Source organism: Rissa tridactyla, chromosome 18 (genome assembly GCF_028500815.1).
Source record: "Rissa tridactyla isolate bRisTri1 chromosome 18, bRisTri1.patW.cur.20221130, whole genome shotgun sequence".
Classification (NCBI taxonomy): domain Eukaryota; kingdom Metazoa; phylum Chordata; class Aves; order Charadriiformes; family Laridae; genus Rissa; species Rissa tridactyla.
In genome coordinates, this window is record NC_071483.1 from 8,081,205 (window position 1) to 8,203,051 (window position 121,847).

Below are 121,847 nucleotides of genomic sequence, written 5' to 3' on the forward strand. Positions count from 1 at the left end.
AAGCGCATTTCGGTGTCTCAGCATTCAGCTTGAAAGATCCCGGGTCCTGCTTTTTGGCAAGCCCTTCACCACGAGAGCTGTGGTTCCTCCTGGGAGAACAACTACGTGCCTCGTGGGGTCAGGGCAAAAAATGCTCCTGAATATCTGTGAACCGCTGAACTGCTCCCATTAACAAACGCAAAACAGTTCCCAGAAGGTAGTTTTCAGGTTCACGTTTTATAGAACAGGAAGCATATCATGACTAAGAGGACAGAAATAGGCTGAAGCAGTTGCCCGCGGCACGCTGCCTCCCCAAACAAGGCAGGATTGTGCAGAGAAACAGCAGATGCAAATCTGGTAACTCCACCCTGAGACACCGCCAACATCAACCCTGCTGTTTCCCAACCTACTGTCTTTTCTGTTATTCTTTAAAAATAGTTTAAAGAAGAAAAACTTGTTCCACACAATATAATTCATTTGCACTTCAGCTGAAGTACTTTAGGTGGCAGGAGTGATCCTGGCTGTATTTGTAACATTGATACAACACGTAGATTTCTTCAGTAGTACAATTATTTACTTTCTTAGTGTCCAGGCATTCACTTCAGTTTGACCTTTTAAAGCAATTTACTTCAAAAGCTAAGGGAAAAAAATAACTATAGGTAAAGAAATTCTGAAAGCAGGGGCTCTGTTTTTACCCCCACGGCTACATTCCGTCCAAGCAGATGATATTATTTTTTAGGGAACAAAAGCCTCTAGAGCCACACGCATATGCCAGACTACCCATGTTAAAATTTTATTGGAAACATTCAAAAGCTCTAGTAACAAGATCACCGCGCAGTACAAATATAGATTTAAATGCAAAAACTAAACCACTTAAAAATATATTCATGATTACTGTACATTAGTGGAATACTACTCTTGGCTACCCACTTTGTGAATGAAAGAGAATGAAAGCTGAGTTAGGAGAAACAGCTCTAGAAACTAAAGACAATCTGCCCAGGGCAAGATTCGAAAGAGGTGGTTCTTTCTAACACCGGCGTCCTCTAAGGAAACAGAAACCAGCTGAAAGCTTGGAGGATTTTGGTTTTCCCATGTCTGCTTATGCTTTCAGTCACATGGTCACAGCATATAATCAAGTCCAGTTCACAGAATCTATACGTTCTGCTTGTCCTTGAATTCCAAGGAGGCACTCACAGAGTAACTGGGACTTCCACAGGCTAGAAAGAGCAAAGATCACCTTCCACGTCACAAAGCTCGGCAGGATAACTTGATACAGGGACAAGCATTTGCTTACAGCTAAATCCAGCTGGAAGTAACTTCACTCAGCATCTGTTGACTTGTAGTGATCATCATCCACAGTGGAGTAGATGTGTCCCTCGCTGCTAAGGAATTCAACTGCTTGCCTTTGAAGAAAAAGAAAAAAAAGCAATTGTTCACTAGTTCACATTAACACCTTTCTCTCAGGGATTTCCCATTTACAGACTCCACCCGGTGGCTCCATCCTGTGAGCAGTTCTACCACTCAGGAGGTACAGAAAATTCCTCCAAAACTGGGGCAACGTGCTCCCCCAGCAGCTCTTAGACCCCGCCTGCCACAGAGGGGAAGGCACCGCTCTCGGTACTCGGCAGGTAACAGCGGTACCTGGCTGGGCTTCAAAGGGGACAGAACACAAAGACAACGGACGTTAATTACTGCCTTTGGGCTTCACTCTTTCTCTAAGTCTCAGGGAGGGGGAAGCTATATGAGATAGTAAAGGAGAAGAGAAACAGTCTATTCCCAAGTGCTGATCGTGTGCAGAGAGCAAGGTGGTCCTCGAACAGGAGAAAGTCCTGCTGAGGCACTGCAGTACTCCCAGGCACCTACTACTTTGCTACTGAACTGTTCAACAGCTTGTTTCAGAAATAGGGCGCGAAGCATTTTATCACATCAACTGATAATGGCTCATTCTGGGCTGCTGGAAGATTTCAAACGCTCTAGCTCACTACTGCATCCTACTGGGAACATCTGAAATTACTAGCGCTGTTGAACAAGCCAGGACCTGGGGCCTGCCCACTATTTTCCTCTCTGCCTCCTTTTATCAGACACCAGGAAGGACTGCCTGGATTTCCAGAATATCCTTCGTTTCTACACACTTACTTGATTGTTGACATGCTCATATTGTGGAGCTGAACTTTCAACTCTTGAAGACTCATACCTTCTGGGACATGGCAGTTTTTAATCAAGTTCAGCACCTGGAAAAGCAAGAACCACCATTGGCACACAGATAAGCTTCTCTGTCGTAAACGACACCAAGGCTGAGGAACTATCAGTCTTCAAAGAGCAACTGAGCTTGCGTTTCTTTGTCCTACGTCACGCCACAGCAGCCTCCACGGCAGCTGCTGTGTTCCCGGAGAAGCTGCTTGCACGTACCTGACTCTGATGCACTGTGAGTCCGTTCACTGGCAGGCTGCCACCGCCTCCATAGCCCCCCATGTCACCAATCCCAGCAGAGGAAAACGACTGAGGCGCTCTTGATGCTGACTACAATTACGAGAGTAAAATTGCTGTGGTTACACAGGCTGCCACAAGCCCACGGCATTAAAGACTCAGTGTTATTCCACAGAAACAGTGATTAAAAACAGATTCCCAAAAGAAACCACTGGAAACGGACTGCAACACACTCTCTCTCCAACACAGCCAGGACTCCTGTTAGACCTTCACTGTAGCCCTTCAAGCTTTGCAGCCCCACAACTCGTGTACGATCTCCCAAAGTCCCTCTCTCTGGGAGATAACCAGTAACCCAGTAAGGGCCAAGATGGAACCAGGATCTTCAAGTACATACCGTAAGATTTTTTCTGAGGATCATATGCGCGTTGACAATCTCTAGTATGTGTGTGGTGAACTCATTCATATTTTCCAGAGGCATGATCTTAAATGCCACCAAGCTTTTCTTATTCTTTCAGAGGAAAAAAAAAAAAAAAAAGAAGAAAAGAAAAAAAAAATTAACATCACAGCAACAGGAACACGCATAACAGCCAGCCCCACCATTCTCTCTAGGAAGAGGGACAGTGGCAGGTAGGGAGCTTGTCTGCATGTAACAAGTCCACAGTTTTCTGACTTACATTTTCATATGTGATTTTGCAAGACAACACAGACAGGGTAACTTCTGTTAATCAATTGCACTTTTCTTTAATGCCTGCACCATTATTTGAATGTTTATTCATGTATTTAGTTATAATATTTAGTTATGAGGCAACCACATCACATAATATGCTACAAGAAGCATCCCCATTAACTAGAACCTGGTCTAAGCTCTACAGTACAAACACCCAAGAACCTGGCGGCCAGTACTCTGTTCTGCTGAAAACAACATGTTATTGAAAACAACAATTCTGTGATTCTATAAAGACCACAATCAAGTGGATGTTCTAAAAGGAACCCACTAACACTGTGCCAGATCACCAATCCTTCACTCCGCTGCTCCAGCCTTGTGACTTGGAGTCAGACATGTGTAACATGATCTTACCTGGAAAGAACGAAGATGACCAGCTACTTTCACGTAAGTTCCTGGAGGTACCACAACATTCTCACTACCTGCCTCCTAACAGAGAGGAAAAGGAGAAAGGAAGGTTTTGCTGATTCGTGTTTCCATTTCTCAACTATCACAATAAATGACTTAGGAAAAGAGGCTTATCGCAAGCAAACACAAATGGCATGCATTCCTACACCCAGTAAGAGCAGTCACATAAACATAATTATAAGTGAAAAACCAAGAAAAAATATTTGCTTGTTGAACTTGACAGCAAAGCCATCTGTCTGCTCTGCTCTCTCTATACACCTCTCAGGAATTTTCACAGAGCAACAAAAGGAAAGAACCCTCAAATAATAAAAAAAGCAAGTATACAACTACATAACTTGCCTAGAGGAACAGAAGCAGGCCAGAACCTTTTTTGAAGTTATGCAAAACTTGCAGCTAAGCCAACTGAATGTCTGCCTCATTACTCTCCCAAAGTTGTTCAACTGAACTCAGCTGTTCAGCCTCAAATACACATCACAATAACACGGGCCAGCTTTAAAGGCTGCTATACCAGCAGTGACAGTTATCAGCACTTCAGGAGGCATGCATCAGAGAATGAGACAACAGTCATCAGTATATGTCTTCGTCTCAATCACCGAGCCACACAGAAAAGTCTCTGTTCACTCCCTCTCCTTGTGTTTCCACACAAAGGTCCTGAGCACGCACCTCTCAGTTCAGCTCTGAAGTAACAGTTGAGCTTCAGCAGCTGCACTCTGAACAACTATTCAAAGTGATTCAATGTAGAACCACACACGAATGACAGAACAGAAGAGCCACGTACAGCACCAGTGATCTCTGCTACAGCAGCATCCCCCTTGGCTTTCAGGGGCACGTTACTCTTAAAAGAGCTTTCAGAACAACCACACCTTTTTGATATAGGTTTTCTCTCTTCACCACTCCCAAAGCTTATAAAGAAACGCACTCATAAGGAATCTGGTGCTTACGTCAGTATCAACCCACTGCCTGACATCCATCGGGGCTGCCGTCATGTCGTCCACTTTGTAAAGGATGTTTGTCGGTGCTTTCTCCGCGTGCCGCACGATGCCCATGATGGTGACCTGCGGGGGAAGAGGGGCGGTTCACCCGGGAAGGCGCCGGGAAACGCGCCCGCTCCCCCCGCTCGCCGCACTCCCCCCACGCCCACCTGGGAGATCTCCACGTCGCGGATCCGGAACGTCTCGTCGACCTGCTCGGCTGCCAGCAGCTGTGACACGGTGCAGGGCACGATGTTCTGGGAGCGGATCCTCTGCAAGAGGCGGCGGGGCCGTCGTCAGCGCCGCTGGGGCCGCCCGCCCCGCTCCCCCCGCCGAGGCCCCGCTCCCGGCCTACCTGCTTCTTCTCCGCCTGGGTGCCCGTGGGGGAGCCGAACCCGCCCGGCGACTGCGTGTAGCCGCCCGCAGGCCCCGAGATGCTCGTGGTGCCGTATCCGCCGTCGAAGGCGCCTGAAGGGGGGGGAGAGAGAGAGAGAGACCATGAGGCGCTGGCGGTGACGCGCCCTCCGTTCCTGCCGCCGCCACCGCCATCACGGGGCGCGGCGGCGGCGGCCTCGGGCCCCTCCGGCCCCCCCGTCTCCGGGCGCCCCACACCGAGCCCTCCCCGGCCCGGCCCGGCCCAGCCCCGGCCGCACCGTGCCCGCTCCACATGGCGGCTGCCGAACGTCGGGCGGCTGCCGAACGTCGGGCGCCCGCCGGCCCGCGCGCACCGCCCCTCCTCGCACCGCCCCTCCTCGCGCCGCCGCCTCCTGCCCAATTCGTGGACGCCGCTCCGCCGGCCGACAGCCAATCACGGCCCTCCGTCTTCCGGCTCCCGCCAATGGGGGAAGGTCCCAGGGAAGCGTCCGGCGCCATTTTGAGTGCGGCGGCGCTGAGGTGAGGGGGGCGGTGAGGGGGGCGGTGAGGGGGGCGGGCCGGGAGGCGGGCCGAGCCGGGCAGCCCAGCCCAGCCCAGCCCAGCCCAGCCGGAGCCGATGTACAGCACCTCATGCAGCGCCTTATGCAGCCCGTCGCGCTCCTCCTGCTCTGCCCGCTGGCCGCGGCCTTGTCAGGTAAGGGGGAGACGTCCGCCCCGCTCCCTGGCCAGCCGGGCGGGGGGGCCCCGAGCGGCGCCCGGCGGCAGCTCCGCGCCCCCAGCCCCGCTGAGCCTTGGCGTCTCCCGGCAGGTGCAGGGCGCTTCTGGCACATTACCGACCTCCACTGGGACCCCGACTACGAGGCGGCGGCGGCCGCCGGGCAGGCGTGCCCCTCGGGCAGTTCCCGCGTCGACCCCGCCGCCGGGCCCTGGGGTAGCTACCTCTGCGACGCGCCCTGGCGCCTGCTCGCCTCCGCTGCCAGCGCCATGAGGAACCGCCTGCCGCGGCCGGACTTCGTCCTCTGGACCGGGTGAGGGGCGGCCGGGGACCGGGCCGAGCCGGGGTCCCGCCAGGAGGGGACGGGTGGGCTCTGAACCCGCTCGCTGCTGGGGCTCTCCTCAGCTCACCGTCTCCGTCCTCCCGCTGCAGCCCTGGGGGCTGAGGGACCGTGTCTGCCTCTTTAGAGAGCTGCTTCTCCGAGGAGAGAAACACCAAACACTCCAGGAATTGTCACTGGGTGTTCTGGGCTTGTGCGTAGCTCTCGGGCTGGGGTGCGATCCTGCCTGTTCTGGGGCTTGCTAGCGTTTGGAGGGGAGAAGGGGCATCTGGAGGGCCAGGCCATAAGGAGCTTGTGAGGGATCCAGGGCTCTTTACATGGTAACAATTTTGGAGAGGTGAGATACGGATGTGTTTTATAATGCAAAATGGAGGCTTGGGGGAGAGTATAACCATGATGAGGCCTCTTGACACCTGCAAGAGGCTCCCAACAAGCTCCAGCAGTGAGAAACAGCAAGGAAAGGAAAGGATCGCAACTCTCAGTCCTTCCTTTTTTTAATTGTTGACAGCCCTGCCTGACTTCACACAAACTCTGAGTACCGAAATGCTGGGGGGAATCGGATGCGCTTGGTGGACCAAGCCCTGCCTGTTAGAGGCAGTGGCAGGAGGGCACTGCAAAACAGACCTGTGGCATTTCTTCAGCCTGCAAAGAGGCAGCTGGGAGACTTGTCTCAAGAAGGGGCTGTTTTGCTTTAGAAGTATGAGGAACCTTGCCAAATGAAGCATGTTTTCTCCTAGTGTGTCTCCAGAAGCGGGTACCCTATTCCACAGGTCTCATGTCACTTATAGGCAGTAAAAGCTTTATTTTGTATTATTATTGTAAGTATATATGTCCTATTGTAATGTTTGCTTTTTTTCTAGCAGTGCAACGTCAATGTTTAATTTGCTATAGCCTCCAGAAGTCTGCCACGCTTTTGGAGGCAGGCCTCAATGATCACTGCCTTACTGGAGGCATTCCTTTTTTTTTCATTTTAATGAGTTGTTATCCCGCTGTTCAAACAGCTGTGCAAACAGCTTTGCTTCCCTATTGCTGATCAGATGTTGACCTGAGATTGCAAATACTATTCCTTGCAATATTTCCAGTCAGCTTTAGTGCCTATTAAACGCACTGAGGCAGAGTGAGCATTCACTTCTAATGCTTGTTCATAGGTTTTTTCAAGGTAAAATAAAGTGCAGACCGTTTTCACTTTGAGCAATTCCTTGAAACTCCTTCAGTGCCTTGGCCACCCAACATGGTTCTGATTACTGCTCACAAAAGCTTCAGCTTTATTTTCTAGGAGGCACACGGAGAAGCAAGCAAGTTTCTCTGCCTTGCTTATCCCTTTAGGCATATGCCCTGTTAGTCACAGACGGTGACTGTGATGCTTTTATTTTTCTAGAGATGATACTCCTCACGTCCCCAATGAGAAGCTTGGAGAAGAGAAAGTTCTGCACATAATAGAAAATCTGACTTCTCTGATCAAAAAGACATTTCCAGGTAGGATTTGAGGGGATGAGAAGGGGAGAGGGGCACGGAGTCTCACAGGTATAGCTTACCAGGGTGGAAAAATTGTGAAGAGGAAAGGCACAGAAGGGCTGTGGTCGCTGGGACTTGTTTGTCTTCTCCCTAGTTGCTGTATGGCATGAAGCATGTCTGAATTAAGGCGTCTGATGCATACTCATTGTTTCAGGTTAGCTCACTCAGAAGAGGAAAATAAATGTTTCTGTAATTAGTCATTAAGACAGAAAAGGATGCAAGATTTCCTCACAGTTAATCCATGTCAGCAGTGGGAGAAGGAGCATTATTGATGGTGAAAGCTCACTGATTCATCTGTAAAGCTGTGGCTTGTCTTTGCAGTGTTGTACTCCCAGTCAATGCAACCACATGGCTGGGGTGTGGATGATTCACCTTTGCAAAGCTTTCAAGCCATGCTGTGTCTGTGGGTGCCTCGGGCAGCTTTGGTGCTGAGGAACTCTGAAGCAAGCGTGGATTCTTCTGTGCCTCCTTTTCTCTGTCTTTAGATACTAAAGTCTACGCAGCGATGGGCAATCATGACTTCCACCCCAAGAACCAGTTTCCAGGGAAGGAACACAAGATCTACAACCGAACAGCTGAACTGTGGCGTCCTTGGCTGAATGATGCTTCTGTTGCCCTTTTCAGAGCAGGTATGGCACCACTGGCTCATGTTGGCAGCACTCTGGGGAGATGGGGTGGTTAGGAGAATACCACAAATAGTTTTCCCTGCTTCTGTGCTCGGAGCAACAGTACTTGTAGGGTATTTGCAGCGGAAGGGTACAATTTAATGCTGATTTCTGGCACTGAGTTCTCCTGCATGGGAGAAAATAAATTTATTTATGCTTTATTCTCACCTGCTTTCCTTGAGTTACTGGGAACAGGGAATGCAGCATGTGAGCTCAGTGGAAGGAAAAAAAGATCTTTTAAGAAAGCTGCTGATGCAGGCCGGTACTGTGGCTCTCTAGAGCTGCCCGGCTCCTGGTGCTGCATGCTGTCCCCATGCAGGGTCTGCCTTCACCCAGAGAGGCATAAGCACGACGAGGTACAGAGCGGGGAGCGTTGCTCCAGATCCCCAGCCCGGAGCATTCAGAGCACTGCTGGCACCTTGTCCAGACAGTGACTCTGTTGTCGCTATTGCCAAGGAAAGCTGAGAGGGGTGGAAGCAAAGGGATCTGGGGTCACAGCAACCAACATGAGCAGACCTCCAGCTCTTTCCTGGCCGGTTGCATTTTTCAGGAGCTTTCTACAGTGAGAAGCTGCCCAGCCCAACGACAAAGGGGCGAATGGTTGTCCTCAATACCAATCTGTACTATGACCAGAATGACGAGACAGCTGGTGAGGAAGATCCTGGAGGGCAGTTCCAGTGGCTGGAAGAAACACTGACCAATGCCTCTAGAGCAGATGAAATGGTATTGAAAGAAATAAATAAACAAACTTTGTAGAGGGCTTCTCCCAGCCTGGAAGCTCTTCTCGCTCCTGCTCTCCACTCTGTGCAGTCACAAGCCTGCCCTGGGAAGTGTGGGCTTTGCATTTAGTGCAGCTCTTCGCTTTTGTAGGTCTACATCGTGGGGCACATCCCTCCTGGCTTCTTCGAGAAGAAACGAGGCAAGCCCTGGTTCCGGAGCAGCTTTAATGAACGATACTTGAAAATTGTGGAGAAGCACCACAGTGTGATTGCTGCCCAGTTTTTTGGGCACCATCACACGGACAGCTTTCGAATGTTTTACAGTGATACAGGTACCAGTTCTGGCCACCCAAGCATTTGTGTGATAGCTCTGCCAACACCCAGAAAATCACTGTCAGTGAGAGGTTTCAGTGGCTGAATGCAGCTGGGAAGCCAGAAAAGGCTTGTGAAATGCTTTGATCAACAAGAGACAACAGTGGTTCTGATCTCCACCCCCAGCCTGTAGCTCCACCCCTCCTTCCTTTTTACCCTCAAATTTTGTCATTTCCCCTCAATGCCTTGCAAATTCTTGCCTGCTCTCCCTATTGATATGGTTTGGACATCAACTGAGACATAAGGGAGCAGTTACGAATCTTTGCGTTTGGGTTACACATAGTGCTCTGGGTCTCTTGCTGAGCGTGGTTCTCTTGCGCACCATCACTACAAGAGTCTTCAACAGCAGTGGAAAGCCGGTTCTTAGCCGCAGCAGTCCCTGATCTGTTCGATGTGCTGATTTATGCATTCACTATTGTGACAGAGCTGCTGTTTGCAGCGTGATCGGTTCCCGCGGTGCTCACTGCAGCGTGGACAGGGGGTGATAGAAGCCAGGGTCTCCCATTCATGGGTTGTTTTGCCTTTCTGTTAAGGTTCTCCAATCAATGTTATGTTCTTGGCTCCTGGAGTGACTCCCTGGAAAACAACATTACCTGGAGTGAACAATGGAGCCAACAACCCTGGGATCCGGGTGATCGACTATGATCCAGACACCCTTCAAGTGTTGGTAGGGGATCTCCATGTGCTGCACACTTCAGTTCTAGAAGAGTACTTTAATTCTTCCATGTGGTTTTAACAGGCAGGATTACAGGAGCCAAGCAGCCGTGTAGGAGAGGACGTCAACCAAGATATTTCAGCTTCATGACTAGCACAAAGATTTAGTAAGAGCGTCAGTGAGTAAAAGGCAAGGCGACTGCAGTCAGCTGGCCCAGGCCATCTGCTGGGTTGAGTTCCCCAGTGCAGGACAGGCTTTGCCATGTTCTTCATGTCTTTATCTAGTCTCCTTTGACACTTGCTTTACTACCCAGGTAACGTGGATTGCAGAACTTCTCTTTGGGGACCAACAGATTTGTCAGCTGTCCTCCAAAAACATTTAACTGCCTAGAAAATTATTTGAGTCCCCCGTACTTGCTAAATTGATTAATTTGTAGTGGATCTGAATTTAGGTGAATTGGACGGGCTGCATCCGTTTCCTCAGTCTCTTATCTGCTAAGAGGTAGAGGATGGGGTGTTGGTGCCTTTCTTTGCAATCGATAAAGCATCTCTATAGATGCTCTATTTACATGTTTTGAGCATGAGAAATGAATGCTAAAATACTCTGCAGAAGGCTGGGGAACTAGTGAAGGAGAGAGAAATAGAGCAAGAGACTGAGCACAGAAGTGAAAAACTTTATTCTTTAGTTTGCTCACAGTTGAGAAAATGATGTCACTCAGTAACTAACACTACTCCAACCCTTGCTTCTGCCGGTGGACAGTGTTGGTAGTAAATAACAAGTATGATTCTGAAGCAGGCTCAAAATTCCTGATGTTTGGAGATCAAAGTCAAGCAGAGAAGAGCCCTCCCTTTATCCCTTACCAAACAGGATGCATTTGTGGTGAGCTCTGGAGGCTCACCACAGGTTCACATCTCAGTAGGAAGCACCTGTTGGGAGGCAGCTCCCCTGTCACTGGGCAGGGAGATGCACTGCCCATGGTAAATACACGGGTCTGTGGTGCTGCCCACCAGCGCCTGGGAGAAGGGGCTGATCACATCCTAGCCAAACATTTCACTCAAGGCCTGGTCCTTTCCTGATCTGTCCTCCTTCTGGTTTTCTCTCCCTGCAGGATATGGTGACTTACTACTTGAACCTAACTCAGGCCAACATGATGGCCCCGACACGGGAGGAAGAGTTCCCAACATGGGAGGAAGAGTATAGGCTGACAGAAGCCTTCCAAGTCCCGGATGGCTCTGTGGGCTCCATGCAAACGGTGCTGGAGAGGATATCAAAGGATCCACACTATCTGCAGAAGTACTACGAGTTTAACTCTGTCAGATATGACCTCACCCCGTGCGAGGAGGCCTGCTGCATTGATCATGTTTGTGCCATCAGGGAAGTTGATTTTACAAAATACGACGAGTGTGTTAAAACCAGCAGCTCTGCCTCTGCCGTCATCAGGGTTTGGCTTTTATTATTCTCCTTGCTCTTAGGACTTCTGAGTCCCCAGCAAGTGCTGTAATGACTGAGAGCAAGAGAAAACGAAGAGGGCACAAGGTCACGACACACATGAATCGGCAATTGTGAATGCTTTTGACGTTGAGAACTTAGTCAGAAACCAAGACAAAATCAGTGACTTTTAGTAAAAGCTCTGTGATGTTGATTTGAAATCCTCTGGAAAAGCTTGATGTATCGGGAAATGGCGGTGGTTGCTACAAAGTCTTTTTGTGCCAGACTGACCTGCATCAGGGAGTCTGTCTCCCTTCCACTGTGACTTCTGAGATAGTCTCACAAATCAGATGAAGACCAGGCCTCCCCGTGGACTTTTAACTTACCACGGATGAGAGCGGTGGGCTCCCTTGTGTTCCCTAGGAGTCTGCTGCCAGGTGAGTTCCTCATGTTGGTACACACTTCTCCTCTGGAAAGAGCACACAACCAGCAACCTGAAAGGTCTTGTTTCTGTGGCCTTGCACCACAGCAGCCTTGCCTTTGGCTTGCGAGCAAGACAGGTGGGATTAGTTCTTCCTTTGACAGTGTATGAACTTCAGTAAGTTTGGGCCATGATTTTCACATGTGTAGGGTAAGAAGCTTGATTATTATCTCTGATAATAATTGATTATACCTCTCTGATAATAATCGATTGTACCTCTCTGTCTGGCAAGATCATGGAGCAGATCATCCTGGAAACTACTCAGGCACATGGGAAATAAGGAAGGAGGTGATTGGTGACAGCCAATGTGGCTTCCATAAGGGCAAATCACGCCTGACAAATTTGGTGGCCTTCTACAACGGAATACAGAGTTGATGGACAAAGGAAGAGCAACTGACTTCATCTACCTGGACTTGTGCAAAGCATTTTGCACTGTCCTGCACGATATCCTGGTCTCTAAATTAGCGAGATATGGATCTGATGGATGGACCACTCAATGGATAAGGAATTGGCTAGATGGCCACACTCAACAGGTTGCGGTCAAAGGCTCAATGTCCAAGTGGAAACCAGTGACAAGTGGTGTTCCTCAGGGGTCAGTACTGGGACCAGTGCTGTTTAACATCTTTGTCGGAGACACGGACAGTGGGATTGAGTGCACCCTCAGCATGTTTGCTGATGACACCAAGCTGTGTGGCACAGTCGACACGCTGGAGGGAAGGGATGCCATCCAGAGGGACCTGGACAGGCTGGAGAGGTGGCCCCGTGTGAACCTCATGAAGTTCAACCAGGTCAAGTGCAAGGTCCTGCACCTGGGTCAGGGCAGTCCCAGGCACAAATCCAGGCTGGGTGGAGAATGGACAGAGAGCAGCCCTGAGGAGAAGGACTTGGGGGTGCTGGTGGATGAGAAGCTCAACACGCCCCAGCAACGTGCACCTGCAGCCCAGAAACCCCCCACAGCCTGAGCTCATCCCCAGCGGCGTGGGCAGCAGGGCCAGGGGGGGATTCTGCCCCTCTGCTCCGCTCTGTGAGACCCCCCTGCAGTGCTGCCTCCAGCCCTGGGGCACCAGCATGAGAATGACATGGACCTGTTGGAGCAGATCCAGAGAAGAACACGAAGATGCTGGGAGGGCTGGAGCCCCTCTGCCGGGAGGACAGGCTGAGAGAGCTGGGGGGGTTCATCCTGGAGAAGAGAAGGCTCTGGGGAGACCTTCCAGCCCCTTCCAGTCCCTAAAGAGGCTCCAGGAAAGCTGGGGAGGGACTCTGGAGCAGGGAGGGGAGCCATGGGACGAGGGGGAATGGTTTTAAACTGGAAGAGGGGAGATTGAGATGAGATGTGAGGAAGAAATTCTTTCCTGTGAGGGTGGTGAGACATCTATTTATTTGAGGTCCCTTCCAACCCAAACCATTCTGTGATTCTATGATTATTATTTTTAAATTTTTTATTTATTTTTTTCCCCAGTTGTTGAGCATGCATAAACAACTCTTCCCTTCTGTGCTCTCTTAACTTGCCTCTGCTTAGTTTCTTCCTTCAGCTGGGCATTGCAAACTGACCTTGACTGCTTTGCCATTGAGAAACCCTGAACGGTTTGGTGATTCACCAGCCTGGGGCTTTGCTGGCTTCTCCGGAACCTCGGGGGAACCAACGCAAAGTGTTGGAAGTGGGGCTGGGACTAAATGATCTTTAAGGTCCCTTCCAACCCAAGCTATTTTATGATTCTGTGGTGTTGGACCCTTTAGAGGTGGGTGAGGGAGACAGAGAAGGAACATTTGTGTTGCAGGGGTCTGGCAGGGGGCTGCGAAGCTCAGAGCACGGCAGCCCGAGCAGACCCTGGGTGGGCGGCAGCGCCAGCGGCTACACCTTTCGCCAGAGGGACCCAGGCAGGGCTGCGAGGCGAGGAGCCAGCCTGCGAGCGGAGCAGCATGCCCTGGGCACGCCAGCGTGGTGGTGCGCCCAGCCGAGCGGCCGCGGGGAATGGATGTCTCGTGTTGGAAGAGGAGCGAGGGCGCAGGAGGAATTTACAGCCGCGGTTGGTGTTGGAGCCCCTGGTACCACCTCAGAGCATGTGCCGGAGCCGTGCTGCCGGTGCCCAGGACTCGGGGCCTGTGTCAGGTGTGTCACGGATAGAAATATTTGACACAGTTATGATTTAATAGCAATTTAAAATTTATTAATTACTTGAGGTAGATCAAGAGTTGAGTTTTAGCAGCACTTGATCGTTAACTGATTTAAGGATAAAATAATTGAACAACGACTTAATTACAGATTCAAAGATGGCAAGATTCACAGTAACTTACTATATGGTGTCCTAAATCAATGCATATAGGTATAAGCACGAACATTCAAACACACAACACTTAAGGGGTTGAGCACACACCTACACCCGAGTTTTAGCTATAAGGACTAAAGGTTCCTTCACAAGGGGCAACTCCTCTGAGCCGACGGGTGCCCCTTTTACACGTGCACAGGCAGAAATTTGGATGTGGTAAAATACGGGAACACCCGCGTGTCAGCTAGTGTGCGTCGAGAGGTGGGGGAGCAAGAGCCTGGCCTAGAGTTAAAATTGCCCTCTTCCAGTTTGGAGTGAACGCTCCCACCGCATCGGCATTGCTCAGCGGGCGATAACTGGGGCTGGAGGGGGGTTGGCTCACCCTGGCTTTTCAGTCCTCAAGGTGCTTGCCTGAGCGGCTCCCGCCTCAGGGGAGGTGCTGGCCACAGCCCCCTGCGAGCCAGAAGAGCTCAAAGGGTCTCAGTAGAATCCCTACTTAGAGGGTCTAAGATAATTAACTTTCATCAGGTGTTTTTCCACTCTGTCCCATCTCGGACAATGGGATATTCCGATACTTTCCACCAGCTCGCTAGATTGGCAAGTTCTGCTATCACCCGGCTTTGGGCCTTGACGCGGGCACAGATGTACCGGGCGGTCAGGGGGTGATTGTCCCCAGCGATGGGGGAGGCAGCAGTCAGGCACATTCAGGCGTGCCTCAGCCCTGCACCTTTGGCGAGCTGTGCCACGTGCCCTAGGTTGGGATGTGGCCCAGGGATGGGGAATCCCACAAAAGAACCAAAGGGGGGTTCCCAACTGGCTCAGAGCCCAGTAATGATGCGGCTCCCCTCCTGCTCCTTGCCCTGCAGGGCTGGCTGGCAGGGGGAGACACTTGGTACTGCTGGGTTTTGCTGTGGCTTGGAGCATTCCTGTTTGGTTTGGGTGGGCTCATCCCCAGCAGCGTGGGCAGCAGGGCGAGGGGGGGATTCTGCCCCTCTGCCCCGCTCTGTGAGACCCCCCCTGCAGTGCTGCCTCCAGCGCTGGGGCACCGACAGCAGAAGGACACGGAGCTGTTGGAGCAGGGCCGGAGGAGGCCCCGGAGATGCTGGAAGGGCAGGAGCCCCTCTGCTGGGAGGACAGGCTGAGAGAGCTGGGGGGGTTCAGCCTGGAGAAGAGAAGGCTCCGCAGAGACCTTCCAGCCCCTGCCAGTCCCTAAAGGGGCTCCAGGAAAGCTGGGGAGGGACTCTGGAGCAGGGAGGGGAGCCATGGGATGAGGGGGAACGGTTTAAACTGAAAGAGGGGAGATTTAGATGAGATCTCAGGAAGAAATTCTTGGCTGTGAGGGTGGTGGGCCCCTGGCCCAGGTTGCCCAGAGAAGCTGTGGCTGCCCCATCCCTGGAGGGGTTCAAGGCCAGGTTGGCCGGGGCTTGGAGCAACCTGGGCTGGTGGGAGGTGTCCCTGCCCAGGGCAGGGGGTGCCACTGGGTGATCTTTAAGGTCCCTTCAACCCGGATCGTTCTGCCGTTCTCCGGCAGTGCCCGCCCCGGCTGGGTTTTGGGGCGGGGCGGGGCGGTGGGAGGGAGCGGGGGGGCGGGGCCTGGGGCCGCGTCACCTCCCCCGGTCCGTCCGTCCCCCCCGTCCGTCCCCTCCCGCCGCCGATGGCGCCGCGGTTCGGTCCGCTGCAGCTGGGGCTGGCGGCGGCGGGGACGGCGGCGGCGGTGCTGGACGTGTGTGTCGACGGGTGGGTGGCGGCGGAGTACGCCTGGGGAGGGCAGCCCGGCTTGGCCGCCTTGGTGCTGGCTTTGCTGGCCATCGCTTCGGTGGCCACGCAGGCCTGCAGCTGGCTCTGGCTCCGCTCCGACCCGCCCGCTCTCCGCCCTGACGTGCCCCAATGGCTGGTCGCCGTCCTCCATCTGCTCCAGCTCGGCTTCCTCTTCAGGTACGCGGCGGCACCCGGGCACCCCCCCGGTACCGCCCCACATCCCCTCCCCAGGCATCCCCCCGGTGCCTCCGCCCCGCCCCGGCCTCTCCCCTTCCTCCGGCGGCGGGGGAACAGGGGCTCGACCTCCTGCCGCCACCGCTCTGCGCGGGGAGACCCTTGGACGCCCCCGGGGGCCCCTCGGCCCCATCCCTGGGGGTCGGGTCCAAGGGGCTCCCCGGACAGAGCGGTTTGGCCCAGCCCTGGGCTGGAGCCAGCTTGGAAACGTTGTCGGTGGGAGCCACCCGCGTCCCGAAGCGCCGGGTTTGCTCCGTCTCCCGCTGCCGCCGCCGCTGCCGGAAGCCAAACCCTCGGGGCCGGGTGTCGGAGCCCGCGGGAGCAGCGAACGCCCTGAAGCCTCGGCTGGGCCTCGGCTCTCCCGGCTGTTCGGGGGAAGCGGGCGGCTGCGCGGGGCCTCCCCTCCGGCGGGAAGGAAACAATCCGTCAGCTTCCGCCGAGGGGGATGCTCGGGCTCACGTTTGGACTTGAAGGCTGAGCGTCGTGTGGACGCTGCGGTGTGTGTCTTGGGAAGGGGCAGGGAGAGGGTTGAGCGTAAATGGGGAGCGGTCTCACCTGTCCCGCCAGGGCGGCATGAGGACCCAGGGGTGCGCTGCGTTGGCACCCAGCAGCCCCTCACCCCTGGCCGGGTCCCCCCACAGGTGCCTCCACGCTCTGAGGGTGGGCTGGAAGGTGTGCTGGGAGAAGGCGGAGGAGGAGGAGGAGCAGAACCGTATGGCCTTCCTCTCCCACGACATCAGCATGCTGCGCCTCTTCGAGACCTTCCTGGAGAACACCCCACAGCTCACCCTGCTCCTCTACGTTATCCTGCAGACGGACAAGGCGGAGCCCTCCCAGGGTGAGGGGTCTGGGGCAGGGGAGGGGGGCTGTGGGGGCACAGGCTTGGACGGGACAGACCAGATGGGCTGTCCGGGGCCCGCAGGACCCAGCAGGACACTGTTCGTCTGTTCTTGCTTGAGGTGTCATCCTTCTCCCATGTCACTCCTTCCTTTGACGTGACACACGGGAACGTGGACCCCTGTCCTGCGCTCACGTTTCCCAATGGACTATGCTGGGCCTGGGGTGGGAGGGTTGAAGCTGGGGGACCTCTGCGATCGTTCCCCAGGGGAGGCTGAGGGTCAGGAGAGAAATCGGGAGCCCGCTGGGGAGCGGGGAGATGCTGTTGTGGGTGTGGATGGAGGGTGGAGCGCAGGCCACCCAGGAGGTGCTTTGGTGGCCTGGCGTGGGCAGCAAGTGTCACTGCGGCGACATGGGGAGCCCAACCATGCGCCAGCTGGGTGGAGCCAGCACTCACCTCCTGCCCGCCTGGGAGACGGGCTCTGCAGAGCCGCTCTGTCCCGTCGCTTCTTCCCTATCTCCTGTGCAAGGCCGGGCACCAGCCTCCTCCTCCTCCTCGGGGAGGGAGGAAGGCCAGTGGAGACACAGGTGCTGAGACTCTGACCCTCTGCAGCTGGTGGGAAGCTCGTTTTAGCAATGCCGGGCAGGGGAAGGTTTGAGCCAGGCTGGGCCCCCCTTGGTCTGCCCTCAGCATCTCTGCCGCTGTGTTTGCAGGACTGGGGATCTGCACTGCGTTCCTGTGTGTGACCTGGTCTCTGCTGGACTACCACAAGTCCCTCCGCTCCTTCTTGCAGGACAAGTACGAGCTGAGCCAGCACTCCTCCATCGTCTACTTCCTGTGGAACCTCTTCCTCATCTGCCCCCGCATCCTTGTGGTCGCCCTCTTCGCCCTGCTCTGGCCCTACAGTGTGGCTGTCCACTTCCCACTCGTGTGGCTGGCCATGTTCCTTTGGGTCAGTCTCCAGGGCACGGACTTCATGGAGTCGCCCGGCCCCGAGCAGCTCTACCGTGCCATGGTGGCCGTGATCCTCTACTTCAGCTGGTTCAACGTGGCACAGGGAAGGACGCTGTACCGCAGCATCATCTATCACGGCTTCATCCTGGTGGACAGCACGCTGCTGGCCTTGTCCTGGCTCTGGTGCCAGTACCCCTCTGAGGAGCACTCGTACCTCGTCCCGCTGGTCTCTGCCGCGCTGCCCTGCTACCTGCTGGGGCTGGCACTGAGAGTCGCCTACTACAAGTGGCTGCACCCCAACCTGCAGATGCAGCAGGAAGGCAGCTACGACGTGGTGGATGCCAACGGCAGGACTGACGGGCTGGAGTTCCGCTCGCTCTCGGTGCCGGACCTCGTGAACAGGCGGATGCAGTGGCTGGCCCAGGCCCAGTTCCCCATCTCCCGGACAGTGGGGCAGCGCTTCCCGAATGTGGCTGCTGCTCTTGAGTCTGCTGTCTGAGGCCGGCTCCTCCAAAGTGACTTGCTGGGGAGATGATAGATTTGTTAGCCCTGCTCCTGCTTTGGCCCCCCCAGGCAGCTGGAGGGACCTGGCAGAAACCAGGGGTGATGCGCAAGCACCCAGCGAGTCCCACGGCACGGCTCCCGTGGCTGTGCCCTCGGGGAGAGCCACAGTGTTCATGGGGGGTCCAGCATGTTGTGGTCAGCTTCTCTTGTTATTTATTATTAGCCTTTTTTTAAAAAAAAAAAAAAAAAAAAAAAAAAAAAAAAAAAAGAGCAACAGTTTGTTCTCCCTGTGTGTGCCTCTCTGTGCCGGCTGCCGCCGTTCCTGCTTGGGGAAGTGGGTGCTGGTGGGGAAGAGCTTGTTCCCTTGGCGGCAGCAGCTATCTGCTATTTCTGTTTCCAGCCAGGATTTTCCTCCTCCTCCTGTTTTGCTGTTAAGGTCCAAGGTCGCCTGTTACAGCCCTGCTGAGGGAGGGGAAGGCAGCCGGGACTCCTCTGGGGGCGGGCTGGGCTGGGGGGTGCCTGCAGGGGGGGAGGATGGTGCAGGGTCAGGATGGGTCGAGGCTGTGTCCCTCCAGAAACCAGGAAGCACGGTCCAATGTGGATTCTCCGTGGACAGAAGTGTTGGTTCTGCCCTGGGCCGTGCTGGCCGGGTCCCTGCCTGCCCTTCCCTCGCTGCCGCGGGCTCAGAGAGGGGCAGAGCTGAAGCTTCTCGCTTGGAGCTGGGCCCGGGGTCCCCCCTTTGCTGCTGCCCCAGACCCTCACTTTTCTCCTTCCAGCAGCTTTGGTGTTGGTGAGGGGCGGGCAGGGTGCCCGGGGCCCCCAGCCTCCCCAGGGCAGCGGCTGTGTCCCGGCGTACAGCCGCAATGTGGCTCAGCACCTTTGGCTTATTATGGCCACTTCGCAGGGCCTTCGCTGGCATTCCCACCACCGCACCCCGGGCGGTGCTCGCCACGTTGTGACATGGCTGGTGTTGGCCACAGCCGGTGTCTCAGCTGTACGTGGCTGTAGACGTGGCCAGTGCGGGGCTGAGCTGGCTCCTGGGCACAGACACCCGCTGCTTCCCCGGCAGGGCTGCCCCCGGCTCCATGCCTGAACCCCTGCAGGCCCCAAGGTGGCCCCTGCCTCCTCTTGCTATGGCCCAGCCAGCAGCTGTGATGCCTCCTGGCACTGGCCCTTGGCCCTCACCTCCGACCCCCCCAGCAGGATCCTGTCCCAGGGTACCAGGGCGGCAGTGGGACGCCGCTGGAGGTGCGCCAAGGATGCGGCTCCGTAGCCAGCTGGGAGGAGGGTTGTTTGTCGGCCTTGTGCAAAAGGGAGAAGGGGGGAGGGTTGTGTGAGACAATCCAAGCACCGTGGGCTCCCCTGGGCGCCACAGCAGCGCCGCGGAGCCAGAACTTCCACCGCTGGCTGCCGCAGGCTGCCCCAGGACAGTGGGGTCTGCGCCAGCACCTGTGGAGGGGACCTGTAGCACCATCACCCTGAATGCCATCAGCGCCACCAAACCCAGGCCACCGCAGGGGACAGGGAGTGACTGCAGGGGTGTAAGAGAGCAGGCTGAAGCAGTGACTATAGAAAATAAAGATTTTATTTTTTTTTTTTCTTTTTCCAGTTCATAGGACAGTTCCCATAACACAGACCATGACCGGGCAAAGGCCCCGCAGCGCCCGGGGCTCACCGTGCTCCTGCTGCCGCGGGGTCGGCAGCGCAGCACAGGGCTGCTGCGGGGTCCTGCTGCTTTCCGCGAGTGCTGGCACAGACATCTCCCCCAGGGCTCTTGGAGGCAGCAAACATTAGTGGCTCAGGTGGGTTTTTCAAAGCCTCCACAGCTGCGGTGGTGCTGGAGGGGAGCCCACGGCCAGCAGCTGCTGTCATTCCGGCATTGGGGTTTGTCACCAGTTCAGCTACAGCCAGGTCAGGGGAAACGGGAGAGCACAGAGACAGATGCAAACCGACGTGCAGCTAGAGATGCTGTTCCTGCCACACGAGACAGGAAAAGTCTTAATTCAGCCAGCAGAGGCAAAAATAAAATAGCCAGGTCAACCTTTATTAAACATAAACACAGAAATGTACCATCAACCTCCTATTATAAAAGTATTTTACATACATTCAAGGAGACATCGTATAAATATCAGTATGAAATGTCACTGGCTGCAAGAGTTCCACACTCAGCTAAAATTTTGCCATCTTAAAATTTCCTTAAAACATTTTAAAGTAAACAAACACAAAGCAAAGCCAGCCAGCTGCCGGGCTGCTTGGTACCTTGGGTCCAGCACTCACCGCGAGTGCCTGGGCAAAACACATCCCACCTCCTGCCGCGGGCCAGCACGGGCCGCTCTCCCACAAGCCGCTCTGGCCACTAGTGAAGCCAATGGGCCGCTCGGCCACGCCGGATGGTGGAAGGTTAAGGCACAGGTTTTAATCCCAAAGTTCAGCCGGCCGGAGCACGAGATGTGCCCCGAACAGGCTGTTTCACAGGTTGGGACACGTCCCAAGCCCGCTCACAGGAGACCTCTGGATGGGCTGGGGACCCGCCGAGAGACGGTCAGGATCCAGCACAGACTCTTCTGTGACTGCAAAGAAGTCCTGATCTTCTGGAGACATTTCAGACCCTGGGAGCAACGGGGCTGCTTCTCGGAGCGGCTCACTTCCTACCAGATCCGCCCTGGCTGACGCGGTAACGACACGTCGCAGGGACCCCAGATGAACCGGGCTCTTCACGGACCCAGCAGTCACGGACCTGTAGCCCTGCAGCGGCTCTGCCTTCCCCGCACGGGGGCCCACACCGTCGTGCGATACCACCGCACGCACCTGGGCTGCCCCCGCCGCCGGGGAACACCCAGCAGCACACCTGAGCCCTCCCCTCCGTGCACACGGCAGGGGGGAGAACACCCCCGTGGGCTCCTGTTCCTGCTTCCCTTCAAGCCCTGCTGCTGCGCAGGACACGCACGGCCCCAGCTCGCCGCGGGGGCTCTGCTGGGCCAGCAGCTGCCGGCAGAGCGGCCGCTGGCAGCGCAGCCAAAAGACACCCCTTCCCCTACTGAGGGACACCCGCAGCAGAAATCGGCTCCTCGCATTTTTCTAACGGCATTTTTCTCACAGGCAGCAGCTTCTCCACAGATGACGATGCTCCTAAAGCGGAGTTCCTGGGGAAATAACGCAGATCCAGAGCGTCTGCCTGAGATCAGAGCACAAGGCCAACACCCAGGAAGGCGTCGGATGGAAAGCGCGCTGCTCCCAACTCCTCTGACCACCTTGGAGAAGCTCCTCTGATTTTAATTTTTTTTTAATAATTAAAACCAAAACTGGAGCTAGGAACATGGGAACAGAGACCTCTGTCTCCAGCTCCGTTAGCTCCGGGGATCCAAACCCCTTGCTCTAGGCATCTCCTCCACGGTGCTGCCCAAGGAACGCTCCCGGGGCACAGCAGAGCAACGCCCCCGGCACTGACGGAAATTATTCCTCAGTAATTAATGCCACGAAAGGAATGCAGCGAACACATCACCTGCTTCTGCGGGCGCAGCCCCAGGGGGGCAGAGCGTCCCCCCTGAAGCAACACGCTTCCAGACCAGCCCCCTGTGGGTCCCAGAGGGTGACGCTGGGCTGGGGACCAGCGACCTGGCAGGGTTTGGGTGCAGCTGCGGTGGCAGAGGAGCGCAGCGGGGCACAGCTGACGTCTCCCCCGCGCAGAACCCCCCAGCACCTGCTGATTTGGTGCCGCCGGGGTACGGGCAGGAGGCAGACACGGCTGCACGCGGCCTGACCTGGCACGAAACCAGCGCCTTGCGCCAGCCCCCAGCCTCCAGGGCAGCTTCTGCCCGGCGGTCCTGCAGGTCACCGACTCCAGCCTTTTTCTCTGAGACGGCGGCAGTAACCATCACTCCCAAGGCCAGTGTGCTCCAGGCTGCCAAGTCACAGTGTCTCAGAAAATTAAGTCCCTCTTAACAAGGGTTTTGTTTCTAACTATGTAGTTAGGCTAACGCAAAGAAAAATACAAGAAAATCCAATCTGATTCTACTAAAAGGAACCTACTCTCACAAATGGAGTCAGGAAAGCAGAGGTGAAGGTTAATGAACACACCCTTCTTTGTAACATTCATGAGAATTTAGTTCTCTCAAATTACTCCTAGTCCAGACGAGGGCTCCATTCCCATCTGAGCAGTTCGCAATAGCATTGTGCCGTATCTAATGTTCCAGGCAGTTTTGTTTTCCTTCAGAGGGAAAATCTGTGGGATCTACGCGCTGGGTCACGGACAGCTGAAATCCAACGATCTCCCGCTTGTTAACACGGCTTGTGCATGCACTGACTAGAAGCTGCCGGATCAACTCCGACCACCAACACTGTCCTCTACAGAAACCATGTGTCCCAGAAACATTCCCTTAACTTTCCATTTTCCAGTAATCCCACGCTGAGGAAATAACATAAGGACATTGTAATAAATAAAACTGCTTTGAACACCCGGGGAAGGAGAGAGGACACATTTCACAGCAATAGAGGTATTTTTGACATTTTCATTAATATTTCCTATGGAAAAAAAAAAAAAAAACACATAGCTTTTCGGCTTTGCGAAACAAGGGAGGTTCAGCTCTGCCATCAGTATTTTTCTATAAAAATAAGGTTTTGTGTTTACTTGGGTTCTACAACTAAGCTGAACAGAAAGGAGAAGGCTCTTCCAAATACTTCCGCTGTTGTATCACCCCCTCCCGCTGGAGACTACCTGCTCCAGGAGTCCAGCTGGCTTCTGTAAATCCCTTCTCCAGAGAAGCTCTAGCTCTGCTGAGCCTGGTGCTCCCTGACGGGACACCTCTGCGCTGGCAGGGCCTGTGCTCCTGAGGAAATGACCCGCTGTCGTGTTCTACTGTACAGTTTGCATTAGGTATGTTTTCTTCATCAAGCTGAAAAGTGAGTCCCCAAATGTACGAGATTCCCGCCTCCCCAGCGATGGAGAGGGCTGGAAGGAGCCGCGGTCAGGCCTTCGCTCCGGCTTCTTACAGGAAGTCTAACTCGAGGGCTTGGTGAAGGGACACGAGGTCTGCGTGATTCGTGATCCTCCAGAAGGGCATGTTGTGCTGGAACAGAGAGACGACAAAGTCAGGGCTGTCGGGGTGATTTTACAGCTAGGCGGGAGCAGCCAAGGTACGCCCGGGGGGTTGTGCCATACGGCCCTTGCGAGAGCAGCGCCTGAGCGTGCCGTGTTCGGGAAGGACCTCGGCCCTGCGCACATCGGTACCATCGGTTCAAGAGGGACAGGGAACTGCTGGAGAGGGGACGGCAAAGGGCTACCAAGATGCTGAGGGGACTGGAACACCTCTCTGATGAAGAAAGGCTGAGGGACTTGGGTTTCTTCAGTCTGGAAAAAAGACGACTGAGGGGGGACCTTATCAATGCTTCTAAATACTGAAAGGGGGGGTGTCAGGAGGATGGGGTCAGGCTCTTCTCAGTGGGGCCCAGCGACAGGACAAGAGGTAACGGGCACAAACTGGAGCATAGGAAGTTCCATCTCAACACGAGGAGGAACTTCTTTGCTGTGAGGGTGGCAGAGCCCTGGCACAGGCTGCCCAGAGAGGTGGTGGAGTCTGTGTCTCTGGAGACATTCCAAGCCCGCCTGGACACATTCCTGTGCCACCTGCTCTGGGTGACCCTGCTCTGGCAGGGGGTTGGACTGGGTGATCTCCAGAGGTCCCTTCCAGCCCTGTGGTTCTATGAGTCTAGGATCTTATCTGCACATCTGTTTACAACGGGCACCCGCGCTATCAGCTGCTTTGCACACTCATGATGGAAACCTCAGCGCTCGGCTGTGAGCTGCTGCTTCGCCCAGGAATGCCCTTCCAGGGCTCCCAGGGAACCCGCGGAGGTGACAACTCCGGCACACAGCAGACTGCGTGAAGCCTGCAGAGATGGTGTCCTGACAATGATCTGTTCACTTCGCTGCCTTTAATTAACATGACCGAACAACCTACTCAGGCCTGTTCAAATCGATGGAACCGTTTGCTCCTTGTCTGTAACTCACACTATCGGTAGACGCTGTGTATTGATCTGATCGCTGGCAACTGAGTCCTGACTCCCTCCGTGCCTCTGAGAAATGCCATTACCCCAACTGACCACTGCATGCGGTCACCAAGACACGCTACATCAAGATACTGTCTCACAGGGCCAAGGTTCATACACAACCCTAAACAAGAGTAAAACAGAAACTTTAAACCCTGAAGAGCCAAAATACTCCCCATCTTAACACAGTGAAAGGAAAATCTCTTGCATCCAAGGCAAAGTTTCCCCCTGGCTGCCCCTGGCTTGAAGTTCAGCCCTGGAAAAAGAGTCCCCGCAGAAAGAGACGGCTGCGGTAATTTCCCTTTGCGTCCTGTCCCGGTTGGAGGTAAAACAGAACCAATTTTCTGATTTGTAATTTTACTTTTCAGCTGGGCCTCGTCTAACTGACTAAAGCCTGAAATTAACAGCGTGTTGTTCAGACACTGTTCACTCTCAGGGTGATAAGACCTGATTACACCACGGAACGGTGCGCACAGAGGCTCTTGCTTAGACTTATTGCTGTAACAATCAAGGTCGGCTAACTTCGCTGTTTGCCCCGTTGGAGGGTTGGAAGCAGAGAAGCGCAGAGGGGTCCCACCTGCAGGGAGGAGCAGATGGGACAGGGGACCCCAAACTGACCAACAGGGTGTTCCATCCCATCTGCATCACGCTCAGTGATCAAAGGAGCAAGGGGGCTCTGGCTCGCTCTTTCTTCAATGGCCGACGTCTGAGGAGGACCCTGTCTGTCAGTCTGCCTTTGATCCCGGTCCGAGCGTTCCTGACTCTAGTTACGGAATTCAGCTCCTGTCCGTTGCTGACTGGTCTGGGACTTTCCCGGTGTCTGCTGGTGACACGATCGTCATCCTGGGAGCTGGATATGGTTTTTGTATATCTTGTATACTTTTTTTTTCTTTGATTTTTATTATTCTATTATTATTTACTAGTTTCTTATTTATTATTGTTTTCATTAAAGTAGTTTAGTTCTTTTTCTAAACTCGTAAATCTCCCTATCTCTTCCTCTCCTCTCTGAGGAGAGAGGGCCATCTGTCGTCCTGATCGGCCAAAACCATGACACATCCGCCCACCCACAGCCCACCTCTGCAGAGTCAGAAACCCACCTGCTTGGCTGCAACCTCTTCGTCGCGCCCATCTCCAATTACCACATAGGTGACTTTCTTTCCAAATCGCGACACAATCCTCTCAAAACAGCTCTCTTTACCTGCCAAAAGACAATCCCACTATAACGACCCTTAGGCAGAGAGTAACAGAAGCCTGAACCAGGTCCCTTTTTCCCAGTACAGAAACACGTTCGTGTCTTACTGGGAAGGGGATAACACCCAGTTCAGCTTCTGAGGCCAGAAGCCACCCCTATTACACGGGCAGCTGGTCCACAGCAGCCGTGGGGGCTGCTCGGATGCAGAAACTGCATTTCCTGTGCAAAAATCCCAGCTGACCCGCAGCAGATGTCTCCGCGCCAGGCACCCAGCACCACCCCTTACCTATTTTCGTAGCGCTGTAAATATTTTCGATGGGAAACACCTCGCCCAATCCATACAGGAGAACTTTGGCAAGAGCTGGCACCAGTTGGGTGGTTGTGATCAGGATGTTCACACAGTTTTTTCTAAAAGACAAAAAACACGTATAAAAGCACCTCGATGGCCAGCGGCATCGAGGGCTACTCCGGGGAGCTTGCTCGCCTTTCCAAAGTGCCACATGCTTCGGCGTCCTGCTTGCAAGAGGCTTTTTAGGCCAGGATTTTGACATGTGGTTTTTGCTTTTTTGTTTTAATCAGAAATTCTCTGACTGAAACGTGATTTTGTGAGGACAGCCCTATTAAGGGAACCTTCTTAACAACGCATGTTGCAGCAGAAAAATCCCAAAGGGCGCTCCGGAGCGGAGCTCCTGCACTCACTCACTTTGCTTCCCGGCACCTGTGACAAACAGCAGCAGTAACGTAGCGCAACACAGCACTGCACGCACATCCCAGCGAGAGAAAGGGCCGAGAATGCAACGCGCGCGTTTCCAGTTTCCGCACCTGGACTGTATGAGCAGCAGGGACTTCAAGGCAGTTTCCAGCCAGGAATCCGTTAGCACTTCTATGTCAGTCCTTAGTCGCTGCAGAGCTTCCCTCTTCTGTGGGCTAAGGAGGCCTGGAAGGCAAGTCAGTGTTCCAGCTGAGCTGGCAAGTCTAACACAGAGCGCGCCCTCCCTCAATTTAACAGCTGCCTCTTCGGCAATAAATAACCCGGTCTTGAAGGCACCCGAAAGGTGAAACTGTCTCGAGGCAACGGCAGAAACCAGCTTCCAGTGACACAAGCACAGGTGAGCCCAGACACCCATCTGCGACACCGACCGTGGGGAACTGGGTAAGACGCTTTCTCCGATTATTTCAAACCATTTCTCGGGATACGCCCAACAAAACGCATTTCTCTTATACGAAGCACCCACAGCAACGGGTGTTGTTCAAGGCCCCAGACGGCAGTCCTGCAGTCGCCCTCTTTGACTTCCTCCTTCCCAAGCACCCTTTCCACTTTAATCCCTTTTAGATATCTTTTTTTAACATCCCCCCCTGCCCGCCTTTTTTTATCCCCGTACTTTTTGTCTCTTTTAGATACCACGTACTCAAAGCACCCGGGTTTGAATTAAAAGCAGCCAGCAACGGAGTCCATACGCTCAAACCTGCTCCCCTCAGTAAATACAAGAGAGCAGCACCCTGAGTCTGAACGTCTCTCCGCCCAATTTCCAGCCATGGCGTATGAACCCCCCAACTTCGCTCCAACCCTGAACTACGCGCGTCCTCCGACAATGAGGCCATGGAGGAACCCACTGTGGGCTGCACTGCCAACTGCTTTACCAGGTGGCTTTAGGCAGCTCCTGAAAAACTCTGCATCCAGGTTTCCCACGTGCAAAATACGGAATAACGGCCTGATCCCTACCAGGAATAAGGTAATCGCAGGATACTGAAATGCAGACTGAAAGTTACAGGTTTGAACACCTGGTTTTTAGAAAATATGTCCAAGAAAACCTTCTATCAAGGCTTTTTTTTGTGTAGGCAAAGGGTACCCAAACCCACACCCCACCAGGCCGAGCCTGCTCCAGCAGCACCCCTCTCCCAGGGATGGCAATGCCAAGGCTCGGACTAAAAAGAAAATGTATCTACATTTGATATCTGTGGTTTGCAGCATTATTACTGCTTTGGCATTGGAAGGGAAACAAAACTGGGAAGATTGCAAGTGACTTTGTGAAGAGATGGTAGAGATGTCCTGTCAGACTATGAGCATGACAGCCGAGAGGGTGAACACTGTATTTCTTGACAACAGCGTGATAAAAGACAGACTTCGTGAAGACAGAAGTGAAGAGACCTCCTAAGCAGCATGATATGGACGTCATTTAGGCCCGTTCTAAGCAGGATGACAGGCAGCCTTTCATACAAAATTAGCAACAGGACACTGTCTGCACCAAAATTGTCTCTGACCACCCCTAGCTACGTAACTCCCAGACTGCACTGGCATGCTGTTCAGTGTTGGAAGACGGACCCTCTTAGATTCCATGGAGATTTGATCCCGCTTAGCACTAGGAGAATGGTTGCTTTTCATGTCCAAACATTCAGAAAAACAAAAGCTCTGAGAAGGACGGAGTGCGGCACCACAAACCCTGTTCAGTGCCCAGATACTGGGTGCAGGTGAACACTCACCTCCAACGTTAGTTTTGTACTTGTCGTAGATCTCTCGTACCCTGCGATAGCGGAAGGCCAGTTTTCTCATCCAGTCCACTCCACCCTGGACGCCAACTGATGAGCTGTGGTTTGCGTTACTTCCTGAGCCGCTGAAGCCATCCGTGGAGAAATTGTAATTGCTGTTTCAGAAAAGCAGACGCGTTAACGTGTGCCACAGCAGCAGAATCGCTGCAGCTTTCCTGGCGGGGTTGCAGACTTCAGCTTGACCGCAGCCAGAGAAGCACCTTGGAGGGGAGCTCTGCGCAACCACCACTGCCCCCTGCCAGCAGAGACCGACTTCTGTTGGCAGCACCCTCTGATACCCAGCTACACGTGCTGCAGGATCTGAACTGCCCTGCTGCAGCGTACTGACTCAACTCTTCTTCCACACCCTCCACTACCATACCTGCCTTTGCTCTTTGCCTGCTCGCTCCTCTGTGATACAGAGCATCCTCCCCACTAACCCCTTTCTCATCCTGCAGTGGTAAACCCCCGGGATAGGACCTTCCAAACATAACGTCTGTGTCTTTACATCGCAGCTGTAGCTCCACAAGCAGACGAGCTGCTTTACCAGTCCATGACCGCAGGAAGCAGGTCGTGCTTCACCACTTTCCCCGTATTTCTTTCTCCCTGACAGACAGGCACTTCTCAGACCTTTCCATGAGCCAGCAGAAAACCTACCCTCACCCCCCCCGCAGTGTGCACAATCCGCTCACAGAGGGATGCAAACCACAGGGAGACTTTCAAAGGTCAGATCGTGAAGTCTGGAGTGTCGGTTCTCCAATCGCAACATGGCATCAAGCACACAGGCAACACTCAGCAGCGGACAACGTAATTCACATTATCATTCCCAAAGCCTCAAGGTTTTGTAGGCCTTCAAAGAAATACCACCCAGCAGACAAACACCGTTTGCCAAGTTTCATCCCCTGCACAATGCTGCCCTCCATCCCTTTTGGGTTTGAAGACCCCACCAAAACCAGATTACATTAGCTACATATTTCACGCATTCATCAGTACACCACCTTAAATCTTGGCCATTGTCATCAGATGCCACATCTTCTATATGTACCTGGTCACACTCCTGTTTAAGAAAAAAAAAAAAAAAAAAAGTCACGCTGTTGGAATCCAGAAACATACTGAAATTTGCAGATAAAGGAAAGCGTGATATAAAACAATCCCCTCCCGTTTCCCAACAGCAATGAGCCATGCCATACTGCCTCCGCAAGCCTATACACAGCTTCCACTAGCTTCGTCTTCCAGTACTAGGTTTAACTTCTCAGCACCTACAGGTCCTTGCCAAGACTGGGATTCAAAGCAACCAGAAAAGTCTGAAAAAAGCATGTTTCTATGACATTTTGAGTCGTGTGCGAAAAAAGGAACTCCAGCACTCACTAAACAGGTTGGACTCAGAGCTCACTTCTCGTTGGAAACCCTTTTGCCATCTCATAAAACCAAACCAAACAAAACCAAAAATAGCCCCAAACCACATGAGCGGGTCAAGTATGGATATTCCATTTCATCAACCCAACCGCCAATTCTGTCAGAGAGCCACAGCACAAACCCTGGAGTTCAGCGTCAGCGTGGCGGCACTGCCAAGACCCTGGTGCTTCGCACAGCCGGTTTAACCCGAACTGCCAACACCTTAGGACAAGAAGCGAATTTTTGCCATTTCAAGAATTTCCCCCTGCTGCTGCTAAACACCACCGACAGCAGTAAGTGCTGTTGCTGGTCACATAGTTACCGTATCAGCGACCATCTTTCCAGCACAAGAGGCTGTATTTGGGGTTTGGGATTTGGGGTTTTTTTTGGGGTTTGGTTTGGTTTTGGTTTTGTTTTTTTTTTCTTTTTTTTCTCCTGGGGCTGGGAGGTAACTGTCATCATCACCCTTGCAAAGTTTACAGCTGCAAGTAGTCACAGCCACGAAATGGAAACTTCATTTAAGTTTCTGTTTGCAGTAACAAAAACATCTCGTTTTCCCACAATTTGCATCAGTGATGCACCTACAACGAATGGTTCACTGTTCATATTCAGCCTTCCTAAGCTTTAAACTAGTCCTGTAAATTCCGCAAATTAGGTTCATGAGTCCATATTTGTGGACTCATATCAAAGAAGACATGAGTGAGGACATTTGCTATTTCCAACCATTTAATTCCAGATTCTGACCTAACTTCACATCTCCCAGTATAGACAGAATCTTCACCTTCATGGAATCTTCGTGGTTGGAAAGGACCTTTGAGATCATCGAGTCCAACCATACACACACCAAAAAAAAAACCAAACCCAACAAAAAAAAACCCCAAAAAAACAACCACAAACAAACAACCTACAATCTCTGTCACTAGAGCGTGCCCTGAAGTGCCAAATCTAGACGTTTCTTAAACACCTCTAGGGATGGTGACTCGACCCCCTCCCTGGGCAGGTTGTTCCAGTGCCTGACCACTCTTGCAGTAAAGTCATTCTTCCTAATATCTAATCTAAACCTCCCCTGCCGCAGCTTCAGACCATTTCCTCTGGTCCTGCCGTTATTCACCTGGGAGAAGAGGCCAACAATCACTTGGGAGAAGAGGCCAGAGATCACGCTACTGTGTCCACTACTACCTGACAATACACGATAGCAAAGCACAGAGCATTGCCGTGATTAAAGCAGAGATTTATAATCAACCTCTGTGGAAGTGGTGCATAACAGTGAGATGTATTTATTTTGGCAAAGAATACTGTGCATGAAAAGAGGACGGGAGCTGAGCAGAAATCCGTGAGGCGGGATGGGAAGGGGAGAGCAGCAGCAATAGCTTGCAGGAAAGAAAAACCGAGGGTGCTGCATGACCTCCCCGTGTAGAGCGTGCTTGCCGATGGAAGCAGGTCCTTCTGAGTTGTTACACAGACAAGGTAACCTGCTGAGACACCGGCTGAGATGCACAAGTTGTGTTCTGTCCTCGGCATGGTCAAAGCCCCTGAGAACTGACATTCTCAAGGTCACCCTTTCCCCACATCTCCGGTCTCCACTTCAAAACAGGATCAGTGAAAGCAAAGTGCTTACCTGTCCAGAACGAAAACGTAAGACAAAGCAGACATCACTCTTTTCATTTATACGGGTTCAAGCAGAAACCCACAGGAGAGCTAAGAGAGCGCATGACACTAGAAGTCTGCAGAATGCCTGTCTCAGACAAAAGGGTACACCTCTGATTCGGCTGCGCTTAGAACCGCTTCGCTTTTGGCAGCCTGTTACGTTTCAGCACAACGCGGCTCTGAAGCACGACAGCCCTCACAAACGGCGCTGTGTAATTTTAACTCGGTAACGTGGAATTTTGCCTTTCAAAAACATTTGCCACGTACCTCCAAGTCATTGAAAAACAAATGAGTATCAGCTACTTCAAAAATCATCTCCTCCATTGAGAGACCCGAGCCAATCACTAGAGTTGGATCCTGGCAAAACAAAAAGAGAGAATGTCAATTTACCGGGGTTACAAGTAGAAGTAAATTGTGAGAGAACTTTCATCAGTTACACTGCACAAAGTTTCTACTGTACATCAAGCCTGAGGTAATTCCAGCTGCACTCAATGGTGTGAACGAGTTTCCCTAGTATTTTAAACAACTCAAGAAAAAAAAAAAAGGTACTCCAGTGACCCAAAATTTAACAAAACACTTCAGTACTGCATAGCAGGGACCGATGCATTTTCAGAAGCAACGAAACAAGACATTCAAAAATCTTCAATATGTTTTGAAGGAGAAAAAACGCTTCCTTTTACTACGCGCTATGACCTCAGTAATTCCCAATGATGATAACAACAGGCAGGCACTGTAAGACTCGTGTTGTTAGAAGGGAAATGTTTGTGATGTCCATATGCCAGCTCTGCACAAAGCCAAATTTAGTGTTCTTTCTCCACCCCAAACTGCCAACAAGTTAAAAATATCACCTTATACGTTTAAAACAAAATATCGTTTTCTATTCCTTTTCCAAAGATTAACGTTTACTGCTGCGTGATGGATAGGGTTTTCCTTCCACACAAAATACAATATTACCTTGCCGTATTTTTGAGCGTAAGACCCTGTGAGAAGTGAATGGAAGATTATGATGGTCTCATCCAGGTCCCAGAGAAACACTCGCTGCGTAGACAACAAAAGCAGGTTAGAGCTGCGCTACTCCAAGCACTAAGCTTTGACAAACGAGCAAGTTTTAGCGTTAATTTTGTGGCTAGCTGCAGTATGCTTTTAACAGGTATGAACAGTATTTAACAGTATTTGTCTTACAGGCTGAACACATTATTAATTAAACTCTTTCAGTTTAATGCGGTGGAGTTTATATATCGTACAGTGCAACCATATGCTCAAAATACGGCTCTCTTGGTCAAACTCTTTCCAAAGCTTCTCTTCCTTTTATAGTTATAAAGCAAAAACTTAAGAGTGCTGGTGAACTTTAGAGCCCTGCGAGGGTAGTTTACCGTCTGTGATCTTGCAGAGCACAGGTAAATGTCCTCGGTGTTTATCAGAGACACCTTTGTTATGATAAACAAGGGGGACTGGCTGTCACGAGGAATAGCAGAGTTTCAGTACAGACGGACTTTGATAAACTTGAGAACTGGGCCAACAGGAACTAGAAGTTCAATAACTGCAGATTGTGCGCGTGGGGTAGGGTAATCCCTCGTGTTGGCCCAGGCTGGAAGGAGCTGGAGGCTTCGGCGCACACCAGGTGCAGCATGAGCCAGCGGCGCTCTCTCCCCGTGGGTAAGAGGAACTGTGTGCTGGAGAACACCAAGTGTGCCTAGCTAAGAGAAGCGAGGAAGGTGCTGTCTCACCTACCTGGCACTGCGTGACCTCAGATTGCGTCCCCACTTCCAGAGGTACGTGAGCAAACTAGAGAGCAGCCAGCAAAAGGCTGTGGAGATGGTCAGCAGCCTAAAGGAGAGGCTGAGGGAGCTGTGATGGTTTATCTCAGCAAAGAGGAGAGTAAGGGTGACCTAATAGCAGATCACAACTAATTGAAAGGAGACGGAGACAAATTCTCCTCAATAGTGGCAGATGGAAAATAGCCATGGAAAAAGAAGGGGAAATTTGTAGCTTGGGAGATCCCAGCTGGGGACAGAAAACCTCCTTCCCTGGGTGGACACAGCAGTCATGGGACAGATCACTAGACAGGTACAGGATCTCCAACCTTGGAGGTTCTCAAGACTCAGCTAGACAAAGCCATGTCTAGTGCTGGGGACAGCCCTGAGCAGGAGGCTGTACTGGAGACATCCAGACTGGCTCCTCCATTGACACCACTATGATTCCAAGATGTGTTTGAGTGATGCTTGTCAAGAACCACTGAAGAACTCATTTGGGCCAGTTCTCAGATAACATGGCTCATGGGAATTTCCCAAATTATCTCTCAGTACGGGAAAGACATGGACCTGTTGGAGCAGGTCCAGAGGAGGCGACAAAAACAATCAGAGGGATGGAACACCTCTCCTATGAGGACAGACTGAGAGAGTTGGGGTTGTTCAGCCTGGAGAAGAGAAGGCTCCAGGAAGACACTGCAGCCTCTCAGTACTGAATCATGGAATTTTTCAGAGTTGGAAGGGACCTCTAGAGATCATCTAGTCCAACTCCCCTGTTAAAGCAGGATTGCCCAGAGCACATTACTCAGGACTGCATCCAGGCGGGTCTTGAAAGCCTCCAGAGAAGGGGGCTTATGAGAAACGGGGAGGCAGACTTAAATGGGGCTTATGAGAAAGATGGAGGCAGACTCTTCAGAAGGGTTTGTTGTGATAGGACAAGGGGTAATGGTTTTAAACTAAAAGAGGGTAGATTCACTCTAGATGTAAGGAAGACATTTTTTATGATGAGACTGGTGAAACACCGGCCCAGGTTGCCCGGAGAGGTGGGAGATGCCCCATCCCTGTAAACATTCAAGGCCAGGTTGGACACGGCTCTGAGCAACCTGATCCAGTTGAAGATGTCCCTGCTCATGGCAGGGGGCTGGACTGGATGGCCTTTAAAGGTCCCTTCCAACCCAGACTATTCTATTATTCTAATGATCTTCTTCCATTTCCATGGAGATAGGATGAAAGAAAGAGAGGAGGCCTTTTACTACCACGCTATTCTGCGATGCTACCTGTAGAAAACAAGATTCCTACTTACCTCCAGTTCACTGTCCTGTGAGGAAGAGGTATCTGCTTTCCTCTTCCCCCTGTTCTTCCCAGGCATGTTTTTTCTTGCCTGCTCATCTAACTCTTTACTTGCTGTTGCTCTTGATAATGAAGGGCTTGTGGATGCATCTCCTAGAAGAAAAAAATCACACAGCTCTCACCCCCTTATGCCTCAAAACACATCAAGATAAAGCTTTCAGCATTTGGCCACAAACCTCCTTTGCAAAAGGTAAGATGTTATCTTGCTTTATTGATGCAGTAGTAGTTGAACCCTTATTAGAACATAAAACATGATTTCTTTGTCCCACTGTTTCAAAACAGCTCCGTGTCCGCAATTCAGTCCAGCAGGACTGAGCTACTACAGCTACAAAGCCAACGACAGAGCACCCTCCATCCTAAGCCCTGTAACCCCTCAGATGTCTCACTACCCTGGAACTGCTTTATTACTCAATTGTTTCTTTTTTAAGAATTAGTGAAGAGTAACAGGGATGATCTCAGCCCTGAAGGCGCAGAATTGGCCAAGCACCATGGCCATGACTGATGGGGACGGAGCCTATTCTGTGACTGGTAAGAACACCCTTCCCCAGGGAAAGAGTAAAGCACCACCATGAAAAAAAAATTAAAAAACCAAAAATCAGTGCTTTGATGTGCAGAATATTACGACCCTAATGGAAGATACTTTCTGAATCCTTTACTAGCAGGCAAAAGAGTTAACCAGCTCAGAAACAGGACCAGAACTGTACTGGGATGGCAGAGGGCACAGGGAACTTGAGAGCTTGAATTCAGTCTGGGTCTTGAAGATGAGACCTTGCAATTCCTATAAAAATTGATGCAAAGCTGTGAACTTGGAGAATTCCTGAGCTAAGAAAATGGCACTGAAAACATTAACAACCGGGCCATTCCCTGGCCAGTGCCCTTAAACAACAGGTGAATTCCTTAGGTTTTCAAGATCAAGTAAGAACAAATTCTCATGGGTAAATCCACTGTTGCTCACCCCAACTAGAGGGCAACTGCTTCCTGAAAGAGGACACGTGCTTGAAGCACCATGCTTCTTGGTTTACATATCACAGCACGGTGTTTGTCATCCCCTGTCTGTAGCATCCCATAATGTAAAGGTGAGAGAGGTATGGAACTTCACTGGGTTCAAGACTATCGACCTGTGTGCTTTGCTCACTGGCAGCCACCCATCCCTGCTTTCAGGTTGCAAGAATGAGTTTGAGGACCTGGCATAGCTCAGGTACTACTGATGGACTCGGGGAAGACGCAGAAGGCAAAGCGCCGCAGAGGCAATCACCAACCTCCCACAAGCAGGATGATGTCCAGCAAATCTCCAAGCAAGGGCCACCTTGGAAGCTAAACCCCATCCCACCCCTTCTTCATCTGCTTCAGTTTGTATTGATGAATATGACATGTTCTGGGCTCCCCGGGTCAAGAAGGACAGGGAACTGCTGGAGAGGGGACGGCAAAGGGCTACCAAGATGCTGAGGGGACTGGAACACCTCTCTGATGAAGAAAGGCTGAGGGATTTGGGGCTCTTCAGTCTGGAAAAAAGACGACTGAGGGGGGATCTTATCAATGCTTCTCAATACTGAAAGGGGGGGTGTCAGGAGGATGGGGCCAGGCTCTTCTCAGTGGGGCCCAGCGACAGGACAAGAGGTAACGGGCACAAACTGGAGCATAGGAAGTTCCATCTCAACACGAGGAGGAACTTCTTTGCTGTGAGGGTGGCAGAGCCCTGGCACAGGCTGCCCAGAGAGGTGGTGGAGTCTCCGTCTCTGGAGACATTCCAAGCCCGCCTGGACACATTCCTGTGCCACCTGCTGTGGGTGACCCTGCTCTGGCAGGGGGTTGGACTGGGTGATCTCCAGAGGTCCCTTCCAACCCCTGCCAGTGGGATTCTGTGATTACACGGTATGGGATATCCCTTTGGTCAGCTCAGGCCAGCTGTCCCAGCTGTGTCACCTTCCAGGTTGTTGTCCACCCCGAGCCTGCTTGCTAGGGCTGGTGTGGAGAGGAGGAAGCCTTGACACTGTACAAGCACTTTTCAGCAGTAGCCAAAACACTGGTGTGTTATCAACACTGTGTCCAAAACACAGCACCAGCGGAGCTGCTACAAAGAAAGTTAAGTCCACCCTGGCCAGACCCAGGGCACCAACAAAAATCAATGGAATCTGTATTTTTTTTCCAGCCTACCGATCCGTAACAGGCAGCAGATTTCAGTTTAATACTGTCCAACATCACAGGATGAATCTCATACCTCCTTCCCTAAGACACTGGAATAACCACTAAGTCTTTGCTCTTGTTAAGTTTAGAAACCTGTATTTTTGGTGAGGAAATTTTAGCCAACGCCACTGCGATTGATACATGACACGACAGTAGTGGAAAGGGCCAGCGAAAGATGTGACGTCTTTACAACAGTCAACGAAACACTTTCAATCCACTTTCTGCATCTCTTCTCTTACCAGCTAAAATCTTCTCTCCACAAGTGCCAGGTAACGTAATGCTATGCAGATGCAGATCCGCTCACATGCACAGCAGAACAGGTGTCATTTCAAAACCGGATTACACAATGAAGCAGAAGCAAGGAACTAGGTACTCCTAGGCACATCAGAGACCGACGCGTCAGGAGGCGATGGCTGAACTACAGCTCTTGAAAATGCATGAGCAGTCCCGGAGGACTCCCATAACTGGGACTGGCAGCTCTGTCATGGCTGTCAGGTAATCTGCACACCTGCCTGCGGGAGGGAAAGAGCTAGCAGGAGCTACTGAGACTGGGTATCACCAACTGGCCTGAAGCACAAGAGAACACCCAGCCCCGACTCAGGACAGAATCAAGGGTCCCCAGGGAGCTGCTGTTGGCAACTCTTAAAAGTCAGCCCTGGAATTCCATCTCCCTAGGGCATTCAGAGCATGTGGTAAGTGTCTCCTGAATTGCAGCAGCTAAGACTTCCAATATGGTAAGTTTGGCTGGTCCACCATAACACCAGTCTGACAATGGAAGGTAAATGCCCTGTCTGGGCCAGCAGGCAAAGATGCTGCAATTACCTTTGGAAAATAGTTTTCCCCATTAGAAATAGTGTGACCAGCAGAAGCAGGGAGGTGATTGTCCCCCTGTACTCAGCACTGGGGAGGCCACACCTTGAGTATTGTGTCCAGTTCTGGGCACCTCAATACGAGAGAGATCTCGAGGTGATGGAGCGAGCGCAGAGGAGGGCAACAAAGCTGGTGAAGGGCCTGGAGAATAAATCTGATGAGGAGCGATTGAAGGAGCTGGGACTGTTCAGTTGGAGGAAGAGGAGGCTGAGGGGAGACCTCATCACTCTCTACAACTACTTGAAAGGACACTGTAGAGAGGCTGGTGCTGGTCTCTTCTCACAGGTCATTAGCGATAGAACAAGAGGGAATGGGTTCAAGCTGCAGCAGGGGAGGTTTAGGCTGGACATTAGGAAAAAATTCTTCCCAGAAAGAGTGGTCAGACACTGGAACAGGCTGCCCAGGGAGGTGGTGGAGTCACCATCCCCGAATGTGTTTAAGAGTCGTTTGGATGTGGTGTTGGGGGATATGGTGTAGGGGAGAACTCTGTAGAGCGGGGCTGGTGGCTGGACACGATGATCCCAAGGGTCTTTTCCAACCTGAATGATCCTATGATTCTATGTCTGCACACTGTACTGTTTAACACAAGTGTTTTGCAGCCACCCTGTTCAAGATTCAACCATTACCGGAGGAATGTCTCTGCACTGTCCGCGTAGGCACCATGGCGTTTGGTTTTTCGGTTGGGTACGTAGCTGTTGCTAACGCAGTACTCTCCGTGTTGCTGTCTGCTGGTGTTACAACTCCAAAGCCAGAACTTGGGTAACATGTCTGGTACTGACTCTGTCCAAGGATCGTGTAGGTAGGGTATTCCTGTTAGAGGAAAGGATTAGTAATGACAGGACACTTCTTTCCGAAAACACTCTACATTAAGATGACTTTTACGCTAGAATATGCCTGCCAGAAAGAAACCCCAGCAAGAGCGCAGTCTGACGTCAGGCTGTTTCTTTCTGCATATGTTAGGCACCTCCAAACGGGGTCAGGAGATCTGACTTCCCAATGGCCCCCGCACAGGCCGGTTCTGCAGGCAGGAGGCCGGCGGTCACAGAGCCCCTCCTCTGCCTCCAGTTTCTTCAAAAATGAGTTCATTATGAACGGTGTGGCAGTAACAGGGGAGTATCGAGCGGATGCCACGGCATCGGTCCACACTGTCTGTTCTGGAATTTGTGGGTTTGTCTTGTGTTTTACTTTCTGATACCAAACATACTGACAGCAACAGACGGTGGTCCTGGCACTGGCTGAGGGTGCAATCCCAGCCACTAGAGCTACAGGATAAGCTGCCTTTACTCATGTCCTGACTTCACCAAGCAATTATTTCGCACGCTGTGATGAAAGGTATCCACTTACGGAGACTATTTACTCATTTAGGAGGAGATCACTGAGCACCTGAAGCTGTGCTTGAGGATTTTGATTTTCACTATCACTCCTGATAGTGAAAAAAGCAGCCCCCCCGAAACGTCAGGTCACAGCCTTCTGGCACACTGTGCACTTCTGATTCCCTCAAAGAGCAACCTGGACTTGTGAACCAGGTACCTTGATCTGCACCACTGAAAGAAAATCTTTTTTTCCCCTTACAGCTTCAAGCAAGTTTATGTTAATTAAAGAACCTTAAAAAGCAACAGCATAAGCATACAAGGATTTTGGTGCATCCACTGCATTTTCTGCCCTTCCTATATTCTCTTGCTGCAAAGTTGTGACATTGCAGGGTTCCTTTGTGTATCTAAATATTCAGAATAGCCGTTAACCACTGACAGCAGTATGTATTACCCACAGCAGGTCACAGTCAGGGCGAAGGGCTCTGTCCTAGCTGCAGGAGTTTTTGACTTTGTTTTATTCCAGCACCATCAGGATGCCTCTCCTACTTTACTGGGGTGGTTTTGTTTGTGTTGTTGGTGTAATATCTGTTTTCCTTTTCTTGCTGAGGGAGAACAAAGGCATTCAAAAAATATCCACCTATAGCTCTCCCCGGAGGTTTGACTCTCAGAACAGTTATACTGTTTCTTCTCCAACGTCTCTCAGAGATCTCAGCACCCTGTTTAAGATTCACCACACAACCTGCAGGCAAGGGAACAGCTTTGAGCAAATGAAGTGAGTTCGTTGCAAAGGCCAAAGGGAAAAGCATCACAGTCAGAGAGCCCGCAAGAGTAATTTTGCTGACTTTGAGTAACATACTGAGCCCTGTAACTCTAGTACCGGTTGTGCTCCATCTGAAGTGATGCAAGTATTTGCCCTTGCTTTCTTAGCTTTGAGTAACATGTTATACAAAGGTGAAGGAGATGGTGCACATAAATATAACAAGGAAAAAGTTTTACCTGTGAGATGGTGGCTACTGCCGATGTGGAAATATTGACAACAGTTGAGGATGTAGAGACTGGACTGGCATTGGTAGTCGATGCTGTAAAATTAAGAATTACTGCATTAAATGCTTCTAGAAAAGCACAAGAAGCGAGACCAATCCAAGCTGTGAAATAAGTACTTACTAGGCTTTTTTTGTACTTCCAGCAGCACTCTGCTTCTAACAGCCAAAAAAGAGCTGGGATGTATTTTGAAACCAATTACGTTTCAACTGGGCTTACAGGGAAGGAGAGCTAGTGTATCTTTTAAAACAATACTTTCAAATGTTTCAGAAACCTTTTCCCTCCACGCCTGCTAAGCAACTGGAGTATAATTAGAACGGTTTCGCATCTTTACTATAAGTTTTGAGAAGGCAATCACATTTTCATGTTCAATCAGTAGCAGCCGAAAATCAATCCGAATAAATCAGTAAAATGGATATGAACGTGTTTAAATCATCTCTGATAAAAACAATTCTCTCTGCATTGCAATCGCACATTTAGTCTAATTACAGAAAAAAACTTAAGGAAACATACAAATATTTCAAATAGTATAAAAAGGGTGCTTCCTACTGGAGAAAGCACACGTATCTCCCCACGTTTCTATCAGACTACAACTGTTTTTTGGATGCGACTTTTTGAAATAATTTGTCAACAGCTTGTAGGACAAATTGTTAGAGACGTGGAGCCGTTAGTATGAGTTTTAAGAATTTTAATAGCCTTCATGGCACTGCGTTTGGTTCTTCCAAAACACAGCAGAGGCTGCTAGAGCACCCCCTGGGAACACCAGTCATTAGCAGATGCGGTGGTTTTACAGCCACGGGGCCGCTCCATTAAACGTTGCTCAACACGGGGCTTTGGGACTCTCAAGGATTAGTGAAAAAAATAATTTACGAAATCAGCATGAACAAAATCAGGTACTAAACCTGGTGCCACCAAGAAACATTTTTTTTTGTTAAACCTTCCTTCTCTGCACACAAATAAAACCAAAAATCACTTTTAGATGCTTATGAAAAGACCTGCAGAAACCCACAGTATCACCTACTTTACCGTCCCTCTGAGAAAAGCCCTCACTTTCTGCAAATCACACCCACGCGGAATCACCCCGAGACCGAGGAACTCAAGCTTCTGAAGGCTTCAGTCTTTCTAGCCCAGGGAAACAGACCCACCGCGATCTCTTAATCAATGTACGACTGTTGCGTTACGGCAAGCACAGACACTACCTGGTGAACAGCTCCTGGAAAGAGGAATGGATCCAAAACATGCCTCCAAAAAGATGAAAAACAAAAGAAATATATCTTAAAAGAGTTGCAGAAATACACAGTATTTACAAGAGGTGAGAAATGTGAACGGTGGCATCTCTGTGGAAGCAGAAACGAAGGCAAGTAATTAGCCCCGGGGAATCCCCTCATAAATAGGAGCAGTAGTGATCAAAAACAGATGGGAGAGAATTTTGGGAGAAGAACATTTAGGAAGAGGGGAAAAAGGCTGCACTGAACAGCAATAACGGTAATGAAGACACTCAAGTACCTATGCAGCTACTAGAAGCACAGCTGTGAGAGTAAGGTATCTATCAAGATGCTCCTCATAAGCAACTGCTAGAGAACAAGGGTTAGTTTCCAAATAGAACTCCTTCCAACTATACACGTTACGGAAACCATCAAGGCTGTCATTACCTTAAGAAAACGTCACTTCCTCGGGCACTGCAAAGAGCAGCTCTCCAGAAAAGATCCTTGCTAACGCGGAACAAACCCGCTGCAAAGCTGGAGGAGATGAACTACCTAGAGGGCAGATAGCTCATCACCTCTCTCAAGATCATCACAAACAGAAGGCGCTCTTCATTCGTGGTGACCTGAAGAGGCTGCTTCTCCACTGAGATAGGTAACAGAAGTTAAGAAATCATAGAAAAAAGATTCCAAGTGTTGGGATTCTGGTAATAACACAGATTCCCTCGTATGAACTTCTTTCTTTATCTTAACTCTGGTCTCCTTCCAAGATTTCTTTTTTAATTACCCTTTATCTATACAGTGTTACACACCAGATCTTTACAAACAGCTCCCACTACAGAGATTAACCAGTTCTTTCCACACTGTGGGTCAGCTCCTTTTACCTGGCAATGGGCCAAAAACACGCAAAAAATGTTTGGCACGGATGTGCCAAAGGGACCACTTGCTGGGACTATTTCATGGCCTCAGCAAACACAAGTATTGCCTTGAAACTGCTGTGACTCTTTTTCTCTTCTCCCCTCTTTCTCCCCTACTTCCAGATCTCCTCCTCAGACCTTGTATCCCTACCTCCCCTGCCTCAGTCACCCCATTTGCTGTTGCTTCAGTTGTTTTCAAAGATGTTTCAACCTGCTTCGTGTGCTAGGAAAGGAAATTGCAATTAATGCATTTTATGCTTCACTTGGCTGCTTTGCTCTCACAGGGGAGGAAGAGGCAAGGCAAGAAGCAGCCATTCCTCCCACGTCGCCCCCAGTGCTTCCAAGTGCCCCTGTGACGTACCACCATGGCCATCGCTCGGGCGAGTACAAGAAGCAAGGTTCTCAGTCACTAAGTCCATCTGACCATTCACCAGGGTTCAAATATGACGTTACTTCGGTCCAGCATCTGCAGACTAAACTATATCCGTGCACTGCCACGTACGCTGGTGGGACAGCAGCGCCGTACAGCTGTGTGTCACCCTACTGTCTTGACTGAAGAGAAAAGACAGATTTTCAAGAGATTACTCATAAAGCACCTTTGTTGATCCTTCCAGCTCCTGCTCCCCACCACCTCCAAGTACTGACCTGACCCCTCAGTGGGCTGATTGCTAACTTGACAAAAAGGAAACGTAGCAAATCTGAAAAAGGAAGACCTTCCTGCCACTTTGCAAAAAGTTTTTCAAAAATCAATAGCATTTACACAATTCCAGTGATTTTTTCACACTTTCAAAGGGCAGCCTGCAGGGAAACTCACACGTCCTCACAGCAGCGCGGACCAAATGGTTTAAAATCCTTCCGCAGAGCAAGGCCTGACGGTGGCTCCGTCACCTCCCCGATCCCCAGGGATTCACATGTGGTACATCACTGGCAAACCTGCCCGCAGTCATGTTATACAGATCCATTTCTGACCCTTGGCAGCTAAAGCTATAAAACTATACTGCACTCTGCCCGTCGGAGTACCTGGAGGAGAGTTATGTCTGAAGGAAGGTAGTATTTCCAGCGTCGTACTGCTCATTTATGAACGTGAAAAGTGAACTGAGGATAAACATTACGCTGGGCCATTTACTGTCACAATGACGCAAGCATGACATACTGCATGGCTTTTAGCATATTAGATATGCTAAAACCCACTTTTGGGCTAAAACCCACTAATTTTAAGAGTTATTCCCCGTTACTTGGCACCCGTTAGACCGCATCTGGATATGGCATTCAGTTTGGGGCCTCAAGCACAAGAAACATGTTGATAAAATTCAAGGAAAAAATTCAGGCAAAGATCCAGCAAAACAGCCGGAGAGCTGCGGCACGTGCCCCACGAGGGGCAGTGGGACCGTCCAGCCTGGAGAAGAGATGGCTCTGGGGGACCCGAGAGCAGCCTGCTGGTACCTGCACGGAGGTTATCGAGGAGTTGGAGCCAGGCTCTTTTTGCAGGTGCACAGCAGGAGAAGGAGAGAAACGGTCACAACATGAAAGAGGGGACGTTCCAAGTTGACAAAAGAAGAAAAGTTTCACCATGATTGGGCACCGGAATTAGCAAAATCTCCATCCTTGGAGGTTTTTGACACCCAACTGGATAAAGCCCCGAGCAACCTGGTTCTGAGTTCAGTGTCAACTCTTCTTTGAGCAGGAGGCTGAACTAAAGACCTCCTGAAGTCCCCAAGTTAGTCTATTAAAATATCACATAAGAAATAGATTAAAAATCCCTGAAATGCTTTTTAAAAACTACAGAGAAAGAAACAAATTTTCCCCATTCATGACGAAAACATAAATGGCAAAATTCCTGCCAAGCAAAAAAGTATCAATCTGCACCCATTTGCCATAAACACCAGTACTGCGTTATTCAGCTAAATTGCTTTGGAAGCTGGTGAAATTCAGCACCCAGCTCCACGTGGCACTTCCAGCAGCCGGAATACTTGTAGGCCAGTTCTATACCGAGAGTCCCACTCTCTAGCAGATCTACCAACCCGGGCTGTGCGTTTAACATATGAGAGCCATCTACCTCCAGAAGTAATTAACAAAAAAATTTAAAAAAATCCAATGCCAGTCAGCGTATTTCCTGACATCAAGCTAAAGACCACCGACAAAGAGCTGGAGCTGGAAGAGCATTCCCAGTAAAGGCATGCAAGAACATAAGTCTCCTCTCCCCTTCCCATTTGCTCTTCACCCCGTTACGTCCATCAGCATGGCACCGCCAAGCCAGCCTGGTGCATACAGAGGTACGTAGCAAATACGAAACCAAACACATACACACGCACAAAAAGAAAAGAGGCAAAGCATAAAGAAGCATGCACAAACCAAGAACAAACGTGCAAGTCTCTCTACTTGTGGTATCTGGACTCGATTAGGTGGAGAGAGATGCAGATAAAAACCATGCCAAGTTACCTTCAATGGAATAAGAATAATGTGCTGGGCTGGGCTGGCTTGTGGTTAACCCTGTAGTGCAGGTAAGAACACTGTGCTGACTTGTAGATGGAGTCTGAATTAAACCACTTTCAGGTTTCATACCTGGCCACAGTGCACCTGAATCAGATAAATTGGACCAGTTACAAACAAATATGCTGGGACCAAACAGCATGCTGCTACCTCAGATTAAGGTTGTTGCTCATCACAAAAGCAAGTAACAAATCACACACGGAAAATGTTTAATTTCTGCAAAAGTGCTGACTGTCAGGCTGTGCGTGGATTAGAGCTGCTGACAAAACGGCTGAAAAAGAGAAAATTAAAGGCACCAACAAGACCCATTTCCAAAGCTTTCAACTAAAAATCTGTGAGTGTCACAGTAAGACTCGCTGCCACATCGGCACAAAGGAACTGCTAACCCCTCTTTGCATGGCACTGCAAACGACCCCAGCTCTTACACAGCCAGGCTGAAGTCACTGTCTGTTAAGGTCAAAGTCAACACTTCCACTCCTTCACTGGGATTTGGGCTGAATATTTGAAAACAAGCTACAAGTCAGTAGCTTTCATAGACTGACAACAGTGAATGTAGAGCTCAAAAAAGAATGGGGAAAAAAAGTATAATCTAAACGTTTCTTCTAGATGTCCTGCCATTGTGGAAAGCATTTGTAACAACACTGGGCAAAGCACAGAGACAGCAGAGCGTCTGTAAGTCGTGTGTGTGCAGAAGGCGCACGTCAGCAGTGGGGTTTTGACTCGGGCGCTGTGCTAAGGTCTAGCCTACCGCGCTGCCGGGGTGAAAACAGCACCTGAGAGAAGGAGCTCAGCTCAGGCCTGGGTCTTCACAGCTCTCCAGGCTTTTGTTTAAGTGCTTCCAGACCTACAGCCAAAGTCAAAGGCATTTCTCCCAGGCCCTCGTTGGAAAGCAGGAATCAGTTGAGAGGATCTACCTAAAAACAAGCAGGAGCGTACAAAGCGGAGGCATAAAGGACGTTTGGAGCTAGACACAAAGTTCAGGGCCAGCAGAAAGACCACCCTCTTCTTAAGCCCCAAAAAATCAGTACCAAGGCTGCGAAAGCCACCTGCGGCCTTTCACCCGCTCTAGCAGGATGAGCCATGGGCTACGAGCTCCAAGTCTCTTACCAGAAGACATGGGAGACTCCACAGAGCCGGACAAGAGCTCGCGCCATGCTGCGTCTTTGTCAGAATTAAATTCTGCAATGGCTCTGGTCTATTTATATACCTGATCTCAAACTGTCACCTATGAACCAAATTAAGTCACTCGCCTATCGGTACAGCCACACCAGGGCTTTGGTTCTTTGACTCTCAAGTTGCATCTTTGTTCCTGTTTCAAACCTCAAGAACTGTGATAATTAGCAAACAAAAGGGAAAGACTGATTTAAGAAAGACTGTAGATATACTGCAGAAACTCCAGAATAAAATGTATGGGAAACACATCCTGTAAGGAGAGGGGGAGTAGCTGCATTTGTTTAGTCTGGAAAGGGAGTGCCACAATTTTCAGGTGAGCAGTTTTTAGAGGGGACAGTAACCAACAGCCCCTTACAGTGCAAGACAGATGGACAAGGAGCAGACAGCAACATGACGAGAGGGTCCCAGGACACACCGAAGTGCCAAATGGCCGTGACAAAGAAACACAAACCAACTCCAAACGCTGCCGGGTAACACCAGGTCAGACGCACGGGGCAGAGGCGCTCACAGGGCGGGCTGTAGGCAAGCGCGGGAGCTGGCTCAGGTCGCGCGTTAAGGCACCTCTCAGCCCCTGCTTTCCGTGACCGTCTCCACCATCTCCCAGGACAGACACGTTCTGCTTTCCGTGCAGCAAGGCACACTCTCGGCCTGCTGGCACACCTCCGTCCCTCTCACTCTGCCAGGCAGTGCGCATAAGCTGGCAGAGCCGCAGGGATGACAGAGGGGAAGCCAGGCGAGGATGGAGGAGACCCCTCCATGTCCAACGGCAGCACCGCAGCTGGGGCAGCAGAACGCCACAGGACACGTGTACATACGTGGGAAGGCCCCACAGGGGATAGCCCATCACCCGTAGGTTTTTCCTGAGTTCGTGTAAGCTATCACATCCACGGTGTTTCCAACACCAACTTACAGCCGCCCGTATGCAGCTTGTATGTCACTACTCCTATTTTAGTGCTTCTTTAATAAAATCTCTCCAGACCACAGGCAAGTCCTATGGAGAACAATGCACTGAACGCCATCAAAAAAGCATTACAGCACAAGGAGAGGAGACAAACTGGCAAGAACATAGGTGATCTCTTCTCTGAAAGCAGCATTCCGACCTGAGCGATCTCAAGACTACGCTTGTTGTCAGCTTGCTTGAAATTCGTACTTAAAATACATCTGCTTTGCTCCGGATAGATAATCCATGATGCGTTCTTTTTGGCATAGAAACAAATACACAGCAGAAAGTCATGCAAACCTCTGGAACAGGCCCTTTGATGCGGGTGAAACATTTGGCCAAGCTGCCCGAGTCCTCGCCTGCTCAAGGGAGATTTTGTGAGCAGAAACAACTTGTAGAATCTCCCCTGCACTGTGCGTGGTCAGCCCTCCACCCTCCACCTGTCCATCACACCAGGCAAGGTCCATTTTCTCAGTACGATCGAGCAGGTACCACCCCAGGATGATTTCCATTACTGGAAATACAACTTTTAACATCTTCCTAACACTTAAATTCAGACTAAAAATTTAGGTATTTAATAATAGACCTCAAAATCCATACCAGTAACCGATCACATTTCAGGAGGTGTTTAACAGACAAAAGTTCCTATGAAGTCAGCAGAAAACGCCGATCTCTTGCCTAGGTCTTCAGAAGAATTTTTACTGTTACATTGAGAATACAACACTGAAGCAGCTAAATATCCCTGAATTCCAAACCCTTTCTATTAAAAAAAGCCAAACACCCACACCCCCCCACCTACACCACCAAAACATCCCCCGCACACAAAGCACTAAAAAAAACCCCTACCTCATCCGTCCCCCCAAAAATTTTAGAAGTCTAAAACACCTTTGTAAAGATCTTGGCCCTAACACTTCAAGGGAGCATTACACATATTACACATTTTTTAAAACAAAAAAAAAGTCGACGTAGGCAAAATACCTAAGAACATACAAAGCAGCCTTGGTGCGCCATCCTCAACAAACTACCAACGAACACCAAATAAATGAAGTAAAGGAAACTACCGGCAGCTGTTCAGATACAGCAAAAACCAGCACAACAAAGCATTGAAACCGAAGCCCAGGCACCCAGGGAACAGAATTACACTCCAGCAACCTTTACGTGGGGTTGGGCACGGTTCGTAGGTAACAGACTGTTGTGAGAACACCCGACACTACAGCGGGACAAAAAGACGAGGAGCAGAGCATTGAGAGAGACAGCAGACAATCCGCGCCGGCAACCGCAGACTTGGGTATGGACACAGAGACAGGCTGCTCCGCACCGGCTCAGCTTTCCAGGAGGAATGAAGGGAGCTCCGAAAACACAACAGGCAGAGCAGGACACGTCACACAGAGTCAACTAGCTCCTCGCTCGCTAGAAATCCTGAGACCGCCGTCATGCCAGGTGGTGGTGGGGAGGGCTGGTTATTTTTAAAAATCTCTGCACCGGCAGCCTTCCCTGAACCTTATTGGCAGGGGCTGAGCTAGAAATGCAGAAGCAGCAAGTTCCAACAGCCACCCAGATGACCCTATTCTCCTTAAGAGCCCCAAGTTGCCAATACAACAGCCCTGAGTTGCCAATAAAACAGCCCAGCACTCACACCCTGCAAAGCTCCCACTTTATGGCATTCGAGGGATCAGGCACAACAACATATCTGAGCATTAACACAGGGTAAATGAGATCTGGGAGATGCTGTTTGATCAAACCCTTGTGTCCCAGTTACTACAAAACCATCGTTTCCTTCCTAAGGATCCCTCAACCACAAGAAAACTCCTTTTCATGAATGCCAGGTGTATATATATTAAAAAAAAAGGTATGTAGATTCATTTTGCATATTGACCTCTCTCATATGGGTAATAATTTGTGCCATATTACTTTAAACAGAATTAATAATGTAACTTATGTCTAATAAAACTGAACCTAGTTGTGTCATCTTTTCTACACCACCTTTCAAAAATACCATGACAAATCAATTGTTTTGTAATTTATATAGAAGTCTGTCCTGGTTTCAGGGACACAGGACTAATTTATCTTCTAATGCTTGGGAAAACTGCATGTTTGTAAGACTCTAGTGTCTGAATTCGTGAAAATATTTACTTTATAGCCAGCTAGGCTATGTGGGATTCAAGGTCTCAGTGTTTTTGAGCTCACCAGGTGCAGGGATGAGGAGGAGCGAGACCCGGGCACTTGATCCAAGCTGCCGACTGGATTATTTCATTCCATGAACGTCACATTCAATATAAATTAGAAAGCTTGGCGCGTGGTGCTCTCTCTCCCTTGACGGCTGCCATCCTGAGCACTCCTCGCCCCGGTGCTGGACCCCCGCGCCCTTCCCTTCCTCCCGCAGCCACAGCGCTCGCAGGGTCCCACATCGGCTGTCCCTGCTGGAGCGCACGGCTTCTGCTGATGGAATGGGCTGGGTACAGTCCTTGTGTATTTTACATTGGTATCAGGATCAATACTGATTCTTTAGTATTATTAATGTTAATTAATTAGTCTGATCCTATTAAATGTACTTATATTTCAACCCTCGTGTTTCCTTGTTTTCCCTCGATTCCCCTTTCCGGGTGGGGAGGGGTCATTGGGTGAGAGAATAATTGTCTAAATGACAACAAATTGTTGTGGGTTTCTCAAGCCATACCAAAGTCCTTGCTCTGTCAGCAGCTAACAAAAGCCATAACATTGCTAGTTTTACTCAAAGACATCTAGTTTTCCAGAGAAGGGAAAATTCATCCTTTTACACTTCAAGATAGGAAGATTTTAGCACTGCAGGTAAATCTGCAAGAGGCTCTGTTCCTTTTGTTACACAGCACGCTGACAAACCCCCAGGGCAGAGCCTTCACGGCGATCTCCCAGCTGCGCCGCTCGCAGCCGGCGCGTGTGGTGCTCCCCACGGGACCGGCATGGAAGGGCGATGATCTCCCCTCGTTACAGCTGGGTGCTGTGAAACAGCCTCCGCCACCATACGCTTTTGAGAGCCGGCAACAACATTTACATACAAAACCAGGCAGGTATCACCAAAAATGATAAAGAAGTTAAAATGTTAATTTTTAATAATCAGTTGTAAAATTTCATATATGCCGGGGATAGTCAATCCTGTGGGTTTTCTCCCTAGTGCCTGACGCTAACATACGAAGGGAAGACCAGGCAGCTCCTCGCACCAGCTAACCCACCCACAAGCTAGATTTTTTTTCTGTCTGCACTACTCATCCTCAACTCCCTTTATCCAGGATGGAGAAAGACGGCCATTAGCTTCCAAAACAGCCCAGCAGCCCAGAGCGTGTCTCTCCCTCCCTGCAGCCCAAAGGATGCACGGAGTGACTCACACCCTCTCCCGGAGCGTTACCTGCTCAGTACGACGGGACTCTTACACCTTCCAATCATTCGCAGAAACTGCAACGGCTAATAGATGGCTCAAGCAGTAGTGCGACTTAAGCAAACTTATTTGCCTAGTAAACTTGGGAGACATTTTAGCATAAAACCTGTATTAGGTGAAAGCTGAGATAACAAAAAAGTCTTAATCCTAGCCAGGAAAAGGAAAGGAAAAACACCTTCAGCAGAGACGCTGTAGTATGGGGTCTTGTGTGATTTCACTGCCAAGGAAACTGCACAAACACAGCTATACCACGACTGGAGGAAATAATGATCCCAAACTAAGAACCATCTGCCAAAGCTTCGTGGGGAGACACCCAAACTAATGGCCGGGAAAACAGCTTGGAAAGAAATAATACGTTATAATATGAAGTCCCATCAGTTCTGTAGATACCGATCTACAATTTAAGTTAGTCGTGTGCTCTCCTACGCGCCCTTCTCTCTAACACACCTGGTTAAGCTTAACATTGGCTTTTTAATGAGACATAAGACAATAATTGCAGGCACTGAGAAGACTTTGAAAAGTTCCTTCTTACCGAAAGGAGGTAGTCCGTAGGTTTGGGTGGTCTGGGGGTAGATGGTGTAGGGCTGCGACTGCTGTAGTGCTTGGTACTGAGTCTGACCTGGGTAAGGGCTCATTGTTTCCGAGACAGGTACAGAAAGGATATGTGCATATGGCCTTATTAAAAAGAAAGAACAAAAGTAAAAAAAGAACAATTTACATTATGCATCTTTCGGCCTCCAAACCAGAAGACAGATAAAAAAATCACTTTAGGAAGAAGAACCAGTACACACTGACACGTGCTCTTAGTGTAATACCTGCCTGTGTTTCCCAGCACGACAGGCGCTGGTGTTACACGCGCTGCCTGTTTCTTGCCACGACACCACGGGAAACTCTCTCCTCCACGGTGCCGGAGCACCAGTGCTTATTCCAGGACTGGGAGAACAGGGTGGGAGGGGAAGAACAAACTCCCTGTTCTTACAGGCACGAGCAATTAGTCTCACTCATCATGCCTGACAACACCAAATCCTAAAGCTAACACAACGTAGTAGTACGTGTCAAAGCTACTGCTGCACACAAAGAGACGACACAAAAGCAAGCGCGGGGGATTAAGGCCTACTGTGCTGCAATGGGAAGAACTCTTAAGACCCCCAAACATGATAAATAAGCAGAAAATCCTATATTCCCCTTATATTCCTTTACGTCTAGTTTGTTTATTCCTCACACATTATGGGCATTATTCAGCAGGATTATTGTGGTGTTAATTATTTGAAGTGTCTCATTTATCCTTGTGATCAAAAGCCAACAGCCACCAAAGCCAAAGGGTGACTTCTATCAGCTTCAGTGTCCGCAGCAACGAGTATCTGTTGCCAGAAGATACGAAAGCATGATTTACAGCGTTACAGAAATGCATAAAGATGCAAAAAGATAACTTCAGAAAGAAGTAAGAGTTACAGAATTTAGTAACAATTGCTCGACTTACTTTGCAGAATACATTTGTGAGGTATAATCATTTGATGACCTTGGGATATAATCAGTGCATGCCATAACTGAAAAAAAATAGTTTGTATAATTACACAGGCAATTTCAAACCCCAACAAATAACGACAATAAAATATCAGCAGGCATAGTACATTTTAACCAACACACTGGACTTACAGAGGTTTTTTAGTGCCTTGAATATCTGTTTCAAAGTAAATTCTCAAAACCCGCACTGTTAAAACACCACAAAAATGTTTTTCTTGCCAGTTCACACCAGGTAGATGATTCAGGCAAGACTATTTCTCCCTTTCTAACAGTGTTCTTTCTCTTTACCAGCTGGTACCGTCATCTCAAAGGAATCACAGAATAGAAGCATAGAATCATTTGGGCTGGAAAACCCCTTTCAGATCACCAAGTCCAACCGTTAACCCAGCACTGCCAAGCCCACCACCAAACCACGTCCCTCAGCACTACGTCGACCCATCTTTTAAATCCCTCCAGGGACGGCAACTCCACCACTCCTGGGCAGCCTCTTCCAGCACTTGAGAACCCTTTCAGTGAAGAATTTTTTCTTAATATCCAATCTAAACCTCCCTTGGCACAAAACTTGAGGCCATTTCCTCCTGTCCTATCACTTGTTAGTTGGGAATTTGCTCCAGATGCCAGTGATGTGCTCCAACAAGTTGGGCTTTCCCTATCTGGAAAGGCCCTACATCATTATTGCTCTTGTAGTTAACTTTCTTACCAGTTACACCCGCTGAGGGGAGCAAGTTAGTTTGCACAGCAACCCTGACTGTAACATTTGCATTCTGCTACCCAAATAACCTCCTCCGCGTAATCTGAGCGTAAGCGGCTGAGAAACACAAACCATCAGCCACACGCTCCAGACCTTCTGAACATTCCAGGAACCACCCCCCGCCCCGGTCCTCAGTGTTTGCCTTTCCTCATGGTGTGAAGCCCACCTAGCGCACGGATACAACAGGAAACGCAAACTGGGAACTTCTGGACCTAAAGGCTTTCACTGAATGTATGTCAGATATTCCCTTATCCCTCCTCCAAAAATGTCCCCCGCCCTTTTTTTTTTTTTTTTTTCCAAAAAGAATGTCAGTATTTCTAGAATTTGTATTCTTTAACATAGCACATAAAGAATTAGATAATGGCGTGAAAAATAAAAAAAACCACACCACAGTATTACTGCATGCGACTTCTGGAATTTGCAAATCCAGTCGCACAGCAGATTTTGCCGGCTAAAACTTCTGGTAACTCCTGCAACTGCAACATCATCGCACGCTGATTAGAACAGCAAAGGTGCAAGCAGTCAGCAATGAATGGAAAGTTACACGTTACATATTTTCCATCAAGTTGAGCTGATTTACACTTATAAATAAGTATCGGCAGTCAAAGGTGTTCTACACAGGAATCCTACTTTCCTAATAATCCCCAGCCCTCTTTTTCCAGAAAAAAGGACACGTTCCCCCTCTCACTTACTATACAGTCTTTTTATTTTCTGCCTCAGTTTCCCCTCCATTTATTTCATAAGGAATTCCTGCAGACATTCAATACAGTTCAGAGTCTAAGATTAAGACCCTACTAGCTCAACCCCTTCCCTCGAGAAAAATCAGGTAGAAGTTGGATAAGACATAGCAGTACCCAGGAGCAAGCTGGGGGGTAGTGACACAAAAGTGTTTGTTAGAAAGAGATATCTGGTTACCACCAGGCACTAACGCTTTGTAAGCACCACCGCAACCTTTCACTCTACAACCGACAGGCTAAGTATTACAAGGAGAAGACAAAGCTTGTGCTTGATGAAGCAAAGTAACGAGATGAGTGGAAGAAAAGAGGAAAGACAGAACTCCAGAAGATACTTACTCTCACTGGACATGGGAAGGTTTGAACCAAGGCTTGAAGATTCAGGTTTCTGATCGCTGACTTCCGTGTTGCTCACGTGACTGCCAGGACAAACAAAGGCTAATCATTAGCACCATGAACTCTTAAATTAACATCCTTGGGCATCACAACCCCTGGGTTCAACCTTCCTAACCGAGGCAAACTGACTCTTAACAGAAACTAGCTCTGCACTCTTTGATATTTCACACAGCAGCTCTAATTAGACATTAAACTGTCGCCACCTCCAGCACGTTTACTCACCACCAGTCTCTCAAGATAAGGCTGTCGCTTCACTGAGAGCTCAGCAGACCCCAGCGTGGCACGGCCACCTGCAGCAGAAAGCACCAACCTCCTTCCCCTTGCCTGGGCACGGCCTCCTGCTCCCCTGCCTCAGCTCAGCCACCCTTCAGCCTCTCCAGCAGAGTTTATTTTGCGCGTCCAGCACAAAACCTGCGCTGTTATTTTTGCTGGGATGCCGAACAGACTCAGCTCACGGAGGGACGCAGCAAGCACCACGCGGAGTGCACACCAGAGCTGCGCGCAGACCTGCCCTCTGCAGCGACAAGCAGTTACACCGGCTCCTTCACCCTGTAAAACTGCAGCCTGAGGGTATCAGAATAACACACAGATGCCTCAAAACTTCATTAAAAGCTGTGTTGCAGAACAGCAACAACAAAACGAAAGCCAATAAGGAGGCGCAGCTCTCCTAGGAGGGGGTAAGGGGGGAGCTGGCTAGTGAGTGCCACGGGTTTGGTTATAAGGCAAGTGATTTGCCTTCCTTTGGCTGGTGAGAGGGAGCAAAGCTTAACCAAAATGCATATTCTGGCGTTTTCTCCCTGAAAACCTTTACAAACAAAATCCTTGGAAAGCTTTCTCAATACTAGTAGCTGAATCGACTTCCACAATAAAGCGTGAGTTTTGCAAGAAAATAAGACGTTCCTACGCAGACTCGGGGTTACTCGTGTACTATTCTCCTTGGTGGAAAAAACAGCCGTGATTCTGTGGCACGGATAGTCCACCTGCGTCTGTTAAATGGCATGCGGTTTGAGAGCAGGTTGAGAGCTGCTCGTTGTGATCCCTTCCTGCAGAAAACGCAACAGATAAAAAACCCTTTCTGCCCACAGCATACCAGCCCGTGTTTCTGCTCTCCTCCTCACCGCCGCTCTCAGCGCACCCACCTGCGGCTCTTGGGACACATCCATCCCAAGCGCTCTCATCCTCCATCATTTACAATTTTTCAATCCTCACGGACTCGGCGGAAAATTCTCACTTGCCCTGGGGCTGCCTCGCACTGCCGAGGGCATCCCCAGCACGCTGTAGTCACAAAAGTGTTAAGATCCTTACGGATGCTTAATGCTCCCAAGAGAGACGACCCTCCCTGGGTACAGCTCTTCCCTTCCCCACTTCCACGATCCAACTAAAACAAATACAGCCCGAGTATTGACATTGGCTGAAAATCACCTTGGCTGAGGAGAAACAGGTCTAATAAATTATTTTAAACTCTTCCTGTAGGTCAAACTTAAACTCATATATAGTTTTATCAAAACAGAGCCAGAATATTTATAGAGAATATTTAAGCAGGTTAGAAATGCGATTTTAACCCTCCTCTCCATTCTATTTTTAAAGACTATATAAGGATGGTTACACTCAAATCTGGAGGCTACGGGAGCCTGTAGGGAAGCTGTGACTGCACTGGAGCAGGGCAGCGCACCAAAGGAGCATCAGCACGTTCATCCAGCGCGTTCAGACCTGCCCATACTGCCCTCAGCTCCCGGGACACCAACCGAGAGCAAAAACCCTCCAAGGACGTGGATCATCTCGCCTCATACCGGCTAGAAAGGGGGCTTGCAAGGGCTCAAATTTCTAACTTTTGGACATAGAACGGATTTCACACGCTGTTTGCTCACCGTTTCCTGGTAAAGTAAACACAGAAAAGGCTATCAATTTGAGAGGGTTTAATTTCTCAAAACAGTTACCCACACAGTTTTGCCCAGCACAGATATTATTAAAATATTCTAAGCTGCATCAGAATAACTGCACGTTATGTGCAGTACGCGACGGTCCCACCAGAGTCGGTGAAAAACAGGATGCTCGATGAAGCAATTGAGACTCTTTGTAGACACTTTGATAAAAGCTTCATACCAAAGGGCCAGTTAATCTTTTTTTATTGGGAACTTAATCTGTAAATTATATCAAATACAAAAGTGACTTATATTTGCCCTATCTCACTGAAAAATAAAATAACACGCAAGCTTCTAAAATGGAAGCTTATAACGATAAAAGAACATTAAAACCGCTCCACGCTAAAACCAAATTCAAAATTACGTACCTCAAGCTTTGTTCTCCGGATTCCTGCATTTTGGCTTTTTTCACCTGCAAAGACAAAAACGTTCAGAGACACAAGTGACGAGAGCCGTCCTTGACAGCACGTGTGCAGGCAGAGCTCCCTCAGCGGATCACCACCGGTTACGGCAGAGCGGGCGCCGGTGTTCAAACTCAGAAAGCCTTGCGCTGAACTCCAGAGCTAACCCGCGCGACCACCGGCTCTTCATCTCAAAGCAGGCTTTCTCCTAATTAGCAAATAAATGTTAAAAGCAGAATGCGTTAGCAAAATTGCCACGTTATTTAAGCAAGTAACAGATAATGGGATGGATACAGAGCTATGAATGTCCGATAAGGACAATTTCATGGAAATTGAAAAAAAAAGAGCCACAAATTTTAAGAAAATCGTACTCTGCAGAGATTCAGCACGACTGCCATGAACTCGGGTCCCTTGTTTTTTCCCCCCTATATTTAAATATTATGTAAATATAGGAACTCGAATATTTTTTCTGCAATAAATTAGGAGTTCGACTTTCATTTCTGAATAAAAACAATACAGCATGTATTCTGGTTTTGCAGGTGGCCAGCTTGACCCAGGTCCTGTACAGGATCTCACACAACAGCAAGCACTGACTTGAGCCCAAATTCGGTTTTCTGCATGCAGGCTACGAGCACCGCTTTGAAATCCCGGGCAGGGTGACAGGGCTAGTTTCTGTAGCTTGTAGTCTTTTGAGTGAGACGTTCCTGTGATACACTGGCTTTTCTTTCCCCCGTCTTCTCCCTCTAGCAGAAGGTTTTGCAGCCTCCCGCATTCCTGGAAGATGTTTAGATGCCAGACTTGCTGCTTCGGTACCCAGGCGCGCTCACGGTTCATCCCGGTCTCAGCATTTGTCTTCTGCGAAGGGGGCCTGGGAAGGTCCGTGCTGGTATCGGGCTGCAGGGATGACACCCCCCGACTCGGGTACCGCGGTTAGAGAAAGCCTGCTGCCACATGTGACAGCCGCTGGCATAAATGCCTCACCACGCGATTCAAGTTTGTCTCTCTCAGGTGAGTACAAATAAAATGCCAGGAAAATGCAATTTGAGTCTGAGAGGTCAAAACGTGCTCAAAGCTTTTAAAAAAAAAATAAAATTAATAAACCACAGGTGAATTCCTGATGGGTAGGGGGAGATGGAGATGGGAGGCAGAGATACAAAAAAAGGATAAAGGCCCAAGGCAGCAGCAAGGGGAAAGGACTAAGTAAACAGTAAGGATGGAAAGGAGAAAGCTGAAAGGACAATTTTCTCTCCCTCATGAAGTTACCAGTGTTTTAGAGCTCAGCCTGCTTTCCCCCCTGTGCTCATCCTGCCAGCAGCTACTCCCTCACGCAGTTCCCAGCAGAACGCTACAGACTTCATCAGCACTCACCATACACACAAAAACGGCAAAGGCAATGACAAAAGACCGAGGCAGTACAACGGCCTCGACACCACGTTGCCTCAAATCTGGCTTTCGTCACTTCAACCTGAGCAAAGAGCTGGTAACGCTGGTATTGACATGAACTCCTCTTGAGGTTCTTCAGCACCACAGATTCACAGGCTTCTCCAGAGCCCCTCTCCTGCCTGGCTGGGAACACACACTACTTCTGGTCCCCACTGCCAGGAGGTCCAGGTCCTAAAGGAGCTGTACGAGTCCTCCCCACCTAAAGATGATGGGGAAAGCAGGGACAGGGAAAGCAGACTAGTGTCCCCCCGGCTGCCTCGGGCACAGAGCTATCGGTGCATGACTGCCGCCCACCCATGGTGCCCTTCATCTCCTGTCGGCATCCTCCTGTCCCACTGCAGGTGCTCCAGCTCCTCACTGGGACTCTGCCACCTGCCCCTAGCAGGGACCTCAGACACCGACACTGCACCAGACAGCTCAGGGTGCCAAGCTGCCCGCAGGGCTCTTAAGGACAGGAGCCAGAAAAAAAATGAATCACATCAGAAAAAGCAGCAGCAAACAGCTTCAGACCAAAGCTACACTGAGGATAAAAATAAAAATTAACTTAAGAGCTGGCAGCTTGAATTTTAGATTTCACAGGAGGAATGCCGCTGTTTCCAGTCAGGTACTCGGTAAGATCTGGCTTCTTCAGTTCAGTAGGTTGTTGTTTTTTGTTTTGTTTTTTTTTAATATGGGAGGTGGACAGAGAAATCAGCTCACTTACAAAACAAAAAACCCAAACAACAACCCTTGCCCCCAAAAAAGCAGCGAGGTTTTGCAAGAACACATCAGTTTTATTGACGTTTTCATCACAAACAGAATGGAACAGTTGTTCCTAAACCACTTCTCCATAGTTAGGGCTCAAAGCACTGCTCTGCTGCTCTGCTGCCCTCGCTCCCTGGGCTGGAGCTCTGTCTCGAGGAGTATCTGCACCGCCAGGCCATCCTGCCTTGTCCTCCTCTGATGGGAGACCTTCCCTCCCTCTGCCAGAAACGTGCCCTTGGTGGTGTACAGAGAACAGTATTTTTACTGAGTTTGCCTTTAATAGTTGATTTCATCTAAAAAAATCAATAAATATCTGGAGAGAGCTTCACAGTCTCTTTAAAGCCTCTGGAACGGGGGATCCGCAGTGCAAGGATGCAGTCAAGTCAAGCAAAACAGCAATTGCCAATTTCAGTCTATCACATCCCTGCCTCAACTGACTAGTCCCCATCTCTGCAGGCTTTGAAAAGAAATTCTAATCTCTTAATGCTAAACAATAACATTTACAAAATCTCAAAACTTTGGTGGGATTCAAACCCTGTCTTCTACCCATCACTGATCCCTGCAATTTACGCTACAAGTTTAAGTGGGAGGGAACAGTTTTAAACAGTCTTCCATGGGAGTGGAAAGCATTTTCTCTCTCTCCTGCCACATGTCATAAAACAGATCATCTAGTAACGATAATTCCAGGATGCTGCTCGGGGCACGGGAGAGCTCAGCACTGCACTATCACACTCCAACCCCAGGCCCTCCCTGCGTCAGTCTCTCCTGCACCAGCCTCAGCAGCGGCTGCCGAAACCTCTCCAAATGCCTCCTCTCAACACACGCTCCCCTCCGAAAACCTCCGGAGAGACGCTGCCGGGGGGCAGGGGGGAATTCGTCCCCTCTCAAGTGACAGGATCAGAGTTTGAAGACTTTTCATGCAGGAGAAGTGAATTCATTGAGTTTTTTTAAATAAGAAAAAAAAAAAAAAAGAAAAAAGAAATTAAAATAAGGAAAAAGATGTGGTCTGCCTCGGTGATTCAAGTTGCAGCTTTAGCAACTTCAGCCATTATCTCACTGAGCTGTTCTGCTGCGCTACGCTGAATGATCTCCCGTAAGGTACATATTTGCTCCTACCTCCATCTTCTTATTTCACTAGAAGTTTTGGGTTTATGCTGGGTTAAAAAAAAAAGGGCGGGGGGGGGGAGAGGAGAGGCAAGTGATACATACTAGCTGATCTCTGCCCCCAAATTACAAATTTTTACAACTGGAAAATCCAAATTATTCTTTGTGCTGGAAAACTCTGTTTCTGCCCCAGATCTAACAGCGTCGGAGTTCAGTTGTATTTATAGAGTCAGAATCACAGCAGAAATAAAGTTTTCCTCCTGACATCAAGGGAAGAGTTGCTCTGCGACTGAATCCAGCTCTCAGGCTGATCTTCATGGACTCATTTCCTAGCCCGAGCAGAACCAGGAAAGCCCCGCGCTCACAGCCAGCCAACGGGTCAGGCCGTGCCTTGTTGGAGCAACGGCTGCCGAAGCCACTGCAGCCCGCAGCAGCGCCGTTGTGCACGGATAACTGAACACAAGTCAGGAATGCAGAATTTTGTGGCAAAGCCTTTTCAAATTTCGATTAAGAAAAATCCGCAGCCCAAAGACGGGACCGTTGTTTTTTCTCTAGCCTTTTGGAGGTGTTGGGTCTTTCCGTCACCGCGCTCTCCCTACCACTGACCAGCTTTGCCCTGGCTGTCCGACAGAAGTCATTCCGAACGGAGAGCAACCCAGTGGGTGTCTGCAGTGAGTCTAACGCAAGTTCACCGTCCCTCATGAAAAAGGAGATTTTTCTCATTTTCTAGCATTAAGGATTACATAAAGTATCGTGAAAATCAACTACATGCATCCAAAATGCGTTCAACAAGTGAGAGAGACATGATTACTTCTAAGAACTGATCCAGATTAAGAATTTACTATAAAACAATAGATTTTTCGTTATGAAAAGATCAGGCGGTCACTTCTGATCATTTTCCCCCAAAACTTCCCTTTGCTCTCTTATTTTCCACATCTGTTTCTGGTTTCTAGCACTGCAGTGTGCACAGAAACTTTTCCCTTCTTATTCAGGCTTGAAAAGGGAAGAAACACTCAAAAACAGGGACAAAAGAGAGGGCTGTTTAACGTGCCAGGCGGCAGCACGTGGGGTAAGGGAGAAGTCTAACACGCCTTTCGAAAAGACACGCTGGATACATTTGGACCAATTATTACCATCAGTCAACACCAACACAAGAAAATGACCCAATTTCTTTTTTTTAATTATTTTTCTGGAAGTAAAATACATTGAACTCAAAGCCTGATGAATTCTCTACAGGCTCATTTCTGGATTCAGTTGTCAACAGTTTGCCATAAACATTATTTTCTGAAGTAACATACTAATTTTGTTCCCACAATTAAGAAAAGCAAAATTATTTGAGGGGAAAAAAAAAAAGTTTGTACAATACCAGTGTTGGGCTACTAGGCAGATGAGCTCTTGCAAAGCTGACATCAATTTTTTTTTTTTTTTTTTTTTTTAATTAGGAAAATTCACTTGTTTCAGGAACGGTCTCACTACAAAAACCAAAAAAGGTTTTTCTTTTCATTTCCTCCCGCAAGAATGTGCCCCCATACTCAAAACACTGCCTCAGGTGCTAGTTGTGATCAATACAGTCTCAGTTTTCTGCCTTGGAATGACTGTCTGGCATAAAATACTTGGAAGAAATTACCAAGAAAATCTTCAGCTGAAAATTACAGCAGAACCTCCTCACAGCGGATGCTGCCACGTACTGAAAATTAGCTGCACCCTGTCTCTCATGCCCTGAAGAACAAAATTTTGTAAAGACAGTTTTTCATCATATGAGGATGCAATTACAGAAATTTCCTTTTTAAATACGCACATTTGATTAATTTGTAAATCCTACACAAAATCTGACGTTCAAATTATATGTTTTTGCTGATTGGTTTGACGTTTTGTGCATATTGACTCAGGCGCCTAATCTGCATGTTGTGTCAAGCGGTATTTCGAGCAGTTGTAAATTTACATTTCCGTTCCATTCAACGTTGTTCCTAAGTCATAAAATTGCATACGTGACACTACAATGTATTTTCTAAGTAGTTAAGTGAAGAGCATAAAATTCTCACATTAAAAAAACATCAAAATCCTTCCAATGGGAACATTACCAAATTGCCCTCGGCCTGTTACTCTTTTTGTGTGCATGTGAGACGGTCTGCAAAATTAAAATAAGCTTCACTCTCAAAGTAACTTGGCAATTTCTTGCTGAGTTTGCATCAGGTTACATTTGGGAATATAGCATTAATGCAAACCTTTTTGCTTAATTCCTACACTATTAGATTTTAGATATACAAATTTAACTTCATCTCACGCTGTATTAATAATTGCTCTACCCAAAACTTCTGTGATGTGATATTATCAGTTACTGATGATACAGACAGTGGTGCAAATATATAAGACGTCTGGACAGCAGTTTTTAACTTAGTCGAACACACTGTTAAATTAAGAATTAAAAAAAAAAAAAGCTGTCCACCTGTGGAGATGACAGACCATGGGACCTTTTCAAGATCTTAAGCGCAAGAAGAATTAAAGACTATATACACTGTAATAACCGGCATGCTGATTCTGTCATTAAAATAGTGAATTTTAATTTCTCTAGAACAGGCTTGAAACGGTCTGGCTTTCTGAGCATAACAAATAATTATTAGGCATAATTTTGCCTAGAAAGATTGTAGAGTTTAAGCATAGATAACTATTCCTTTTACTGCTATTGCCTGTATGATTATATTAAATTAAATGTACAACGCATTTTACTAACAGCAAAATGGCTTTTTCACCTCTAGTTAAATATACTAAGTATAAGCCTTATTTTCCATTATTAATTAAAATAACCGTATACTGAATTTGTGAGATCACCAGTTCGTTTTATATGTTCATTTTTAGCCTTTTTAAATGTACTTACTGGTTGTTCGGGTAAGTCTTGTGGCTCTTCCATGGGTATTATTATTTTAATGTTTAAATGAGTCAAATCGAGTGTTCCTCGGCAGTCTTCAAAGCCTGTCAAAAAAAGGTGTTCATAGCTTTATGTACTTTTTGGGGGGGCTTATCATTTAGGCTATCAGAGAATATTAATTGTTACATATTCCACCCACAAGCTTTCTAAACTCGTGTTGCCATCTCCCAAGTAAAAGACGAAATTCATATACGGAAAGATTTCATAAACAAGGGATTTAGCTTTAAGCTTCAAGATACAAACAGACTTTTTCACGCACGTGGCACATTTCTGCATCATTCACTTGTACCATACCGACTACAGAAGCTAATGTATCCATCAGACATGTGCACCATGATTTTAAAGACACTTTAAATGATCAAGTCTGGTCTACTAGGTCAGTAAACAGCGTGATTCAATCTAACCTGTTTTAATTTAGAACATTTATATAACGAACAAAAAAAAAAAAATCAGGACAAGACCGTACACCTAAATGTATTTACACACAGGACTGTTCATTGTCAAATTCACAAAGGAAGTTCGTTATTTCAATTGCACCCTTCAAAAAGAGAAGTTTGATGAAAATTCATAAAATAGTTTTTATTTTGGAAGCTAAGTAACCCAGTAGCATTTAGCATTGAGACCTTGGATACTATACCAAAGAGCTGCTATCCCCCCAGGGTTTTAAAACCACAAAAAGGAAATTTTGGAGATTGCCTTCACAACCTGATTAATTTTTTGCAATTTGCTGGGCAAAAGCTAAGGCAGGTGTCCTCCGTGGCATCCCCCTCTGCGCGACCAATGCTGACGAACAGCCTGACCCGGGCATTTGATTGCTGCTCTCATCTCAGAACCAGGGAATTAAAATCCAGCCCGACCCTCTCCGGACCAGTCCCGTCCCAGCTGCACCCCGAGCCCGTGGGTGCTTTGTCCCCCCCCAGCAGAGCTGTCCCTCCATACGCACGTGTGCGGCGCCGCACATGGAGCAGAACGTAAGTGGATCGCACAAATCAGAAGAAATGCTGAAAAAACACTTAGTGGTTTGGAAAACATTCGATACAGCGACTGTCCGTGCCGAGGTACAACCTACTCCTGCCTCCACGGCCATCAAGGTTTCGCTGCAAATCCCAGTGGAAATGCAAAAGGCCGTTTCCCTGGCTCTGCCTTCTCCGTGCCTTTCTGTTCTCCCACCCCGTCAGGCACCTTCACATCACGAAAACTGTCCCCGTGCAAAGTGACTAAACAATTCACAGAAACAACTTTTCCCGCATCCTGAAAACAACTGCCATTTCCCCCCCCGGCCCCCGCCAGACCTACTTAACCCGGCAGCACGTGCAGCCAGCCTGCGGCGGAGCACCACATGCCGAGCACGGGGGCGCTTGGCAGCCTGCAATAATTTCATATTAACCATGAAAACACAAAGGATTTCTTCTCCCTCGTTTGAGGGCAGGTAAAGGTCTTACATACCGGGGTGTATCATATTTGCCAGGGTAAAATTTCACAAAGGGTTTGAGTATTTTCCGAGGCCGCCTCCCCTAATCAAAGCCACTTAAATGTAAATCAACTGAATTTATACTAAGTCTCTTCAATAACTCAGGGTCTTTTGAAATGCCCCTATTCCCACCACACACAAGAAAGTATACGATGCAAAGTACTACTGTCGCTGTCATTTTAAGTATAAAAGCTTATTTCCTTTTTACTTTTTTTGTAGGAATAACAGAAAAATCAAGACTTAAGAGAAACTGTGGCATTCAAAGATTATGAATAGGAGCGTAGAGTACAATGGCGAACAGCAAGAATGCTTGAAATTGATACCAACGGGTCCTGTCCTGTCCCTTGTCCTTCATTGTTGCTATTTGACACTGTTTCATTGTGTAATTTCTTAGAAAATTACCAAACTAAACTCTTCAGTATGGAAAAAAGATTCCAAATGACACTTTGATCCATGCAGCAATAACTTCCCATTCCACGCTTTGCTTAAAAGCTGTGAGTACTTCTTTAATGTTGTTTTTGAGAAGGATCTAAGTAATTAGAAAGACAAAAAGATTCCCAGAGTCACGTCAGAATATGTTAGTTACACTTGTCAACAGAACTGTCCTCCCAAATGAGCAGGGCATCTCCTAGCACCTGGAAGCAAATGAAAGCAGCAAAGCAGGCGAGCAGCAACCATGTGCCAAGATGGAAAGTGAAAACTTGACCTCTGGTGGCTTCATGCTTTCTTCTAGAGAACGCTCCATACCTCCAGAAACAGCAGCGTGGGGAGAAGACCTAGTGCTCATAGCTGTCGTGACATGGCAGGGGGCAGAACGACTAGAAGGAGCAGCGTGCGTTGGTAGATGAAAGGGATGTAGGTAACCGGTACCCCGGACTGCCCGGGAGTCAGCAACGGCCTCCTCCACCACCACCAGCCTAAGCTGCTGCTGAGGGAAGAGCTCCTGCCCCTCCGTACCTCCAGCAACCCACTCTTGCTCGCCTGACACCCCTTCCTCTGTGGCCACCAAAGCGCTGGTGCGGCTGACCAGCAGTCTGGATGTGGGACCTGACCTTCTTCTAAGGAAAAAGAAAGAAAGGGGGGAGGGGAAAAAAAAAAAAAAGAGGCACCCAAGCACAACCTTTCTGCTGAGCTGCTGCAAGCGGGACCGGCTCTGGGCTCACCCAGCCCCACGCCTGGGTAGCCACCAGGATGGGGACCAGGCAGCGCACGCTGGCAGGGTAGTAGGATGCCCCTTTTCAGTGGCTGCTGTAGTAAATGAATCCATAATTTTACCATCTTATTTATGTTTCACTTTGGCAAAACAGAAGATGTAAGTCACAGCGGTATACACACGGCTCCGCAGCCTTTCAACCCGTATCACTGTCCACCCCATCTCCCCGTTCTCCTCTAGAGCCGCCACACGGCCGCTCCTGGCTGGCCACGGAAAGCAGTGGGACACCAAGCAAGGCCAGAGCCTCTCCCAGCCATCACCTGCGGAGCGCGGAGCCAGGCAGGGAGCTGCCTGCTCTCTCCTCCTGCAGGGAGAGCGGAGCAAAGCTGCTGACAGCTTCAGCACCAGGATCTGGGCAGCAGCTGCTCCGGCCACGCGCGTTTCCTTAACGGCACCATCCACGACGGCTGACCCCCCCCCGCTGCCCACCTGGCCCCGGGGCCGGGGTACCCTCAGGGCAGCACCCAGGGCAGCAGGCCCAGCTGGGGCGGCCGCCGCACGCCGCCTCTTCGCCCGGGAGCAGAGGGACGCACGACGCAGCGCTCGGGGCTTGGGTTTCCAAAAAACACACCCCGCCCCTGGCACCTCCTCAGCTGGAGCCACCCCAGTGTATTGTCTTACTCAGCACGCAGCTCACCATGAACAAAGGTGATTTTTAAAAACTGAAGATAAACAACACTGATTTTTTATCTTATCCCCCCCCCCCCGTCTCAAAATGACGTTTTTAACTTGTATAAAACTCAAGGCGACTGTGCTTCAGCTAAGCTTATCTCACAGTTTCTATCATGGAACGTTTTAAAACCGTAAGTGACTGCAATGGAAGAGATATCGACACAGATCTTCAACACCCTCAGCTCCACAGAGCCCACATTGCTGCAGCTGCACTCGGGACAGGGGCTGCCAACGCAGCCGCCATCGCTCTCGCTCCCCATCCCAGGCAAACCACAGCTTTCAAATGGGCACCGACGCGCCTAACCTCGGAAGAGATCAGTGATTAACAGCTTTGGGAGCAGCGGGGGTTTGGTCACTTCTTCCATCTATAGATCTATTTCTAATTATTTTTTTTTTCCTGAGAGGGAGGTCTGAAAAGTAGATTCCGGCAGTGAGAATATTTCTGTGGGCCACTGGGCTTGTCAATGAGAAAACCAGTACAAAACGTAACCGAGCGTGCAACACGCCATCACGTGAGCAGCCGCAATGAAAGAAACATTCAGAAAAAGGAGTCAAGTGTTACACTCATGAAAACCAGCAAATTACCATACTTTTTTCCCATTATGAGGTGGTTTTCATTATTTACCTGATGAAAATTATTTTGTAATACCTGAATTAAACAACATTTTTTATTTAAGCTAGACTGGTTTTGAAAGCCATCCTGGTCCAATTCCGACTTGCGCAGAACACCAACAATGTAAAACTATCAGAGATAGGTGTTTTGCACGTCTTTTCATTTTGCTTGCTCAATTTGTGGAGACACGGTATCTAAACTCCAAAACAGAAGGCATCAAAGCACAGGAACGGAGTGCAGAATCGCACAGATCAGCTGCCTGCCTTCTGTTCCGCGCGAGACTGCTACGCCAGTAATTCCCTTTTAAAAGCCCTGGCAAGCTATGTACAGTTTCTTGCTCTAAATCCTGTTTTAAATATCCTAAAACGCAAAGTCTACTTTGCTAGTCTAGTCATAGCGATACTATGGATATAATTTCTGAAAGCCACCCGCTGTTAGCATCAGGCCAGACTGCTATTTGCTTTCATTCTGCTCTTTTTGAGCCCGTCTGCCTTGGCTTGGAAAATTTCGGCTCAGTTCTCCCAAGCTGCAAATAATTAAAGTCAAGGATACTGTGATAAAACCAACAAGCACTAATTATACTGCTGAGAAAAAAAGCTGTTTGAATATGGTTTTATGTTACTTTAAAATAGCCACTACTTAGCTAAGAACAAAGCTTTCGTTAGTGTAGTGAAAACCCATTTATTAAACAGAAAGTTAAAATAACTGTGCATACTTGTATGCACCGTAACGTAATCTATACGGTTATTTCCACTCCTTATTTACTCAAGAGCCAGCACCTTACCATGAAGGGCAATGGATATATGAATTAAGCAGCAGCAGCAGCAGTGTCTAAGCTTCCTATATTTTCCAGTGGAGCGTTCCATGGTAATCTCTCCCATGCTGCTACGCTCCACGCACACAGGATCAGAGAGTGCAGCCAAAGGGATCCCAGCCATCGCCAACTGGAGCAGGGTTTTTCCTTGCAGTATGTTTTCACGCCGGGCCGCTCACCATGTGACAAACTGCTTCTTTCAGAGAAGAGCAGAACTTGGCACAGCGGGATGTGGTGGGTCCACCCCCACCCTTTTTTTTTTTTTTAAATTTAATTAAAAATATCTCAATAAATAAATACAAAAAGTGAAGAGAGGAGAGACACGTACTGACATTACTACGTACTGCACAGCTGCTGAGTGCTTTTTTTATTCTGAAGGTTTATGAGTTAAGTTTTAATCTTCAGGCAAAATACGCCATCAGCCATCTCCCACGCCAGCAGTGACCCGTGCCCCTCCACATCAGAGTGTGAGCCGGCTTATGGATATCACAGAATCATAGAATGGCTTGGGTTGGAAGGGACCTTAAAGGTCACCCAGTTCCACTGCCCCTGCCCTGGGCAGGGACACCTCCCACCAGCCCAGGTTGCTCCAAGCCCCGTCCAACCTGGCCTTGAACCCCTCCAGGGATGGGGCAGCCACAGCTTCTCTGGGCAACCTGGGCCAGGGGCTCACCGCCCTCACAGTAACAAATTTCTGCCTGTTATCTAATCTAAATCTCTCCTCTTCCAGTTTGAAGCCATCACCCCTTGTTCTACCATTACATGCCCTGGCAAAAAGTCCCTCCCCAGCTTTTTTATAGGCCCCCTTCATATACTGGCGGGCAGCTACAAGGTCTCCCCCGAGCCTTCTCTTCTCCAGGCTGAACCCCCCCAGCTCTCTCAGCCTGTCCTCCCAGCAGAGGGGCTCCAGCCCTCCCAGCATCTCCGGGGCCTCCTCTGGCCCCGCTCCAACAGCTCCGTGTCCTTCTGCTGTTGGTGCCCCAGCGCTGGAGGCAGCACTGCAGGGGGGTCTCACAGAGCGGAGCAGAGGGGCAGAATCCCCCCCTTGCCCTGCTGCCCACGCCGCTGGGGATGAGCCCAGGCCGTGGGGGGTTTCTGCACTGCCAGCCCACACTGACAGCTCATGTTGAGCTTCTCATCCACCAACACCCCAGGTCCTTCTCCTCAGGGCCGCTCTCCATCCATTCTCCGTCCAGCCTGGATCTGTGCTTGGGATTGCCCTGACCCACCTGCACTTGGTTCCCCAATGAACCTCCTTGTTCCAGAGGGAAGTTTCTTCACAATTTCATCCTTCCCCATATCTCAGCGTTCCCATATCCAACTGTGATAATATTTCATCAGCCAAGCTGCTGAAATATTTCCAACTTGGTATTCAACACGGCCAAACCAGCATCCTGCCAACACCGAGGAAGCAAACCCAGTTCGCTGCCTGCTCCTGCAGGATCTCTCATGAGGGTTTGGCAAAAACAGGCATTCTATAAACTTTTGAAGAATCTCCCATTTTGTTTTTAAACAGCTTGATTAAAGATCACAGGAAATGACAGCATCAGCCTGGTTCCTGGTTTGGTCTCTGTCGAAAAACAGTCCCTTAAGGAGCTGTCAGGAATTAACAATTTTGTGTAGTAAGCTTCATTTTTCTTCCCTTCAGGCAAAAACAAGATAATTGGAATTCTTCATGAAGATGCATCACAGTGATGCAAACAAAATGAGTGAGTAGATGCCTGGGTGTGTAAAATGTTCTATCTGGGGAGTCTGAATATAAACTCAAAAAACTTTAAAGGTACCTTAAAAAAAAAAGGGGGGAATCACGGTATTTAATATGCTAATGCAACTCCAGTGACAGGCGAAGAAAGGCGCAGAAGAGCAAAAGAGGAGGGGCCCATCCAGCCTTCCTCCTCCACTACAGAATGAAATACTTAAGACAAATCATTTGCTTTCACAAGTAGACCTGCAAGTAACACAACCAATGATCTCCTTCCCAGGGTGCTCACAAGTTCATTTATAAATATCACACTAAGGCTGCACATTCAGCATCTGCCAGTCATCCCACGGCTGCCAAGCGGATGAGAATAGATGCACTGCTCCGGTGTTTGACAATACATACGGGGTAAGAGGGCAAAGGAACTCAAGTTTCCAACTTCAAATTGTGATAGCCCCAAACCCTTCTTTCAAACACTATCAACAATCAACTCCTCAGACAACAGTCTCGCTCTCCAAAACAATTCTTAAAAATTCCCTCTAAAATCCATCCTTAAGGTGCCATACCTCAAGCTTTGTTTTGTTTGATACCCCCTTTTTGTAAGTACAGTTCTCTCCTATTTTCCTTTTTCAGCAGCAGAGAGCGGCCGTTTAAAAAAACCCACCAGAACCGAGTTAATGAATGAAAGCTGCGCTACACTCCAGGCTGCTGATTTCGTATCTTTAACAAATCCGGTGGATCTCACGGCAAAGATTTATACTCTGCTATTCTTTGCTTTTTCCTCACTCTCCACACGCACACCCACACACCCAGATACACACATGGATATTTGCAAAATACTATGAAGAATATCAAAGAATAAACCTTTGCCGTTATATCCGCGGGATTGTTTACCGCTCTCTAGCCGTGCTCTCTCTTCCCTTCTTTGTTAACCGGGAAGGCTCGGAATAAAACACTATAGAAGTTACGGGGAAGGCAGATTGTATGCCCTATTTTTGAAGGTGCGAGTGTCCATGACGAGCCTGTAAACACAGCCCTGTGATTGAAAAATCACGGTTTGATTAAAATTTCATAATCTTAAAATGGGAAAAAAGAAAAAAATTTCATTAATAGGAATTTTCACATTATTTTTACATCCTGGAAAGGTTATCAACGTTAAGACCGTCTGCAGTTCACTTCGCTTGAACAATGACACACACGCAGCTTGGCTTTCCAGTTCTTATGCAATTCTGTTAAATTCGATTTTGAAACACAGCAGGGAAATTTTTAATGGGGAAAAGAACTGTTTTCAGAAAAGGAAAATTTGGAAATAACAGCTTCATCCGAGAAAAACAACTCCCACTGAGCCCAGAAACAAGCTGGCAATTTCTTCTAGATCTAACACGCTCGGCTCACATGGCACAAGATGACAAAACTACTATTAACCTTTTAGTTACAAAACAAAGACAGTAATTTATGTAAATGTAACAAAAGCAGAAGAGTCGGTTTCCTCCTCTGTTCATGAGGATTCAACTTGTGCTGAGACTTACCGGATTTTTCCCAGAAGATCACAAGTTCTAAGATACCCGGTATCTTGGGGCTCACCTAAGTTTTTGTGGTTTAGATAACCAATAAACGGGTGACAAATCCCTAGAGCTGCGGCTCCGGGGGAAAAAAAAAAAAAAAAACAAAAACCCAACGCTGTTTGTCTTAAAAGCTTTTTAAAATAAACCCTCAGACAGCAGAGCACGCTGCCCTTAATTTCGAGAAGCCACTTCAGACATATTCAAATAGATTAGGAAATTTCCTGAACAAAAGACTGCAATTCTTAATCCTCTGTCAGTCAAACAGCAAATCTGCATTATATTAACCACAAAAAAGGAATTATTTACATTATGCAGCTCTAAACTTTATTTTCAATAAAAGATTTCACTAATGCATATCAAAAAGCCATATAGCTACCGCCATGGGCTACCAGGAAATTAATCTGTAGTTCTGTTTGAAAGAAACTGTTTCAGTACTCAACTTTCACCACGATTTTATTAAAAAGGTTGTGACTATGGTAAATTTACTTATTTCTTCTGTTATTTTGCGTTAGAGGCAGCCATGGTATTTATCACGGTGCAATCAGTTCTGAGAACATCTGCAGCTATTTGAGTCTTAGCAACAACAGTTGCTAGAGTAACCGCCTCGAAAAAATTAAAGAATAAAGTACTGGATATTTGAGATTTTTTATGGGGGAAAAAAAGGTTTAAACGATGGTGTTCAACACGCACCTGCTCAGTAAGAGCCGCTGCTTTCAGTTAAGCTTATTTACGCTTCGCACAGAACCAGTCCTGCTGGCAAGGGCAGGCGGGAGGACAGAAACACCCCACTGGGTCAGACAAACGCTCCGTCTCGCTCAGCACAGCGCCAGCTCCACCAGCGCCACCAGCAGCCGCCAGCGGCAGGGACTGGAGGAGCCCGGCCCCTCTCACCACCCCGCAGGCCCGCCGGCGTGGGACCACGGAGGGGACATCCCTGCCTCCTCCTCCAGCAGCCGCTCACGGATCTGCTTCCCACCAATTTGCCCGCTGCCTCTCTGAACCGGCTGCCGTCAGCAGCTCCCAACCTGCCGCATAAACAATTTCTCAGCAAGGAGTTCCCGAGTGCCTTCAGTCCTAGTGCGGCAGGATTGGGTGAGCAGCTCCTCTTTCAACACGTCCCCTGCCTTCAGGATTTTGTGAACCTTGATTACATTCTCTCTCCAAGTCAGTCCCAGGCCTCAGCTTCTCTTCGTGAGGCTCCATCCCCTGCGATCACTGCTCCCCTCTTGAGACGCAGCGGCCAGAACTGCACGTAGAATACGAGATGTGGCTGCAACCGCAGCTTTACTACCGAGCAGTAAAACGATGTCTCTGGTGTTTTCAACACCCTTCCTAATGACAGTCAAAATCGTTGGCTTTTTGTTTGGCTGCCACTTACACTAAGTAATCATTTCAACGGACCGTCACCGTCCTCAGGTTCTCCTCCTGGAGCGGTAACTGCCTGTTCCGAGTTCAGCCATATGCAGATAGGGTTTAGCTTGCTTTTCCCTAGATGAATTACTCTTAATTTAAGGAAAGCAATCTAAACCATACTTATGCTAATACCGTAAGTTCTCGTAAATTCATCTACACTGAAGCTCTTCTGCCACCTTTTTGATCACTCAGCTAGGCAATATTCTTCCGCCTTTGGTGTGGCTTTTTATGACTCAAAAGTTCAGTAACATCAGTAAAGTTTGATCCGGAGAAACAAATGACCGGTGAAATATCCAAGGTAAAAATGCTGGACAAAAGCAGCTTAAGTGCAAACATTAAGTGCACCACAGTGCTGTTTCTTCTCCAGCCTTTGAAGTGACCACTAAGCCCTGTCCTCTGCTCCCTACGCTTGCTAATCATAGACTCATAGAATCTTCATGGTTGGAAAGGACCTTTGAGATCATTGAGTCCAACCATACACACACACAAACAAAACACCACACGAAAAAAAACCCAAAACAAACAAACAAAAAACCCCAACAACCTCTCAAGTTAGAGGGCTTTCTAGTAGGTTTGTCAGGGCAGACCCACCAAGCAGGGGATGGCACATGTGAAACAGCGACAAAAATGCTCAGACAAACCAGCTCTGCTATGGACCCACAGCCAGAGCTCTTGCGCAGTCAGAACAAGGGTAGTCAAAGAAGTGGAATATTGTGGTGGATGCTCACTACAGATCCTCTGTCAAGAGGTGAATGAAGCCATCTTTAAACAGCTGACAAAACCCAGTGATCGCAGACCCCAGTTTGCAGGAGGGACTTTAACCACCCCAGTATCGACTGTAAGAGCAACGTGGTGAGGCAAACAAAAGTCAGGTTTCTCAGTGCATCCATTTTTTTTTTTGTGTAGTGATGTGACATGGTAAGAGTTCAAGATCCCAGAAATGAAGACGACAAGTAACAAAATTAATAGCCATATTCCAGTTTGTTCAGGAGACTGATCTGATAAGTACGGTACTACAGGAGGGCCTGAAGGAGCAATGCAGCCCAGGATTGATGACAGCTTTCCACCAAGAATGCATCCCAACATACAGGAAAATGAGCAGATGAAGAAGGACAGTTTGGCTGGACAGTGAACTTCCAACAAAGCTCAAAAAGGAAGCAAAGACCAGATACATGTGAGGAATTCACCAGAACTGATGAAGCACGCAGAAATCAGAAGCTTGGCTGGCTCAAATCCAGCGGGGGATGCAAAGGGCAACAAGAAGGGCTTCTAGGGCTCCTGTGAGCACGCTGGCAGCAAAAGACCAAGAAAAACCACTGGCTGAGCAGGGCAGGCAATCAACTGACCAAGGACGCAGGAAAGGCTGTGGTATTCAAGGTCTTCCTTGCCAGGCTTTACCATCAAGGTCTGCGCTCAGGCCTCCCAAGTCCTTGTGCCTGGTGGCAGAGCTTGGAGGAAGAAAGTGCCACCTGTCAGGGCCCCCAGCCGATATCCCTCCTCCTGGGGGTTTGGTTACCTGGGCTCAGAGCCAAGATAGTACAGCTGGTGACCTTGGGGACAGCTTTTCCAGAAAGCTCTACTGAAGGCTTCAGCAAAGGTCACCACTTCCTGCCTCAGGAGCTGCTTTTTAGCTGCGGCTCTCACCCTTGGCACCCACCTGAGCTACAGACTTGACTTCCCAGCTTGACCTCACCGTGGATCCATCTGCCAACCCGGGCTCTTGCCTTAACCCAGCTACCTGCCATCACCCAGCCTGCCCGGAGGGACCGTACCCTTGCTGGTGAGGCCACTGCCACCGCCTGCCTTGTACCACACTTAGCATCCCTTCCCTTAGGGACCAGCATGTCCCAGCTGCTCCCAGACACTAACAATGGTACAGAAAGATGAAGTTGGAGACCACCTTAAGAGAACTGGACATACACAACTCCGTAAGACCAAATGGGATGGAAAAGGAGCTGCTCTCTATCATTTTTGAAGGGTCATATCAAGCCAGGAGGTGACCGATGACTGCAAAAGGGCAAATGCCACCTTCAAGACTGGCAATAAGGGAGAAAAAGGCCAGTTAGACTTGCCTGTCCCCCTGCAGTGCCTCAGGGCACTGCGGAGCAAATCCCCAGAGACCATTCACATGCACATGAAGGACAAGAAAGTGACTGGGAACCAGCAGCATGGATCCACCAAAGGCAAATGGTGCCCGGCCAACCTGACCGCCCTTTCTGATGAAATTATTTGCTCTGGGGAGTAAGAGAGCTGTAAATATTCTGCATGCCGTTTTAGTAACGCAGAGTCCTTCAGCATCCTTGCAGCCACGCTGGGCAGGTACAAACTATGGACACACTACATGGTGGACGAAAAACTGTCTGCGGACTGCCAGGTTCAAAGGACTGTGATTACACGCCTGCAGTCTAACTAGTGGGTGGTAACAAAAAGTCCACCTACAAGCGGACACAATATTAACATCATCATGACCAGTGCAACAGCACATAACACCCCTTCAAAAAAAAAATATCTGTGGATAAGACCAAACTAGGGGGGGTGCGGTCCAAAAGCCTGAAAAGCAGAACCGTGATGTGCTGGAAGACTGGACCAGCAGGAACCTCGTGAAGTTCAAGAAGGGCAAGAGCTATGTGCCACCCTAGGGATGGAGGAACCCCATGCAAGGGGACAGGCTGGGAACAAACTGTGAGGTCACAGTTCTGCAGGAAAGAAACTGGAGATCCTAGTGGACAAGTTCAACATGAGTCAGCTGCGAGTCCTGGCAGCAATGAAGGCATGTCCCAAGCTAGGCTAAAAAGATATCACAGAAAAGACACAGCCGGATTCATCTCAAGTGCCTAGAGAAAGAGGTAACTGTCACAAATTGCAAGAAGGAAAATCCCAGCTTGACATAAGGAAAAATTTCCTCACCTTGTGAGTCTTGTGCACTGCAAGAGTGACCCAAAGGGGTGGTGAAATGTCCACTCCTGCACATTTTCAAAACCCCTGTGGACACGACCCTGAACAACCTACCTCCTGTGAGCAGGAGACTGAAGAAGGCCACCTTCTGAGGCCCCCTGCAGTTCAAATGTATGCTGTCACAAGCTTCCCACTGACAGAGAACCTCTCCTCCAAGCCTGGGGAAACTTAGCTTCTTTAATACAACTTTGTCAAATGTTTTCTGAAAAGTTGATTATACCTGTTGCTTCTGCCTATCCATACACTTGCAGAACTCCAGTACGTTAACAATGTGGAATTTCCCTTTACAGAAGCCATGCTGACTCTTTTCCAATGGACTGTACTTTCCAGTAAGCAGTGCTTTTGTCCTTTATAACTATCGTCTTATTGCTGCTGGAAATCTGTCACCTGTATGGTGTTCCCAGGATGTCCTCGAGAGCCCATCTTTAGCAGTAAGAGTGACAACAAGGAATTCACTGTGCTTGGCTGTTATGCCTTACTATCCCCAGAGGCCCATTCCACCACCCTCGGTCACGAAACAGTCCCACACAATCACTACCGGGATTCCTGTTCTTGATGGATCTGGAGAATGTATTTCTACTGGTTTGAGCCTCCTGTGCAAGCTGCTCTTCAACTCCCTTTTCACCCTTTTTAAATTCTCCTTTTACATTTCACCTGCCACGCTACAGATTTTCCTGTTCTCACTGGGTTTGCTTTCCATTAAGCGCTCATCTTCTCCCCATGATGGCTTTTTAGCTTTTCCATTGAGCCACGCAGAGATTTTGGGGAGGGACGATCATTTTGTTCACTTTCAAACGGTATACCTTGGCTTCTGACACAGTATTTTTTAAACAATCTCTAACAGCGGCTCCCTGTAGGCTGCTGTTTGGGCAGATCGTTTTATGATTTGGGGGATTTTTAAACCACTTGATGTATTTTCATTTCTTGACATTTAATATCCATGTGCTGGATCTATTTTGTCTGCTGTCCCCTTCTACTCAGTTATATTTAATTGTGCTGTGGTTGCTATAAGCCGTCCCACTACTAGCTTTAAGTAGGTCCTATGTACCACAACACTGCAAAAAGCAGCTTCTCTTTGTCAGTTTAAACTTGGTTGTTATAGGAGGCAGTCATTTATTGCATTAGAAAAGGGTTCTCTCTACCTCGCCTCCGATGAGGCACAGACCCGGTCTCTCTCCAGTAGCTGAAATCTCCCACTATAACTCTCCCAAACTTCCAGCTCCTCCGATCTTACCTTCTAGCTCCTGACCACTATCACTGCCCTGATCCAGGGGTTGCCAGTATAATCCTAGTAGTATATCTGACGTCTAGGATTTCCACCCATACAGACTCAACAGTGCTTCTCTTTTCCTGTATTCGCAACACTATTATTACCCTTTACAAAAATCCTTCATGCCCAGTGCCCGTGTCCCACTCTATACCCTATACCTACCTCTATACCCTACCCTACAGCTGGTACCCTGGCACTACCGCATCCCGGGCAGTCTCCTTCCACCGTATCTCAGTGGCACTTGTTACAGCACAGACAGCATCACCGTGGGGTTAGTTCCCCATAATCACCATCAAAAGAGCCTCTCTAATGACATTGATACAATAATCAGTACGATTAGAGTATCTACAACTAGCTAATACTACTGTGTCACAAGTCACCCAAAAAAGAAAGAATACGCTCCGTTTGTAATTCAACAACCCCAAAAAACTTACAATTAGCATTACAGTACTATCAACAGGTATCAAACAAATGCAGACTTAGAAGGTAAACGATTCACTTCTTGCTACAGGTCACCGGCAGAATCCTCTTCCCTCCCTACCCTGGGGAGGTCAGCTTCAAATAAGAATTAACATTTCACGAATGGAAGCATCATCTCCTCTGCTAGGTACAACTTTCACAAAGAAAAGCATGATGACTTTTTTTTTCCAGATCGATCCTAGAGGTTCTCTTTCTCCAAATTCTCTTTTTCTTTCATGTTAGTTCAGGTCCTCTTCAGTGTGAATCAAAATTAACATGTGCTACCAGTGACCAACTCGCATGCAACCCAAGAACCCTCTGAGCTGATGACGAGTACGTCGTGCATTACCTTTCAAAAAAGAGAAGGGGCTCTTTATTTACTGTCAGTGCTTCTAGCTTCCCTATGCTCCAGACTAGGACAATAAGTAAAAAAGCTACACTCAAATGCACAAAAACAGTACAAAGTTTCTACACAATCCTCAAAAGATATTGCATCCAGGACAAACAACTTTCGCAGTAAAAACCAGATTCATACTTCCTTTCTCTTCCCGTTGTTGTCCTCCCATCTATTTCAATTTCTTTTTTTCTCTTTCATGCCATTATTTATTTATTTGAATTATCTAACTGCCAGTCTAGTCATTACATAACTTTGTATTTAGCCCATGCAAAATATTTTCAGTGCAAGAATCCTCAAATATATTAACTTCTGAAAACAATGACTCATTCCAATCAACAACTCTCTTCTCCAGAAAACAAAAATACACTTCTAGTCAACAAAACTGTGGTGACATAAGCTTTCAGTTCTTTGGATCTGTCCTACTTGAAACCTTTTATTTACTACAGAGAAAGACAGCTTTAGCTCTGCGCATTCTTCCAAATCTTCTTCTAACCACAGAAAAGCAGTGCACTCAGTACCCAACGTGGGTGACTACTCACTATTGCAATTAGTGAGCCTCTGGGTTCATTCACAAGCAGCAACACCAGAGGGTCACCACATGCTGCTACCATACAGAGAAAAATCATTTGAAGGCCCTGAAGCAACAGGACGACACACACCAAAGATCAGGACAAAGGAAACGCAGCAGGAAAGGGTTCATAGAATCATAGGGGTTGGAAAGGGACCTCTGGAGATCACCCAGTCCAACCCCCTGCCAGAGCAGGGTCACCCACAGCAGGTGGCACAGGAACGCCTCCAGGGGGGTTTGGGATGTCTCCAGAGACGGAGACTCCACCACCTCTCTGGGCAGCCTGTGCCAGGGCTCTGCCACCCTCACAGCAAAGAAGTTCCTCCTCATGTTTAGGTTACCTTTTAATAACATAAGAAGCCTTGTCTGAGATTGGTTTTGGTTCACAGGGGTCTCAGTCAGGCTATTTCACCAGATTCAGCCAAATGACAACTACACATATTACAAAGAGCAACAAAACAGTCAACAGGAGTTTATGGAGAGCCACCAAGGGGGTCTTAGGGGTTTTTTTTGGTTTTCTTCTTCTCTCTCTCTTTTTTTTTTTTTTTTTTTTTTAAACTTACTGCATTTCCAGAGTTACAGCTTTTGGGGGGAGGAAGAGGGGGGTGGGAAGAGGAGGTGAGATAAAGAAAAGCATGAGACTTCACAGTTCACACAACTGTGGTCATACAAAGAGACTCAAACTTTGTCTCTGCACCTTTCTACACTGTGTGTGGGGTTTTCTCCGGTCAATATTTGAAAAACAAACAAAACAAAGAAAAGAGAATGAGTTACTCTGCTTCAGGCATCATGTAAGCCAGGTCCTCTAACCTTCTGGTACATGCAAGTGTTGCTTGTTTCCAGGAGGAAACAAGATCATGATGTTCATTGCTATAAATACAGCTTCTTCAGACCTTGTCAGTGAGAATTAATCTCTAACCGGACAAGAAATAAATCCTAGCAAAAATAGTGCTGTGTGTTCTGACGTTTCTGATGCTTGCAGAAAATCTAGAACACAAAATGAATGTGCACAGATGAATGACCAGGTCATTGTTTCACTCAGATATTTGTAATCGGTCGAGTTGTGGCAAGTGATAATATTGTGCATTTCAATTTTACCTGACACCAGCTGCAAAGTGAATCACATTATGCAAACTACTGCAGTTGTAATCGAAGACACTTTAACCTTACACCCTGTTAAGTTACAATCAGTTTTATCTGACAACCAGGACGGGCAAGGAACGCAGGCACAACTCATTTTCGCAGCTCCAGGAGCCCTCGTGGCTCTGCCCCGGTGACCGCGTGCCCATCCCCGGGGCAGCCAGGGGCCCAGGCGAGCGACTGCCACAACAGAACCAGCACTGCAGAAGCAGCAGGATGGCACACGCCTTCAGGCTAAACGAGAGCCCGCAGAATTAGTATCTTCTTGCTCACTGTATGTAACAGGTAACCTTTGAGAAAGAACAGTCCACAGTATTTTCTGCTGCCTTTTAGCTCCAAAACTGGCCAACATCAAGGAATTCCCCAAAAGGCTGTCTTCTTTGACGTAGGCCTATTCCAGCCCATGGAATCTGCCAAAAATTCTCTTAAACTACTCCACTTTTTACTATCCTCATTGGAAAAAGACACTGCATGACTTACACTGGATTCTGGTAGTAGTTCAGCGAGAACTAACACTTCCAGTAAAGACCAATTATATAAATATATGTATCTATTTATTGTAATGGCATCCACAAAAAAAGTCATTTCAAGCAGAGATTAGAGAAACTTACTCAAGAACTTAGTGCTGTTTTTTCTCCAGCATGAAGTTAAATTCTGTAGGCCCTGGAACGCTACTACACAGATTATAATTCATAGAATTGTCAAACTACTTGTGCTATCTTATTTTAAAATGCTGATAGCAGTGGCATCATTGACTCATAGGGACTTTTTGGCTTTCTTCAGGTCAGGCAAATTCTGTGAGAATTTTGTAACTTTTTTTTTTTTTAAGCCAGAATTTTTTTTTTCTCATATCCAGAAAGGTCAACATAGCAGCAGGCTTGGCATGAGAGCTAATTACTGGATAGGAAAAAAAAAAAAAAAAGATACAGTAGAAAAAGAAGACCTAAACCTCGCGTGTCTTTATACTTCTCCAGACCACCAGCCAAGCTAACAAAGAACATAAAATAGTCCCTGTTACCTTTGAGTCCCTTTATCTTCCAGAAAGGCCAGCTCCCCTCCCTAGACCCCAAAAGTTCTGGATGGACAGGACATGGGGATTTAAAGTACGGAGAATACTCAAGGCGATGGCTTCTGAAGTTTCAAGAGCTCTTATAAAGGTACTGAACGAAACATCAGTCATATTGCAAAAGGGACCAGACTTCTATGTTAACCTTCAAAGCCTTTAACACAGGGGGTTGTTTTCTGTGACAGTATTTTCCACAATAGGTACAGGAGAATAACTATGCCTTTACCAAAAATGCAGCAGGGGGAAATTTTGATAGGAAACCAGTGATCGAGCCTACTTCAGAATACTTCCACGTGGTTTTAAAAACAGCTGCCACTTTTCTTTTCTGATCTAAAGAATAATTAATCACCTGCTTTTTCAAATTATCCTGGCCCTGAATACGCATTTTTCTTACCTGATCATCTTAAATCAATCATATTTAAGGAAGAATTTCTTAAGCCCTCTCAAATAGAATAGGGCAAAAAAAATTGACACAGAAAAGACATTAGTAGGAAACTGATTCGTAAAATCTTCAAAGCAGAATTACATATGACAGTACGATATTTATAGAAATACGAACCATCACCCAAGGTTTAAAGCTGCCATACACTCTATGTTGTGTTCCAGTTGGTGACTGTCAGAGAAACAGGACTGTCATTATTCAAACACAAACACCACAAACTACAAGGCTCAGAAGGAAGCTTCTGGAATGTGAGAACAGCTCTGTACCTGGGTCTCAACTCAGGAGAGACTCATCTTCTGCAGAACTGAAGAACTGTTCAATCACCTCTGAAATCAGACTAGCCATACCTTTAACCTCAAGAGTTTATCTAAGAGATGGAAAGAGTTCCCAATCAGCTTCATCACGATACTAAATGATTTTTTCCTTGTTTCCTAGTTATATTGCCCAGTTATGGGATAGATCGGTGACAACCTGGAAAAGACAAGACAGCAGTGACTGGTGTGGTGTGGATCAAAGTGACACCATACACTGAAGAGCCTGCCATGACACGCTGTATCTTCTGCCCGCAGCTCTCTCCTAGACATCAGGTTTGGGTAACTCATTAGGAGGAGAGCTGACCCCTTCCCAGCACCACCTTCGCTGAAGCTCTAGAGGCGGCTACAAGAAGGAAGAAAGGATTTGAAGCTACACCCTCAGGTACTGCAGTGCCTCCAGTCATTGCATCTGCATGAACTAGCCTTGAATCACTGCTAGAGAGGGGCCACTGCTGAGGAGGTGCTTGGCTTGTTGCCCTTGAACCAATCAAAGGAAAAACTTCCAGACAAATTAGGATGAAGGAAAGAGAATAAATTAAGGAAAGGATAAGACAAAGCAAGAAAAAGCTGAAAAAGACCTTCCTCAACTTACAACTAACCAGTGCGTGCCACTGGTCATGGTTTAGTTTAGGTGACAAAAACACTCAGGAGCCACTGCAAGAGACAATGCTGCCTGTAGGTGCGTTGTCTGTAGACAGTGCGGGTGCGAGATCATACAGAAAATACCAATTGCTAAATCCTGACATAATTCCATTTAAGGCCTCAAAGGCTTCCCGTACATTTCCATCCCAACAGCTCCTTTTTCGATCACAGGGTTTTGCAGACCCAGTACAAGTTTTAACAAACATCCATTTCCTAGGAGCATCTTTCAGCAAAAAAAAAAAAAAAAAAAAAAAGCACTGACTTGCAGGAATGGGAAATATAAAATCCTACTTCTGATAACTAAGAACGGAGGCACTGAGTTACTCATGTCCACAATGACATATTATCTGCTTTTAGCCTCGAATCTTTACGCATAACATTTCTTGCACACGGGAACACACTACTTGCTAGGTTTTTCATTCAATTAAAATATTTTAGTGTATTTTGTCCAGTTTTACCTTTAGTCATATATAACCACCCTTTGTTACAAGAATGCTAGGAAATCATACATTAATCTGCTGTAGAGGTACTCCAACCCATGAACACAAAACACGGTAATAAAGTGTACTCTGACATACTGAATTCAAAACTCATTCAACATCTGGGTATTTACAGGGCAAAGTTTTGAGAAGCTATAAAACCTTCCAAAGTCACTGGTTATTCAAGAATTATTACAGCTATGGCATATATAAGTGATGAGGAAGTGACAGTTTTTCAATCAAATTTGTCACACAACCCAACAATACACAGCTCCCAAGGTGCCACAACTGCTGCTGAGGTTGCATGGAAAAGCTGAGCGGGAGGCAGAAGCTGCAGAAAGACACTGTGCGGTAATTCTAACGGCTTGGAAACTGCAACACCTTCACCTCAGCTACCCTTTAGACAGAGCAGTGAGAATGTACCTGCATATCTCTGTCTGAGTGGCAAAAAACTGGACTGCAGAACACAGGTCAGAAGCATCGCACCATGATGCGATATGAAAAAACCCAAAACATGATAGGTAAAGTCTGATAGGTCAGCGGTTTTGCAGGTTGAGGAAGCCACTATCTTCATGCATTTTTAAAAGTAGTTTATTATGTGAACAGCATGTGAATTGCCATGTGAATTGCTCAACAAAACCTATCTTATTCGGTATCAGGACGCTAAGATAATCTGCAACAGACAAAACTGAAGGAAACCAAACAATAGAGGCAGATAATGATAATAATATAAGTCTTATCTTAATCAGTATGGTTTACTTTTAATTACCAGTTGATTTAAGTACCAGTATGTACTACCCTACAGATTAAGCGCATCACAGAAGCTGAAGCAGAACCACTTCCATACTGAAAGCGAAGTCCACCAAGACTTATTTGTACGATGCTCCATCTGAATTACTACAGCTATGTTGCATCAAGGACTAGCTCTAGTCTGGAAACAATTTAGTCGCACCATGCAGTGCAGAAACCAAACTAATAAGGCACGCTGTGCTTGAGCTGGCTCCACATAAAGCTCTGTGCAGCATTCCAGAACCAGGAACGTCCAGCAGAGCTAATCCAGGTCCAACACAGTTTGTGAAGCCCAACTGATCGCGGCCCTGCCAAGCCCAAGCACATCCTCTTGGACCCGTCCACTCCAGCGTGAGCAACTAAACCCATCCAACCACTACGAGGTGCAGATATGTTTCACTGTCTCCTCGCGAAGCCAGCACAGCCTGAGCAGGGCTGCCCTGCGCCGAGGCCACCTACGGCTGCTGGCGCTGTGACCGGCCCCCCAAGCCCTGGGCACGAGCCCAACCACCCAGAGAGTCCTTTTACCTGGTCACCTCCCCCCCCGCCAAGCCACTCCTCATTACCTCAGCTAAGCTAAAGAAGTCGGTTAGTGTCTTTCTGCACCTTTTGGCTGCTTCCCAGCTCTTCCACGCACCGCCAGCAGCGGCTGAGGCACCAGGACCGCTGGGAACGCCGGGCCGGGCCCCCGCCGCGCTGCGGGGCCGGTGGTCCCCGGGGCAGGGAGCCCTGGGGTCTAGCCCGGCCCCACCGCTCCTGCCCCGGCCGCCGCCTGCAGCCCTTCCTCGGGCCCGTCTTCGGGGGGCGGAAGCACACGCTTCACACACGCCTCGTCCCCGCCGCCTCCGCCTGCGGGCCCGCTGGGCCCCGGCCCGGCCCGAGGCGGGGGAGCAGCGCCGGCGGCTCTGCGCGGGGGGAAGAAGCGCGCTCGGGGCGGGGGAGGCCGCGCGGCGCAGCCGGGCCTCCCTCAGCTGGCTCTTACCGAGAGGCGGCTCCGGAGCCGGGCCCGGGAGCGCGTCCCGCAGCGGACATGGCAGCGGCGCCCCGCGCCTCCTGGCCCCCGCCCGCCGCAGCGCTCCCGGAAGCGGCGCGCTCGGCGGCGGAAGTGACGCCGCCGGCCTGAAGGCGCCTCAGTCCGCGGCGGGATGGCGGCCGGGGGGACCGGGCCGCCTGGCAGTGCCGAGCGCGACGGCGTGGAGACGGGTAACCGGCCCCGCCGTGCGAGAGCGGGTGGACGGGGCTGCAGCGGCCCCGCCTCGGCCCGCGGTCACCGCTGCTGCCGGGCGCTCGGGCTCACCGGCGGCCCGCTGCAGGCCCTGGGTGGCGGTTATTTACAGCGGCCGGAGCCGCGTCCATCGGAAATCCCCGTGTGCGCAGGTCCGCGGTCGGGGGTTTTGAGGAGCTCCAGCGGGTCTTTCAGAAGTTGTTGCCTGTCAGAAATTAGTTCTTTCCCCTTCCCTTTTAGCGAGTCAAAACTTGCTGAGCCTTTAATTTCACCTCTCCCGAGAGTTCACATGGTGATTTTTAAAAAAATAACACCAAAATCAAGCTGTGTCGGCATGGTACCCTTGAATATAAATACAGAAAGATGAGAAAGGGGGAGACAGGGCAAAACACTTGGGGAACATGGTTTTATTTAAAGGAACTTTTGAGGACCGATTTTATTGCAAACTAAAGCAGAGTAATGCAACATTGCGGTAATCTGAGAAAGCAATTCCAGGAACAGAAGTAGAAGCTCAGACTGGTTTTTAGAAACGCATTGTTACTGACTTAATTACTGCAGCATATCCTCCTGAAGTGTCTTCGGGGCTTTTTCCTCCACTCAGCCTTTTCCTTAAATGCAAGTTTTCCTCTGTTCTCTGAGCCCACACTGGCCTTACAGCTGTTTTCTGTGGAGTAAAGCATGTGATTTACGCACAGTAAGTAGCCTATACTGTAAACTCTCAAATCAATAGAAGATCATGCATTTACCAGATCCCCATGTAAAATCCCTTTCCATTTCCTCTAAGAGTTACCAAACTCCATCTGTTCAGTGCTTAGGGGCTGTGAAGCAAGAGAGCTGCGCTGTCACATCGGGCAGCAAAGGGAAAAGGGGAAAGCCTCCACCCCAGCTGCAAGTGCTCCTCAGCCAGAACCTGCTGCCTGGAAGGGCAGAAACACAGAGGCAGATTCCTCCAGCAAGCAAGATTTAGGCTTTTAAAATACAGAAATTGCCCCCCTTGGTGTGTGCTGTGGCTCGGATGACTGCAGATTCAGGGCAAAGCTTTGATCGAGGCAGAGTGACATAGTCGGGGAATTATCTCTCTGCTAAGAGGTGCCAGAGGTGTTCTTTATGGGTGACCATTACTGGAGCAGTGTCCAGGGCCAGGAAGGAAATGCATTCATGTTGTGATCAGGCTCTTTGCCCGGTGCTGGTCCTGCAGCGTGTGGCTGGCCCTGGCAGACAGCGTTAGAAAAAGAAGCATCTTAGTTCTTTTGTGCATTCACACAAGTAAGCATAAAAGCTGCCTGAGGATCTTCAGGAGAGACATCCGAAGGACCCATATCTCCACTGAATGTAGGCAAAGTCTGATACAAACATTGGTCCTATCTCTGGAAAGACTTGAGCTTATCTTTCACGTTCTCTGGTGGGTGTAGGAAGGCTGCTGACTTCCATATGAATAATCAGTGTCACAGGTCAGATATACTTTTCTTGTCATCAACCAGACTCTTCTATGTAGTTTAGGGAACCAAAAACTGTTGTGAAAACTCTTCCCTCCCCTGCCCAATTTCCTGTGCTGGATTGAGCAACTTGTGTCAGAAAAGGAACCTCAAGTGTCTCATGATGCGTAACAGATCTCAGCACCCTGGAAGAACACTTTGCCCTCGGCCCCAACTGACAGCAGCCAGCCCTGAGTGAGGAGTCTCCCGTCTTGTCAGAGTGCTTGAATTAGGTATCTACCAGCTCTCCTGTGTCACTGTGCAGCGCTGGTTTACTCAAAGTGGCCATGACCTGTTCTAACACTTCACCTGTGGTTGGATATGAAGAACTAGTCAGCTTAATTTCTTGGTAGCAGAAATAGAAGGGCTGGGGGAAGGAATAGTCTACAGTTGCTTGCTACAAGCCTAATTTAAATAAATAAGAACAAAGATACTGAAGTGTGTTAAGCTTTTCTTCTTATCATAATGCCCATGCTGACTATAGTCTTCTGTTACTGGAGCCTCCAAAGTGAGATTGGATTTCCACAGACACATGCAGTCAGCCAAAAATTACTCAGCTGAGTGCAAGAGGCCACTGGTTTGCCAGTTCGGCTATCATAGAAGGCGGCAGGTCAGACAATAGTCCCCTTTGGACATAGTGCTGATCTGGGGATGGGGGATGAGGCACTGCCAATTTATCTTCCTTTTCTTGCCTATTACTTGTCTATTACCATTACTTGTCCAGTTACTTGACTGACTCAGGAGCTGGGAGCAAAGGCAAAAGTTCGTAATAGCTACTCCCAGACATCTCAGTACTTATCAACACTTATAAATACTTAAAGGGGGGGTGTCAGGAGGGTGGGGCCAGGCTCTTTTCAGTGGTGCCCAGCGACAGGACAAGGGGTAACGGGCACAATCTTGAACATGGGAAGTTCCACCTAAACACGAGGAGGAACTTCTTTGCTGTGAGGGTGGCAGAGCCCTGGCACAGGCTGCCCAGAGAGGTGGTGGAGTCTCCGTCTCTGGAGACATTCCAAACCCGCCTGGACGCGTTCCTGTGCAACCTGCTGTGGGTGACCCTGCTCTGGCAGGGGGTTGGACTGGGTGATCTCCAGAGGTCCCTTCCAACCCTATGATTCTATGATCCTATGATCTGTCAAGTATGGGCCCCAGCAGACCATGCGAGTAGGTAAGATGGGATCAGAGGTGCAGATCTCTGATGGCATTTGAGGAACTCCTTGGACTACGTCCCTTCTAGCCACGCAGGAGCTTCTTCAGATCAGACTGTCTTCACAGACCCATGCAAGCTTCTTCAAAAAGTCATTTCATGATGCTAGCAAATCTGTTCTTCCAGGTCTTTTAGAAGTCTCTTACAGCTCTGATACTGGAATCTTCATGGGAGCTGGGCAGGCAAAGGACCAGGGATGGTGCTATCTGGGCTGACACAATGCGTAGCTTCAGTTGCGTTTAGCTTCTAGCTGCTCACTGCAGAGACTCAATGACATTTCTTCCATGTAAAAGCAGATCATCTGAGCTGTTCTCAGTGCCCCTGAGAACATGAGCCCAGACAGAAGGTGCTTTTCTGCCAGATTATTACAGGTTCCAGTTCTGCCAGTTGCATATGATAGAAGAAATGAGCGTTCATTCTTCTGTCTAATGGGAAAAAGGAAATGTAATATCCTGGTTCTCTCTTGTGTCCCTCAGTGCTTCTTGAGAAAAGATGAGTGACTAATTCACGCATCTCGGTCTGTAATCAGAACAGGGCTGACCTAGATTCTGATGGCATCCTCTTGGTGAATGGTGCCCTCAATCACTGTGTCTGTGGTTTGTCTGGAGCACTTGCGACTCCCTTTCATGCTTTTCAGGTTTTCGGAAAGATGCTTCTGGAACTTCTTGGTGAGAAAGCAGTAGATGATTGGGTCCAACACACAGTTCGTACTCAAGAGGCACAAAGTCACCTGGTGAGCATCATTGAGCTGTTGGCGCAACTGACAGTTTTCCTTCTTCCAGAACTCCAGAACAGTCAGGGTCCAGGGCAAGTGCACTATGTGATGAGGTACAAAGCTTAAGATGAACACAGCCAGCACCGTGCAAACCATCCAGAGCGCCCTTTGCTTAACATGAGCACTCTTCCGTGGCTGCGCTGATTTGGAGAACAGGGTCCTGATAATGATGATGTTCCAGCTTAGTATAAAAATGAAAATTATATAGAAGAGGATACAGATGATGACATGAATGGCGAGAACAGCTGAAACGCCGCTAGAAGAGTCATAGCGCTCAAAGCACCGCGTAAAATTCTTCGAATTGATCTCCTCTTGATTAGTATTATTGTCAAAAAGGTAATACAAAGAGCTGCCCACTATTATGATCCAGATAGCTGCTGATAAGTAGATACCCCTTCTCTGGGTGGTGAACTGAGCGGCTTTAATGGGATTAGTCACAGCTTGGTAACGGTTGTATGTGATGACGGTCAGAAAGGCAACGGAAGAGTAGGTGTTAACGAAAAATAAACAGCCAGCCACATTACAGAGGAACTCAGGCATGATCCAGTCTCCCTGGTGGTGATAGTAAACAATCCACATTGGCATTGTAACCAAGAAGAGCAGGTCAGCTACTGTCAGATTCACCATAAATATCTTGATTTCATTGAGTTTCTTGGTGGGGTAAATACGGCTGAAAATCCAGAGCACGTAGCAGTTGGCAACAAAGCCCAGAATGAAAATGATGCTGTAGAAAACAGTGAAGAGGTTGTAGCGGAAGGCAGAGTCTATCTGGCATGAATCAGCACTACCTTCAGCACCACCTTTGTCCGCTCCAGACATCGTGGTACTGAGTGAGCACGTCTGAAGCAGACCTTCCCAACGTAGCTTTTCTTCTTACCTAAAAATACAAAGCATAAAACGAGCTGATTGGTATGGTGCCATTACTAAACCAAACCCCACCTTTCATTTTCAGCTGTCTGTGACCACAGGAGTTCTGCTCCGTGCCTTGGCTCCAGCCACAGACACCTCCCCTGACCACTTGGTCCTCTCTTCAATGCCATTTCCACACCATACTAGCCTTTGTGTCTTCAGCCAGCATTGTTTGCCGCAGCGCGGATCTGAGATCACTAATCTCTAATCTCAAAAGACTTTTCTGTATGAGGGTTCGAGGGTTCTTAGATAAAATCATCTGTTACTCCACACTGTCTTGTCTAAAGCTTCTTAATCTTTTCCTATAAGCAAACAGGTTTTCTGGGTCTCTTTTCCCCCCCTGTGGTTCCTAATGCTTTCTAACTTGCCTACATTTACTTTTACCTAGAAATTCCAGAAGTGAAACAATATCGGGAAAAATGTCTCACTAGTGCCATTTCCAGAGTCAGCCTCTACTTGTTGTTTTCTGACATTTTCCTTCTTACACTTGTAAAGATTGTATTTGTTTTCTTAGTGGCAGGCGCCATAGGATCTCACATTCACTTCGTAGGCTACCAGCGTTCTCAATTTTATTACTCAGTGAATGAGGTACAAGATGAGTCACTAATCCTCAAGGGTGATGTTTTGTGGTACATTGTTGATTTTAACTACGGTTTATTTCTCTTAAAATCCTGTCTGTTGTCTATTGTGCCATCATTTTGAATTCAAGTTGTCATCAAATCAGCCTGGCTCCTTCCCACCCCCATTTCTGCATCAAATACAAGTGTCAGCAGTGGCGATTCTGTACGTTCCTGTGTCACTGGTGAGGCTGCTGACAAACACTGTCCCTAAAGAGGCGCCTTCAGGTTGTAATATTACCAGTCCCTACCTCAGTTAGTGTTTCTCCAAATCTTGCCCACAGTTTGGACATATCAAATTCCTGCATCATCAATACCGTATGTGTTCCTGTATCACATTTACATGGATTCGGTCTAATCCCTTGTATACTTTAACCTGCTGCTTTTACCTCCCAGAGGACACACACGCCTGTTCTTGCCTTTAGTGAGAGCTCCCTGCCTGGTGCTGGGCAGGCACTCACCTCTCCGTGACACAGTCCTGTAGATCTGCCTTTTTTTCTCTCCCTCTTCCTTCGTGGAAAGATAAGTGACTGATGGAGGTGAAGCAGCTCGAGAACCGCCAGCAAGGACACTAGGTTGCTCGCTGATGGGTTTTTTACTTGGGTTTTAAACATGCTGGGTTTTTTAAGCTAGTTTGCAGAACATGGTGGTTTTCCTTGAGAGTGAGTAAACTGTACCGCCAGTCACGAAGCCTAAACTTCTCGTGCAAGATATGATGGGAATGATGGGTGCTGCACACTGAAATGTGCTTGCGCCAGCTCTGCCACCTGTCAGCTCTGGGTTGAGTCTCTCTTTGTGCCCATGAGCTGTTGGTTCCTCATTTACACATTTGCAATTTTCCTCTGCAAATGGGGAAGTCAGCTCTAGCTCAAGAAAGTTCTCCCTTTCTTCAGAAAACTCTGCAAACCCCTTGGTACTTCTTTCCAGTTGTTAGGAGAGGATGGTAATAGTCATCTTCTCAATCCTGTCCCTCCTTACCCCTCATAAGTCCCCTAAGGACTACAGGTATCCATAACTTGCCCTTGGACCTTCACAGGCTGCTGTGTGGTGGGCAACACTGGGCTTTGAGTGTCTTTAAACTCAATCTTTCAGCCATGTTCTATGGGAATTAACAAGTAGCTCTGGCAGTACTAGCAGTTGGCCAGGTGGCGCATGTACCTGTCCTCTTTCACCTCGATGTCTGCCACCCTGCTGAGAACCCACTGATGTCTGAAGGGTAGGAGCTGATTCAGACGGTGGTCACCAGGAGCTGAGGATGCTCTGGGCTATGACATCTCGGGGTCTGTCCACAGAGGTCTGGCACATCCCTGAGGAGGAACGTGTGACTCCCCGCTGCCCTGCGCAGAGGTCTCAGAGCAGGCAGGGGACCACGCTCTGTGCCCTGTTCTGCCTTTGACCCATGCAGGACCCAAGGCAAGTCCTGCTGGTCACAGAATCACAGAATGGTTCGGGTTGGAAGGGACCTTTAAGGTCATCTAGTTCCAAGCCCCCTGCCATGGGCAATTTATGGATCTGTTTTCACACCCTCATCTATGTATGAAAAGCGTTAATTGTCACAACATGGACTTCAATAAATATCTGTGTCTAAGCCCAGCTCTCCCACCCACTGAGGGACCATCGCTGGAAGGCCATACGCAGTTGGAAGGGTTTGCACCTCTCAGCTCCAGAGGGCACCTAGCAGATACAGACATCAGGGAAGGGGTGAGACTCTGCAGGGGCAAGGGAAACTAGTGGGAAGCTTTGTGTTTGATACGCTCTTCTGATGTTAGAATAGGAAAAAAAAAAAAAGATGTCCTAATTACCTAAGATCGTTAGAAAACTTAATTTTTTTTTTTCTCAAATCTGCACAGTAAACCCGCTGTTCTGACCGTCTGCCAACTTCAGCAAATAGTTCTGGTGGTTGGGGCTGGAATCTTTGCAACAAAAGGGCCTCTATCGCTGTAGCACCAGACTTGAATATACCAAGAGTGGGGAAAAAAAAAAGATGATACATCCCACTAGCAGGATTCGTGAGGAGAGAAGTGCCCACATCCAGTACATCACCACAACTCTTATTCACAGAGTCCCCCCAGGCTGTGCCTCGGGGCACTGTCCATCTACCCCTGCCTTTCTGGTGCTGTGCGTGGGCATGGCAGCCTCCAAACTTTGCCCAGGAGCTCTGGTGAACTCTACCGGTGGGGTCTCCTGGCCTACCCATCAGCTGCCAGATTTAGCAGATGGGGTGGAAGGGAGAGTGAACCTGCACACCCCCCTCCACTGCAAAGCCCTGCGCAGAAGGTGGGTTTGAGCTAAGGGGCTGCGCTTTGATGGAGCGATGAATGCACGGATGTGCTCTACGTTGTTAAGTCTGCTAGGAATCTCTGGCAAAGGTGGGCTGTGGGATGGCAGTGCCGTCTCCTGGCCCCAGCAGCACTTGGCAGAGCTCATCTGTCTGCATTAGTAGGCTGTGCAGTGCCAACGCCAAGGTCCTCAGGGAATCACAAGAGAGTTGTTTTTCCCTTCTCACTTGTCAAGCAGATATTCTACCAAATACAGCTAGAAACGAGCGTAGCACCACTGCCCACTAAATTTACTCAATACCCACTTCCTTCTTCAGCCCAAGGAACTCAAACTCACATCTCCCGTGTACTTGTGAGATGTCTTAAGCCCTAAACTCTGGAGTACCCTGTGCAGGACCTCACTCGGCCTCCCCTGTTGAAGCGGTTCCCCTTTGTATAAAGCACGTACATATTCTCCACGCCAGCAGAAGGGAGCACAGGCACAGTGGCCAGGGTGCGGGCTGGCGGGTGTGGGTCCTGTTCTCTGCAGCAGCAGCCTGCGCTGCATTACCAAAATCCCTGGCAACTCTAGCCCAAGCCGCTACCGTGCACACTAGTACACCAGCTGATGATCCCAAGAGGTTTATATCATCAGCTCCATTGTATGCAGAACTAGAGGTGGAAGTAACCAGCTGCGCAGCGGAGCATGGCCAGGGCAGCTGTGGACTCTGCCCACAGCCTACGCCGACTCCGTGGGCCGTGCTCTCCCAATAAGGGTTTACTGGCTCATGGCTGCAAGGTGCAAAGACCACGCTAACACAAGCTATGCTATCAGCAAAAGTATATTCCAAGAGGAAGAGTACCAATAAAGTATATTTTCTGCTTACCACAGTTGAAAGGATTCAGCTCAATATGTCCGTCTTCAGCTTCAGTAGCGCAGTGATGGGTGTTCTACTGAGGGTGCTCGGTCTTCTTCCAAGTGTTACTTTCTCTGACCTGGGGCTGGGAGGTCTCCACGCAGACAGCTCTCAAGAACAGGACACCAGAATGGGAGCAACTGCAGCATGACTGCAGAGTCACTAGAGAAGAGGAAATGTATGACATCAGCTCAAAGGAAATGAGAAATAAAATAAGCTGTAGGGGAAAGGCAATTAACCACAGCAAAGATCTGGAAAGTCCTTAAAGCTGTTTCCTCAAAGTATCTCTGATGATGATCCTAAAGGAGGACAAAGTTGGGATTTTCCTCTAAAAATAGAATAAGAATCCACTCTGTGTCCCTGGTTAGATCTGGGATTAGAGAGTATTTGAGCATTCTTCTTCCAAAGAGACGAATGGCAGAAGCCAGAAGAGCTTTCACTTAATAACTTCGAGGAAAGGAAGTGCCAGAAAAGTCACATATCCCATGGACAGACTCATTCCCTCACAGAGACTCCTTCACACTTGAGTTAGGGCTAAACAGGCCCAGGAATGCAGCCATCCCAGGTCTCCTTTTGCCTCAGGGACCTTCAGTGGACACTGATACACCACAGCATGGCAGGTGGCCATCCACCTGGCCCTTCCACCTTCACGTCATAACCACTGTTATTTGTGGCAGCCTGAAGACCACTCATCGCAGTGATGGAAATTGGTGGGGTGCTCAGGGAGACACCAGTGACAAGCAAAGCTACACATGTGATCCCAGCTAAGCCATAAACCCCAAGTTGGAGCTCCCACGAGGATGGTTAACTTGCCCTCCATGCAGACACTGCTCTTACACCTGTACACAGTGCAGATATGAGCTTGGAGCACCTGTACCATGTCCTGCACGAACCTCACATCTGCACGCACCTACAAGAACCGAAACACTGAGTCTGGTGCCTGGATTTAGCGTGAAACACATAGGAATGGAGACACAAAGTCCATCACCAGCACAAAGAAGTGCCCGAGCCTGCAACAAGGCTGCTGAAGAGCAACGTGGGCCCAAGCGGAAGCAGAAGAGGCCAGTCCACATTGGTGCTCCCCTGGGAAGGCTGCCTCTCCCGTCTCTTGTCATGGAATGCCATCTACGGCAAACAGCCCATGGTACGCCTTGGCCATGTCCATGCTGAGAGGAGCACCAGAGACCCCCATGGTGTGGTGCCATGTCTTGACATAGCCACCAGGGACAGGCTGAGGTTGTGTCCCCTGGGCCACACCAGTTGAGGGCACCAGCCAAACTCCTCTGAGAGCCAGGAGCAGGCACAGACCCTGGGACATCTTCAAGTCATGCTTTTGCTGTTGGGCTGGTGAGCCCTGGCTCTGAGCCGGGACATAGCAACCTTCTCATCAGCCAGGAATATGAGGCACTGGCAGAGAGGACAAGGTGGACGGAAGAAACGCTTCTCAGCCAAAACGCTGACTTTTGGCTTGTCTGACCTCAGGCATCTCAAGGTGATGGGCTGTGCAGCATCAGGGCAGCCAGTGCGGTGCCAGAAGCCACCCTCTGTCCATGCTGGTGGCTGGATGTCCCCAGTCAGGGACAGACAAAGCCCCATCACTGAGCTGGGCTTCTGCACCTGGGTCAGCTCTTCCCTGGCTCTTCCCCAGAGGGTGCGAACAGCCTTTCCCAGAGCCATTACAGAGGGAAGGACCTGGCACGCACTTCGGCATGGTGCCCTGGGTGAGCAGCGGCAGGATGTGCACCCGGTGCCTGGCAGCCACCAGGAGCCCCAGCTGAGCCCCCGGCCCGGCAGGGCATCCTGCAAGTGCTCAGCAAACTGCTGCGCAAACCAGGCTGTCCTGCTGCTCCGGGCCCTCCTCCTCTGGGGAAGCTCCAGAGCACCCAGAGGTGCGTGGACACCACAGCTGGCACCGCAGTTGGCCATGCCCTGAGCTGCTGTGGGATCACCCTCGTCCCCCACAGCAACGGCGTGGGGTGTCCAAGGGACTCAGAAGCCACCTGAGCTGAGCAGGACCCAAACTGGCGCAGCGCGAGGGAGCCCAGCAGCGACAGCACTGTGCGCAGTGCGAGACCCTGCTCTACCCTGCCCTACCTCGTCAGGGTGGGCTGCACGGGGGGCCGGCTCTGTGGAGCAGGGGACCAGGGAACAGCCAGGCTCTGGCTCCGTCAGGCCACGCCAGGGTGATCTTAAGGGTGAGGTGAGGTCCTGCAGTGGTGGTGGAGGCTGCAGCCGTCCCCTTCCCTCTGCCACCATCACTTCTCCCTCCCCCTTCCCCATAAGCCACTGGTAAAGATGGACCAAGGAGCGTCACCCTTCATGGAGCAGACAGAGCCCCGGTTATGCCTGTAAGACTGCTTCTGGGGGCTTAAATTAAAAATGAAACAGAAGCATGCTAATGAGGTTGGCTGGCAGCCAGTCAGTGCCTTGGGGAAGGGCAGCCAGCGAGGATGTCTGGTGACGAGGGAAGGGGAGCGCTCGCAAAGGCTGTAGCAACAGCCAAACAAAGCTTGCTGTCCTGCCTCAGCCAAGTTCTTGGAGGAAATGAAAGCCCAGGAGGTTTTGGCCTGGGGAGGAACTCTCATCAAATCTTCATCCTTCCTCTGCTCAGCCCTGTGTCAGCTCTGCCACTGATGGGACACTCGCACACCACCAAAGTTCAGTGAAAAAGATCTTCCATAAAACCCAGAGAACCAAACAACAACATCACGCCAAGTTCAGCGGCGAAAGACAGAGAGACCTGATGGGTGGAAGCTCCAGTAGCGACACAAACTTTGCTTTCTGATTTAAGCACTCCCACTGGAGTCAGGACGCCTCTGGCTGCCCCGAGCTGGGACCTGACCACATCCACGCTGGCCAGGGCCTCCTTGCTGCTCTCCAGATTGACTCATTTTTCAGCTTTGCCTCAAATGCTGAGCTTAGGCCTCAAGCTGTTGAGATTCACAGAAACGCCCAGAACAACCAGTGGGTCATGTAGACTGGCCTCTTGCCAGGCTTGCCCTTGTCCACCTCTGGCCCAGAGAAGCTGTGGCTGCCCCATCCCTGGAGGGGTTCAAGGCCAGGTTGGACGGGGCTTGGAGCAACCTGGGCTGGTGGAAGGTGTCCCTGCCCAGGGCAGGGGGTGGCACTGGGTGGTCTCTAAGGTCCCTTCCAACCCAAACCATTCTGTGATTCTATGATTCAAAGCATGAAAAGTAGAAGGGGACCCAGATTCAGTGCTCCCAGTACGAAGGCAATAGAGAAAGGGTGAGAATAGTCTCCCCCTCCCTCCTGCACTGCGTCGTCTCTGGTTTGTGCTGATGGGTCCCATTGCCCCCGCAGCCAGCACTCCTCCCGCTTGCATCCCTTCCAGCCTAGGGACTCCGATCCCCGGCTCCCCTGGGGCTGCTGCCTGCTTCCAAGCACCTAACCGTGAATCCGGTGTTAAGATGCGTTTTGTTGGCGGTGGCCTGACTTCTGAAGTGGTCACGGCAGTCTTTGACTGCCCTGTTCTCAGTGTCGTTTCCCACTCTTCCAGTCCAGGGGTTGCACCCAGTCTGACACCACTGAATGCCATGCAAGGCCAAGTTAACAAAAAATTCCTGAATGTGCCTTTACTTTTATGAACCAAACTTGCAATCTAATACATAAATAAGCTTCTTTTACTGTAACTGATTCCCATATGATGCTGTTAAGTAGCCGTAATGGTACTTTGGGTTGTTGTATCAGGATGCTGGATCCCTGCAGCTCTTCCAAATGACATTTTGTGGGAATAACTTCATGCAAGGTGGCCGGTAGGCAGCAGGCTGTTCCCCTCAGTTCTGGCACCGTACCAGCAGCACGCGTGGGAAGTGCACCCTGCCTCCCTGTACGCACTGGCTGCCTCTGGCATGTTTCCCTCTGAGACGGAGCCGGTTAGCAAATACCCGCTTTTGATGACCACGTATACATTTTGCGGGTATCAGAAACTCTTTTCGTTTTGAAAATACAGTATTATAAGCAAATATCCAGAGATCTCTTTCCAAGAGCAAAACCATGCTGCGTTAGCGGAGAAGAGCTCTCCGCGAAGTGCAAACGGAGGGGCAGCATTTCAGCTGACAGGCTCTGTGTGCGCCGTTGACTTCCCTGCTCGGTGACAAGAGCAGCGAGCGAGGACAAGACGAGCCAGCACAGAGCTTCTGAAAGCACCAGCCGCTGCCTCCGGGCTCAGAGTTGTGCGGCGCACGCAGCGTGCAGAACCAGCACCCAGGTGAGCCCGATCCCTGCCGGTCCCGCTCACCAGGATGCGTTCTCCGTTGCCGGGACAGGTCTTTGAGAAGACATGAAATTCCTTTTGGGCCGGCGTGGCTGATGGGCTGACGCTGAGCATCGCTGCCTGTGAGTTTCCACCGCTCGCCTCCCGCCCGCTGCGCGATTTCCTTTTGCTTGGTGCAGGAAACACCTTCTAAATAAACTCCGCAGCTTTCCCCTGCGAGCACTTCAGAGCCCGGCACAACACGTCCCCCACCGTATCACCAGCTCTGCGGGAATGCGCCCTGGCGCTTGGATTGCTCGGCAGGGAAACGTCCACCCCAGCGCCGGAGGGTCCCTCCCGGGGCAGCGAGCGGCGGCGCTTCCCGGTGGCCATTTGGCAGCTACAGAGGCGGGACGGAACGTCTGCCGCCGCCGGGATAACCCGGGCCGGGAGCGGGACCGGCTCCGGCTGCTCTGGCAGAGGGAGCCCGAGCGCAGCCCCGCCGCCCCGGGCAGGGGATGAGCCCCCCGGGCAGGGGGGGGCAGCTCCCCGGGCCTGGGGATGAGCCCCCCGGGCCTAGGGATGAGCTCCCGGGCATGGGATGAGCCCCCCAGGCAGGGGGATGAGCCCCCCGGGCATGGGATGAGCCCCCCGGGCAGGGGGATGAGCCCCCCGGGCAGGGGGATGAGCTCCGCAGGCTGCCGCGACAGCGTTTGTGTGCTGCAGCCCTGAGCTGTCGTAGCTCCACTGGAGGGGAAACCCCCCCCCCCATTGAGCTGCCCACGGCCGGGTCACTCTGCTCCACGCTGTGCGTTACCTCCCGACAGCGCTGCCTGTCCCCTGCCCTGGGCAGGCTCTGCCCCGTCCCCCTGTCCCCCCGCCTGGCAGGGGCAAGGGCAGGGCCACGTACCAGCGGGATGAGGGACCTGGGCTCCTTGAGACGCTCTGAGCGTTGTCTTCTCTCCCTCGCGGGAGGAGGGTCCATGGCAGGGCTTTGCAGCAGCCGAGCAAGGCTGGGGTCGTTCCTGCCCCCCAGGGTTGGGATGGCACCCAGAGGAGGGCAGTCCCCACCCCCATGGCCCCAAAGGCAATGGCAGCGCTGGCCTGACTTGTGCCATCACAAAACACCTCATCCCTGCTTGCTGGGCACGGGGAGTGAGCGCGCGTCTTCCCAGTGCACCGGGGACGGGAGGACAAGGGTGGCTCTGAAGCCCCTGGAGCTGTCTGAGATGCCACAGGCCAGAGACACAGGGGGGACGCGCAGCCAGCTGGTGTCCCAAGACACCCACAGGCAGGAGGAGCCAGTGGAGCTTGGGGACGGAGGCCAGCACCCCAGGAGAGCAAGCAGAAGGGAAAAGAGCCTCTTACCTCTAGGCCACAGAGCTCCTGGCCCAGCAGACCCAGCCTGACAGGTCCCTGCCACAAGCGGAGCCACCGGCAGGGCCGAGCCATCAGTGCGCTCCCGCCTGGGAAGAGGCTCGGACGGGAAGGAGGGCGCTGGGCTCGCTCGCAGGTGAGTGACTCACTTCCCTCTTGGCTCTTGCGACACGGCTCAGACGTGCCCCGGCTGCGCCCTGGAGCTCGACACCGGCTTCTGTGGCCCTTCCTCGAGCAGGTCGCGGGAGGAAACAGCAGCAGAGGCTCCATGCTGGCCAGGGGCTTGTCACTCTCCCATGTCACCCTGTGCCTCGCAGGCCTGCGATGGGGCTCCCCAGCCTGGCCAGGGGGCACAGAGGTGGTCCAGTGCTTGTTCAAATGCTTCCATTGGAGGTGGAGACTTGCTGCAGCAGGGCAAAGCGTCACGGTGAGACTGCTTTGCTGCGTGAGTCCCCGCACGGGGAAACGTCAGCTAGAAAAACATCGCAGGCTGTGGCAGCTAGTTTCCCTGCCCTTTCTGCAGCATTGTAACCCCCCCTTGGGGCTTGTGCCCCTTCAGCCTGGGAAGAAGGGGTGGACGGACGCACGGGGACCCACTCCCTCTTGCTGCCACAGTCCCAGGGCAGCAGCTCTGGCCTTGCTCTGCTCAGGTTTCACACGGGATTTCCTCAGAGGCGTCCTGCGGCACTGGCATCGCTTAGGTCACAGGCGTAACATTCGCCTGAGTCACTCATGGTGTAACAAGAAATCACACGTGTTTCTGTCTGCTCCCTGTATTCATCGTGGGCTGTTTAACAAGGAAAGGTTGTTGGCTTTTCTTTGCCGTTAAGGACTGGCACTGGCTTCTGCAAGGAAGGAGGCATGAGGTTTCTGAGACAGCCCTGACGGGACAGATAATCACAACTTGTCAATGCATAAAGGCATGTTGCCAACGCATCAGCGCAGGCACACGACCTGCACCGCTATCAGAAGGAAGTGGCTCTTTCCACGTCCTGCAGTCCCCCCATCTAAGCCGGCCAGACACCCAACTGCCGCGCGCAGAGCTGCCGCAAACACCCAACTCCCCGGCCAAACAGAAAAGCTGCAGCAGTTTATGGTGCAGGTAAGTTGTGGCCTTTCTCTGCAGAGGTGGCCGCCAGCATCCTCTTGTGAATAAGGCAAACTGGGCTACGCCCGGAGGAGCGTGGCCGGCAGAGGGAGGACAGTTCATATCCCCTCTGCTTGGTACCGGGGATGCTGCACCTGAAACTGCGCGTGCAGCTCGAAAGGGATGTGGAGAACTGGAACGGGACCGGCAGAGAGCTGCCACCACGGCCCGAGCCCTGGGCACGTCCAAGGGAGGGAGCCAGCCGCACCGGCCCGGAGGCCGAGGGGCAACGTGATTACTACCTGCAGCTGTCGGAAGGGAAGTTGTAAAGAAGAAGGAAGTGAATTCTTCTCAGTAATGGCAAATGGTGTGAAAAGGGGCAACAGCCACCAGCTGGGATGCGGGACGGTCAGGATGGACACCGGTGAAATATTTTTGCTAGAAGGGCTGCGCGTCCCCAGGGCAGGAATCCGGAGAGGCCGAGGGTCTCATCCTTACCACCTGGCTAGATAAAGCCACAGCTGACCTCACCTACCATTAGTGACAGCCCCACTTCAAACACGAGGTCGAATTAAAGACCCACAGAGGTCCTTCCCCAAAACATTTCAGTTCTGTGATTTGAAATGCAACAATTGCACCGGCACGTGTACCGGCGTTATTTACCTTTGCAGGTGCTCTCCGTGTCATCAAAATGTGCTCCTGCAAACACCGCTCCACCCAGAAAAAACGTACCGAAAGTTAGAGAGGGCCTGCCAGCACTTGGAAAGGAAACAATTTGACCAGATACGAGAAGATGGGTGACAAAAGAGAACGGGTGACGCAAATCCCATCAACTATCTTCAGGTTACATCCTTGTTTTCTTCAGTGAGAATCTGGTAGTGGCTGTGATGCAGGGCACTTTGCACCTTAATGTCAATATTAACGCTACGTCTGCACTTCCCTGCTGCTGCAGGACAACTGAATATCCCAGAAAGGGAACATGAACGGAGCAAGCAGGTGGCCAGGGAAGACCATAATGCAGGAGAATCCACTTTAATGTCACTAAATCAGCTGAGGCAGAGATCTCCTGCTGCAAAGGAAAGACATAATGGCCCCAAAGTACGTGTCCATTCTTGCCCTGGGAGTCCGAAGTCCTCCAGCCGGTGTGACATGGAGGTTTCCCAGTAGGAAGGCCGCCGAGCCTCAATAGCAGCTCAGCTACATCCTAGATCTACCCGAAGTGTGTACGACGCTCTCTGCATCCCTGAGACGGGAGCGGGAACGACGGGAGCCCAGCCTGGAGGAGCAGCGCTCCCCGACACCTGCCCATTTTGTGCACAACGCGAAGCCGGGGCTGAAAGAGCTTTACCTTTCAAGGAGCAAAAGGAGTCACCCCCGGCGCTGAAAGCAGGGCAGCCCGCAGCGGCAGGAGGTGCACTGCCAGCAGGCGTTCCGGAAAACAAAACCGAGGACGTTTCGAACCGAGACGGTGCAGCCCTGCACACCGTCGGGCCCAGCCACGCCATGCTGGCGGCCAAGACAAAAGACAACGCCCCTTTTCTGCTTGTGAATTGTCGGGCTCAGCTGCCTGAGCAGGAGAAGCTTGCTCAGACGGCGGCTTGCTCGGATGGCGGCTTTCAAGAGGACAAGGAAGCCAAGACAGCCATTTGGTCTACATGACGCACTGCAACCGCCCAGCTCTTTCCGAGGGAAGCTTCCTATGTTAAGGCCAACTTCTCCCAGTTTCTGTGGTTTTAAGAGGGCAGAGAAAGAATCATAGAATCATTTAGGTTGGAAAAGACCTTTAAGATCATCAAGTCCAATCCTTAACCTAAAAAAAACTAGCAAAAGAAACTCTCACCTGGAAGGAGAGGAGAGCACAAGCCCTTGATCTCTCCCACCTGGGTCCCTCTATCCAACACTACACCTGCTGCAGTCAATCCCCCAGAACTCCAGTTATGCTCCTGAAACACAAATCACGTACAGTGAAAGAGTTGTTACTGCCCAAGGAGAAGGGGTGGAGGAACGAGGGGTTTTCCGTGCATTTACAGACAGCATCTCTTTGGGGAAGAGGAGGGCTGGAGGGAGGCCCAGCCACCCAGACAGCGTAGGACGGTGGTGTTGAATCCAGGCCACCTAGTTCAGTACTTCATGTCCAGCAGCAGTCAGCAGATGACGACCAATAAAGAAAGCGAACGCGGTGTGATGGATCCCTCATCGTTCGCTCCCAGCATCTGCCAACACGGGGCAGAGACTCGCGCAGCGAGCAGTGACACCAGCGTCTTCACGTAGCTTGATGGCATTTATTTGCGTGAACACATATACATGGATGAAAATTAAAAACTTCCGACCCCAACAATAGTCTATGTTGAGTTCTACAATCCACCGCAGGAAAAGCGTTTCTGTGTCTCTTCCACCCATTTCTCGCTGATTTTTCTCCATAACCTCTCGTTCTCCAGTTCAGGAAAAGAGCACCCTTTGATGCCCTGGTTCTCCTCTGTCCCATTTTAAAAGGCTGTGCAATAAAGCTTGCGTAAATATGGGCATCCACGTGAACTGTAAGGCATGGCCACAACGCGGCTTTGTAGCGCCAAAGACAGTGTTTTCCCTTTCGCTCTCTTTGCCAACAGCACTCTGTTTTAAACAATCGCTGCCACTGAGTGACTAAGAAATGGCTCCTGAGCAGCAGCACCTAATTCAGAGCACATTGCTGTGTTCACCAAACTATCATAAATGCTAAGTAACACACTAGTTTATGTCTTATCAAGAACAGATTTCACCTCTGGCTGATCAGCCAGGCTTTTTATACCTTCCCTAACTTGGTCTAGCCTTTACCCAGTATTTTTTTTCTACCCAGTGAAATCTAGCTAATCTGGGGAACACCTGGTGAAATCTAGACCTGGGCCTGTCTAGATGCTCAAGGGATCCTCCACTCTCATCCCTGGGCTCCAAAGTAGCACCAGACAGGAAGGTCTTGCACCTGGTTCCTGCTGCAGTTTCCCCAAGTGACTTGCAAAGGTTTTTTTCCTTTCCCATCCCACCGTGGCTGAACAGCAGATACACCCGAGCAAATCACGGATGGAGGGGACGGCAACCCCCCTGCCTCCGAAGGGAACCAACAGCTTCGGGAGCGACCTCTGGACTCCCAGCAAGGAATAAGGAGCTGAGCTGGGATCTGGTAGACCCCCATGTACGTTCTGTGGGAACTGGACCTGGAGGACAAGTTATTTGCACAGAAACCCAAAGCCAAGACCCTACTGAATGGTGCTTCTGCAGCTATCTGGGACCTTTTCTCCTCCAGAAAGAAAAAAAAAAATTACCCCTTATTCCCACCGATGTATTTTCTTGTCCTGCACATCAAGGACAAACATTTCAGTCTATGAGGACCGCTCACCCAAAAAGACCTCCAAGGAGGAGGGAGGCCTCGAGATCTCTCCCTCTGCAACATTTCTACCTCTTGAGATGAAACGTTTCGCTCAATCCACCCCGCTGCCTCGGCATGCGTGGCAGAGCCCAGGCAACAACAGCCCAGCCGGCATCTGTGGGGGCCCACATAGTGCATTCACTTATTTCCACCCAGGGAATTCAAACCAGTTTGCTTTTACAAAGCTTGAATACTGGTGGAGCAGAGAAATACCGAGCAAAGGGCCGGGTATTTCACTGCCGCTAACGCCCGCCTGGCAGGTGGGAAGCTTCATGGGGCTTGGCTGCGTAAATAAGAGAGGAGAAATACTGCGTATTCAGACACAGAAGCATATCGTAGGCAGGACAGGAAGAAAAGGACGCAGGAAGAGCTGAACTGACAATGAAACAGCATTATTATAAGCTACACATTTTGCTGCCCCAACCAAGACATACCCAGTGGGAAACATGACTCCAAACGCAGAAGCCCACAGGACTAGTACTTCAGTGACTTTGGCCGCAGGCTGCAAGTGAGCCACTCCACTTGCCAAATTCTCAAAAACATACACGTCTCTGAGAAGCAGAATCATAGAATCATAGGGCTGGAAGGGCCCTCTGGAGATCACCCAGTCCAACCCCCTGCCAGAGCAGGGTCACCCAGAGCAGGTGGCACAGGAACGCCTCCAGGCGGGTTTGGGATGTCTCCAGAGACGGAGACTCCACCACCTCTCTGGGCAGCCTGTGCCAGGGCTCTGCCACCCTCACAGCAAAGAAGTTCCTCCTCATGTTGAGGTGGAACTTCCCATGTTCCAGTTTGTGCCTGTTACCCCTTGTCCCGTCGCTGGGCACCACTGGCAAGAGTCTGGCAGAAGCGTAACACATAATTACAAGCATTTCAAGTTCTCACAGGATTCATCCCGAGCTTCTTGAAAAAAAATTTAAAGAAAGGATCTGCAAGATCAGTGCCATTGGTCAGCAAATACATTACACCGTCTGACGAGAAATGCTACTAGAAAGACCAGCATTTCAATAGCAAAAGGAAGGACTCTGGGACAAGAGTGACTGGGACAGATCTCTTCAGCTAGAAATACTTTGACAGGGGAACAAGGGGCAGACAAGTCAGAGGGACAGCACATCCTCTGGGCGAGAGACTGCGCTTGGAAGTACCATAGTACCCGAGCACTGCCCATTTCTTAAACCCAGGAACCAGAAGAGATTGCATTTGAGAGACAGCACCGCAAAAGTTAACGGACGTTTTCCCCCGAACAAACGTGGCTAGTCGTTGCCTTGACAAGGAAGTTGTGTCCTACCAACACGTTCCCAGGGAATGGAGGGTCAGGCTCTGCCAACACAAAGGAATTCCAGCGCCTGAACAGAGCAGTGCTGCACAGTTCAGTGTCTCCCAGGCCTGTTGGCCCACAGTAGTCTGCAGCTAGTTATTGTTTGGCTCTTGTGTGCCACCCAGGCACCACCGACATGTTATTTTTTAAGCTATATTTCGCCCTTTGAGGTTCAGCTCAAGCTGTCTGTCTAGCAGGTTATACCTAGCAGGACAAATAAGGTAAAGAAACTGTATTCCTGTGTTTACACAGAAAACAGGAACTGTATTCTACTGTTCTAAGCGTTACTTAATGTATAAAACACCAAAATACCTTCATTTTATTAGGGAAGGACGTTTCACTTCACATCTGGTCACACGGACCAGGGCATGAGAGGAAAAGAAAAGGCAGCGAGTGGAGAGCACCATCCGCCTTCCAGCACATTCATCTAAGTCCTAGGCCCTGTCAGAAAGCACTGCCTTCCTTGGGAGCTGCTTTTCCTGCAGCAATCTGTTTGGTAACACAACAATTTGATCACGTCGCTCCTCCCTAGCAGGCAGAAATCCAAGGCAATTACTCAGAATTGAGAGTTAAGACACCAGAAGATGGAAGCTCTGCAGGGGCAGCAGACCCAATCTTTCTGAAGAGAGACCTTGTCAATGGCCAAGACACCAAGAGCAGCGCAAAGGAGTGCGCTCATTTGAAGATCAGGGCACATAAGACAGCAAGCCCAAGTGAAAGGAGCTGGCTAAGAGCAGTGAGGAGGAGGAAAAGCAGTATCTTCACGGAGGCAACTACCCACAGGACCCAAGCATGGGGATGGCCATCAGGACAGATAGCAAGAGTTTGCAGAAAGGTCTCCAGAGGAGTCTGCCAGGCACACGTGAATCTGTAGCATACTCCATTTTGAACATCTTTCAACAGTTGAGAATCTCCTAAAAACTTACAATCCACACACAAAGCAGGACTTCAAAAATGAAAACTCATGACTGAGCGCATCCCACAGCTCCGAGGAGTGACACTCCACGCAGGCGCCCAAGCCCTCCCAACCCATCCACGCTCCCCAAAGGCACAGCAACAAGCTCAGTGTTCAGCACAGGGCCCCAGCCTCCACCCATCCGGGCAGCACCCGGGGAAGAGACACCCCCTCCCCACCCTCCCGGCTGCCACTCCGCAGGACTGTCACTTCCAAATTGAAGTCAGAACAGACTTTGGGATGACAGCAGACCCTTACCAGCGAACGTGTTCACGCCGAAGAGCAGCAACGCTTCAGTGGCCAGCACTCAATTCACACCCTTGCAATTGTATTTTTTAATAATTCCAAGGAAAAAAAAAAAAGGTAACTTGGGTAAAAATTTATTTTACATACAGACCATTGCAACTTAACTATTAATCGAGAGAAGTTATTTTTCCTTTACAGGAAGTGCCCAGCTGGCCTGAGATCAGCAGAAGTCTAAGCCTGAGAGCTGTGATTTTAGTTTGGAAATCAGATCTTGGGGGAAGGGTCCTTCCAAGCACCATTCAGTTCAGCGAGGAGCTGCAGGATTTTAACTGCAGGTCAGCTGCACTGCACAGTGCCGGAAGCAGATTCCCAGAGTCAGTTCAGATTTTCCAAAGCTGAACTTGCTGAGAAGGATGACCTGGAAAGGTACGGATGCACTTCCAATATTTTTATCAGCTCTCAAACTAGAAATGAAAAGTGGTGAAACAGCACAATCTCTGTGAAGTACAAAACATCAAGTTACAGGGCAGCGGACAAACGGGACAGCAGTAATGGCGGGGACCCTCCTAAGCCAAATGTTCTACATGTAGCGGGTTCCTGGCCGCGTTCATACTATGGCCCTAGTTCAAATGGACAGAGTACAAAAAATACTTTGACCAATAATTAATTGTACTGGAAACAAACAGTCTACTAAAAAGCAATTCTTACTCTAGGTGCCAATGAGTCCTTAAAAGCAGGGAGGGGACTGAGGAGCTGCGCTTGGGCAGTGCTGCCAGGATCATTCCCGCTGCTCCATTTTTACTTTGGGAGGTCGCAGGAAGGTCCTGTTTTTCTTTTCTTTCTTCCCCTTTGTATTTGCCTGGAAATTTCTCCAGCTGTCCACTCGACCATCCCGACTTTCCTGGGCACAACAGAGAGGAAATGGAGTTGAGAAGCGCAAGAGCCCGCATGTCACAGCATTTCACCTCTGGTGCATAATGAGGGAAGAGTTATCGGCTCAACCAAATATTTTGGCAGGCTGTAGGTTTGACCCCTAGAATAGCAGCACAACCACCACAGGGCGACCCCTGATACACCTAAACCCTGAACACAGGGTGGACAGGTCGAAGGGAAGTGACCAGCGCTCAGGTCTCTGATATTCACAGGAGATACAGATCCCGTACGTGTTAGCAACCAGGCTGAAAAGCACCAACGACAGTCCACGCTACTGGTTAAACAGCTGCCAGATGAAGTTTCACTGGTCACCAGTGACCTGGGCTAAGCAGCAAGTCAAATTTCTGACTAAGGACAAGAACGAATTGCTGACAGAGCTGAGAAAATACTACACCTTAATTTACCAGACCTGTTTCTGGAAAGTGATACCAAAGCCCCAATGGTGGGCTTTTCTCCCCACACAAGGGCAAAACCCAGGTTTGTGCAGGATCTTTTACTAAGTGTCTGCTTAAATTATCTTATAGCACCTGCAGACAAAATGGCTCTGCCCTCTCTAGGGGCATTCCCTGCAGCATAGCCAAGAATTGCTGAGGCCCATCCTATAAGTTAAGCTGCTGATTACCTCAAAGTTCTTCTGCCATTCTCGCTCTCGTTTAGCTTTCTCTTGTGCCTCAATTTCCTCTTCCCTCTGTCGCTTCCTGGAAGGGAAGCCACAAAGAAGTTATGAACCCACAAGCATCTACTTTAAAGAAACACAGTAATACTTTGAAAACATCTCAGAAAGCTCTTCTGATTTCTTGGAAGATTAAAGTGCTTATCAGAAGAGACAAATATGCACACCTAAGATAGCACAGCAAACAGAATTTCATTTTAAATCTGGAAGAGCAGAGAAGATGGTTTGGCACCACTGTCAGCATGCACGTAATTAATGAGTCAGCTTCTCTCGCTCAGCAAAACATGTTGGGCTCCTTCATAATTCTAGTGGTAAGTCTCTAAAACCGTTGAGAGTACACATTTTGAGAACTTAATACACACTTGAGTATGCAAGGTAAGAATGAATTTTTTTCACTCTACTTTTCATCTGTAATCAAAAGCTGTGCCCTGCAACCATCTCCCAGACTGCCTTCCCCAACCAGTACAGAAATCCCGCTCTACAAAGTGCATCCACACTGAGCACTCAGGCAACATGTCATCAAAACACCCAAAATACTTCAGGATCACACGTGCCACAAGGTATTTCTGGCACTTAATCAAAATAAAAAAATCAATTCTTTACATGCTAACAACATGCAGAAACGTGTCACCATTTCACTGTTTTGGCTGGCCTCCATGTACACACATAAGAGTATAAAAGCACACCAAATATATCAACATCTTAAATACAGGAGGGCGGGTTTCCCGTTTGCGTTTCTCAAGCACAGAGCTCTACAACCCACAGGTTGCCCAGAGAAGTGGTGGAATCAACATCACTGGAAGTCAGCTCGACAGGACCGTTGTTAGTCTAATCCAAGGCTCCGCTTTCAGCAGGAGGTTGGACCAGATGATCTCCAAAGGTCCATTCCAACTTAGACTTTTCTAAGACTCTCCGATTCCTCATCCTCCCTGAGGAAACATGAGGGGGGAAGAAGAGCCTGAACTGCACAAGCAGAATGCTGCTCATACCTTTCATGCATTTCTTTCGCTTCTCTTTCTTTCCTCTTAATTTCCAGTTCAGCAAAGAGCTTCATCGTCTGTTTGTATACAGCTTGCTTGAACTGTAAAACACAAGTCCAGTCTTAAAATAATGCCCATTAACACAGCTAGAGAAGTCTGCTTTGTGTAAGAAGCATAAAAAGAATGCAAAGCGTATGTATGCCCACGTAACTCTGCATCCTGCCTCGACAGTAGTCAGTAGCAGCAGCGTAAGAAAGCAGCATTGCTGATTAAATTCTGGCCCTGGCACCAGAAAACAACTTCTTATTAGCCTCGTATTGGTTTCATTTGTATTCACGAAGCTGTGCCTAAACAGAACTGTTCATGTCAAGCTCTCTTATTCTTCTGTTAAGTCCTGCAACGTTACATTTGACCAGAAAGGAAAAATGGTCACTGCTTGGATAGTAATTTCCCAGCAGATCTTCTTGACGTGTTGTAAAAGCCTAGTATCGGCTTTCCAGTAGGAAATTATCAGCATACTTAAAACAAACTTCATGACCAAAGAACAGCAAGAGACTTCTGAAAATCAACGGAAAATAAGATGGTTATGGGGTTACTGTGGTGACGTCAAGAGGAAAATGTCACTTTGTAGGGGAAAAAAAAAAGGTGACGCTAATGATGTCACTGTTTGATAATCATCTATCATTCTGTTAATATCACTTGACTTTTTTAGACTAGAAACCAGGTAAGAAGAACTAAGTTATGTCATGCCTTTTTCAATAAAAGTGATTTCTGGCAGAACAGTGTATCTATCCTCAACTGCTACATGGAAGAAATAGCTGAAACCGCTCTTACTACAAACATGACTAAGAGCACATTTTAGACGTGCTGCAGTGGGTTCTGTACGAGCCTCTGCTGGCAGCAAGAATGCCACAGTTCCAGCACCCAGAATACAAGAAATTCAGTTAAAAAAAGACTGCATGACTCACAAGCAATGAAGACCTGCTCCACGACAAAGAACTGGGTATTCTGATCTATATAATCTCATGATGTATTTATTCTTTACGCTAGAGTTAAACTATTTTCTAAAATATACAGGTATTACCCAACGCATGGTACTCTACAGTGGCTTATCAGAATTTGTTCTTCTCTAAGTGCAAGGATTTACACCACTCTTAACACGTCTAATAAATATGTCTGTACTGGTTTCAACTCTTAATTCCTCAAAACACGCTTTGTACTCCCCAGTTTCTCTGAACAGGATAGGATATGACTTACAACTTCAGGATCATCCTCTTCTACAGTGGGAGGTTTTCCATCCTTCTTCAACTGCTTCTTTTTTTCTTTTACCTAAAGATTAAGAACAAAAATAAGAGCCTAGAAAGTTTTATCAGGCTTACATAATTGTATCCAAGTAGTTCCGCATTCCTACTCCACTGTGTGGGAAGAACTCTGGATTACAGTAAAATCTTGATTTGGAATGATGTTTTATTTTAGACCAAAACCTCCTGGTCCTAGGTCCAGATAAACACATACGAGATCACTATCACATGAACTGTAGTAATTAAAAATACTGTGTTAGATACTATTCACTCAACACAATCCCTTTGTTGGGCTTTTGTGTTTGGTTTTAAGATATATTCATATCTAATATACACCATCCAAACCAGCAAGAAGTTTATTTTGCTTTGTAATATTCAAAAGACTAACAACAACAAGCAGAACATGAAGTGTTCCTTCATTTAGAGTATCTGAGTTCTCCCATATCAACTACTTTCTCAAGCTTGTTGTGTTTTAGTCCACCCACAACACTCAACTAACTTCTCGGCCAATGCAATCCAATCTCTTCTTATCTTATAGGTCATTTTCCCTAAAACTTCCCCGTCTCCTGCTGTCACCAGCTATTTTCTTCCACCTACACACATCTGAACCGCATCATTCATTCACAGACTTGAAAAAAAAATATTTAGGTCAGATCATGTGGTTTGACCTAATTATTTCAGGTACTGAATTTCACTAAATTATCTCGCACTGAGCTCAACAGCGGTCTTGGACAAAGCACGTTTGTTCATGCCGTGAAGAGCTCAGAGTCCATCTGCACAGCTTCATTATGAGGTTCGCTCAGCTCACCTTTTAACGCCCTAAACATGCAGCGGGTGTACCAAAAAGCAAATTACGAACGACTGATTACCACTCACCCCCAGGCCTGGACATTCCTATGGAATACTTACAGTGTGTTCCACATATTCTTTTCCTGCCTGGATCACATCCAAGGCCCTCTTCTTTTGCTCCTGATCTAGCAGCAACTTGTATGCTTTATCTACGGCTAACAAAAAGCATCAACGTTAATAGCGCCAGTAGTCACACTCACAAAGCATCACAGGATTGCTACTTGTCGGCCATACAAATTTTGCTTTCTAGAATGCGGGGAGTTGAGTTTGTTTGGCTTTTGGGTTTTTTTTTGTTTGTTTGTTTTTAACACATCTAGGTAAGTGATATCATGATTAGTCAAATGAGATTTGGGGTACAGTGATGGCAGAGACTGGCAGACACCTTTTGGAGTTAGCAGGGTGAAAGTATCAGTCCTACCAAGTGATTTAGTTATAAGGCATGAGGTAAGTTTAAGGTGCATAATGCCTCAACGTAACACAAAACATACGACAGAAGTAATGCGACGGTTTTAAGTGTATGGTCTTTGAATAAAATCTAATGCACAGCTTAAACAGTTTTTCCTGAAGAATCTGGAAACCTCACAGACGTGTTTGTCCCCCTTGCGAACTGATAATGCAATTACCGCCACCTAGTGAAATTTTCTTCTGAAATGCCACTCCGCGCATCTGCTTCTCCCTCATTTAAAGCACCTCTACAGCAATTCTGTTCTCAGTGGGGCCTCCACCCCTAAGAAACATTTAAACAAGCTACAGAAAAATAGCAGTCCAGCTACTGTCGTACACCGGCCCAGAAAAAGGCTGAGAGCATTACCTTCAAATGCCTTCTGGGCTCTGTCTGCATCATCTTGATTTTTGTCTGGATGCACCAATATCGACAACTGCAAGAGAAAGGATCTTGCTATCAAGATCATTGTGAAAGATGAAAAACATTTCAGAGATGTTTGTGAGGGGAGGGAAATAGTCTCAGATAGAAGGAATCGCAAGGGATCACATTCCTTTGTATAGGGACAAATCAGCTGACAACATGTAGAAGCGTGCATTGGTAAAAGCTTATATTTCAAACACAACCCCTGTAATGATCAGGCTGTCTGAGAAAAGCTATAGCTTGGGACACGCAGAACAATATAAACACCCTTCAGCTGCAATGCCTGGGGCTGATACGAACCCAAGTTTTGTAACATTGGTTTTAAGAAGAAACAAAAGCATAAAAATCATCCTCAACCAAAGTTTACCTTTTACTCAACAACGTCTCCCAAAAAGCTCTCCAGTATCCCTAAGGCTGTTCAAATACCAAACTATTTAAAAGAGTGGGTAAGTTTTGCCTTAGGCTCCTTTACTGAAAGGTAAGAAAACTTCTTCCTGTACTCTCTATCCAGCAGAGGCAGGATGCTGATCACTAATGGGCTAACGGGCAACCTTAAATGGGCTGGAAAGCACATCCTCTACCTTCCTCTTCCAGAGGAAGAGAAAGTTCTTTCAAACTTTCCCCATATGCCATTTTTTTTTCAGACCTCTTATTTTTGCTGTTGCTGTATGGGCTCTCCAGTTTATCTGCATGTTTCCTAGTATAACATTCAAAACTAGTCACAATGCGGCAACTGAAATTGCACCGGTGCTGAAGAATGCAAAATAATTACTTCCTGAACTCTACAGATGGCACTTTCTAGCTCACAGGAGAAAGGTTTGCCTCCGGTCCTAAACAGCAGCATGCCACTGATTTACTCTGTGATTTGCTATAACCAATGTCTTTTTCCTTCTGTTGGCTGTTCCACATTCTATATTTGGGTATTTGATTTCTTCAATACCCAATTCCATGCACTTTTTTCATTTCATCACATTGACTTCAAAACATTTCCCTGTGGTATTCTACCAGCCTAAAGCTAAGACAGACCCAGTTTATTGATTCACGGAACTGAGAATTCAGCAACAGACTAAAAGGTCACCCTCCCACTTCCCAAATACAGCAGCAGCGCGTATCCCAACACCAACTTGGCAGGCGTGTTCCTCTGTCAGCCAGCACAGCTTCCCATCTAAAGACGGTTCTTGACATCTACACCACTAATTCAGGTGCGAGGCTACAGCCCTCCAAATATTGTGTTTCTCTGCTGCACGCGCTGATTAAAATTCAACCTTCTCCTGCAGATTTGTCAGCAGAGTAAGCCTGGGGTAACATTTCCTGCGTTGCATGGGGCAATGCAGACGGGTCAGTGAGCAGGACTGCTGCTACCCCAGGTAACCCAGTCACCAAGAATGAATGCTGAAATTCTTAAAGAAATCTCACAGAAAACACATATATTTGAGAAAAATATCTTTTCTTAGTTCTTAATTTCTGACAAATTTTGACCTTCTCTTTGAACTAAAATTCAATAAGCTGATTATACACGGGCATATGAGTTTGCAATAGCCCCATCACACACTTTACAGGCAAAGCAGCATACCACGCATGGACCAGGGACACTTCTGCAGCTCTCCTCTTGTTGATAAAAAGACTGTTCTATGCATTTCTTCCCAAAATGGCTAATCCTCTACCCAAATACAGCTTTACCACCATTTTTCTTCTTCCCAAGCACAGCTGCACAATCTCTACAGAGCTTCTCGTTTCCTTCCAGACGCTTCAAGTGCAAAAGCCAAATACCTGCCGGAATCTTTTCTTTATCTCTTCATCTGTGGCTTCAGGATCCATCTGCAGTACCTACAAGAGACCATGAGAGCAGAGCAAGTTTGATGACACTCCCCATGTTTCAAGATCCTGGCAGCAAGCTCTCAACACCTGGTTCACTGGCATACAGACGCAACACCAGAAAGCTCCCCCCATCAGGGCGCTGCTTCAGGACACAAATTTTCATCTAGTAAGACACAAACATTTTCAGGACATTCATTCTGCTTTTAGCAATGCTAGATTCCTCTGACTGTGCCTGTGTCCTTTCCACACTCAAGTCTCATGTAGACAGCTGCCATCCCTAAACAGCCACAATTGGTCTAAACCTTCAACCAGTCCCGTAGCAATACTTAGGCTGGTAGAAACAGAAGCATACGGTAGCTTTGGGACACTGTTGGATCATTCATAACTGAGAACTTTGGGCAGGAAATATGCTACTTTGTAAGAATTTATTCATTTTATTTTTTTGAAAGAAGACAGGGGAGTTTTAGTGATTGGTTTCCATGAACAAGCCCCCTTGTCTACAGATCTTTAGGGATGTGGCAGAGTTTAGGAGCTCTTTTGTAAATTAATTTACTGAACAGAAGTCCTAAGCAACAACTGAGCCTACTCAATGCAGATGCACGCTGGTCTGACACTAAAAATCGTAAATAAAAACCACTCTCTCACAGGAAAGCTATAGTCTACTTCTAAATGGCTTTCTTAATTTACTCTCCAACTCAAGTACCAAGACCTACACAAAACGGAACGTTGTCAAGGTGAAGCTACTGACTGATCTGGTTGACCAGCCTAACTGGGACTACAAAAAGCACACAAGGCTTTGAAAAGGCAGATGAAGATGATATCAAGAACAAATACACCTGGGGAAAGACAGCTCCAGATGAACACAAGATTGTTTCATTTACTGTCATCCTCAGGCTTTCATACTTGTTAAGACTTTACAACTAACTGCAACTGAAATCAAACTCTGTAATATACAAGGGAATTACCTGTTTTCCAGTGACTCCTTAAAGATTGCTCACTGGTGTGAGCAGTGAGAGTCCTTCTCTCATTCTATGCACTATGCAAGTGCAGTAGGATAAACATCCAAAATAAAAGACTCAAGTAGAAACAGAGTCAAGAGTGTTCAGAACAGAACCTGACAAGCATGCCACCCGTAGATGTTACACTCTCATTCAGAAGTGGCATTAATCTGCTCAATCTTCCAGTGCGGCTACACGAGGCAAATGCGTCAAAAAAATATCGTTTACGCCTGCCATAAAACGTGAAAAAGAGAGTGAGCACACATAAACCATCCTTCTTTATTCTGTAAACCTTCTGCACAGTAACCTACATCTAGAGAATTTCATTCTTTCTTTATGTTCGGTCTTTTTACTGAAATAAATACCCAGTAAATCTGGAGGTTGGTATACCAGTTCAGAAGGGAGAATAAAGCATTCAAACTAACCTCAAAAGGGTTCAAGTTGAAATAGGAAGATCCAGGTCGGGTCAGCCTGTCAATTTGGTTTTTTGATGTTAAAACAGAGTCTCGTTTCTCAATTTGCTTTACCTGAAGAACAAGAGAGGCCTATATTAACTGACCATCACCACGTGCTTACCTGTTTTCCCATGTGATTACTATACCAGCCATCATCATCCTGTGTTACAATTCACAATGCCTCTTGCTTATCCCAAGCCTGTAGCTATTTTACTCAAGCAGTAGCATAGCGCAATTTTTAGCCTTTTTCACAGGATGACAGTACTTTTAACATTACATTTTAACTATAAAAAACCTTAGAAAGCCCGTCTCTCCTATACCTTGCACAACAGCGGTGGCTCTTCCCCTCACTTTGCTCCTGCACCAGCTACATCACGACTCCTTGGAAAGCTAGTGCACTATTGCTTTAACACACAGTTGGTGGGATAGCCCATAAAACACACTAAGTCACACTGGTGCAAGAAATACAAGTCCATTTAATTCTGACCACAGGCTATTTAATTCAGTTCAGTTTACTTTTTGTTCTTTACACTATTAAGCCAAACCAAACCATGCATTTCCATTCAACGTTCACCTTTATTTACAGAAAACAGCATCCACCAAACGGGCAGCACCCTCCTGTGGGCAGGCCCAGGTAAACACATCCGAACCGTGCACACCGCACCGGGGACGGCCCGACCTGCGGGGAGGGGACCCCACGCGCCCCCGCGAGTGACAAAAGGCCGAGCAGCGGAGCAGAGCGCAGGGCGACGCCCAGGGACCGCGGAGGGCACGGCTCCCGCCGGATTTATCCGCGGCAGTAAGGCGGAGGCCGAATGCCCGGCTCCTTCCCCCACACACAACAGGAGCTTTTCGGAGGGCGGAAGACGCGGCGGGGCCGGCGGCAGCGAGCCCGGTGAACACCCGCTCTCCCCGGCCCGAGCGCGAACCGCCGGCACCTGCCGCTCGCCCACCCCGGCCGCTCGCTCGCCCCCTACCCACCACCGCCAGCGGCTTCGCCCGCCCACCCCGCCCTCCCTCCCGCACGCGGCCTGGGGCAGCTCCAGGCCCGCCACGGCCGGGCTGGCGGCCCGGCGGGCTCCCCTCCAGGCGGCCGGGCCGGGCCGGGCCGGGCCAGGCTCCGCGCGGCCCACCAGGCCCCAGCGCTGGGAGGGGCGTCCGCCGGCCGGCGGCGGCGCGCAGGCAGGGCCCGTGGGGCGGGGCGGGGCCGCCCGCCCGCCGCGGCGGCGCCGAGGGGCCGGTACCTCGTTGTAGAAGGTGAGGAACGCCTCCTCGGCGGCGCCCCCCGCCCCGGGCTCCCCAGCCGCCGCCATCGCCGCCGACACGTGACGCTGCGCGCGGACACGTGAGCAGAGCGCTGAGGCCGGCGGGGCGGGCTGCGCCCTCGGCACGTGACCGCCGCGCGCGCCATAGCAACAGGGCCCGCCCCCTCCCCGGCCGTCGTCGTCGTTGTCGCCCACCCCTTCCCCGGCGGCCCGGGGCCGGTCGGCAGGGCAGGGCAGGGCAGGGCAGGGCAGGGCAGGGTCAACCCCGCACCACTGCGCCGGCCGGGGGAGCTCCCGCCGCGCAGGAAGCGTAGCCCGGGCGCGGAGGGCGGAGACTGCGCATGCGCGGACTGTGAGGCGGTGGCGGGGGCGGGTCCCGTCCGCTCCAAGGGCAGGCGGGCGATGGCGGCGGTGGTGGCCGTGGCGCGGGGTGGCCTGCGTGGGGCCCTGCTGGTGCAGCAGCAGCGCTGGAGCTCGGGGTCGGGCGCCGACCAGGTGGGTGCGTGGGGCGGGGGATCTGGGGGGTTCCGTCCGTCCTTTCGCCGCTCACCGCCGTCTCTCCCCACAGCTGGGCGAGCTGGGCAAAGGAGCCGGGAAGGGCGGCGGCGGCGGCGGCGCTATCCGGGAGGCCGGGGGCGCCTTCGGGAAGAAGCAGGCGGCCGAGGAGGAGCGGTACTTCAGGTGAGCGGCCTGCGGCGGCCTCCACCCGGGGGGCCCCCCCGGTACGGCGGCCTAGTGCTGGGCTTCTGCCAGGCGCCCGGCCCGGCCCGGCCCTCCCTTCGCCGCTGCCTCGGCTCCTCGGCCCCGCGCGGGAGGGCTGCGGCGAACGTCGGGTGCTGCACCTTGTGCCGTGCTTTCTTGCAGGGAGAAAGAGAGGGAGCAGCTCTCTGCCTTACGGAAACACCATGAGGAGGAGATCGATCACCACAAGAAAGAGATAGAGCGTCTGCAGAAAGAAATTGAGCGCCATAAGCATAAGATCAAGAAACTTAAAGATGATGACTAAGCTGATGCTGTTGTTGAATGTGCATGGCCAATACTGATTGTGGTGTAAAACAGCGTTGAAGACTGTACGCTTTGGCCAACATAATCCAAAAATCGTCCAATTATACTGTGGTCTGCAACAATGTCAAATAAACTACTCACTCTCTCTTTTTCTGCTCAGTAACTGTTTAATGAAAAAAAAATACAATCCACTGTATGGTTTTAAGTTTCATTGTTCTTCCAAAATAAGGATATACTCGAGTAGGCAGTCCTGTACAGAACTTCAGTATTTTGTTTAGATATATTTGAAAAAAATGACCATTTGTACTTAGTGTGCTAACTTTATAGCTAAAGCTGCAAGAAAGGATGGGTAAACAATGATAACTATGTAGGGACCTGTTCATACAGAAATAACTGTCTTGTCTCAAGGAAACTGTCAGTGTGGTGTAGGCAGGAGATGGCTCTCTGCTGAACTAGCAGAATATCAGTAAAAACTAAGGCTCTTTTGTTGCACTGAGTGTTTAGTGCCATAAACAGAGAGGAAAAATACTTCTAAGTCACGGTGATTTCACTTGTGGCGGCGCAAGTTCTGGAACAAGGTGGCTGAGATTCTGACTTCAACATTAGCGTCCTTTTCTGCAAAGACTTTTAACAAGGGCCGTGCTCAGATTTGGGCTCCTCGTTGCAAGAAAGACCTTGAGGGGCTGGAACGTGTCCAGAGAAGGGCAATGGAGCCGGTGAGGGGGTCTGGAGCCCAAGTCTGGTGAGGAGCGGCTGAGGGAGCTGGGGGTGTTCAGCCTGGAGAAAAGGGGGCTGAGGGGAGACCTTCTCGCTCTAACTGCCTGAAAGGAGGGGGCAGCCGGGGGGGGCCAATCTCTTCTCCCCAGGAGCAGGTAATGGGATGAGAGAAAATGTCCTCAGCTTGCACCGGGGGAGGTTTCGGTTGGATATTAGGTAAAATTTCATCTAAAGGGTTGTCAATGTTGGAACAGGCTGCCTGGGGCAGTGGGTGAGTCGCCATCCCTGGAGGGGATATTCAAAAGATGGGTAGACGTGGTGCTGAGGGACACGGTTTAGTGGTGGGCTTGGCAGTGCTGGATTAACGGTTGGACTTGATCTTAAAGGTTTCTTCCAAACAAAACGATTCTATTGTTCTATACTTGCCCAATGGTGTTTTTTCTGTGTCTAGTTCTCAATGTTCCTTATGTAAGTCCCTTTCCAAAGAAGGATGGATTAAAATTAATTTGATGCAGGTTCAGTCACTTCTGCCATTTTAATATAAGAAATCCATCGTAAAACATACGGCAAGTGACCTGCTGAAGTAGTGTGGCCTTACTGTGCTAAGCCCTGACAAGAAGGGGATTTTATGTAATAAAAATGGGCTGGTGAGAAACCAGCTTTTCCTTCCACACCTGCCCTGTCGTGGTTGTAGATCTGCCTGAACAGACACAGTTTCTACCACTGGCAAAAGCCACCCTCCGTTATGGTACCTTATGTTACACTGCCAGGTGTTGCAAAGAAGCTGGACTGGGGGTAGAAGTGGCTGGAAGTGCCCGGTCTGAAGCAGCAGGAGGCAAATCGGCGCCTTTGAAGGAGAAAGTGCTTTGAGGAGGGGTGACTGGCTGCCTGGAGGTGCCTGGTTTCTCCTGCGGTAACTCGCACGTTCCCAGTCAGCTCTTTCTCCCCTTGGGCCACTCTCTTTCACCCGAGGAACGCCACAGCTGGTGGTGCACCTTGTCTGCAGAGTAAATGACAGCACTGTCGCTCTGATGAACAGTCCGTGCCCTCAGAAACTGGTGTTCAGTGAAAGCGTCACCCGTGTGATCAGCCGTGCACAGGAGATGTGGCGGTGTGCTCTCCCCTTTTCCCCCCCAGCTCCTGCTCAAGCCATGGCCATCAGCGGGAGTTGTGATGAGTTGCACTTGGGCTGTGGGGGATGGCTGGCAACATAACCAAAACCCTGTCTGGAGTGGGAACCTCGGTATCTTGTTCCCATGCGAATGTGGCTACAGGTCAATGCTCTTACTCCATAAATAGCGGACAGCCCAAGAGCCCTTTGAGCTCTCCTGCACGGCAGCAGGCTGCGCGACGGGATCTCCCCTTGAGTGGGGACGCTCGCTTAAGGTTCTGCTCCTCCAGGTCGAGAGATTCCTTGCCGCAACAGACTCTCGGTCAGCGACTAACAGCATGCTAAACTTTGAAATCTTCGCTAAGTGATATAAGGATTGATTGCACATATCTAATCCTTTAGACATAAACCGTTGACCAAGTCTGGGACTAGGACTGGATCCAGCCGCACCCAGACTCCTCTCTGAGAAGGAGTTTAGGAAGCCGGGGCGTCCTTTCCGAACCTCGGGACTCAACGGGAGGGTCTCCCTGATGGCTCGTCTGACCCTGGCCTCTATGCAGTAAATAACCAAGTGTACCCTGGCATCGAATCTCGTAAAACATTGTCGCATTCACTGCTAACTTTGTTAAATCACTGCTTTATGTTAATAAACATTTCACTACTCTCTTACAAGCGAAGTTAATCACTCCGCCCGCGACAAGAGGCCGCGCTGTGAAGTGTGTTTGTGCTCAGCCTGTGGGAGGTGGCGCTGCAGCGAGCTGTGCCGAGGTTGTGTGTAGGGCTCTCTGTGGGGTTTGTTCTTCCTAGTTGGGGCCAATTAACCTGAGCCAAAGATATTAATATCTTCCTTCTCCCCACCTCCCTGGGAATATGAAACACACTGGGAAGAACTGCCTCGTGAAAAGCAATATACTATCGACCTGTTTCATTTTTACGCATTTAAATATCCACATTTTTACTCATTTAAAAATCTTTTTGCTACTGTATCTATCCGCTGGTTGGCTGCCCCCAAAAGCTGCGGAGTCCCTTGTGAGATGTCCCCATCGAAGACCAATTTCTTGGCATCGCAGCTACAGTGGACTATGGAATAGCTGAAATAAATACTAGGACAACTTTATGTTCTGAAGGGAACGGATGAAGGCTTAAATTCATGGCTTTGTGATTCGCTGCATTTTTGTGCACCACTGAAACCTTAACTCTGCCATGTAAGCTCAGCCACAGAGCCTCTGCCGAGAGCCCGGAGGGAGAGGGGGTTTGCTGGGAGAGTGTTGGATTTGCACCGCCACCATCTACCATGCCACCAGGAGAGGTGTCACAAACTCTGAAGTCCCCGGCGTTCAGGTGTGCGGTTGTCACGTCCCACTCTCAGTAAAGAGGGGGGGTAAGTGACTTCAGATTCGTAAATTCTCAACAGTGTGGACTAAGGTGAGGTAAATCTCAAGGTCCATATTGAAACATTTATTAGCTTCCCAAAATGGTTAGTATAGGTCTTAACAAGTCCACGATAATTGGTTAGGTATATAACAAATGGTGGCAAATGGGGGGGTGTGCATCATGTTACTGAACAACAGGGACAGGACAACTTATGGCAAGCGGTACTTAAGGTTGTGCTTAAGGTCATTACTTCACAACTCTAACTGTTACTTAACAATTCTAAGAGAAAAGAGAAATTGAGGGACAGAGAAAGGAAAAGACAAGAGGAAAAAGACAGAGATAGAGAGATCACCTGTCTTGGTTCCAGTGTCTTTTCCAGGGAATCTCCCCAGGCATAATCTTCTTTCTTGGGAAGAATCTTCCCAGGCACTATCTTCTTCTGTTGTTTCTTCTTTGTTCCCCCCTAGGGGCACTTATTTTCCCCTCTTATGTTTGCTGAATTAGCACGGTCCGCCCCCCTTGCCAGGGACAGCCTTGTCTCAGGTTTTTCCCTTCTCCCAGGTGACGTGTGGCATGATTTGGGTGGAGAGAGGAATGCCATGGTCATCCATGTTTAGCATGGTCTCTATAATCTTCATTAGCGTATGCAGGGTGTGCGCTTTCATATGCATTTCGCAGATAATGAAGCAAAGGTCACTCATTGAACACAATGGCCTCGAGAACTGGGAACTAGCGAGCTCACCACAGGAGTGGCAGAACTACCCTGTCTTCACAAGACAGTTCTCCCACACTTTCAGGTGCCAGAAGTGTGAGCCTTATCAGTTCTTTGAAGGCCAGGCCTGCATTATTTATTTCCTTGCGAGTGTTTGAGGCATTCCACTGAAGGCTTGGAGGGGCTCCTGCCCCTCGGCAGGGAATTTACAGTCTGTCCCTTACAGCGGTACGGTACCTTGCCACACAGCAGAGAGTTTTCTTGCCCACCAGCACCCTCTGAAACACGTCTCTCCTCATGTTTCCATTTTGCACAAGTTTCAGGGGGGCTCCTCTGCCGGTAGATGTGCCAGGTCCCTTCACGTGTTCATAAATCCATCCCATTTTCTGGAGAGGAAAGTCCAGTTAATTCACTACTTTGCAATCACCGTGAACTTCTGTCAGGTTATGGCAATGGAAGCAGGCACGATGAGGACAGGCAGCTGTAGATCTTGACCTAGCAAGTGGGCTGGGGAGAGGAGGCCCTTTCAGCGGCGTTTTGACCGGCAGACAATGGTTATAAAGCCATGCCCCCAGCCTATGGCTGCTGGAGAAGCCAAATGGATTAATGATGCCGCTGTGTAAAGCAGACTGTCTCCCTCCTGCTTCCACCACTCCTCCCTTTCACTGTCCCGGGTATGTTGGGCTCGTGGGGGAGTCAGTCAGCTGTCATCTCACCAGCTTCTGTTTTTGTTCTCAGCCCCAGGAATCTTTTGCTAGGTTAGCAAGTTGAATGGCTTGTGGAGTCCAAAAGTGCCAAAATCACCACCAACCGAATGCAAGAAGTACCGAGGCGGGGGGAGGAGTGCGTGGTGGGAGCAGTCTTCTCCCATCTCTTGAAATTACCTTTGCTAAATTAGAAAGGTCTCTATTTTTATCCAGCTGGCATAATTGATTTTGCAGCCATCCTCCTACCAGGGATTCCACCTGGCTGTGAACCTTGATGCCTCGGGTAGCGTCTGTTCAATTTGTCCTCGTGATGAGGTTTCCCTCATGCATTCTACCCACTGACCTCCTCTTCCAGGAAGTCCCAATAACCTAAATCTCCCTGAAACCAGTTTGCTTTAGTTTAATGCCAGTGACGCTCTGGCCATTCCTAGTTAACAGGAACTGTTTCATTTCCTTGGCTGTGCAAATACCTTTGCACAGCAAAACATCCCTCTCCTGAACTTGGCTCTAGAAAGCCCAAGCACCTCACCCACCCCATCTCCTGCACCAAGGCTTTACCAGGGCAATCGTGTGAGCAGCCGAGCTCCTACAAGAGCTCCCAGCACCTCAGTCCTGGCCACAGCACCCTGTCCCTTTTCTTGTGCTGGTTCTGGTGCTCATGAAAACCTTTTATACGGAGATTCAGTTGCAGAAATGTCTTTCCCTCTTCCCTGGGGTTAGCAAGAAGAATGAGTTTGTGTAGTGTCTGATCAGAAGCAAAGGTGGTTCGAGGGGGACCTCTGCCTTTTGGAAGGCAGGTGTTAAATCATCTCGTTTTGTGTAGTTTCTCTGCACTGCATCTCATCAGAGGTTGTTTTTTCTTCTATTGAAGTTTGAACTGCCAGTCTCTGCAATAAGCTACCAAATGACATAGATGGATGTTGCTTGTTACTGGTGCTTATGATACAGCAGTAGCCCATCACAGGTGAGCGTACGGGATCTGGGGTGCTTTAATAAGGTTTTTCTTCCAAGTGGAGTGCAATATGGCAAAAGCACCAGCTTGAAGGCTTGTAACATGTTTGTTTTTGGAGCTCCTTTCACAGTGCTTGAAATGAAAAACATGACAGGTAAATGCGAAAGATGTCCGAGTTTGAGCTACGGGTATACCTCTTATCAGAATTACTTCTGCTACAGGAAGGCGGAGGTGATTTAAGATAATTGCATTTGGTCTGATGGATGTTTCACCAACAGCGTTTGGTATCCTGGAGCGCACTGCGATACCATGGGGCTTCTGAACAACTGTGTGAGCATTTGTGTGACTTGGAGCAAGTAGTGTATCTGTGGTTCAGTCACCCACTTCCAGGGACAGTAGATAGAGAGATGCCAGCTACAGACTGCAGCCACTCCAGTGCCTGTGTTTGCTGGTGAACTCCATTTCAGAGCAGGAGTGCTGGGGAGTAAAAGAGGATTACACCTCAGACCTGACGTGATCGCTGGGGTGTTAAGAACGTACAAGCTGTCTGGAGACCTTCCTAGAGCTCCTCCTCACTCCAGTGCGACCTGGAGGACAGGGCTCAGTTGTCTTTTGGAGATCAGTAGATACGAACTGCCAGATGGTTTTGGTAGGGAGCAACCAGAACCTGAAGCTGAGGTCTGAAGCTGGCAAGGCCGCAAGGCTGGTGCTTAACTCGGAGAACAGGCCATAGAGGGGCTCGTTGTTCTGGGTTTCCTCAATTGCTCTGGAATGGCTGATGGCATGAACAGACCCCCCCGTCCTGCAGGCAGAGGGGTACACAGAGGAAGGGATTCTTCTCTCTTCCCTGCCAGCACCGGTGCATCCTGGTCATTCAATTGTTCCTCAGGGTTGGACTGACCCCGTTCACAACAGCCTAACTCTCAGCAGCCACCTACAGCACAGATTCCGGCAGAGAACGCTTAACTTCTTGGAGAAGCCTTTACTTTTCAATGAGATGCATATCCTTCCTTACCCCCAGACCCTCTGTCCGTATCTTGCCCCTATAGATTACGGCCCAACACCACTTGGCCACTGCAGAAGCGAGTGAAGTAAACCAAGCTGGTGATTACTGATGCAGCAAACAGAGGCTTTTTCCCAAGGCACTTAGTTTGTGCTGCATCCTACACAAACACAAAATTGCCAAGAAACCTTGGGGTGACGACAGAAGTGACAAGAGAGGACAGTGATATATCTAAGATCTTTAGCAAGCTGGTTTTAGTGCAAGACACCCAGGTTGCCCAGTCTGGTCTCTTTGGTCCTTTTTGTCATGCTAGTCCTCCTCACTGCAGAACAGACAAGGGGAACGAGGTAGGACAAAGACAAAGCATATACTTACGTTTTCCCAAAATCAAATAATCTGGCTCTGTGCAAGGCAAAATAAATGTATGTGCAAAAAATAACATGGTAA

The 121,847-nt window shown here is 49.3% G+C and overlaps 7 protein-coding genes across 16 annotated transcripts; 3 read left to right on the plus strand and 4 right to left on the minus strand.

Annotated features, from left to right (window-relative positions):
- Positions 1-748: 748 nt before the first annotated feature.
- RPA2 (replication protein A2) lies at positions 749-5,422 on the minus strand. 2 transcript variants are annotated; one of them, XM_054223929.1, is made up of 9 exons: positions 5,253-5,422; positions 4,865-4,977; positions 4,680-4,781; positions 4,480-4,593; positions 3,485-3,559; positions 2,801-2,914; positions 2,389-2,499; positions 2,116-2,210; positions 749-1,382 (listed from the first exon to the last, which is right to left on the minus strand). In XM_054223929.1, the coding sequence occupies exons 1-9, from the start codon at positions 5,380-5,382 to the stop codon at positions 1,298-1,300; spliced, it is 939 nt and encodes a 312-aa protein (XP_054079904.1). In that variant the 5' UTR covers positions 5,383-5,422; the 3' UTR covers positions 749-1,297. The 2 variants fall into 2 exon arrangements, with proteins under 2 accessions (XP_054079904.1, XP_054079903.1); XM_054223928.1 differs by having other exon boundaries at positions 5,163-5,422.
- A 47-nt stretch (positions 5,423-5,469) lies between these two features.
- Positions 5,470-11,376, plus strand: SMPDL3B (sphingomyelin phosphodiesterase acid like 3B). Its single transcript, XM_054223987.1, has 8 exons — positions 5,470-5,578; positions 5,693-5,912; positions 7,318-7,415; positions 7,940-8,083; positions 8,670-8,842; positions 8,990-9,170; positions 9,744-9,877; positions 10,974-11,376. Exons 1-8 carry the CDS (start codon positions 5,515-5,517, stop codon positions 11,364-11,366), a joined length of 1,407 nt encoding a protein of 468 aa, XP_054079962.1. The 5' UTR covers positions 5,470-5,514; the 3' UTR covers positions 11,367-11,376.
- Positions 11,377-15,648: 4,272 nt separating this feature from the next.
- XKR8 (XK related 8) lies at positions 15,649-18,568 on the plus strand. Its single transcript, XM_054223988.1, has 3 exons — positions 15,649-15,976; positions 16,675-16,871; positions 17,585-18,568. The coding sequence occupies exons 1-3, from the start codon at positions 15,696-15,698 to the stop codon at positions 18,322-18,324; spliced, it is 1,218 nt and encodes a 405-aa protein (XP_054079963.1). The 5' UTR covers positions 15,649-15,695; the 3' UTR covers positions 18,325-18,568.
- Positions 18,569-19,896: 1,328 nt separating this feature from the next.
- EYA3 (EYA transcriptional coactivator and phosphatase 3) lies at positions 19,897-82,786 on the minus strand. Of its 8 annotated transcripts, none has more exons than XM_054223869.1 (18): positions 82,683-82,786; positions 61,669-61,763; positions 55,470-55,513; positions 53,123-53,202; positions 51,255-51,321; positions 50,307-50,449; positions 44,199-44,336; positions 39,596-39,678; positions 37,913-38,096; positions 34,186-34,325; positions 32,089-32,172; positions 31,402-31,491; positions 29,091-29,149; positions 28,048-28,208; positions 26,389-26,503; positions 25,853-25,974; positions 25,472-25,572; positions 19,897-23,395 (listed from the first exon to the last, which is right to left on the minus strand). In XM_054223869.1, exons 2-18 carry the CDS (start codon positions 61,699-61,701, stop codon positions 23,315-23,317), a joined length of 1,725 nt encoding a protein of 574 aa, XP_054079844.1. In that variant the 5' UTR covers positions 61,702-61,763; positions 82,683-82,786; the 3' UTR covers positions 19,897-23,314. The 8 variants fall into 8 exon arrangements, with proteins under 8 accessions (XP_054079844.1, XP_054079845.1, XP_054079843.1 ...); XM_054223870.1 differs by lacking the exon at positions 82,683-82,786 and adding an exon at positions 82,307-82,639; XM_054223868.1 differs by lacking the exon at positions 82,683-82,786 and adding an exon at positions 82,267-82,639.
- A 236-nt stretch (positions 82,787-83,022) lies between these two features.
- Positions 83,023-103,753, minus strand: PTAFR (platelet activating factor receptor). 2 transcript variants are annotated; one of them, XM_054223877.1, is made up of 3 exons: positions 103,695-103,753; positions 91,054-91,245; positions 83,023-87,259 (listed from the first exon to the last, which is right to left on the minus strand). In XM_054223877.1, exon 3 carries the CDS (start codon positions 87,199-87,201, stop codon positions 86,149-86,151), a length of 1,053 nt encoding a protein of 350 aa, XP_054079852.1. In that variant the 5' UTR covers positions 87,202-87,259; positions 91,054-91,245; positions 103,695-103,753; the 3' UTR covers positions 83,023-86,148. The 2 variants fall into 2 exon arrangements, with proteins under 2 accessions (XP_054079852.1, XP_054079851.1); XM_054223876.1 differs by lacking the exon at positions 103,695-103,753 and adding an exon at positions 96,665-96,781.
- Positions 103,754-103,800: 47 nt separating this feature from the next.
- On the minus strand, positions 103,801-113,928 carry DNAJC8 (DnaJ heat shock protein family (Hsp40) member C8). The gene is made up of 9 exons (XM_054223879.1): positions 113,799-113,928; positions 112,525-112,626; positions 111,054-111,110; positions 109,230-109,296; positions 108,479-108,573; positions 107,526-107,597; positions 106,278-106,369; positions 105,238-105,313; positions 103,801-104,583 (listed from the first exon to the last, which is right to left on the minus strand). Exons 1-9 carry the CDS (start codon positions 113,865-113,867, stop codon positions 104,461-104,463), a joined length of 753 nt encoding a protein of 250 aa, XP_054079854.1. The 5' UTR covers positions 113,868-113,928; the 3' UTR covers positions 103,801-104,460.
- Positions 113,929-114,061: 133 nt separating this feature from the next.
- On the plus strand, positions 114,062-114,973 carry ATP5IF1 (ATP synthase inhibitory factor subunit 1). The gene is made up of 3 exons (XM_054223878.1): positions 114,062-114,314; positions 114,388-114,500; positions 114,684-114,973. The coding sequence occupies exons 1-3, from the start codon at positions 114,222-114,224 to the stop codon at positions 114,823-114,825; spliced, it is 348 nt and encodes a 115-aa protein (XP_054079853.1). The 5' UTR covers positions 114,062-114,221; the 3' UTR covers positions 114,826-114,973.
- The last annotated feature ends 6,874 nt before the right edge of the window (positions 114,974-121,847 follow it).

What these genes read in the sequence shown, in the direction of transcription:
- RPA2 (XM_054223928.1), bottom strand. Translation starts at nt 5,382, where the DNA reads ATGGCGCCGGACGCTTCCCTGGGACCTTCCCCCATTGGCGGGAGCCGG. An exon ending in CCCAGGCGGAGAAGAAGCAG is followed by an intron (nt 4,782 to 4,864) that starts GTAGGCCGGGAG and finishes CGCCTCTTGCAG; the next exon opens with AGGATCCGCTCCCAGAACAT. An exon ending in ATGAGCATGTCAACAATCAA is followed by an intron (nt 1,383 to 2,115) that starts GTAAGTGTGTAG and finishes TTTTCTTCAAAG; the next exon opens with GCAAGCAGTTGAATTCCTTA.
- SMPDL3B (XM_054223987.1), top strand. Translation starts at nt 5,515, where the DNA reads ATGCAGCGCCTTATGCAGCCCGTCGCGCTCCTCCTGCTCTGCCCGCTG. An exon ending in GCTGGCCGCGGCCTTGTCAG is followed by an intron (nt 5,579 to 5,692) that starts GTAAGGGGGAGA and finishes GTCTCCCGGCAG; the next exon opens with GTGCAGGGCGCTTCTGGCAC. An exon ending in GATCAAAAAGACATTTCCAG is followed by an intron (nt 7,416 to 7,939) that starts GTAGGATTTGAG and finishes CTCTGTCTTTAG; the next exon opens with ATACTAAAGTCTACGCAGCG.
- XKR8 (XM_054223988.1), top strand. Translation starts at nt 15,696, where the DNA reads ATGGCGCCGCGGTTCGGTCCGCTGCAGCTGGGGCTGGCGGCGGCGGGG. An exon ending in CAGCTCGGCTTCCTCTTCAG is followed by an intron (nt 15,977 to 16,674) that starts GTACGCGGCGGC and finishes GTCCCCCCACAG; the next exon opens with GTGCCTCCACGCTCTGAGGG. An exon ending in CAAGGCGGAGCCCTCCCAGG is followed by an intron (nt 16,872 to 17,584) that starts GTGAGGGGTCTG and finishes CTGTGTTTGCAG; the next exon opens with GACTGGGGATCTGCACTGCG.
- EYA3 (XM_054223869.1), bottom strand. Translation starts at nt 61,701, where the DNA reads ATGGAAGAGCCACAAGACTTACCCGAACAACCA. An exon ending in TCACAAATGTATTCTGCAAA is followed by an intron (nt 50,450 to 51,254) that starts GTAAGTCGAGCA and finishes CTTTTTAATAAG; the next exon opens with GCCATATGCACATATCCTTT. An exon ending in CTACGGACTACCTCCTTTCG is followed by an intron (nt 44,337 to 50,306) that starts GTAAGAAGGAAC and finishes TATCTGATTCAG; the next exon opens with GTGCACTGTGGCCAGGTATG.
- PTAFR (XM_054223877.1), bottom strand. Translation starts at nt 87,201, where the DNA reads ATGTCTGGAGCGGACAAAGGTGGTGCTGAAGGTAGTGCTGATTCATGC.
- DNAJC8 (XM_054223879.1), bottom strand. Translation starts at nt 113,867, where the DNA reads ATGGCGGCGGCTGGGGAGCCCGGGGCGGGGGGCGCCGCCGAGGAGGCG. An exon ending in TCCTCACCTTCTACAACGAG is followed by an intron (nt 112,627 to 113,798) that starts GTACCGGCCCCT and finishes CTTGTTCTTCAG; the next exon opens with GTAAAGCAAATTGAGAAACG. An exon ending in AATGGCAGAAGAACTTTGAG is followed by an intron (nt 104,584 to 105,237) that starts GTAATCAGCAGC and finishes TGTTGTGCCCAG; the next exon opens with GAAAGTCGGGATGGTCGAGT.
- ATP5IF1 (XM_054223878.1), top strand. Translation starts at nt 114,222, where the DNA reads ATGGCGGCGGTGGTGGCCGTGGCGCGGGGTGGCCTGCGTGGGGCCCTG. An exon ending in CGGGGTCGGGCGCCGACCAG is followed by an intron (nt 114,315 to 114,387) that starts GTGGGTGCGTGG and finishes CTCTCCCCACAG; the next exon opens with CTGGGCGAGCTGGGCAAAGG. An exon ending in GAGGAGGAGCGGTACTTCAG is followed by an intron (nt 114,501 to 114,683) that starts GTGAGCGGCCTG and finishes GCTTTCTTGCAG; the next exon opens with GGAGAAAGAGAGGGAGCAGC.